Source organism: Peromyscus californicus, unplaced genomic scaffold (assembly GCF_007827085.1).
Source record: "Peromyscus californicus insignis strain IS unplaced genomic scaffold, ASM782708v3 Scaffold_9__1_contigs__length_137607984, whole genome shotgun sequence".
Taxonomy (NCBI): Eukaryota; Metazoa; Chordata; class Mammalia; order Rodentia; family Cricetidae; genus Peromyscus; species Peromyscus californicus.
In genome coordinates, this window is record NW_026294617.1 from 16744912 (window position 1) to 16873302 (window position 128391).

At 40.5% G+C, this 128391-nt stretch overlaps 1 protein-coding gene and 1 pseudogene across 2 annotated transcripts; one reads left to right on the forward strand and one right to left on the reverse strand.

Annotated features, from left to right (window-relative positions):
- Window positions 1-19741: 19741 nt before the first annotated feature.
- On the forward strand, window positions 19742-68511 carry LOC128105408 (zinc finger protein 709-like). 2 transcript variants are annotated; one of them, XM_052730546.1, is made up of 4 exons: window positions 19742-19897; window positions 61460-61586; window positions 61789-61849; window positions 62966-68511. In XM_052730546.1, the coding sequence occupies exons 1-4, from the start codon at window positions 19775-19777 to the stop codon at window positions 66096-66098; spliced, it is 3444 nt and encodes a 1147-aa protein (XP_052586506.1). In that variant the 5' UTR covers window positions 19742-19774; the 3' UTR covers window positions 66099-68511. The 2 variants fall into 2 exon arrangements, with proteins under 2 accessions (XP_052586506.1, XP_052586507.1); XM_052730547.1 differs by having other exon boundaries at window positions 66487-68511.
- Window positions 68512-69526: 1015 nt separating this feature from the next.
- On the reverse strand, window positions 69527-89553 carry LOC128105923 (60S ribosomal protein L7-like 1; annotated as a pseudogene).
- Between the last annotated feature and the right edge of the window lie 38838 nt (window positions 89554-128391).

A 128391-nucleotide genomic window follows, 5' to 3' on the forward strand; every position in this document is an offset into this window, starting at 1 on the left:
AGAGCTCAGTGTGCTGAGATTCTATTTTCCTGAAAATAGTCCTCACCATTCATAATTTCTCTCCTGAGCCCCTGGGATGTATAATGTTAAGGCTGGTCCCTCTAATATTATACAGACATGGCAACTCTTATAAAGGAAAAACATTTCATTGGAGTGACTTACATTTTTAGAGATTTAGTCCATTATCATCATTGAGCAACATAGTGGTGTAAAGGCAGACATAGTGCTGGAGAAGAAGCTGGGCATTGTACAACTTGACACACAGGCAAAAGGAAGTCGTCTGGGACACTAGGTGTGGCTTTAGCATATATGAGACCTCAAAACCCACTCCCACAGTGATACATTTCCTCCAACAAGGCCATACCTACAGCAACAAAAACACATTTCCTAATAGTGCCACCCCCTTTGAGCTTATGAGGGCCCATTACATTCAGACTACCACAGGTACTAAGTATTAATGTTCACAAGGAAGTATGATAGGTTCTCATGTGTGAGGAAACAATGAAAACATACTATTGAGAAAGACTAAAAGAATGTTTGTTTCTACACCATAACTTATAAGACCATGAAATTTTCAGTGGGGTCACCCAAGGCCCCTTGATAAATTATATGAAGTATTCGGCTTACATGAAACCCAATGTAGGAAAAATGATGAGATTGCTCCTTGTCCTCCAACTGGACACGGAGGAAATGAGGCACTTCTTTAGTACTGGTTATGCTGAGATGCCTGTTTTAATACCTCTGCTTCCAATAACTTTTACAGGGTAAACTGTTATTGTTCCCATTTTTTTTCATTGCCCAAAAAAAAGCCATACCATTATTAATTCCAAGGCATCCTGGTGTATTATTTGTTATTCATGGTCAAACATTTGTGAATCAGAAGCCTTATTGTAATGAGCATAGTAAAAACATACTTGTCTTTAGACATGTAAAAATAGCTTAGTCAGGAACCCCACTAAAACCAAGGCCGCACCTGATAACCGGAATTCAATGACATCACTCACTCAAGATAACCGGACAGTCTTACAAACCCATGACGTCCATTGGACAGTTTATAAGCAGATACCAAGAGTAATGCTCTGCTCTCCACATCTAGAGATATGCCACCTTGATCTGCACTGTGTCTGGAGAGTCTCACCCAGGATCCTGACCTCCAATCAGAGACTTCTGTCACTGGACCTAACCTTCAGCTAAGATACATTGCACAAGTGAGCAGCCCTGGGGAAATGACCATAGTTAGGAATTCAGACAGTGAACCTTGTGTGATGGCCATCAGCATAATAAAGTATAACATTTGTTACACTAAATATGTACATCCACCTTCTTGTTCATGACGTTTCTCTTTTCCCCACTTCCTCTCCAGCATTTGTTGTCAGTTGTTTAGTGGGTCTTTACCATTCTGACTGCAATTACCACAATTCTTACCAAGAGACCAAAACCTTTCTAATAGAAACAAGAACAATTTATAATACCAACAACCTCCATAATTCTAATAATAGCCAATATAACTAGTTTTTTAAATACAAAATAGCAAATGCCTCAAAACAACAGTTAAGAGTTTATCTGCCTCATACAATTTCCATTTTACTGAGGAGTTCACCTATGAAGATTAGCCAGGCTGCCCAGGAACACTTAAAACTCTAGCAACTTCTTATACTTTCGGTTGTGAGCCTGGCCTTTAATGGCAGAACCATCTCCCAGGCCTGATTAGCAATTTCTAAGGGCTCAGAAGGCAATAGTGGCCCCATGGAAAGCTTTGTAAAGCAGCTGGGCACCAGGAAGTATTTGGAAGGCATTTGGGCTCAAAGAAGGACATAGAGAGTAGCTTACAGGCTAAGGAATCAGAAGGCAACCTTGTGGTGAGAAGGTCTAAAAAGGAAAGCCTCACTTTCTCCGCATCAGAGGTTCACTCGTATGTTCTGGTGGAAGGTCCATCTCAACTCCTCTCCCCCATCTCTTTCCCCAAACCTGCCCCCTCAAAGCCCACCAAACATGGCTCCTCCCCCAGATATGCTCAAGACCACTGCCATAGGCTATTTAAACTGCATCCCAGAAAACAGACACATGGTTTTACGGCTGGAGGATCACTCAGGAATGCTTTACCCATTAAACTGGGGCTTTTTCTAATTTGGTCTCATTAAGATGGCTGCATCAGTGGAGAGGCTTATCGGGTGCAAAAACCCTTCACTGTATCCCCAGGGTGAGCTGTTCCTGGACTATTCCCAGCATCCCACCACTCCTGACAGCTACAGTGGAAGCAGCACGACCTCCACCTCTCTGGATTTCACCATCAGACTTGGTTGACTCCTTGCTCAGCAAGACTCAGGTCCTGGGGATCTCCAGGAACTAGTTCCAGGGATGCACGGGATTATGCTCCTGGAAGACTTTCTTCATCTCCGCAGATATTCACAGATAGGCAAGACAAGAGCTGGGGTGGTGAGCAGGGCCTGTGAGCTTGTGCAGCCCCACCTTCCCACCTTGCTGAACCAAGCCTGACAATCACATGCTAAACACCCTCTCTCCCTGAGGAAATCCAGAAAAATCATCCCTCAAGGACAGCAATCTTCAGGTGCATCCCCAGGCAAGTCTCTCACAGACACACCCACACAATATGCTCACAGACACACCACCCTCCACCTAGAAAATGCCTTTCCAGACATTCTTTTAGCCTGACTCAGAGGACCTGAGGACCTGAGAATCCTGTGGTGACCTCAGCCCTTCAGAAATAGGCAGAATGAGGAGTGCCTGTCTGCTAAACTGGAGAGCTGCTCTTAGGTCCAAGGTCCAGGGGAGACACCAAGGCAGCCATCAACTGCAACCACAGAGCCCTGGAAGAGAAGGTGTCATACAGGAGCCGGGAATCCAAAGTCACAACTGGCAGGGTAGTCAGACCCTGAGAACTGCAAGATCTATAAGATCTGAGGTGGTGGAGAAAACATGGTCAGTAGATGTACTAACATAAGATGGGGGAAGGAACCTAATGAGAATCTATTTCTAGACAAAGTACTACAGGAAACAATTGACTGTTGGGAGAAGAAGTATTATTCCTTCCCAGGCATGAACCTCCAAGTTGGTTATGCAAAAGAGTGGTCTGCCCTGTAATCATAAATTATGAAATACCAAATGGACTCAGGAGCATATATTTAAATATTTATGTGCATAGACATGTAAATATAAATGAAATAATAATAAAAAAGAGACAACCAATTTGAGATGGAGCAAGTGAAGAACATAAAATGATTAGAAAGAAGAAAGAGGAGGGAGTTCAATGTGTTCACATCTTAAATATTAATCATGGGACATAGAGCTAAATAGTGAATTCTCAGAAAATAAAATACAAATGTCTGACAAACAATTCAAGTGTTTAACATACTTAGCTATTGAGGAAATGCAAATTACAACTTCTCTCTAATGTCATGTCACCCCAGTCAGAATGCCTATGATGAAAAAAGAAAAAAAAAATGACACAAGCTGTCATTGATATGAGGAAAAGAAACTCAATTTCAAATCTTGAGGGAATGCAAACTAGTGCAACCATTTTAAAAATCAGTGTGGGGTTTACTTAAACAGGTAACTCTACTCTCTCTGTGTTCTTTCTCTGCTCTCTGCTCTGCTCCCTCCCCTGCTTCCCTCCCCCACCAAGCCTGGCTCCTCTCTTTCTTCCTCCTGCCTTTTCCTCCTAATAAAGCTCTAAAAACTAAAACAAAAAAAAATGGTCACTGGAGATATGCCATATGACCCAGCAGTACCACTTCCATATATATACAAAAGGGAGTCCACATCCTATTCTAGAGACATCTGCTAGTTCGTGTTCATTGTGATTATATCTACAATAGACAGACAATGGAAGCACCCTAGATTTATATCAACTGATGAATGAATAATGAAAATTGTTAGAGTCATACAGTGTAATGTTATTCAGATACTGAGAAACTATGGAATTCACAACTAAACAGATGGAGCTGGAAACAATTATTTTGAGAAACCCAGACCAAGAAAGACCAATGTCACACATTTTCTGTCTCTGTGGAAGTTGGTGTTAAATCTTCAGATATGTGTTTCAATTGTAAGACTCATAATGTTCATGAAACTAATGAAGTGCCATGGGAACTGCTATGAATAGAGCAGAGATAGAATACACATATAAAAAAGGAAACATGGACCAAGTGGAATTAAGCTGAGATGGGGGAGTGGGGGTGGGCAACCACAGGGAGAAGGGAAAGAGATCAATAAAACCAAAGAACTTTTAAAAAGACATGGAAATTGACTATACTTTAATATCACTAATATACACTCACACACAGACAGACACAAACATATACACAAAAGGAAATGAGAGAGGAGAGAGAAAGACAGAATTAAAATGCAGCTACTCTTAAACAGAGGAACAATGTACCTACTAGACAACATTGGATAACATATAAAATCTCTGTGCCATGTAGAAGTTACTTCTTTTGGAGTTCTTGCCAATTAGGTCCCAAAGACCACTGAAACATTACATTGTATTGCTATTGTTCTTGGCTATTCTCAGGAACTTGATGATAAGACCCTAGTGCTAAAGACTCCATATACTTAAGTCATATAGCACTGTAAAGAAGCAGATTTATCCCTCCTAACTTGCTTTCAGAGTGCTGGAAGGTGCTGTGCAAGCATATTGTGTATATACTCTGACAAAGCTTGCATGAAGATCACAGGGAAGAGCCAGACAGAGTTAGCCATAGAGGTCACCTTTAATCCTAGTACTCAGAAAGCAGAGGCAGATGGATCTCTGAATTCAAGTCCACCCAGGACTACAGGATAGTAATCCAGTCTGAAGAAAGAGAAGCATCCAGGCAGCAGTCACACACGCCATTAATCCCAGCACTAGGAAGGTTGAGACAGGAAGTGACATGGCTGGGTGAAGACAGGAATATAAGGCTGGAAGAGGCAAGAGTTCAACCCCTTTTGGCTGAGGACTCAGGGTCTTCAGTCTGAGGATTCGTGGAGACAGGATCTCCCCCTTTCGGCTGATGAGTTGTCAAGGTGAGAAGGGGCTATAGCTTATTTCTCTCTGATCTTTCTGCATTTACCCCAATATATGGCTCCAGGTTTTTATTATAAGACCAATTAGGATTCGTGCAACACAGAGGAACATACCATCTCACTTGGGGCCAACATCTTTGTGGCCACCACTCCTGTCCAGTGAGCTCCAAATGTGAGAACTGGCCCCTTGTGTATTTATAAACCAACTCACAGACCTTGGCAATGGAGTCTTTATTGCATGCTCCATGAAGGCCTTGAACCTCACAGTTGACATCTATAACATCACCATAGGTACTTTGGACTCTGCTTTTTATTCTGCAGAACCTGGTTGTCTGGCTATATTTAATGCTACTAGAGTTACAGTTCATTTCTCAGGACAGGTAAACATGTCCAAGATCTCTAGCCTAACACTCAAACAGAGGCATAACAGAGGCATGATTTTGACTCATGAACTCTATAGAATAATGAACCCAAAGATGACTTGCTAGGAAAGGTTAGAAAAACCATTAATGAGATTTCCACAGTTCCTTCCTTTAACATGCCACAATTACATTCAATGGATTCTGAGATGGCTAGGGATCTTGAGAACCACAACCAATTCACTATGTAAGCTATTCTAATAAATCTTTTATCTATTTATGTGTCTATCTATCATCTATCTATCTTTCTATCTATCTATACATACATACATATGTGTACATATATATGTACACACACATGCATATATAGAGAGAGAAAGAGAGGGAGAGGGAGATAGAGACAGAGACAGAAAGAGACAGAGAGAGAGAGGGAGAAAGAGTTTCATTCTATACCTTCTGTTCCTCTGAGAACCCTGACCATCTCAGAAAAAAAAGTATTAGCACTGTTTTCAACTTAGCAAGTGACTTAGTTTGGACTATTGTTATGAAAAAACAAGGAGGAAAAGCAGCTTATAGAAGAAAGAATTCACATCATGTTAAACTTCCATCAGTTACTGTGAAATGTCAGGGGACAATTTGAAGGAGGGCAGGAACCTAGAGGCAGGCTCTGAAGCAGAAGCCATGGAAGAGTGCTGCTTACTGGCTTGCACCTCAAATCTTTCTAAGCATGCTTTCTTATAGAACTCAGGACCAATAGCTCAGGGATGACACCATCCTATTGATCTGGTCTTTAAAATTTCAATCATTAGTCAAGACAATAGTCTACAGACTTTCCTATACTACAGGCCAATCTTACAGAGGCATTTTCTCAATTAAGATTCCCTCTTCTTTGATATGGATTTGCTACTCTTGGAACTAAGTTCTTTTGTCTTAGTTACATTTCTACAGCTTTAGTAAAACACCACAACCAAGGAGATTTATAGAAGGAAGTGTTTCTTTGGGGCTTAGAGATACAGAAGTATTAGAGTCCTTCACAATCACAGCAGAGGAGAAGGACTGCCAGCAGGCAGGACAACTAAAACAGGAAGCTGAGACCGAGGTTCTTGTCTTAGACAGCAAACATGAAGCAGAGAGAGTGCACTGGAAATGGTTCATGGGTTTTAAAACCCTAAGTTCCAACCAATGACGTACTTCCTCCAGGAAGGTCAAACCACATAAACCACCCAAACGGTGTCAAGAACAGGGTATCAAATATTGAGACACCTGGAATATGAGTGGTATGCCACTGAAACTTCTACAATGAAACACTTCCTCCTTTTCATCTCCACCAAAGGACAATGAAAACAATAATCAACACACATACTATAATTCAATTCACTCAGAGTTCCTTTTGGCAGCTTCTCAGCTCTTTGTCACTTTTCTTTCTAATATGTCCTTAAAACTTTGCAATATAGATGCAGTTACAATCACATTTAGATAAGATTCAAAGAATCTAGATTATCTATTCCATACAGAGACTTCTGGTAACAGGAGTGGGTTTGCAATCACTAAACAAGGAGAAACTAAAACTGGTACTTAGCTGGTTTCAGCATTAATTATTCTTTAATCAGTAGGATTGTGCCTACAAATTCCACAAGTCTCTCCGCATCATTAAACCTGTGTGGAAATACTCAACACAGACACACCTGGAGGTTGTAGTGTTTCTGTGAGTGTGTGTGTGTGTGTGTGTGTGTGTGTGTGTGTGTGTGTGTGTGTGTGTGTTTTACTGGACATGTCTTACTATCATAATTACTATGTAGATCAAGGTGATTCAAATTTATGGAGGGATCCCTGGCTCTGCTACTTTGCTCAGATATATTTATTTCTAAGAATGATTTAACAGGGACCAGTGGTTGATACCTGAATAGGGTTTAAGAGACATTGTCCAGAAACTCCAGTGCTCTTTATTATTCAGATTGGATCTTCTTTTGCATTGCTTGTGTGTGCATGTGTGCATATGTGAGTGTGTGTGACTAGATAGCATAGGCTTTCCTTGTAGCTGGAGTTTTTTCTAATCCTGCCTGGCACACAGTCAGGACAAATCTCTTTCACCCACCAGTCCCACAGCCACTCAGACCCAACCAGGTAAACACACAGAGACTTATATTACTTATAAACTGTATGACTGTGGCAGGCTTCTTGCTATCTGTTCTTATATCTTAAATCAACCCATTTCTATTAATCTATAAGTCGCCATGTGGCTCATGGCTTACCAGTATCTTAATATCTGCTTCTCATCATGGTGGCTGGCAGCGTTTCTCTGTCTCAGCCTTCCACTTCCCAGAATTCTCCTCTCTCCTTGTCCTGCCTCTACTTGCTGCCTGGCTACTGGCCAATCAGTACTTTATTTATCAATCAATCATCCACAGCACTTCCCCTTTTATTTTTTTTCAAAAAGGAAGATTTTAACTTTCACATACTAAAATTACATATAACAAAACAATTATCAAGCAAGAATTACAGTTACAATGTCTAGTTTATTTATGTTTGGTAAAATTAAAGAAGATATCCTGTCTACCCTACATTTGTGAGTCTAAGATTTTATATCTAACTTATCTTTTATCATAACTCAGGAAATTCTAACTATCTAGTCTTCAACTATATCAAAGACCTCAGAAGGATAAATATTACCTGAGAAATGGGAGACAGATGCAAGCAACTTTCGGGAGTCTTGCGAGAGTAGACAGAGACAGCTGGCAGCCTGGACAGTTATCCAAAGTTCCTTTGTAAAGTTGAGGCATCTGTCTTTAGTCCACAGGCCTAGAGTCTCTCAGTCACTTTTCTCTGTGTCCTGTAGAATGTCTGGCAGTTTTTTCTGTGAAGCAGGAACCTGAAGGACCATTTTACCAAGCAAAGTTCAGTGGTCACTTTCCTATGGGTCCTGCATGTCCAGTTGATCAAGCAGTCCAGGCAAGAAGAGTTTCTTGCCCAAATGGCTAATTCTGCCAAGAAGAAGATAAACTCCATATAGAGTGTCTTCAATGCCCATCCTCCTCTCTGAAGTAAATTGGTGCTGCCAGGAGTAGACATGTCTCATTGTCCAGAAAGTTTAAATTTTTTAAATGCAATATTCTGTAGGTCTTTGCCTGATGTTTCCATTTCTTCTGTCTTATTTTCAGATTCAACATTTTCTTTGCCTGATGTTTCCATTTCTTCTGTCTTATTTTCAGTGTCTGAGATTCTCATTTCTATCTCTTGTCCTCTGTTGGTGAAATTTGCATCTGTAATATCTGTTTGCATTCCTAAACTTTTCATTTCCAGAATTCCCTCAGTTCATATTTTCTTTGTTGTTTCTATTTTCATTTTCAGGTCTTGAACAGTTTTGTCCACTTCCTTGAACAGTTTTGTCCATTCCCTTCAACTGTTTGTTTCCATTTTCTTGGCTTTATTTACAGGTTTTATCTCCCTTGGTCTGGGTTACCATTCTTAAAATAATTGTTTCCAGCTCCATCTGTTTAGTTGTAAATTCCATAGTTTCATTTTTTTCCATATCTGAATAACATTACCCTGTATGACTAACAAGTTTCATTATTCATTTATCAGTTGATGCAAATCTAGGGTGCTTCCATTTCCTGGCTATTGTAAATATAATCACAATGAACATGGACTAGCAGATGTCTCTGGAAGAGGATATGGACTCCCTTTTATATATATATACAGAAGTGGTACTGCTGGTGCTGTGGGATGTTCTATGTTAAATGTGTTGCTCTGATTGATTAATAAATAAAACACTGATTGGCCAGTAGCCAGGTAGAAAGTATAGGAGGGACAAGGAGAGAGAATTCTGTGAAGTGGAAGGTTGTGTCAGAGAGAGGACACCAGACCCCACCATGAAAAGCAAGATGTAAGGTACCGGTAAACCACGAGCCACGTGGCAACTAATAGACTAATATATATGGGTTAATTTAAGATATAAGAACTAGATAACAAGAAGCCTGCTGTGGCCATACAGTTTGTAAGCAATATAAGTCTCTGTGTGTTTACTCGGTTGGGTCTAAGCGGCTGTGGGACTGGCGGTGAGAGATATTTGTCCTGACCATGGGCCAGGCAGGACTGGAAAAAATCCAGCTACAGCTGGGTCATATGGCATATCTAGAGTGACCTTTTTGAATAACCTCCATACTGATTTTTAAAATTGTTGTACCAGTTTGCATTCCCTCAAGACTTGAAATGGAGTTCTTTTTCCTCTTATCAATGACAGCATGTGTCATTTTTTTGTTTTTTGTTTTTTCACCTTAGGCATTCTGCTGGGGTGATATGAAATTAAAAAGAAGGTGTAATTAGCATTTCCTCAATAGCTAAGTATGTTAAACATTCTTAATTTTTTGTTAGCAATTTGTATTTTATTTTTTGAGAATTCACTATTTAGCTCTATGTCCTATGATTAATATTTAAAAGATAAACCCATTACAACTCTCTTTTCCTTCCTCATTCAAATCACTTCATGCTCCCCAGTTACTCCATCTCAAATTGATTGTCTCTTTTTTTTTGTTATTATTGCATTTATATTTATATGTCTATGCACATAAGTATTTAAATATAAGCTGCGGAGTCCATTTGGTATTTCATGTACTTATATGATTTCAGGGCAGACCACTTTGTTTTGGATAACCAAGTAGGAGGCTCATGCCTGGGAAAGAATAATCCTCCTTCTCTCAACAGTCAATAATTTCCTGTAATACTTTGTCTGGGGATAGATTCTCGTTAGATTCCTTCCCCCAATATTATGCTAGTATGCCTACTGAACATGTTTTCTCCTCTACCCGAGATCTTGCATAATGAAAATTTTGAGGTCCAGCCTCTTAATTTCCTTCCCAGGGACCTAGAAGAGACATAACTAATGGCGAGGAAATGAATCTAGATACATGGAGGTCTTTCGTCCAACTCGTTTATTCGCCTGCCACCATAATTCTGCCTGGTTCTTTGGGGTCCGGTCTATATCTCTCCAAAAATGGCAACAACCTTCATGTTTACAATACAACACAAGAATTGCAAGGTCCCCACCAGAAGCTTCCTGGTTAACTTCATTTGCAACCCAAAGGGGGAGAAAAAAAGAGTTAGGTAGAAGCTGGAATAAATCAGAAAAGGAATTTCTGGGCTATAAATATATCCTCATCTGTGGTTAGGTGAATGTGCTCAAACTATGAACGTACAGGTGATAGGGTAAACAAATCACTAAAAATAAAACTGCCTCTATCTTCCTATGTGGCCAGTTTTCTGACAGGGCGGAGGAGGAGTGTTGACAGCCAGTCAATCTGCATCACAGCTTGAAGCACCTGGTGAGAAGAAAACCTTTTGTTCTCGGAAGTTGCTGTGGGGCAGTGAGGGGAGATCTGACTTGATTTGCACCAGAAGTAAAGCTGTGCACCTAGGAGCCAGGCACTTGGCCTAGGAGCCAGGTTGTCTACAAAGGATGTTTCACCTTAGTTCAGGGGCTTCAGGCGCCTAGCAGGTGTTCTGGTCCACTATTCTGTTCCTTGCTTGTCCTTCAATGCTTTGTTTGGGGCTGGTCTTGTCTTTGGATATAGCTAAAGGGGATATTTGCAAAATGCAGATACCCAATTCAAATGCTAAAAAAGGGAGCAGGGAGCTCAGAGGCAGAAGGTGCTTGTGATTTGAATGTTCCGGGTAGCCTCACTAATCTTCATAGGTGAGCTCCTAGATAAAACTGCAGTTTTTAGGCAGAGGAACTCATAACTGTTGTTTTCAGGCATTTGCTGTTTTGTATTTTAAAAACTATTTATATTGGTCATAATCAGAATGATGGAGGTTGTTGATATTATAAATTGTTCCTCTTTTAGAAATAGGAACAGGTTTTGGTCTCTAGGTAAGAATTGTGGTAATTGCAGTCAGAATGGTAAAGACCCACTAATCAACTGACAACAAATGCTGGAGAGGAAGTGGGGAAAAGAGAAACGTCATGAACAAGAAGGTGGATGTGCATAGTTAGTATAACAAATGTTATACTTTATTATGCTGATGGCCATCACACAAGGTTCACTGTCTGAATTCCCAACTAGGGTCCTAAGCCTATCTCCCTAGGGCTGTGTGCAATGTATCTTATCTGGAGAGTCAGGTCCAGTGACAGAATTTTCTGATTGGAGGTCAGGATCCTGGGGGAGACTCTCCAGACACAGTGCAGACCTCCAGATGTGGAGAGCCAAACATTACCCTTTGTTTCTGCTTATGTACTGTCCAGTGGGCATCATGGGGTTCTAGGACTGTTATCTTGAGTGATGTGATTGAATTCTGGTTAGTTGTAGTGGGGTTCCTGACTAAACTATTTTTACCTGTCTAAAAGACATGTATGTTTTTACTATGCTCATTACAATAAGGCTTCTGATTCAAATATGTTTGGTCATGAATAACAAATAATACACCAGGATGCCTTGGAATTAATGCTATGGCTTTTTCTTGGGCAAATGATAAAATGCAAAAAATAATAGTTTACCCTGTACAAGTTATTGGAAGCAGAGGTATTAAAATAGGAATCTCAGAAAACATAACCAGTATTAAAGAAGTGCCTTGTTAACCAGTATTAAAGAAGTATCGTTAGATAGTGCTGAGCAACAAGAATCAAACAAAAGAAAGCTGAATAGAAACTGTGTATAAGATAATGTAATAAATAGTACTTCCTAGGTACAATCTGTTAAACTGAACCTTAGAGAAAACACAAGGCAGTCTTCATATATAATACATGAAATCACTACTAAAACCATGCTTTTGTTTTTTGGTTTTTAATGGGTATATGTAGGCAATACAAAGAAACAGCAAATACATGACCAAACATCATTGAATAGATGTGTACAGCGTCCAGTACAGAACAATTAAGAAATCCCTCTTAAAACTATGATGTTCCAGCTTAGTATGGAGGGATCTTTACACAGAAGGTACTCTCTATCCTGTCCATAGATGCACATCCCATTAGCACATTATAGACATGTGACCACTCTACATAAAAGCTGAACAAACTAGTACATCCTAGCATCTTATTCTGTAACAGGCCTGGTTTACATACTACTTGGCTTTGGGTCTTTTAGAGGCAGAACCCACCCGCCAGCTAAATTCCACTTTGTATGATTTACTATGCCCCAAGAATTGCTAAATCCTTTATATCACCAATTCTACTCTTCTACATCACAGCTCAGTAGAGGAGTGCTACCCAGTACATGAGATGATGACCCGTCCCGCGGGCCAGGTTATTGGGGAGACCCGAGGAGGCACCTCCTGAAAGATCAATGGGGGCGAGAGAGAAGGGAGACCAGGCGCAATAAGGGAAGACAGAGTCAGTCTGAGTCGTGTCAAGGTCTCGTTTATTGACTGGGTATTGAGGTTTATAAGCAGGGCTTCAGGCAGGGAGGGGAAGCAGGGAAAGCAGAGAGAGAAGAATGAAAAATTCCTGAGGAAGGGTGAGGTCGCTTTGGTCCCAGGCCCCTGCAGCTAACTGATTAGCACGTACTACCGGAAGTTGTACAGCCTGAGGTTAGGCCAGGAACCTGTTTTTGCAAGGTTTGATAAAGTAAGGAAGGTCACACAAAATTCAAGACACAGCTGTCCGGAGTCGGCCCCCAACAGTTCCCCCCCTTTTCTCAAAAATGGATCGGGGTGGCTAGGGTCCGAGAGAGTCCCTGTCTTAGGCTACACAGGGGGCTTCCCACGCTCGGCAGCGTGCCATGTTGAGCCGGTCTCGACGACCTCTGTACGCTGTTGTCTCCGGCGTGGGCCCTGTACTATTCCCGTCATTGGGTACCCTCTAGCAGGACCGTGGGGACGCTAGGGCCTTAGGACACTGAATCTGAGTTTTTGATGGGGCTCCTGGCCAGCCTCCTCGGAATCTACTCTATGATAATGAATCGAGATGTGTGGTGGTGAGGCCGAATCAATCTGATTTTTGATAAACCGAGTCAACTGCTGAAAGGCCCAGGGACCAAAGGTAATGAGGAGAAAAACAACTAAGGGGGCTAGAATGGTAGGTAGCAAGGCAGAGAGCCAGGGGGACCCTTGCAGCCAATTTTCAAACCACCCGTGCTGGTTTTTAAACTCCCCTTTTCTTTGAGCTAGCCTTTCTCTTAATATTTCCATCGATTCCCTGACAATACCAGTATGGTCGGCATAAAAGCAGCATTCTTCCTTCAAGGCTGCACTTAATCCCCCCTCCTTTAAAAATAATAAATCCAGACCTCTTATGTTTTGTAACACAACCTCAGAGAGCAAGGTTAAAGATTTCTCCAGAGCAGAAATGGATCTTTCTATGGCCTCTAGGTCAGTAGTCATAGCCATTTGTAACTGCATAAGGTGGTTGCTCTGCACGAGGGCAGTAGTTCCTGTACCAATTTTTGCAGTGATGCCCCCAATACCTAACAATAGGGCAATAGTCATAGACACAGGTTCTCGAGTGTATCTGCCTCTCTGCTCAAAGAATTCCATATCGGAGACTAATTGGACCAGAACATAAGAGTTTTCCCCTTATCAATGGCAAAGCGAGCTTCCCCTTATTCAGTTTTTGCCATCTGCAAGTGTGTCATGGGTTCAGAGGTGGATCTTGGAATTCTAGCATCCTCAGTTTAGTGGTACCCAGACATGCATTATCATTTAGTTAAGACATCAGTGATATAAGAGCCAACAATAATTAGCAGAAGCACAAGGGCCAAAAACCTGTGATGGCTGACAGAGTTCCTTATCCTCAAGGAACTTAGAACTATATCTCAGGTTCCCTATGACAAGAAATTCCCTTTTGATCTAACATTCTGGGGGGGCGGGAAACAAGGGCGATGTTTTCTCTTCTATAATTACTTCCTGCTGACATTGGGACGTTGTTGTCAAGGCCCTGGAAAGCCAGAATGTTAGTCAAAGACAAGAGGGAACGTTCTATTGACCAGCTGAAGAGATGGTATGCATATCGGCTGAATTGGTCCATATCAGCTTTCAGCAAGTTCAGGGTTCACAGTCATTCGCAGTAGGTTGTCACCAGCAAATGATGCTAGGATGTATCTGTCAGCCAAGTGGAAACCTGTTGAGATACATATAAACTAGGAACAGGAGTTAAAACTTATGAACTTATTTGGAACTTTTAGACCCATAGTCTTAGTAATTGTAGTATTATCAATTTGCCCTGAAATCCATAGTGTCCTTTCCATCCAGAGAGCCAAGTATAGACTGGACTGAAATTTCCTTGGCCCAATGAAAAGCATCTGTAAGTCTATATTTAGAACCTGTTTATCTTTTTTAAAAAGACTTATTAGCTTTAATTAGTTAATCCATTGATCAATCAATTACTAAGCTGAGAAAGCTATAGCTAGTCCAGTCATCAATATCATCAAAGATCTGAGAAGGATAAACTTTACCTGAGTGCAGACTTTTAAATCTATTAAAAAAAAAAAAACAACATAGACTATCCATAACCCAGACTGCCATCATCCCAGGCTCCTATAGTCTTCATAGTGTTGGCAGGACAGGTGTCAGGACAGCATCAGTCTTGGCTACTGGGCCCATAATGTGAAATTCTCCCTGTTGAGGAGCAGCTTGGTAAAAACTGACCTTATCTTGACAGTGTCTCATAGGCCAAATCCCTGTCAGCAGGTGTTGAGTCAGAGCGTCTTGCCCAGTGGTCGGTGTTGTCCGCAATTTAGGTGGCATCTTTTTGTCATTGTTCCATATCTTCTTTGGAGACCTTGGGAGTCATTGCTAGGAGCTGGGGAGCTTGGAGTCTCTGTTTGCTATAGTAAGCTTTTTATCAAATAATGTAAATGCCATATTTATCAGATCTTTGACAGGTTTGAGGACCATTATCTATTAAATGTATCTGAGCCAAACAAATCTAGGCCCAATCTTGAAAATATCTCTAAGTTTGGTAACAATAACCAGGCCAATTTGTTCTCTTATAGATATATTAGTCAAATATACCTCTCATTTTTTTTTTAAATAGAACAGTTTATGCTTTAAACTAGTATCTGAATAGCCAGATGACTAGTATTAACTTGTATTCCTTAACATAAAGGACATGCAAACTCAGACATTCAAAACCAAACATACATGTGGCCACATTTTTCATTCATACCTGTACAGTAGACAGACATTTTTACACCTATAACCCTTTGGAGTCTCAATGTAACAGCAGAATAGCAAGACAAAGAAATCTGAAACATGTTTCATTTTTTTTTTTATATATCTCAAGTCATTTTTTTAGATCATTATTTAAGCCTCTTTATCCTCAGACCTTTATACCTTGCTTTTACATATTCTAATAACTTGCATTTTACATATTTTTTTAAAACATTTTTTTTTATCTTAACCAACAATAATTTGAAACCAATTCTCTTAAATGATGGCAAGTATTTGTAACCCATTGAACTCAAATGACCAAAACCCATTGCTATGCCCAGATCGCCCCCAAAGAACCCTCCTGGAGACTTAGGTACAGAATGCAAAAAGCAAGGTTTATTCAGATGAAGTCAAAGTTTACAAGCCGCGGCAGGGGGCTCGTTCCAAATCTCTCACGCACAGCAGGGAGATTGGAAGGAGCGTGCCCTTTCTTTGTGAGGCTAGTTCTTAAAGGCACAGACCACATAATTCATCTCTCATAGCCTGCCTCCATTCTTTCTGGTTCATATCAGTATGTTATCTTTATTTTTTGTTTGTTAAACAACCGTGTCTAGGAGTTTTACGAGCTGTCTCCGGGGTTCGAGAAGTTTGGGATGTTTTATGACCACTTAGCCTCTGTCAGATGGTCATATATTCGGACTCTGTGTTTTTTTTTTTTAAGTTTCTGTAGCTGATAAAGCCACCTGGGAAAAAGGGGTCTAACTTCTTATCTACACTTAGGAATCCTGGTTTAGGCTCCTCTTTGTCTGTAGGGGATAGAGGAAGGGGGGGTTATTGAGGTTTCACACCATGTAAATTTTTATTTTTCCTGTGGAAACAAAAGCATAATTTTCCCAGTATCTTGAACTGATAATTTTAACATTTCTTTTTAAGCAATACCAGGACAGAGAAGGGTTAACAAGAGAAGCTGCTGGCCGGCAGAAGAGACCTTGAAGTTATCACAGTAAAGGAAGGGAAGGGGAGCAGTGGGCATAGAGCATGTCCTTGGCTGCCAGTGTTCCTGAAAAAAAGTTTTTGTTAACTCCTCTGACTAAAGTCAGATTCTCTGTTCAGTGTTCACACAGTTTTTGTCAATTGCAGGCAGTTCCCATTACCCTGTCCAGAGCTCCTGTCTTTGCCCGCCTGTACCGAGAGCAGGCACCCCACCCTCGTGAGAGCGGCCAGCTGGCTGCAGTCCTGATAGCAAGAGAGCTAAGGAGGGACGGAGGTGGCCTTTGTTATGCCTCTCTTTCCTCCTCTTCCTTTAGGAAAATAACGGAGGTTAGTAGACAGAAACAAATAACATTTACACAGACAATCCAAGAACCAACCGGAACATCAGCACTGAGAGGATGGCCTCATTAACAGCCAGCAAGTCCCTCTTACGGTATGCAAGCCACACCTGGCAGGAGCTACCTGTTTATCTCAGTTCAATCGGGGAGTGGGGGTGGGGAACCCAGTTCCCTCTATTGTGGCTCACACATTCTTCCAGTGGGCTAGGCAAAGGTCTAGTGGAGAAGAAGGAAACTGTCCCATAGCGTCCGTCACAGTCAAGTCAACAATGAGAACAGTTAATACATTACACACAAGACCAAGGGCACACGAAAAAACTTTGCCCCAACAAAACAACCAACAAAGTTCCAAGAACAATGACAGCCTGATGTGCTCTGGGTGGGGGGAGGGCAACCCTCCAGGCTCAATCACACCAAAAACAATCCAGACTGGAGGATCTCCGTCCTTAATCAAACAGACATCAGGGGCTTCCACATCCCTGTCAGTCAGACATGCACCTTTTTTTTTTCTTGGAAGAGAAGGAGAGAGTAAAGTAACAATGATCACAACAAAACACACACACACACAAAAAAAAACCCCACAAAATGGCTCTGACAATTTCCCGGGACAAAATACAAAGTGGCACTTCCTCCCACCGTGGGGGAAGATACCCAAAGATGCTCCTAAACCAAATGGTCACCTCTGAGGTGGCCTTAGGGCTCTGGGACGTCTCCCTTGGCCGCCAGGTTCACTGTCCGGACACGTCTGTCCCAGTGAGAGCCTGCAAAATACAAATCAAGCCTGCAAAGTACAAAACAAAAGTAACAAGACAGAGAGACACAGACAAGACAGAGAGCGCTCATACCGGTAGATGTCAATAAACCTCTGGACCCTTGGGTGTCAGGCAGGGGGAGTTTGAGAGAAAATCCTCTGCAAGGGCTAGTAAATGTGAAACATGCCCATCTCCCTCTGCTTCCTTTAGAACATCTCTAATCACACCATAAAAACTAAAAAAGGCATGGGGACATTTTCCCCATCTCTGAGTAATTTGTTAATATCTTTTCCAACCTTGTTCCAAGTCAAAGGGTGAATTCCTGGTCCATTAATCACTAACCAGGGACATTTCTCCTCCACATATTGGAAGAATTTTATCAAATCCTTTTTCTTTTTTGGTTTTTCGAGACAGGGTTTCTCTGTGTAGCTTTGCTGCTTTCCTGGATCTCGCTCTGTAGACCAGGCTGGCCTCGAACTCACAAAGATCCGCCTGGCTCTGCCTCCCGAGTGCTGGGATTAAAGGCATGCGCCACCACTGCCTGGCCTCAAATCCTTTTTCTTAACTCTTATTCCTCTCTCCCTAAGATTACCTTTCATCTCCTTGAGAAAAACAGCCTCTTTAGATAAATTTTTGCCCATGATCGATGGGACGACATACTTACCTCAAGACTCTCCCGCGTTGCACGAGTGATGCGGTCCGGGCGTCTCTATCCTGATCCTCTCCGGGGGCCCTTCTGTTGTCGTCTGGCAGGTCACCGTACCTCAAGCCCCACGTTCGGGCGCCACTTGACCCATCCCGCGGGCCAGGTTATTGGGGAGACCCAAGGCGGCACCTCCTGAAAGATCAATGGGGGTGAGAGAGAAAGGAGACCAGGCGCAATAAGGGAAGACAGAGTCAGTCTGAGTCGCGTCAAGGTCTCGTTTATTGACTGGGTATTGAGGTTTATAAGCAGGGCTTCAGGCAGGGAGGGGGAGCAGGGGAAGCAGAGAGAGAAGAATGAAAAATTCCCGAGGAAGGGTGAGGTCGCTTTGGTCCCAGGCCCCTGCAGCTAACTGATTAGCACGTACTACCGGAAGTTGTACAGCCTGAGGTTAGGCCAGGAACCTGTTTTTGCAAGGTTTGATAAAGTAAGGAAGGTCACACAAAATTCAAGACACAGCTGTCCGGAGTCGGCCCCCAACAAGATGACATTTGTAATCTCCACAATATTAACTCCAAGTGGATCTTACACATAAATGTCAAATTCAAAGTGCAGAACTTCTAGAAGATACTTGACAAATTATGCCTCTCTCAGTTTTCCAACCCGGGTAGTCTTTGGAAGGTTTCTCTAAGGCCATGATGGGAGGAGTGTGGGGCGTTTACCCACCAATCCCACAATTCCCCAGAGTTTTCTTGAGTGTGAGCAGCAGGAAATATTAGATAGAAGGATTTATTGTGGAGATAAACAGATAGAAAATAAAGGATAGCCTCAAAAGGGCCTGGAACCTTTTTCAATGGGCCCTGACTGTCTCTGCCCCAGGGTATTTATAGAGATGCCAAGGGGTGGAGCAAAAGACCTCCTCTCCAAGCCCAGCCAAGTGCAGACCTTCTAGGACACCTGAGCTCAAGCCCGTGGGCCTAATCATCCTCTATGTGGACCTGCTGGGTAAAGCCACAAGGAACCTGAAAACGGGCTCCCACAGAGGGGGAAAAAAGTTCCTTCTCTAAAAGTAGGATTATGCTTGGGAGAGCTGGTAAAGGTCTGGGACCAGGGCCTTTGGGAAGGGGTTACTTCAGATCCTGAGAACCATCTCTTTCCACACCTGGGGCTGTGGTAATCAGTCCCAGCTACTGTGGACTTTTTTTTTTATAATGTTCTAGAGATACCATGTTCCTCTTGTGCAATATTGTCAGATTAGCCTCCTTCTGAAATGGAATGCTTCCTTTTCAAACTGAACTCATTGTTGTTTTTTTGTTTGTTTGTTTGTTTTGTTTCGTTTTGTTTTGTTTTGTTTATTAACTAGAGACTTTCTGTGGAATTTGGCGCAAATTTCCAGCCAACCTGGGATACATTTATGCTTCAGTTGGAAGCTAGGGCAGGGAAACACTGAGCTGAGTCCCTTCAGCTCACCCAGTCCTGTCACTCAGGCCTCGCCAGCCAATTAGGGCCTCTAGTGGACCTGCCAGTCAGATGGGAGGGTTCTTCCTCTAGGCAGGAGGCATCTGGCTCAGCCCCTGTGCTGAGGAAATGGGAAGCTGGTCGGTGTACTGTGCGGTGGGGTCTGCGATCTGCTGTGTCCAGAGCGCTCCGCAGCCCCCACACGGAGATCGAGGGGCTTCTGTTCCCAGACGGGAGGAGTGGCCGGCCATGGTGAGTGACAGACTACTTTCCCCAGACTGGGAGGAGAGGCAGTGGGAGCCAGGTCCTCTCGGGGCTGCGTGGGAGTCAGCAGCCAGATGCAGAGTTCGGCATGGTCCTGCCTCCTCATGTGTGGCCCTGCGAGTCCCACGTGTGCCTTCCTGGTCCTGCGTGTCCTACATGATCCTTGCAACTTCCTGGGCTGGGGCGGCAGTCTCTGAATAACTTAACTCCTTGGGCTGTGTCTGTGCAGAGCATTGGGAACAAGACTTAGAAATATTCTTATTGTTGATGTCACTATGAAATGCTGGCTCCTGTAGTGCTTGTATTGTCACCTTGGAAAGCAGATTTGCCAAAATGGGAGAGCCCTGGTCTCTCTAGTATCTTTCAGAAGTTCTGCACTTTTAACATTTAGGTTACGATTTGTCTGTTGTTAATCTCGTGGAGCTTATAAAGGGCATCTCCTGTGTAGAGTAGCACTCCACTGCTAAACTGTGATGTAGAAGAGTAGAACGAAGGTAATAGAATTGACGGTATAAGGATTTACCCATTTTTAGGAGACATTAAGTCACAAAGTAGAATTAAGCTAAGAGAGGGTTGTCTCCCAGATATCCCTAAGATAAGTAGTACTCTTGCTGATGTACCCAGAGTTCCCAAAGGACCATCAAGAGACCAAATGCGATGCAAAAGCAGAGTCTTTTTATTCTTGCTAGTTAACTAGGGCCTCTCCATTCACCTGATGCAGCAGCAGAGCAGGAGAGACCCTAAGCAGCAATGGGGCAGATTTTTTATTGGGTAAAGCAAGAGGGGGTGGTGAGGTCTATAGACTACTTAGGAACAGACTCAGGATTGATGAACCTCCCATCCAGAGTTGCTGTCCTTGGTTAACTTGCAGCTGCAGGAAAACTACTAGCTCTTTCAGTGGTTGCTGTGGTAACTCCATTTTTTCTTTATCATGAGTCTACTAGCTGTAACTTTTAATTGGCTTCTTCTACTATATGGGGACATCTGAAGGGGTTTTCCTGTAACTAGAGGTAGACCCAAGGTTGGGGGCTCAAGGGCACATTGTGCTGTTCCAGGAGCCTACATCCTGTTGGGTCTTTTCTGAAGCCTGTCATGGCTGCAGAATAGCCAAGGCAGGGGTCTAGGTAGGGGACTGGGTTCCTCACTTACCATGTTTTTAGAGGCTAGTATGATAAGATTTAAATGTTTTCCTCAGGATTAACCAGCCACTTCTGTAATTTCACAATGAAATCTAGAGAGTTCACTGACCCACAGTAAAGCAGGTGTAGTCACAGCACAGAAAGGGATGGCAAGAAGGAGGTGAAAGCTTTCCTGCTGTGACAGGAGTTGACAGTAGCAATGAGTAGTGAGGTCATCGATTTTAGACATTCCATAAATGTTCTGACTGGCCATTTCTCTGTTCCACAGACCAGACAATCAAGAATCTGGGTAAAGAACTGAATTTTTGTAAAACAAAATTACAGTAGTTATACCAGTTTAACTTAAATAGAAGAAGTGGATAAAATGGTGTGGCCCTGCCTAATGTGACTCTTTTCCAGGTTTAAGGTGTACAGCCTGGGAGAAATGGCTTGAGTAGTACTTAGTGTGCTCTAGTACACATCCCTAGTCTCTGGAGCACATGGCCATAAAGCCTGTTTCAACTTTCCAACATAATTTTTTGGATTATAATTACCCCATTTCCACTATCACTTTTCTGGCTCCAAGTTCTCCCATCATTGTGTTCTCATCCATGACCTGTTTCAGCTTTAACAACAGCTACTGTTTGAATATGACCTGTGTTTGGCTGCAGGACCTCCCAGCTCTGAAGCAAAGGGTTGGCTTCACTGGGCATTGAGTGTGTAATGGAATGTGCATGCAAAGGACTCTATGTCTTTGAAGTGGAACAGGAAGTGTTCTGGAGAATGGAAGATTCTATTTATTAAACTACAAGTTTCTCAGACTATATACCTGTCCAACCCTAGTGTGGAAGGGCAGAGCTGGGAAGGTTTGTGCTGTTTGAGTCATTGGATCTCTGCTTACCCAATAGGGTAACTGCTAATGTCCTGAGGTCCAACTGGTTGGTCCTAATGAATGAGGAGCTTTGGGAAGGCTTAGCATCAGGAGCACCAGTGGGAGGGAGCTTACAGGTTATTTCCAGGATATCTTCTGCTTCTGCTGTAGGGGGCTGTAAGGAAGACCACAGCCATGGTATGGTGAGTGTGGGGGTCACTGTCCTCAAACTATGAAGAGCGGGTTGGCTGAGCTGTCAGAGGCTGAGCTGCTGAGACTGGGATGGACCATAAGCCAGACTGCTTTTGTTTGTCCCTGTAGTGACCTGGGCAGTGTCCCTTGGCCTCTGATCCTTACTGAGTGTGGATTCCCTGGGGATGAGAAGGCTCTGCCACCCTGGCATGGGAGGCTATGATGCTTGTAATATCACCGTCCAGTGTGCACACACAGGCTTTGCTACTGTGATAGTGGGAATCTGGGAAGACAGATTGGAAAACTGAAGGTCTGGTTTCTACAAGTTCTGGATGTTACTTTTCCTTTTCAGCTTTGTCTTATAAATGTTACAGACAGTTTAGAAAATGGTAGAAAGGGAGTGATGGGGATCATCCTTCAGCAATACATGATTAGAATGCTTTTAACTTTCTGCTACTGCCAGCCACCATGGTGTGATTCAGTGAAGGTCAGTTCCAGGGGACAAAAGGAAGCTCTGATCTGCAGAGGTATCTCAGGTTTGCATGGTTTTGGGCAGGTGGATAGGGCAGATGCCACATCTTGTGACATAATCTGTGGGTGGAATCAGATATTAAATTATTCTTCTACAGTGTTTTCTGTGTAGGCATCATTGGAGCTGGGTTTGCCTGAAAACACAAGGGAGCATGAAGGGCCGCAGAGTTGTAGCAGGATCTGGAGAAGTTCACTGCTCTTTGCAAAGATCATGGTACCTCTCTGGAGGAAGTATCAGTAGCCAGAGGGCAAAAACATGGCAGTTTAAGGGTTACCATGAGCTAATTTTGTAAAAGTTGTGAAGCCTGGGTTTATTTAATTTCTATACACATGGAATCATAGGTAGGTGGGTACCATTGGTCAAGATCAGACTTTTCCTGGCTGAGTTTCCTTTGGTCTTTTGATTAAAATTTTACTGTATTTTCCTACTTTTGTTCTTTGCTTTTTCTCTCCATCCTCTTTAGTCTTTCTCACAAATGTACACATTCTTGATTGTTGCAGCTTTTGGGGTAAATATGGAAGTCACATTGTGTCAATGTGTGCACTATCTTTTCATAATCCCATTAAACATTCTGAGTGTTTCGACTTTGCATGTAGCTTTGAAATCAGTTTTCCTATTTTAAATTGTTGGGTATTGTCTTTGGATTGTATTCAATATATGGTGCAAATTTACCATTCACAGCATCTTAATATTGATGCATCATGTTCCCAAGGATCACTTATTTACCTCTTTATTTAGTTAGTCTTGTTCTTGTTGTTGTTAATCTGTGAAATACTTTTGTATTATTGGATAAACAGTATTATCTCTGAGTTCCTGTCCCAACACCCATGTTGGGCATTTCATAACCACCTACTACTCCAGATTCAGGGTAACTGACACCCTCTTTTCTTGTGTGTCACCTGTACACACATGGAAGTCATTCTCTTGAACATACACTGTACACATAAAAAATGGGAATACGTTTTCTTTAAAAGTTCTTATGACTTATAAATCAATTAGAGCAAGACAAATTGCTTTAGCTGTATAGTACAAATCATACTGTTTCTTTCAAAGTCTGTTACCATGCATTTTATTTGAGAAAGTTTCCATTTCCTCACTCTGATGCAGACTTACATCCAATCCTCAATCATAGGAAACAAAATGGTTTCTAAGTGATCCTAACTTTGATGAGCAAGAAGGTAGATATGCATAATTAGTATAACAAAAGTTATATTTGTTTATGGTCATCACACAAGGTTCACCCTCTAAATTCCTAAATGTGGTCCTTAGTCTATTTCCTTAAGGGTACTCACCTATGTGACATATCCTAGTTGAAGTTCAGTTCCAGTCTCTAACAGAAGTCTCTGATTCAATGGTCAGAATTCTGGGGGAGATGCTCCAGCTGCAAGACTGATCAAGGTGATGTCTCTTCAGATGTGCAGAGCAGAGCATTGTTCTTGGTATGTGCTTATATGCTGTCCAGTGTCCTGGGGTCTTAGGACTGTCTGGTTATCTTAAATGAGTGGTATTATGGGGTTCTGGTTATCAGGTACAGCCTTGGGTGTATTGGGGTTCCTGACTAAGCTATTTTTACATGTCTAAAAGACATGTATGTTCTTTTAATATTATGCTCATTACATTCCATCTCCTGGTCCTTGTGGCGTACAATAAATATTCCAATTACTAATAGACAAATAAATGCAGGAATATAAATCTCAGGCACTAAAACACACAATCATTAAGCAAAATGGTCAAATCAATATAGATTACAGGATGTTGTTATGATCTCTCTGTTACATAGAGATTTCCCCAAATTCATATTTTCTCCAAGTTTGGTATGCATCAAGTTGAGAACACATTCAGAAAGAAATGGAAATGCAATCACTTTCAGTCTAAAGTGTTTTAAAGGGGGGCCTAGCAGGGTTGGAGCTGCAGGACTCGGAGCTCAACCAGTCATAGTAGAGCATCGTCCTTACTTGTTCAGTGTCAAGTAGGAGCATGTGGCTCATAGCCACGGGAGAGGGAGTTCTTCTTTTATTAATGGAAAGAGCAACCAAGAATCCAGTGAGCTTCATAATTAGCTTCCAATGTTGTTTCTCAGGTTTTTTGTATGTTAATATGAAAAAGCAAATGATGAAGCATCAGGAAGTCTGTTGAGTCTCCAGAGGCATCCATCTCTGGTCTATGACCAATGTATCTATACCTTCTCTTTTGGCAAAAATGACAGTGACGTTGTGGGGCGGAACCGAAAATCTGGAATACAATATTCCTGACCTACAGAGTCATCACGGAGATGAGCCAAGAAGTTTCTTTAATCACGGTTTGCGCAGATGTGTTTGCAGGAATCATACATAGCTGCTTTGTTCCTTCTGATGTGATACTAGTCTCTGGAGCTCATTGTTATAGTTCCTCCTAAGACAAAGTTTCTTAAATAAGCCCAAAATAGCCATAAGGAATTTATATGCCCAAAGGGCCAGTATGATGCATGCAAAAAGCCAAGAGCTCTCCTTTTTCCAGTGGAGTAATACCTATGTGGGGAAGCAAGTATAGTCAAATCTGAATGTCCTACCAGTGACATCAAATAAAGAGCATTTTTAAAATCCTTCCCCCCCTCTTCAACAGGATTCCCAGAGCTCGGCCAAGTGCTTGGCTGTGGATCTCTTCTTCTGTTTCCTTAAGTTACTGGATGAAGGCTCTTTGATGACAATTAGGGCTGTCACCAATATGATTACAGATGTCCACTTCAGGCATCCGTTCCACTATTGATAGCAGAATAAAGAACATTTTTTAAGCTTGCTAACTATGGGTATAGGAAATAGTGTTTGCTTTGAATACAGGTAATAAATATTGGACTCTGTCAATCTGTCCTCCCAGGTTCTCAAGATCCCTAGCAATCTCATAGACTGTAATTGTGGCATGTTAAAGGAAAGAACAGTGGAACTCTCATTAATGGCTTTTCTAGCCTTTCCTAGCAAGTCATCTTTGGGTTCATTATTCTATAGAGTTCATGAGTCAAAATCATGCCTCTGTTATGCCTCTGTTTGAGTGTTAGGCTAGAGATCTTTTACATGTTTACCTGTCCTGAGAAATGAACTGTAACTCTAGTAGCATTAAATATAGCCAGACAACCAGGTTCTGCAGAATAAAAAGCAGAGTCCAAAGTATCCATGGTGATGTTATAGATGTCAACTGTGAGGTTCAAGGCCTTCATGGAGCATGCAATAAAGACTCCATTGCCAAGGTCTGTGAGTTGGTTTATAAATACACAAGGGGCCAGTTCTCACATTTGGAGCTCACTGGACAGGAGTGGTGGCCACAAAGATGTTGGCCCCAAGTGAGATGGTATGTTCCTCTGTGTTGCACGAATCCTAATTGGTCTTATAATAAAAACCTGGAGCCATATATTGGGGTAAATGCAGAAAGATTAGAGAGAAACAAGCCATAGCCCCTTCTCACCTCGACAACTCATCAGCCGAAAGGGGAAGATCCTGTCTCCACGAATCCTCAGACTGAAGATCCTGAGTCCTCAGCCAAAAGGGGTTGAACTCTTGCCTCCTTCAACCTTATATTCCTGTCTTCACCCAGCCATATCACTTCCTGTCTCAAGCTTCCTAGTGCTGGGATTAATGGTGTGTGCGACTACTGCCTGGGTGCTTCTCTTTCTTCAGACTGGATTACTTTCCTGAAGTCCTGGGTGGACTTGAATTCAGAGACCCATCTGCCTCTGCCTCCTGAGTACTAGGATTAAAGGGGATCTCTATGGCTAACTCTGTCTGGCTCTTCCCTCTGATCTTCAGGCAAGTGTTATTTGTTAGAGTATACACAAAACATCACCACACCTCTGGCTAGTAAGTAGATACACTCTGTATTAGTCCAACTAGTCCATAGGAAGGTATAAGTAGGTATAACAAGCTCATTTCCAAGTTTCCAAGGCCATGGGTGTGTGTGCCAAGCTGGTACTGCATTGTTCCTATAGACCAAGTGTAAATGTATTTTGCAGAATTCATGCTCACACCAAGAGGTTTGCCTTGGGTCCAGTAGAGACTTACAGATAGATGGCAGTTTTTGTTCCAAATCCTGTGGGAAAGGGCTGAGATAGGTCTGTGTACTCATTGTAAAGTGAGTCTTGCTTGGATACATTCTTCTTTTTGTTCCCCTGAATAAGTTGTAGCAGATAATTTTGAGAGATCTGGTTGTCTACAGATAGTCTCTTCAAATTTCAGATATTTGTTAGTACCTGCCAATGATTGCTTTAATGCATATATTTCTAGATGAAGGCCTATAATCAGTTCATAAGTAGTAACTAGTCTACCAGATTTCAGATGTCTGCCGTGTCTGTGTTGATTTCTGAAAGAACAGAAGAGTAAGTAAGCCAACCAACATAGCTCCAGTAATCATCAATTATAAGGGCTTTCTTTCGGCAAACCTATTTCCTGAGGAGTAGGAGAAGACTGGTATTCTCCTCAGTTCAGGCTCAGAGCAGAGTTCTTCAGGTGGTAGCCACGATTTGAGGTTGAAGGTAAGGAAGATCTTCTGGATCCTAGGTGTAATGATGTTTTACAAGTAGACTAAGATCAGGCATCACCATAGATTTCCCAGTAACCATTGCTGGGGAAGAAAGGGTGTTGACAAATGCCACCTTTTAGTGGGCTGTGAAGATTTTTTTGTTCTCATCCCATCCTCCTCCATCAATAACACATGGTGTTAGGCTGCCTTCTTTGATTTTACAGGATTTCCATGTTATAGGGAAGACATATCCGTCATCAAATTGGATTCCTTTGTGCAGAGTTCCTCCATGTGATATATCGAGTATGGACTCATGGGCCCCAAAGTCTCCAATTTACCATTTCTTGAGCTGTGGTAGTGGAAGTATCATATAGAAATAATAGGGAAATCTGGGGTGTGTATGTTTCCAGGTTTCCACTCTGGAAAGATCCATACCTGCAGTTTTCCACCAATGTAAGTTTCTGTGGTCTGCCATTTTTTTCTTAAGATTCATTTATTCATTATGTATATAGTATTCTGTCTGCATGTATACCAGCAGGCCAGAAGAGGGTTCCAGATCTCATTACAGATGATTGTGAGTCACCACATGGTTGCTGGGATTGAACTGAGGACCTCTGGAAGAACAGTCAGTGCTCTTAACCACTGAGCCATCTCTCCAGCTCCATAGTCTGCCATTTTTATGTGATACTTGCCACAAAGGAATCATAGGATCTAGGGCATCCTCTTTTTGCAACTTGTATGATGTCCACTCTTGGGTTGATGTAATCCATTTGGAGCTGAAAGAAGTCCAGGCTGGAATTCCAGTAGTCTGGGAACTAATGTTCCATATTTGGGGAGGAAAGAAGTATGCGATGTTCCTGGTGTGGATATCCAGAGGTATTGGAAAGTCTATTGTTTCATTGTTGTGGAGTGTGTGCATGGAATCACAGCTACAAAAATTTTCTCATTTGGCAAGCAGATTTTAGTTTTTAGGTTACAATTGTCGATTTCGGTGTATCATTGGTAATTAGTGGAGTCCATTGTTCCTTTTGTTTTATAATTTACATTAAAAATGTGTCAGTAAATGTAGTTGTCAAGTTGTAATTCTTCTGAGAGTGGTATATGAAAAAGACTGGTGGGTCAGTTAGGTTTTCCATTGTCTCTTCCACCACTTAGATTGGTTATTTTGTTGCTGGTATATTAAACCTTATTATGATAGTGATCCAGTTGAAGTTGGAGCCCTTGATGGACTACAAGGAAATTTGTACAGACTTGCCCTCACAAGTCCAGGGTGAATTGGATGATTACATTGAGTGGTCCAACCATATGCAAGAAGTCACATTAGTCAGTACACCAGTCTAGTTTGCATCAGTTGGTACCCATCCCAGAGATTCTATTATGAGCGTTGAGGCCTTTGCATTAAAAATCATGGCCATATATAGGCCATGTCAGTACAAAACAGGGCTGGCTGTGCTAAGGTGTAATCTGAGTTCTGTAGAACACCATGCAGGCACAAAGTGTCTGAGTGTCTGCATGGATTCTGCTCAGGTGATGGGGCTTCAATATCACAAAGATGTGTGAAGGGTTGTGGCAGCAGGTCAAAATCAATGGAAATCTGTAACATTGTGTCCCCAATGCTGCAGTTTCTAGCCAGTCATTAATATGTGGAAATGAATCATTTTTCTGCCTTTTCTATCCATATGTCCATCTTACCGTAGTAGGGTAGGTTAGGGAATTTGACCACAAACACTACAGTCACATTTGGCCTATTCAGTTTTGGGTATAGTCCAAAAAGTGAATTTGGACATTTGGATTCATATGGTAGCGGTATTGTATTCCAAGAGAGAAAATGCTCCCATCACTTTGTCCTATCACTGTCTGGATTAAAGGTACAATTCTGACAAATCCTGGGTTCACATGGCTTTGTTGTGGCTGATATTGCTGTCAATTTATTCAGTCAATTTATCTCTCTCCTCATTCTGTTTCCAATCGGGATCATTGTATACATTTTTATTTACATCCCTGTAAATATAACCCATGTAGTTTTATTGTACTGGTTGCCAAGCCTAGGGTTGGTCTGCAGTATGTGTGAGGCCAAAAATGCTGAGAGGAATTTTGCATTTTCTGCTGTTTTCATGTCTGACATCTCAAATCTCTTTCTCCCCTTGTTCTTCACTGTGAGGTGGAAGAATGCTTTAGTAGATATTTCTCTCCAGTTAAAGTTGTAGATGGCTGATGCTGCTGTGATATTTCTCCAAATCTATGTTAAGTGGCATTTCCGTGGGTTTCTTTTGTTAAAATTGGTGTTTTTAATGTCCTCTTGGTCATGGGTGACTATGGCTCTCAAATTTGGCTCAATATGTGTAGATGTAACCAACCGTCTTATTAAATAAGAAACACAGAGCCAATTCAGAGAAGAAAGCCAAGAGGTCAGAGCTAAGAGCCTTACCCTTCCTGCTTCAGTGATCCTCTTCAGCCAAGAGAGCTCTCCTAAAGGGACCTACTTCCTGTGTGTTTGTCTTTATATAGTCTTTCTGTTCTGCCTTCTCATTGGTTGTAAACCCAAACACATGACTGCCTCGTCCATGCCTGACTGTAGAGACTTCCAGGTCTTCTATGGTTGGGATTGAGATTAAAGGCATGTGTCTCCAATGCTGGCTGTATTCTTTTACACACAGAGATCTACCTAGCTCTGTCTACCAAGTGCTGGGATTAAAGGCGTGTATCACCACTGCCCAGCTTTTGCTATGGCTCTAATAGCTCTGACCTCCAGGCAACTTTATTTATTAACATACAATTAAAATCACATTTCAGTACAAATAAAATGCCACCATATTTCCCCTTTTCTATTTTAATAAAAAGAAAAAAGGAAAAAGTTATAACTAACAAAAGAAACACTATATACAAAAGTACAGTAACTATATACAATATATACAAGTAATAATTACCTAAACAATGTCTAGTCCATTTGTATTTGACAAATTCAGAGAAAATAATTTCATTATCTATCCTATTTTGGTAAGTCCAAATGTATCTAATTCACTTTCTATCCTAATTAATCTTCAACTATAACTAATTAACCTTCAACTATAACTAACTAATCTTTAGCTATAACTAACTAATCTTCAACTCCCTCAGAGACCCAAGAAGGAAATAATATTAGCTAACAAAAAAATAAATACAGGAAGTGCATGCAAGCAACTTCCAAAAAATTTGTGAGTTGACAGAAACAGCCAGCTGCCTGGACAGTCACCTGAGGTTTCTCCGCAGTGTTGGGGCATCATCTTCAGCCTATAGGCTTAGCGTATTTGACAGACTCATTTGTGAAGTAAGATGTACCCAAGGTCAACAGTTCAACCTCACATTGGGTGAGAGCAGTCCATGTACCAGAAACACCTGAATTCCACTAGTGTCATGTCATGATTCAGGATTTTAAATTCTGGAAATTGTTGATGGTTTTTGAATTCAGCTGTCCATTCTTCTTGGCTATGTATATATGGCTTCATCTCAGCATCCCGCTCTTCTCCACATCCTTCTATCAAATGCCAGTCTGCTATTGAGAGGTGTGAGCTTAGTTACTCTTCAAGAATAACAGTTTCAGCTGCTGTTCCATAGCACATCAGAAGCCATCGGCCCACTGCCTGTTCAGCTGCCTTCGAAGAAAAGGGCACTGTACCTTTTCCGGATTGCGAAGGCCCCTTCAGGGATGGTGCCATATTGTCCTGGCCTCAGAAGATGCCTTTTGATAAAGCCATAACCATGCTTGCTTTGGCAAGAATCCATAGTCCTTTGTTTCATGTCCTGTCTGTCCATTTTGTCAGCAGTTGATTCGAGGATACTTTGTTGTCCAGTGGTTAACTTTTGCCACAATGAAAGTTAACTCCATATGCAGTTTCTTCAACGCCCACATTTTGTCTGAAGTAAATTGGTACTGCCAGGAGCCGAAATGTCTCATAGTCATAACAAAAAAGAAAAATTTTCTAAGTTATTAAAACATTTTAAATGCCATATTCTGTAGATCTCTGAAGGGTTTGAAGATGACCTTTCTAAAATATATCTGCTCAATTTTTAAAACATATCTAATATGACTACAAGTTCTATTGTAATGTCTAACTAACTTTCATTTCTTTATATCCTAATAGTTGGTAATAATAACATTCAAGGATCAGAAAATTGCATTGTTAAATGAACAGTATAAGTACAATTAGAAATATACATATAGCATTTTCTAACAATATCAATTTCAATATATATAATTTGTATACAATATAAAACAATCCAATCCAATGTAAAGTATTTAAAACTAGTAATTGTCTTTTTCTTCTTTTCTTTTCCTTTCTTTCTTTCTCTCTCTTTTTTTATAAACAAGAACCTTAAATCTAATCTCCTTTGCCTAGCCTTTTTCCTAACCCTTGACAACAACTTGTAACCAACCCCCCCTAAACAATGAAAATTATCCCAGACCCAAAAATCATTAAAAAGACCAAAAAACCACCTGTCCCACACCACCTCGTTGGGAATGTGGGCGTCATATTCTTAAAATTGCTTCCTGCTGGGTATGGGCGAAGTTACCTTTAACCTGAAAGAAAAATTTTAGGTTAATTGTCAAATTCTAGGAAAGGTAACTATATCCTTCATTATGTAGTCTGGGTATAATGCCAAAGTTCAGGGTTTATCTCAAGTCCTTTTTCAAGTAGTCTTTGAGACTGGATCATCTCAGCTAGCTCTCTCAAAATTGCTCTGAGCACCTTGTAGTTCAAAGCTGATCTATAGATGATGTTTGTCAGCTTAGTGATATTATTATTGTCCACGTGGAATTGTTGTTGTTGTGGGGCCCCATCTTCTTCCTGGAGACTTCAGTTGATGTTAGGCCTGGCGGTGATTTCCTGCAGAAAACTGATAAGAGACTCAAAAACAAAGACATATATATGCAGCTAATTGAAGCCTTTTTTCTAGAATTAATTAGTACTCTTTATGACCACTCATATCTTAACAAAGTTTAAAATGTATATATATTTATATATATTAATCTTGTAAATATTGATATAAAATTTATAATTTAAGAAAAGTTTAAAGAACCAGAATAGAATCAAAGAGTTGAGATTAGTAGTAGAATAGTCCCTTAATTAATTTGGCTTTTCTCCTGTCCCAAAGCAGAAGATGGCTCTTTTATTCTGGCATGATACAGGAAGTTTGCATTTTCCTTTTAACACATGCTTGAGTTTAAAGAAGGAGAGAGCCATTCTCCAATTCCAAAGTCAACTTTAAATTTTAATTGAAATGAGACTATTAGAAGACCAATAGTGTTAAATCTTTAGAGAAAAGCAGAAACAAACATTTAGGAAGACATAACATTTTTTAGATAATATATACCCATCCTGGGATAGATGATTTGTCCCTTTTGTTCATTTGTCTCATTTGTCCAGTGTTCTTCAGATTCCTTAACCTTCATTCTCCTAAAAGACAAAAACAAAAACCTTTCCCCGAGGCTAATTTTGGGGATGTTCCTTTTTGGGAAGTTATTATCTGATTAAATGAAAAGACATGTGTTACTGGAATAAGTTAGTTTAAATTGGATGTTCATGCTGGTTGATGAACTATCACCTCCTCTAATTAAGAGGTTTCTTTTGTTCAAATCGAACCTTTATCAATTTTGATGGTACCCACAACTTATCTTCTCCTGTAGAAACAAAAGCAAAACCTCGTCCCCAACGTAACACATACCCTGGTTTCCATTCTGAGGTCAGCACATCCTTAAAGTATATAGGCTGATTTAATTCTGTAGTTTTTTCTATTATCCAATGTCTCTCTGCAGCTGTTGTTCCTTTCTCATTGGCACTGAGAAAATTCAAAGTTAATAGAGCATTATGTAGTCTATTTCTGGGGGTTTTTGTTACTCCTTTCTGTTTATTTAGCATATCCTTTAGAGTTCTGTTTGATCTTTCTATAACTGCTTGACCTGTAGGATTATGTGGTATACTTGTAATATGGTTTATATTGTAATACACAAAAAACTGTTTCATTTTAACAGAGACATATGATGGAGCATTGTCAGTTTTAATTTGTGTAGGTATGCCCATGATGGCCATAACGTCTAGCAAATGAGTGATTACAGAATCAGCTTTTTCAGAGCTCAAAGCAGTTGCCCATTAAAATCCTGAATAAGTATCAATGGTATGGTGTACATATTTCAATTTTCCAAATACTGCAAAGTGAAACATGTCCATCTGCCAGATTTCATTCCTTTGAATATCTTTTGGGTTACATCCTGCTGGTAATGGTGTTTGATTGTAGAAGGAACAAGTAGGACATTTCTTTACTATTTCTTTGGCTTGTTGCCAGGTTATGGAAAAATCTTTTTTTAAACTTTTACTATTGACATGATGTTTTTAATGAAATTCTGAGGCCTCCAGCACATTTCCTATCAATAATTTATCAATCTCATCCTTGCCTTGTGCTAGAGGGCCTGGCAGACCAGTATGGGATCGGATGTGAGTTATATATAAAGAATGACTCCTTTTCCTGATTGTATCTTGTAATTGAATAAATAGTGAAGTTAATTCTGAAGCATCAGGGATAAATTCTGCAGTCTCAATATGTAATACTACTCTTTCAGCATACTGAGAGTCAGTTACTATGTTGAGAGGTTCTGAAAAATCCATTAATACCAACAGAATAGCATACAATTCTGATTTTTGAATTGAAGTATAAGGACTTTGAACCACTTTACTTAAATTTTCTGATTTGTAACCTGCCTTTCCTTGTTTGTTGGCATCTGTATAAAATGTGCAAACTCCAGATATGGGTTTTTCCCATAATTCGTGGCAAGATCCAATCAGCTCTCTTTATAAGATCAATTCTATCGCTTTTGGGATATTTGCTGTTAATTTCTCCCAAATAGTTACTGCAAGCTCTTTGCCAAGTTCACTTTCTGTCCATAATTTTTCAATGTCCTCCTTAGTTAAAGGTACGACAATTTCTGCTGGGTCTATTCCTGCTAAGTGATGAAGTCTCAATTTTCCTTTCCAAATCAAGTCAGAGATTTTTTCCACATAAGTTTATAATTTTTTTAGGTTTATTTGGTAAAAATATCCATTCCAATATAATATCTTCCCTTTGCATTAATATTCCAACTTTGGATCAATACGGTCCACATGCCCTTCATGTACTTTCTTTTCTTCCAAGGCCAATTCTTTCTCAGCTTCAGGTGATAATTCTCTTGAACTATTTAAGTCCTTGTCACCTTCTAAGGTTTTGAAGAAATTATGCAGTTCATCATTTTTTACCCCAACAATAGTTTGTAGATGTGAAATGTCTCCAAACAATCTTTGGTGGTTATTTCATTCATTGTTCCTGTTGCTATCGATATGGTTATTGAAGGCTATGATGTCTCCAACTTTGACCATCTCAGTAGTGTTGGTGATGGTGAAGCAAACAATGGTATTGCTGAAGAGCCTGAGCTTGACTCTCTGGTTAATCTTAAACTTATGGAATTCAACAGGAGGAGTTTCAGGAACAGTGTCCTGGGTGCCTTTGCCCAGCAGATTGATACCTCTTTTATTTTCTTGTTAGACTTTCTATGAGGCATAGGGTGTAATTTGTTATGGCTCTCTCTGCCTTGCCATGTTCTCTTTTCCATTCTGTCTGGGCAGAAGGTATAATGCCCAGTAAGCATCAGTGCTGAGTAAAGTAATTCTAAGTCGATTACTATCCTTATGAAAGTGCAAATGCATTATATTGGGTTAACTATATTATGTGCATAGATCATCTAATTTTTTAAGGTTCAGATTTGCCTTCTTGTCTGTGGTCCAGGTTACATTGCCTGTTCCAGGTGCCACAACTTGTGTCTCCTTTAAGTCTTGAGTATTTCCATCCCTGTAAACACATTTATGAGGAATTATTCTTCATGGCCAGGAAATATCTGGTTGTTGCTCTCTTTCTAAGTCTGACTTAATAGCTTCTTCTAAGGGAGAAGTTCTGTTCAATCTTTGTCTAGTATTTTACTCATAGCATGCAATTTCAATAGCCTTTCTCAGGGGTATCTTGAGTTGTAATAACTTGGTTTTAAGCAGTCCATTCCATCTTATTATATTGTCAGGTAGAGTTGGAGTCTATGCTAGATGGAAGACCCCACTGTATGTCCATAGCCTGCAGATACGTCTGGACTTTAGAACCTGTAAAAGTGGGTCCCTTGATGTAAATCAATAGTTATTGGGCAGCCATATGTGGCTTATCAACACCAGAGTGTTTATTTTGTTGCCAACTGGTCTTATCTCTGACATTCTCTAGTTAATTCAAGCCCTGTGCTTACATCTACTAGAGTGTAGGCATATAGGCCCCTGGAAGTATTCAAGGGTCCAATGAAATTTATTTGTAGCATTTAATTAAATTTTTTAGGACACCATGTTATAGCTGGTACTTGAAGTCTGGATCTAGTTTTAAGGTGGCAATCTCTATGGATGGCTTACAGTCCTGCCAGGTTCCTTTTATCAAACCATTATTTGAATGAAGAATGTATGCCTATATATCCAAAAGTTTTATGGAATCTTAGGATTTCTTCTTTACTAATCATGGTAACATTGTTGGGGGTGGCATGTGTGGAGGTCCCAAGTTCTCTCTCTTGCCTATCATGTGGTGCCTGGGGATAGAACTCAGGTCAGGCTTGGCTCAAGCCCCTCTACTGTCTCAGCTTTCTTGCCAGCTGCTCAGGAATGCTTTTATGTTTTGATCTTTTTTAAACAGTGCCCATGCTGCCCATGAATTCCTGGTCCTCCAGCCTACACATTTGAAGTGCTGGAGCACATCTGCAATCTGCATTCTTAATGTTTCAACTCTAGTACTTTTCCTTAATTTGAGAGAACACCAAGGCACACACATAAGGTCGAAACACATGTGCTTGTAAATTTTGATAATTGAACAAGTCTGTGTCTTACAGCTTTTGGTGATGCCATTATTTTTATATTGGTGAAATTATTAAGGCCACTCCATGTAGTTAAAAGGAAGATTTATTTAGTAGGTAACTTACAAATGAAAGGATAGGTAGGTCGTGAGGTCTGGGGAAGGTGTATCTCAGTCCAGCGGTGTTCTCTGGAGCTCTGCTCTGTCAGCCTCCACCATCAAGGGTCCAGGAACCCAGAGAGCACTGGCCCATCCAGATCTCTGGTCTCCAGGCACCTCCCTTGGCCCCGCTTTGTAGGCGTGACAGTTGCCAAAGCCTAAATGGGGGTTGGAACTTCCAGGTCAAAGCTGGAATGGCAACCCACTACATTTTTACACTTTTGAGAGAATTGCTATTATTTTATTGAATTTCTATTTTCTTACACAAACATTTGGATAGTCAACTTTGAGTGTTTATGACAGTCTTAAACTAATTTCTACTTAGCTAGATTTCTCAACAATGGTATAACATACTTAGGGCTTCTGCCCTGTAGTTACAGGATGGTTGTATTTGCTGAAATCAACTCTTGCTGTGTGTGTAAGCAGTGTGATTTCAGGGTAGATATCAGTTGACTGATGCTAGAGGGAGCATGGCACTTAGCTGATACCTTGGAGAGACTGTATTAAGTTGTGTGACACTGATTCTCAATCATTCCAGTGCCTGGTATTTCAGGTTTCTATCCAGTCTGAAGGTTTCTATCCAGTTTTAAGGGCTTCTGTGACACCTGATATTTGCAAAGCCCCTTTGCACTCTCATCTGATCACATAGCCACCCTTGAAATCACTCTGTAGCTTCTTCTGGTCTACTGGTTTTATGTATAGGGAAGATTCCAGCCTGATACTTCCTGTTGTTGAAAGGATCAAGCTGGAATCTTCCCTGACATAAGACTTTATCTCTGCCCTGAGAGTGCACTTCAGGTGGACCTTCCCAGTACTTAGGATAGGATGGTTCTCCTGCTCTCTGCCACCTCCTATAGTGATTCCTTAGGAGTCCCTGAGTGGTGGGTTTTCCTTTCTGCTGCAAGTTATTTCCCAGAGTGATCTAGTTAAAGTATTGCTCAGCTCATACCACTCTGAGGTTTGAAGAGTTTCTCAGTGACTTCAAATATTTAGGCCTGCTCTATCTTGAGTGGAATTTTGTTGTTTTTGTTTTATGTCCTAGTCCAGGGTGGCCACTGATTCATGGTAGTTTTCCTCCCAGCATGTGAGTACTGTGGTTATATCCATGTACTCTTCTGAGTAGTAAAGTTAGTGTCAGATCCCAAGTGTTAGCATTCTGGCCTGCCCCTTGGGCACCCACCCTCTGTCCTGACGTAAGGCCTCCTTTGGGGAAAGCCTCTCCATGTACTCTTCTGAGTAGTAAAGTTAGTGTCAGATCCCAAGTGTTAGCATTCTGGCCTGCCCCTTGGGCACCCACCCTCTGTCCTGACGTAAGGCCTCCTTTGGGGAAAGCCTCTCCATGTACTCTTCTGAATAGTAAAGTTAGTGTCAGATCCCAAGTGTTAGCATTCTGGCCTGCCCCTTGGGCACCCACCCTCTGTCCTGACGTAAGGCCTCCTTTGGGGAAAGCCTCTCCCTTCTTCTTCCTCTTTCCCTTTTTCCCTTTCCCACCATGAGGTGTTCAGACGTCCACTTTCCCTTTAACCCTACTTTTCTCTTTCTTCCCCTCTCCCTCTTTTCCTTTCTTTCCCCCTCTCTCTATTAGAATAATCTTCTACATGGATGCCTTGCCTGGGGTGAGTAACTTTCCACCATGCCACATTGACCTCCACTGAGTCTGCACTGCGTGTCTCTCTCACCCACTGGGGCACGTTGGCCCAACCTCCCAAGGCCTCCTGCATGCCTTATCATAATACCAGGAGCTAGTTTACTGCTCCTTTAAGAGGTGGAGAGGAAAGTGGTCAGCCAACGAGACTGACATAACACAGGCTGCAGAGACTGAGGGAATTTTTTCACATCCATTGCGCCATTCACACATTTGGGGGAATTGATATGGGGGTTTAAAAACAAAATCTCAACAAGTGTGGACTAATGGTAAACAAATTTGACTGCTTGTCAGGATTGCAAGAAGAGCTTACTATAGCTTTCTTGACAAAATCTGAGTTACTCTGAATCATAGCAGCTAAGAGATAGAGCCTAGAAAATGGAAATTTAAAGGAAACTGGTTTAATGTAGGTATTTGTAACCTGTCGCTCTAGAGAGTTTCATCGAAGGAGGAACTCTCAACTTGGCATCATGTGGAATTGTCACACTAGAGGGATTATTTGCTAGTGCACATATTCTGTATTTTTTAAAGTTTAAAAACTTCCTTGTCACCTGCCTATACTAATGGATAGTTTTATAATTTGTATGCATCTTAAATTGCCAACTTTGTCCTGTGGCAAAGGCACTAGAGAAGTTTCACACTGGTGTTAGCAACTGCAAAGACCAATGGATTTAGTGAATTTGGGTAATTGTAGCCACTGTTGCTTTTATTTTAAGCGCTAAAATCATCCCACTCATGAAGTTGACCTAAGATGGTTCTGTAGTAAACTTGAGTTAGTTCTTGTATGCTTGAAAAGTAATCACTCAAGACTGTATATTTATACAGGCTTTAGGTGACAGCAATTGTTTTATTAAGTTTATTTACATGTGTTTATGAGATCTTAAGATGACTCATCAGGGCAAAGCACATTGCTGTATAAGCGCAATAAGCTTGTTCCTGGGAACCCATGGTAGAGAGATCCACGTCCTGAAAATTGTCCATTGGCCCTTACACATGAGATATAGCATGTACCTACACTCACACATCAAGCAGATGCAGACATCACACACACCTCTCTCACACACATATACATAAGTACACATGAAGCACACACAAATGCACACATATCACACACATAAACACATACCACACACACAAATACACATACACACAAATACAAATAAACACATACAAATACACACAGAAACTTAAAGAAACTTATGAACATACACACAAACTAAATTGAAACGTGTCAAATAAACACACATAGATCACACACACCCAAACACAGAAATACACAGTGATATATACATAAACATAAATACATACACATCACACACACACACACACACACACACACACACACACACACACACCTTTAAAAGCAATATTAGTATTTAAAGAACCCTTAGGATATGCATGGTGAATAAGTTTACACAGGACTGGATTCTTTGTTCAATTTTTTAATTGTAATTTGTATGACATAACTGCATGTTCTGAACAGTTCTGACCTCAAAGAACTAGTAGTCTGTTCTAGTAGCTATAAAGCTAATATTTGGAAAGTATGAAACTTGGGGTACTCTGACTACTATGAGTACAGTGTGAATAATTTGTTGTTTCATTTAATATTACTACCTTTGGAATCATTTTGAATGTCAGCAATAGCATAAAAAGTCATTGTTTTGTTTTGTTTTTGTTTTTGGACACATTCTCCCTATGTAGCCCTGACTAGCCTTGAACTCCCAGATAGATCCTCCTGTCTCTGCCTCCCATGTACTGGGAATGAAGGCTTACACCAGCAAGTCTGGCCTTTGGCCTTTGTTTCAGGTTCATTGAAACAGTGTCAATATGTATCCTCTGTGGGCCTGGAGTTGCTGAGTACAGCAGACAGACTTCAAGCTCAGAGATCTGCTTGCCTCTCACTCCAGAGCCCTGGGATTAACTTATGTGCCACCACACCTGGATGCAATTTTTTTAAATTTGTTTTTTTATCTAAGATATATTTATTCTGTATACAGTGTTCTGCCTGTGTGTATGTCTTTATCCCAGAAGAGGGCACCAGATCTCACTACAGATGGTTGTAAGCCACCATGTAGTTGTTGGAATTGAACTCAGGACCTCTGGTAGAGCAACCAATGCTCTTAACTCCTGAGCCATCTCTCCACTAAATGTTGTTGTGCTTTGAAAAAGTAGAATAACAGATGTGGACTAAGAATTTTGGGCCAAACTTGCTTATTTTGAGACCTGGTCTTAATAGCTAGGGTGGCCTTGAATTCCATATTCACCTGAGGAAGGCCTTGTCTTAATGCTCTTACCTTCACACAGGCCACTGTCCAGTTTATGATTTAAACATTTAAAATGTAACAATGTTGTTTCTTTGTTTATTGCATAGGTTTTGATTCAGAGTTGAAAAATAATAATCTTGTTTTCCTTTCAGATCTGTATCATTTATGTTTGCTAAAATTACTTTTAAATCATCATTATTACTCAGCATTCGTTTTAAAAAGCTTATTTGCTTTTACAATTATGATAATTTTATGTATCTTAGATTCCCCATGATTTTAGATAATTTTCATGTTGGGAGTGAAACCTAGTCAGAGTTCACGCTAGGCAGTTTTTCTACCACTGAGCTGCTCCCTTCCTTAGAAATACTTGTTTGATATTTGAATGTTTTTTCTTCTTGGGTATGATTTTAGTAAATAGATCGAGCCCTTTTCTTAATAAATATTTTGTATTAATTTTTGCTTCTTCTGTGGGTTTTCTCACAGTGGGATAATTGTGCAGTTAGATGACTTAGTTCTTAAGGCATATTTTTGTTTCATGTATCCCATATTTGAATCAAGACTCAAGCTTTCCTTGTGGATGGTATTGAGACTGCCTGTAAAAAAGTGTCTTTCTTTTTGTCACAAAGCCTAGAAATATTTTAGCTCAATTACAGTTGCCCTGATTTTAATTTTTTTAATTAATGAATTAATTAATATTTTTGAGCTAGTTTTGCTAGATAGCTTCCCTGGAATTGATCTATGTAGACCAGGCTGGTCTAACACTTGGGGTAATCCTGCTGCCTCTAAGAGCTGGGATTACATGTGTGAGCCCTGTAAAATATCTTTTGTCTTCATGTTATTTTCTCCCCTAAGAAATGTCTAAATTAATGATTCTGTATTGCAGCAAATGTGAAATCTGCTGTCAAATGTAGACAGTCATTGGGTTTTTCCTATTCTTTGGTTGATAGTTAGGATTCTTGGGTTCAGGTTACTTAAGTGCAGGATTTATTTACAGTTCTATGTAAGTTTTGCGACATTATGTATGTTTATGTTAAGTTATTATTACTTTTCTACAACAGTAACAATGTACTAGGAAGGTCTAGAAAAACACAAATTAAGGAATAAAGTTTTACTGCAGTCCTGGATTATGTTCTTTTAGGACACCAAGTCCATGTTGTGCTCCTGCAGTGATATACCATGTAATTCAATATATTGTGTACCCTAATAAACTTATCTGGGGATCAGTGGACAGGGCCAGGCACTAGATTAGACAGAGATATCAGAAAGTGGTAGCACACACCTTTAATCCCAGGATTTGAGATTTCATGTCTTCACTTGGGAAGGATTCATGCCTTTAATCCCAGGAAGTAATATGGCAGGACACATAATACTTGAGGAAAGGAACTCACTTGTTTGAGACTGAGGATTTTATAGAGGTAAGAACTTCTGGCTGGCTTGCTTTCTGCCTCTCTGATTTTTCAACTTTTACCCCAATATCTGGCTCTGGGTTTTTATTAATAAGACCATTTAGCAATTCATGTTACATGCTCCTTGTAGGGAAAAATGAATGCATCACTTTGTCACAGCACTAGATCTGCTTAGCCAGCTTGGTTTTTAAGATCTGCTTGGTGTTTGCTGTGAATGTAGAGGCCCTAGATTATGAATGAGGTGAGCAAGAGACTGAGCATAGCCAGAATCCAAGAGTGTCCTTGTCTCTAACTCTGGTGAGTAAAACTATGTAAGCAGTCCTGGTGTTTATTTTTATACTGTTGCCTCTTTATGTTTCTAGCCCGAACCATCATGTAGCCACTCCTGCCCCACTTTTTTCTTGGAAAATTTCTTACTGGAAGATAGCAGTTTTTATTTGAATTTTCCTATGTTTGTTCTTTGCCTACATGTATGTCTGTGTGCCACTTTCATTTCTGGTATCTACGGAGGCCAGAAGTGGATGTCAGATTCCCTGCCACTGGAATGAAAGATGACTGTGAGCTGCTATGTGGGTTCTGGGAATCAAACCCAGGCCCCCTAGAAAAGTAACCAGTGCTTTTAATTGCTGAGCCTTTGCTCCAGTCCCTCAGTTTTTGCCGCCATCATAGGTAAACTATTTGATCCTGTCTCTGGACATTATAGCTGTTTTTTGTTCATTTGTTTGTTTAGTTTTTTTGAGACAGGCCTTCAGTTTTCCCAGACTGACCTTGACGTCATTGTAAATCCTTGAACTTCCGATCCTTCCTCTGTCTCCAGAAGTGTTGGGATTACAAGTGTGAATGCAGAGCAAACACGCCACCAACTAGGTGAGCTACATCCCTTGCCCCTATTACAGCGCTGTAATAGCCATTTGTGATTTACATATGTGGTTGATACACTACACTATAGGCTTCTGGTAATTGGAGATTGTTACTGTACTTTGACCATTCCCCCAAATGCTGACACATTGTGTTCTATACTTTTCATTCTTGAGAATCACTATTTTAATTTAATTTAATCAGTGGTAGATTTTGTTGGTTTCATTTCTGAAGTGACTAATGTTAATGAGAGTGACTTTGAATTAGAAAAAAATGAGAATGCTAATACTGCATGACCAAACTTCAGCTCTTGCACATTTTTACAATAAATTGACTTTTGAAAGTAAACCCCTTTGAAAGGATAGAACCTCTCCTCATTCTGCAACAGATTTATGTTGCAAACCCTTGGCAGATAAGTCAATCAATGTCTCTTTAGTCACATCTGATTTTCATATGAAACACAGTAAACTAAGTGGCTGTCTATTTCACAATATTCTATTGAGTTATACACTGAATATACCACCTGTCCAGGAATAGTACTGCTCCACAGTGGGATGGGCCCTCTCTCAAAAATCATTAATCAAGAAAATGCCCTATAATTTAAGTTCTTCTTCCCAAATAATCCTAGCTTATGTCATGTTGAGGAAAGGCCAAAAAAGACAAGGACTGTGAGATAAGAGCCAGCCTGTGCAATGTAATGAGACAGTATCTGAAAATAAAATCAAGTAAGGAACAAAAAGTAAATAAATAAACCGTCATAATTAGTTAGTTTATCTTTTAGCAGTATTCTTTTCAAATAATTTGATCCTCTTCCCTAGTACTTTGGAAGGTTTGGTTATGAAAGCAGCTAGTATTTTTGTATTTTCTTAAGTTTGGCTTTTAAACAAGCTTGATGATTTTGTTCAGAGGTATAAAACAGGGAAGTTTTGGATGTGCACAGGACCTGCTTCAGGTATCATTGGCTCAGCAAGGCAGGAAGGTGGGGCTGCACAAACTCACAGGCCCTGCTCACCACCCCAGCTCTTGTCTTGCCTATCTCTGAATATTTGTAGAGCTGAAGGAGATATTGCAGGAACATAACACTGCCTGATCCCTTTCATCCCTGGAACTAGTCCCTGGAGATCCACAGGACCTGAGTCCTGCTGAGCAAGGAGTCAACCAAGTCTATGATGAAACCCAGAGAGATGGAAGTCATACTGCTTCCACTGTAGCAGTCAGGAGTGGTAGGATGCTGGGAACAGCCCAGGAACAGCTCACCTTGGCCATACAGATGAACCTCTGATACAGGGCAAGTGAGGCAGTATGTACCTACCCTTCCTTTTTAAGGACCTTCTCACCACCAGGTTGCCTTTTTATTCCTTAGCCTGTAAGCTACTCTCTAGAACCTTTTTTGAGCCCAAGTGCCTTCCAGATACCTTGTGGGAGCCCGTTCTTGGGTTCCTCCTGGCTTTACCCAGCAGGTCCGCATAGAGGATGATTAGGACCACGGGCCTGAGTGCAGGTGTCTGAGATGGTCTGCACTTGGCTGTGCTGGGGGAGGAGGTCTTTTGCTCCACCCCTTGGCATCTGTATAAATACCCTGGGGCAGAGACAGTTGGGTCCGGTTGGAAAAGGTTCCAGGCCCTCTCGAGGCTATCCTTTATTTTCTATCTGTTTATCTCCACAATATTCTCCCAATAAATCCTTCTATCTAATATTTCCTGCTGATCACACTCAAGAAAACTCTGGGGAGCTGTGCGGTTGGTGGGTAAACACCCCACAATACCTCCTAGTGCCCATCTGCTTTACACTTTCCATTGGTCCTCTTCTGCTTTGTGAGCCTTTAGAAATTGCTAGAGTCAGGCCTGACAGATGGCTCACAACCAAAAATATAAGAAGTTCCTAGAGATTTGAGTGTTCCTGGGGCAACCTGGCTAATCCTCATAGGTGAGCTCCTTGTAAAACTGGAAATTTTATGAGGCAGATGATTTTATAACTGTTGTATTGAGGCGTTTGCTATTTTGTATTTAAAAAACTAGTTATTGTAGATGTAATCCTGAACGGTCTAAATAAGAAACACAGAGCCAAATGCAGAGTTATCTTTTTTTTTTTTTTTTTGGTTTTTCGAGACAGGGTTTCTCTGTGTAGCTTTGCGCCTTTCCTGGAACTCACTTGGTAGCCCAGGCTGGCCTCGAACTCACAGAGATCCGCCTGGCTCTGCCTCCCGAGTGCTGGGATTAAAGGCGTGCGCCACCACCGCCCGGCCCAAATGCAGAGTTAAAGGCCCAGAGATCAGAGAGCAGTAGCCAAGAGCTAAGACCACCTTCTTACCCCTCGCTGCTGCTGCTATCCTTCCCCATTTTTATTGACTTTCTGTTCTGCCTTCTCATTGGGTCTAAATCCAACCACATGACTTTCTGGTCACTGCCTGTCTATGGAGACCTCCAAGTCTCTATGGTTGGTACTTGGATTAAAGGTGTGTGTCTTCATGCTGGCTGTGTCCTTGAATACACAGACTCTTCCTGCCATGTGATCGGATTAAGGGCGTGTGCTACCACTGCCAGACTTCTTGTTATTGGCTATGACCTCTGATCCCCAGGCAACTTTATTCATTAACATACAAATAAAATCACATTTCAGCACAAATAAAACATCACCATAAGTTGTATTGGCTATGATCAGAATTATGGAGGTTTTTTTATTTTATAGATTGTTCCTGTTTCCATAGAAACAGCATCAGGTTTTGGTCAATTGATAAGAATTGTGGCAAAGACCCACTAAACAACTGACAACAAATGCTGGAGAGGAAGTGGGGAAAAGAGAAACATCATGAACAAGAAGGTGGATGTGCATAGTTAGTATAACAAATGTTATACTTAATTATGCTGATGGCCATCACACAAGGTTCACAGTCTGAATTCCTAACTATGGTCCTAAGCCTATTTCTCCAGGGCTGTCCAGTATATCTTAGCTGGAAAGTCAGGTTCAGTCTCTAACAGAAATCTCTGATTGGAGGGTCAGATCCTGGGGTAGACTCTCCCGCCACAATGTGGATTAAAGTAGCATATCTCTAGATGTAGAGAGCAGAGTATTACTCTTCATCTCTGCTTATATAGTGTTTTTACCATGCTCATTACAATAACGCTTCTGACTCAAATGTTTGGTCATGAATAACAAATAGTACACCAGGATGACTCGTAATTAATAATGGTATGCCTTTTTCTTGGGCAAATGAAAAAATGGGAAAAATAGCAGTTTACCCTGTACAAGTTATTGGAAGCAGAGTTATTAAAACCGGCATCTCAAAAATCATAACCAGTATTAAAGAAGTGCCTCACTTCTTCCATGTCCAATTGGAGGGCAAGGGGCAACCTTGTCATTATTCCCACATTGGGTTAAATATAAGCTGAATACTTCATATAATCTATCTTGGGGCCTTAGGTGACCCCACTGAAAATTTCATGGTCTTATAAATTATGGTATAGAAGCAATCATGCTTTTAGTGTTTCTCAATAGTATGGGTGCATTGTTTCCTCACACAAGAGAACATATCATACTTCCTTGTGAACATTAATACTTAGTACCTGTGGTAGTCTGAATATAATTGGATCCCATAAGGTCAAAGGGGGTGGCACTATTAGGAGGTGTGGCCTTGTTGCAGTAGGTATGGCCATGTTGGAGGTGTCACTGTGGGAGAGGGTTTTGAGGTCTCATATGTGCTCAAGCCACACCTAGTGTCCCAGACCACTTCTTTTTGCCTGTGGGTCAGTTGTACAGTGCACTGCATCTGCCTGCACACCATGCTTCACCATGATGGAAATGGTGGAAGCAGGCTGGCTGGTCTGTGGCCAAGTGCACATCTCTAGCTGGGAGCCATGTTACCATAGTGACATTCTGAGAAAAAACACAAGCATACCCTCTCCCATGGGTTAGCAGCGGGGCTGTTATCTGCCATTGGAAGGAGATAGACTCTCTCCATCTCACCAGGGACAGGGGCATGTTTTTTGGCAGAGATGCCCAGAGCTTGTAGGCCAGGCCAAGCCCCTTGTAAGGCCTTGAGGGCCATATCTGAGACATTCAAACCAATCTGTGCCTGGTGTACAGGAAGGAACTATTCCTTGTCCCCTGTGAGCATATCATAGTTCACTGGGAAGTTAAGATGTTTGTGCAGACCTGGGTTCCACGTGATCATCATAGGCTGATCTCCAACTGAGAGAGACTGCAGGCTCCAGCACAGCTTTAAGCAAATGGCACCAATGAAAATAAGTTTGTAACTGCATGGACCATTGAGCAAGGACCTGCTGAAAGTAAGGGAATCTGGGCCTGACTCATTGGCTGTCTTCCAGAATAGGGAGAGATCAGGTATGGGGGTGGGAATTCAGGGCTGGGCATTGGCTTTTGGCCCATATTTGCTGGGCAGGCTTCTCTGGGCCTGTGGACTGACAGTGGCACAGGCTGTGAGGGTTGTAAGACACCTGGCACTGCCACCTCCTGAGGCAGGCGGGTACTGGAGTAGAACACCCCAAGAATATTCCAGTGGAGGTGTCGTCAGCTGCAGTGGTGGTGAGGCAGCTGGGGACGCAGCACATGCCTTAATGACAGCTGCATTCTCCTTTACAGATATCTCGGGCCCAAACTGACAGCTTCCTTCTTAACAGATTTCTAGGGGCCCAAACAGAGAGCTACCTTCTCCTTGACAGATTTCTAGGGGCCCAAACTGACAGTTACATTCTCCCAGGAAGTGAACCTTTCATCCCAGGAAGTGATGGCAGAAAGCAGAAAAGTATATAAGGCGTGAAAACCAGGAACTAGAGCTGGTTAAGCTTTTAGGCTTTAGAGTAGCAGTTCAGCTGAGATCCAGAGGCATCTATTCTGAGGAAACAGGATCAGCTGAGGAATTGGCAAGATGAGGTGGCTGTGGCTTGTTCTGCTTCTCTGGTTTTCCAACATTCACCCCAATATCTGGCTCTGGGTTTGTTTTTATTAATAAGACCATTTAAGATTCATGCTACAATTGATTTTATAGAATGATTGATGGAGGAAAACAACCTAGAAATGTAAACTGTAAAATTTCTCCCAGTTCTGGTTCTCTTGAAATATAAGTAAATACACAGAAAATTTCTTGGAAGCTTCATCTTATATATAGAAAATTGCCATACTTTGAATAATGGGCCAATCGTATAGAAAGAAATGTTTACTGGAATTTGTTCTAAAACATTCAATATATATTTTTTATTAAGCTGTTTGTAGATAATGAGTTCCAGCTGGAATTTTCTAATGAGATCCTGTCTCAAACAACAAAGTGAAATTATGTTCAACTATATTTGTGTGTGTGTGTGTGTGTGTGTGTGTGTGTGTGTGTGTGTGTGTGTGTGTGTAACACACGCTTTCCTGAAACTTCCTGCCTCTGCTTCTAGTGTGCTTCTATTACAGGCTTACAATCTTATTTATGCCTCAAGTGAGCTCTCCTGAAACTATTCAGTGAGACTTGTGAATGATCAGATAAAAACAGCAGTTCTGTGGAAAGATAGTCAGAGACAGTCTCACACTGTATGATTGCAAATGAGGTGTTCATAGGAACCTCTGCTTTGGTTAAATTGGAACTATTTGGTGCATTTTGGAAAAAGAATTCAGGATGAGACAATAGAAATTGGAGTTGAAATTTTGAGACAGGTTCTCTCTCTCTATGTATTTGTGGCTGTCTTTGAACTCAGAATGGAGATGAGGTTGGCCCCAAACTCCAAGAATTCTGCCTGCCTCTGCCCCCCAGGTATTGGAATAAAAGTTGTGTCCACATTATCCAACTTGTAATTTTATTATTTATTTACTTAGGACTGTATGTGTGCGCTCATTTATGTGTGGAAAGGTGTGCATATGTGTCATGGCATGGTTGTAAAATTCAGACAATAACTTAGATGTTGGTCTTTATCCAGCATGTTTGAGACAAGGTCTCTAGTTTGCTATCACAAGTTCTTAGACAATATAATGTAAGCTCTCTGTGTAATTTCCATCTTTATGTGGCTTATTATATTTCTTATATATTTTTTTACTTTTTAAGACTTTCTTTTGTTTTTATAACTATACAGCCTTTCTCTTCTCTCTCTCAGTCCTATGTATCTTTCACATAAATTGTAACCCATTTAGAGTTTTATTCATCTGCATCTGTCTTACTATGAATCTCTAATCCTTTCTTGGCCAGGAGAGATTTTAAAGTGGTAAGCGGCTTGACTAGGATGAAAGTGGCATCCCTGGTTGCTGACTTCACCCCCCTCAGCTTCCCAACATGGTTGGAGGTACATTTATCACCACCTCTGGGAGCCATGCTCACCACCGTCTCTGCGAAGCAGCATGTCTATGCCTCCATCAAGCACCATGTAGCCCAGAAACTTTTTTTTTTGGTCTGAACTTGCAAAGGTTAAATTCACCATGCAGTGCACTGCACAGCTTGAAGACACCTCTGTGTACCACAGCAGGAACCCACCATGCTGTGCTCAAGCTTGAATGTACAGAGGTATCTATGTACTGTGGCCCCCATGAGACATATGAACTAGGAAGCTGCTCTTAGCTCCATTTTCATAAGTTCTCTCAAGTTTTAGGTGGAAACTCTTGCATCATGTTTGGTTTGAGACCAAGCAATTTCCCTCTATAGCTTCCAAATGGCTCTCAGGGGCTATATTTTCAATGGGTGGGGTAAGCATCCTTGGTTACTAGGCAACCTGCTTAAGCAGTAGAGGAAGACCAAAAGTAGATTTTGGTCTACTGTAGCACTTTCACTATAATCAGTTGCTTAAAAGGAACTTCTTTAGATCTAAGGACTACACGTATTGCTTAAAGCTACAGAACAAAGATGGAATTAATCTTAGACTTTCTCACTACATCTCAGGGTAAAACCCAAACAATAAATCTCAAAGCTAAAATCTTGTGTTAATAAACCAAGGAGAAAGAAGTACAAGGAGTTAGGAATTTAAGGTTAGTGAGGTTAGCTCGGGATAGTTTTTCTTATCTGCAGGATAAGTAAAGCCGGGGCACATTTCTATCTATCTAAGGATTGCAAATCAACAATGTGGTAATACTTTGTCCTTAAATGCCTGAAAATGTCTCAAATTAAATCCTTTTGCCTGGAAACTGACAGTGGTCAAATACCTCCCAACAAAGAAAACTGCAGTAAGTCAGACTCTGAAAGGTTATGTTGTAAAGGGAGCAAAGATCTGATTGTGGGAAAGAGGTTTTCACCTGTGTGTCTGTCTCCACACATAGCTAGGGGACAATATGAATATACCCCAAATGCATCGGGGAAATTGTGGCCAGTAAATGATCAATCACACTGCCAAAAGCTTTTGTGAAATGAATCCCAAGGTAGTAACAGATAGGAAAGCTACAATTTCACCTAAGAAATTCACTTCAGCAAACAGCCAATACATTGAAAAGGCAATAACCCCAAACTGCATTGTGTCTGGGCTCTTCCAGAACCCCTGGTTCTAATGGGTCCACCTTGTCATTGATGGCTCAGTCCCTACTTCATATTTCTGTGGTTTGTAGCAATTTGGGTATACCTGTGAGGGATTATTCTTAATTAAAGATTTTGAAATGGGAAGACCCTTCATATAATCTGGATCTTTCTTTGAGGTAATACCATCCACTGTTAATCTTGGCCAGCCCACCTGGTGACGGCCCATTTATATAAAGAATATTGAAGAAGGAAGCTCTTTCTTTCTGCCTGATTGCCATGGCTTTGCCTAGGAAGGTCATTCAATTACTCTCTTTAGAGGCAAACAAAGAATAATATCCTCTTTTAATGTCGATCCCACCTTCAGGTGGCAGCCTACATATATAAAGGATATTGAAGAAGGAAACTCTCTCTCTTTACCCTCTTGCCTTAACTCTGGCTACCAAGTTCTTTTCTTTATAACATTAAAGCCTACTTCTTCAGAATTCTAGTGTATGCTGAAGACCATTTGAGACATCCAACCTCATGGGTTGAAGAAGTACTGAATTCTTCAACTTTCCATTTGTAGAAAGCCAATGTTGGACTAGCTGGACCACAGACTGTGAGACATTCTAATAAATTCACTTTCTGCCTACATAGGGAGATTGATTCTATCAGTTCTGTTCAAGCAGAGAACCTCACTAATACTGTTTTTTTTTTTTCTTTGTTTGTTTTCACTTGCCTGGTGAAAGATGTTGTACCTAACAGTAGTGCTCATAAAGGAACTTGTTCCATTTCTCTCTATGTATTCAATTTACTGTGAAGACTATACTTCATATTGTTGTTAAATTACCAAGAGATTGAAAGGAATTTCAGGAATAAAACTCTAAAGCAATGAAACCATCATCCAGCCTTCTGACGGAAGAAAGATCTATCTTGTCTGTGATCTGGTTCTGGCTTTTCTCTCTTGGTTGTCTAAAGTCCCTGTGACAACTAGGTAAAAAGTACCTGAGTTCATCAGACCTCAGTGTGAAGCCATAAAACAAACATCTCATTTTGTGTCCTAAAATCTCTCTTTAATTGTTAATATTCTGGGCATCCTTCAACCTGGTGGAGAGGGGAATCATTCTACTCCACATTGTGTAATGGGCTGTGCAAGCTGGCCACATGGTGTCCAGGAGGAAGAAGGGGAAGTGCCTGTGGAGTGCAGGAATATAGCAGGGTCAGCTATTTGAGCCAAGGGCAAGTGCTGTTGTAATGGAAATCTCTGCAGATCTAGAAAAGATCTGTGTCTTGAGTGGAAGGCAGGGCCAGGAACCACTGTGCAGTCTTTAAGTTACTCTAAGGAAGGTGCTCTTGTCACTCAGGCCTCAGTAGCCAATCAGGCCCTCCAGTGTGACCTGCCAGTCAGAAGAGTGTGGTAATGTTGGGGCTTTCCAGGACCAGGCTGCAGGCTTGTCTTTGTAGTCAAGGTCAACCTGCTTTTCATGCAGCCATGGAAGGCAGGCTGCTAAATTTGTAGAGGTCTAGTTTCTCTAGTGACTTCTGGAAGTTCTGCACTTTGGATTTAATATTTAAGTGAAAGATCAATTTACAAATGATTTTGTGGGGATGATAAGTGGCATGTCTTGTGTTGAGTAGCACTCCACTATTAAGCTGTGATGTAGAAGAGTAGAATTGGTGATGTAAAGGATTTACCAATGCTTAGGAGATAGTAAGTCACAGAGAGTAGAATTTAGTTAAGGGAGGCTGCCTCTCAAGTACCACAAAGATAAGTACATGTAACCAGGCCCATTAGAGATTAAGATGCTAGGATAAACATTTCTTCACCAGAATTTTCCAGACATTTGCCTCCAAACTATGACAAAGGAGACACCCCTGATTTTCAACCAGTCACTAGGTCCATCCTTATATCAAAGAATGGGCCTCTAACAAGCTGCTCTAGGGGGCACTACAGGGTCACAACTAACCTTAAGGCCTGGTGTGCCATAAAGGTCTTACTTTTCTTCTTGAGAAAAGCACTCTCTGACAGATAGACAAGGTGATACCTATTTGAAAAGGAAAGCACTGTTGTGTTGAGGGCTGGCCTGATCAGCAAGACTTTTCCTGTAGGCCCTCACCCAGGAAGAAGGAACGTTCTTCAGGGAGCCAGAAAAGGCCTAGAGTCTAGGACTTGGGAGCTTTCTCTAAGGACCTGATATATTGAGGATAAAACAGAGCTGCTCATTTAAAACCAGGAACATGCTAGGGAGACCTTGTAATGATCTTGGGCCAGGACCTTTGTGGAGGGGTTGCTTCAAATCCTGGGAATACACCTCTTATTACCACATGGCTCTATGGTTATCAATCCCAAGGCCACTGTGTGTTTAGCCAGTAATGTTTTTGAGGTACTCTGTTTTCTCCTTATGCAGCATTGTGTGAATTGCCTCCTCCTGAGTTTGTCCCATTGTATGGTAGTTTCTGTTGACTTCATAGAAGTCTCTCATTTTCTTCCATTTCCCCACTGGAAGATGCTATTCTTCTTAAGAACTTTACTTGGCATGAGGCATAACCCGTGCAAGACCTCCCCACCCCAGCCTTTATTATTATTTTATTTTTTGCCTTTTACTTTTCCTATCCTTCTCATCCCTTGGATGAGGAGGTGCCTTCTCATCTCCTGGCACTTCCACCTCAGGGCCCTGTCACTGATGCCTGACCTACTGTTTCAGGTTAGTGGGATACTTAAGAAACAAATCTGGAATTATCTTTGCTTTGTGAGTTTCCCATCTGCCTAAGTGGCTAGATTTACAATCTCCTGATACTATTTAAATGTTCAAAGTGTAACTGGAGCCTGAACCTAAAAGAAAGTTAAGGATGACAGAACATGTGGAATGCAAAAGTTGTTCTAGGCTGGCTCCTCTTTGAGTATTAGCCAGAGATGGATGCATGCTATCATTAGAGACATTTTTCTTTTTCAATCTCAAGTTTATGGAGTAATTTCTCCTTTGGAAGACATATTAATTCTTGAACAGCTACACCTCCAACTATTTAGAAAAATTTTTCTGAGACAAACTCTCCTATGTTGATTCTAGTGGCCTTGATCTCAGTATGTTGGTCCCCACAGTGATGACCTTGGTGTCCATGTTCAAACATTATAAATTCTAAAATGACTCTAACACCTCAGGATTTTAAAATTACTCATTTGTGTCATGTAGTTGACAATCCATTGCAGTCACAGGAAAAGGATTTGCATGTGGAGTATGGCTTCTGCCTTCAGAGGAGAATAGGAGGAATAGTTTATTGTGTGCACTTCAGGGGGAAACAGAATTGGCAATCAGCTGCTAGAGTCACCATTATGAAAGAGGACCTTATTGTTTCAGGGTGAGTGACTTTGTATTTTCCAGAATATTTTAATTCATGTTGTGAACACACACCACATTGGTGGGTGTACAATTTGAGAAAGTTTGTTTGAGCCAATGAATATTGAATTTCTAATTAGACAACTCATTTTGCAGATATATTCAGTCCTGCTTGACTGAGTTAAGTCAGCTCAGAGGATTGAGAAATAGATCATTGCCTGTAACTCTGTGTGTCAGGTTACAGATCTCAGCAGTCAACATGTGCACATGGGCAAGATCAGTTAGTCTCTTATTAATTGCATTCCCTCCACTAGGGAAGAGTCTATTCTTTTCTTTTTAAAGTCAATATAGTTAATATAGCTAAGTGTTTTACCTTAAAAATAAGCTACTTTTATCATGCTAAAAGGCAACTATTGTTATTATTTTTTAAATTACATTTTTTAAAATGCCTTTCTTCTGTCACATGTGGCGTTGCTAAAGTTCTTTTCCCATTCTGTAGTCTGTTGCTTTGTCTTATTGACTGTGTCCTTTGCCCTAGAAAAGCTTCCTAGTTTCAAGAGGTCCCACTTATTAATTGTAGAGGGCTGATCTCCAAAATCTTTAAAGATTTCAAAAAACTAGACATCAAAATAACAAACAATTCAATTAAAAATGGGCTACATAGCTAAGCAGAGAATTCTCAATGGAAGAATGAAATGGCTGAAAGACTTTTAAGGAATTGCTCAACATCCTTAGTCATCAGGGAAATGCAGATCAAAATGACTCTGAGATATAATCTTATACCTGACAGAATGGCTGTGATCAAAAATATTGAAGACAGCTTATGTTGGAGAGGATGTGGAGCAAGGGGAACACTCCTCCACTGTTGGTGGGAATGCAAACTTGTACAGCCACTTTGGGAATCAGTATGGTGGTTTCTCAGAAAATTGGGAATCAATCTACCTCAAGCCCCAGCTATACACTCTTCGGCATATACCCAAGAAATGTTCAATCATACCACAAGGACACATGCTCAGCTTTGTTCGTAACAACATTATTCGTAATAACCAGAACCTGGAAACAACATGCCACTCAACCAAAAATGAATAAAGAAAATGCGGTACCTATACACAATGGAGTACTTCTCCACAATGGAGTACTTCTCCACAATATTAAAAAAAAAAGATATGAAGTTTGCAGGCAAATGGATGGAAATAGAAAATATCATCCTGAGTGAGGTAACCAAGACTGAGAAGAATAAACAAGGTATGTACTCACTCATAAGTGGATGCTAGATGTATGAAGCAAAGGATAACCAGACTACAATCCACAGCTCCAGAGAAGCTAACTAACAAGGACGACCCTAAGAGGGACACATAGGTAGCCCAGAGATGGAGAAATAGATGAGATCTACCTGAGCAAACTGGGGGTTAAGGGGGGGGGGCAATGGAGGGCAAGGAATGGGAATGAGAATATAAGGAAATGGGAGGGTTTGAACTGGAACAGGGACAGAGTGGGAGAACAAGAAAAGAGATACCATGATAAATGAAGACATCATGGGAATAGCGAGAAACAGAGTTCTAGGAAAGTTCCCTGGAATCCACAAGGATGACCTCACCTTGGACTACTAGCAATAGTTGAGAGGGTGCCTGAACTGGTCTATTCCAATAACTAGATTAGTGAATACCCTAACTGTCATCATAGGGCCTTCATCCAGTTACTGATGGAATCAGATGCACAGATCCATGGCCAGGTCCCAGGCCGAGCTCCAGGAGTCTAATTGATGAGAGAGAGGAGGGATTCTATAAGCAAGGGACATTGAGATCATGATGGGAAAACATACAGAGCTGCCCGCCAAACTAGTGGATATACCTGAACTGTGAACCACTAGCTGAGGAGCCCCCATGGGACTAGACTGGGTCCTCTGGATATGGAAGACAGTTATTTAGCTTGAACTGTTTGGTGGGCCCCCAGGCAGGGTGATTGGTATTCATCCCTGGTGCATGAGCAGGCTTTTTGGAGCAGAGTACCTAAGATGTGACACCTTGGGCAGCCTTTTGCAGAAGGGAGGGCTTTGGACCTGCCTCAACTGAATGTACCAGTCTCTGCTGACTCCCCATTGAAAACCTTAACTTGGAGGAGGTAGGAATTGGGGATTGGTGGGAGGATGGCTGAGGGTTGGCAGGAGGGAGGAGGGAGTATCTATGGTTGGTATGAAAAATGAATAGAAAATTTCTTAATAAAAATTTGAAAAAATAAATGCATTTCTTCTCTAATCCTCCTTTGTTTCTGTTTCCCAATGTTTCTTGGTCATTAGTAGTTTCAGTCTTTTTCTCTCAAGTGCTGTTGATTTTTTAATTCTGTTTAGAGCAATGTTTCCTGTTGGCTTGCCTCATGCTATGTAAGTGAAAATTGTTTGGAAAACCTAATCCTTCCTCTGTTACCCAGTGCTGGGAAGAAGAGTCCTTCAGTTCCTTCTAGTTGGGTCTTGATTGGTCAGTGAGAAGGAAACATAGACCAGTGAATGAGTGTCTTCCAATCTCTCTGGCTTTTTTGGGGGGATCTAGAAATGAAGAGGGACCTGGGCAAGAATGGTGTTCCCGAACAATTTTGAAGCTGGTGTAGTGACAGTGTATGAAGGGAGGTGCAGGAAGGAGGGTAAAACATGTTCTGCTTTGGCAATAGTTGAGATTAGCATTGTGGTAGGTAATCAATTTCAGATGCTCCATAAATGTCCTGACTGGTCATTTCTTGGGATCCACAGACTAGGGAAATCAAGAATCTGGATAAAGGACTGACCTTACCATGAAACCAAATTACTGTAGTTACAGAAGTTCAACCAAAATAGAAGATCTGGGTACAATGATGTGGCCCTGCCTAAGAGGACTATTATTTTCCTGGTTTATGATGTTCAGCCTGAGGGAAAAGGTGTGAGTAATCATTGGTGTGCTCTCCTACAAATCCACAGCACGTGGCCCTAAAGCCTTTTTCAACTTTTCAAAATAGTTCTTTGAGAGTATAACTACATCATGTCCACAGTCTCTTTCCTGCCTGCAAGCCCTACCACTCTAATTCATGGCCTGTTTTTGCTTTAAAAACAATTAAACAGTAACAATAGTCGCTCTTTGAAGGTGGCCTATTTTTGGAAGTAGAAGTTTTCAGTTAAGAAGCAAAGGGTTGGCTGCATTGTACATTGAGTGTATAATGGATTGTTCACACAAAACACTCCCTGCCAGGAAGTTGTCTGGGAGACTGGAAGAATTTCTACTAAAATACTAGGGACCTGTCTCCTGGGGTAGAACTGCAGAGCAAGGAAGGCCTGTGCTGTCTGAGTCACTTGACCTCTGATCACCCAGTAGAGCAAGTTGTTTGAGCGCTCCCTTCTTGGTATGAGGGGTGGTGATAAGGAGGTCTTGGCTCAAAGTGAACTTTAACGAACAGGCCAGGGACTGCAATGATCCTTAGGCATGGGATCACCCTGCTGCCACCAGGTCGAGTCTCTTTGACACATAGGCCACAGGCCTATTCCAAGGTCCTAGCCTTTGAGTCAGGACACTTCAGCTAGGTTTTTTCTTTCATCTACATAGAGATGGAAAGGTTTGGTTATATCAGGCAATCCAAGTGCAGGTGCCAAAAGGAGGGCATTTTTTATCTTATTGAAAGCCTGTTCATCGGCCTCAGTCTATTGAAAGGGATGGCTTTTTTTGTTGCTTCATACAGTGGTTTAGCCATTTCAGCAAAACTGGGGATCCAGAGACAGCAGAAGCTGGCTGACCTGAGGAATTCTCTAACCTCCCTTCTGGAAGTAGGGGCAGGTAGGGGAGGTGTTTTGAGCACAGTCTCCTTGTGGGCTTCAAAGAGCCAATGCTGACCCCCTTCAAGGACATATCCCGGATACGTCACTTTTGCTGGGCAGATCTGGGACTTTTAGCTGATGCTTGATCCCCAGACTTCCCAAGGCAGTAAGCAAATTGTCAGTGATTACCTTACAATCTTCTTCATTGTCAGCTGCTATCAGAGGATCATCCACATACTGCAGGAGAGTGACCTGTGGATGCCCCCTCCAGTATTCCCTGAGGTTCTCATCAAAGATGGTTGGGAGTTCCTGAACCCTTGGGGCAGCCTGGTCCAAGTCAGTTGTCCATTGTATCCCTTCCCAGGGTCGTGCAACAAGGACTGGCTCTTTGCACTAAGGGCAGGCTGAAGAAAGCATCTTTAAGGTCAAGTACTGTTTACCAGGCCCGTGTGGGAGGAAGTGAGTTCAAGGGTGTATGGATTCAGAACAGTGTGGTGGACATCCATAACCCTGAGTTTGACCTCCCCAAGATCCTGAACAGGCTGATAATCACTTGAGTTTGTCTTTTTAATGGGGTGCAGGGGAGTATTCCAGGCTGACTGGCAAGGAACCAGAATTCCTAGTTCCATGAAGTGCCCGATGTGAGGGGTGATTTCCCCCTCTCCTTCGGCTCCTTGGACATGGGGTGTTGCCGCACCTTGGTGGTGGTGGCATGGGTCTTCAGCTCAGTTAGCATTGGGGCTCAATATTTTGCCAAGCCCATCCCCGCTCCCCAGTCTCTGTGAATGCCTCTGGATAATTGACTAGCCATGTGGTCATGTCCTGAGGGGCAGGTGGCAGATCCTGATGTAATCTATATTTGTCCTCAAGCTGAAGGGTGAGGATTTCAGTTGTCTGTCCCTTCTGATTTCTAACTGAGACTCCATTCTTATTGAAAGTGATCTGAGCTTCAACTTTAGTAAGTCTCTTCTTAAAAAGAGACAAGGGCAGTTAGCTATGACCAGAAATGAGTGGAGTACCCAGCCCATTCTGAGATCCACTGTTATTGAGGTAGTCCATGAATATTGTCTCATACCTGTGGCTCCCTGGACTGCAGACTTTTCCTGAGAAAGATTTCCTTGGGGTTTGATTGAGACCGAATGTTGAGCTCCAGGAGCTACTATGGAATCTGTAAGTTTCCCATCCACTCTGAGTGTTACCCTGGGCCCGGGAAGGGGATCCAAACCACGACTCCCCTTATCACTGAAGTTGCCTGATTCTGCAACCAGTACACACCCCGGATCATAATCCTTGCACTTGGAGTTTTCAGGGCATTCTTTAGCCCAGTGTCTCACTTCCTTGAAAAGCACACTGGTGTTTTGGCACCCTTTGATACTCACTTCAGTGGGGGTCTTTATCTTGGCTTCTGGTGAGATTTCTCAATTGGCACCTTCCTTTCATGTGGATCTCCTGCATGCAGTGGCTGTTAGGAGGAGTCTCACCATATTTTGAGTCTGCTTTGACTTCTCTGCCGCCATAACCATCATCTGTCTCTCTTCCAGGCTTTCTCGGTTGTTGTACACTTTCCAAGCTACAGGTCACAGCTCCTGGATACTCTTTTCTGCCAGCCAATCTATCTTTTGTAATTTGTGTCTAATGTCATGTGTGGCCTGATTAACAAAGGCTATGACCATGGCTGATCTATTTTCCTGGGCCTCAGTATCCATAGGGGAGTCTGCCTAAAGGCCTCCATAATCCAATCTAAGAAGGCTGATAGAGACTCTGTCTTTTTCCATTGTATACTACTGATTTTGCCCAAATTGGTAGGCCAATGCTCGGCTACACAGAGCCCCCTCCTTAGAACCTGGTGGTAGACCTCAAACCTCTCCTTAACTTTACTTACCGTGTGTCAAGTTGAAATTCCAATTAGGACGGGCTTGAGGGAAGCCTTGGGTCTATTAAGGCAGGGTTGACAATCAGTTTTCCATCAGGTCCCAGAACCAATTTCTGGGCTTCTGTCAGAATTCTTTTTTTCTTATATGGTAAACAGAATCTGTAAAAGCTGTTGACAGTAATTCCAAGTGGGCTGGTGAGTGACTATAACTGAATCTTGGAGATTAATAAGGGCCCATGGATTGTCTGAAAAACTGGAGTTTTGTTTTTTTCAGTTATAAACATCACTCATGGTGAAAACACAAAAGTAAACACATACCAGAGACACACAGAAAACATATCAGGCAGCTTCAGGCTCTAAGGACAGTGCTCCCTATCAGCTTGGGAGATCCCAGATGAGCCCCCAAATGTTCTGGCCAGTTCATGGGGACCCCCAAAAGTCCACCACAGAGACCAAATCCCTTATGTAAAAGCAAAGAGACTTTATTTTCAAGTTACAAGCTTGGTTTTTCTGTTTGTCTGATGCAGTGGTGAGAGCAGAGAGTCCCTGAGCCCAGGCATGGTAGAATTTTTTATCATAACTGAGGTTGGAGTGAGGGAATTTCCAGGTTACAGGATCCATGGGCTGACATTTGTCTAATGCTATGGGTGTGTGCTAGGCTCAAGGACTTCTGGCTATCATATCTGAAGGTTGGGATGTTTGGGATGTAAGGTACTTTCCCATCCCCCTGGCGTATCTCTGGGTGGATCCCTGTGTGGTGTCATCTCATGGCTTTCCTGGATCTGATTCTTGCCTGCCAGTAAGCCACTTACAAAAGCTCTGTGGGGGCCTCTAGGCCTATCATAAAAGCTGTGTGGTCAAGTTGCTTTGCACTCAGATTTAACTTGTTTTCTGATTTTACAAGATGTCACAGTCAAGCAATCACCTTGAGTGTCCAAAGAGACCTTGAACATTTGAAATGGTAGATGCTTTTGAAGACTATGAGGATCATTGAAGTTTTGATCATGGCATGACCATAAGCATATAGTGACCTGGGCCAGAATGTATTTCAGTCGACAGAATGAAAATCCTCTGAGATAGGATGATGTATTTGAATACTTGTCTCTCCTTGGTGGCTTTGTTTTGGGTGCTTGTGGAACATTTAGTAGGAGTCGTCTCTGGATGAAGTTCCACATTGGCGAAGGGATTTGAGTGTCTTTAGCCCATTTCCTATGCAGCTGTACCCTCAACTCCAGAAACAACCCCCTTGATGATCAAGCCACCAGACACACACCGCAGTATAATCACACAAACACCTTCCCAGCCAGCACAGATGGGCTTAAGCATAGGTACTAGTACAGCCCAATCACCTGAGCATTCCACTGCCCTTGTCTGAAGCTCATGTTCTTTGTGTCTGCCTGTCATGACTTCACCAAGATTATAGGTAGTATCACTAAATCCCATATGATACAATTGAAGCAATTGCTATTCAGTGCTAAGCCATTTTGTAACCTGAGGTTTTTTTTTTTTTAATCTTGGTGTTTATATTTGTTTTTGAAGATAAGATTTATCTGTGTGGCTCTGGCTATCCTGAAAGTAGCTCTGTAGACCAGGCTGGCCTAAACTCAGAGATCCAAATTATTCTGGCTGCTATGTCTTGTGATTAAATGTGGCCCATCATGCCTGGGTTTCTTTATACTATTGTCTGATGGGCCTGTAATGTATGTTTTTGTACAAGTCAAGCATATGCTGTTTTGCTGAACTTCAGCCAATCTTCAATTTTGAAATCTGGCAGAGTGTACTATTCCCTTCCCCAGGATGGCAGTAATCCTGACATTAAAACTACCTGAGCCTTCTGAGGCATTCTATTGCAGGTATGTGACATTCTTACTACCTATTGTATTTGTTTGGAATTCTTTTGAATGAATATACATCTTTTGCCTTGTGTGCCTGGTCCTCAGACTGATCAGAAAATAGTTTCACAACCCCTGAAGTTGTAATGACTAGTTGTAAGTCCTCATGTAAGTATTGGCAATGGAGCCCAACTGTCTGCAACAGTAGCAAGGGCTCTTAAATGATGAGCCATCTCTACTGTCCTATGTTGTGTATTTTGATCAATATTTACATTGCTAACATTTTCATCTGCTCATTTGTAACTTTAAACATGCATTCTCTTTTAGAAAAATCTTATTTTCTAAACCAGTTTAAACTGGTTTCTGGAAGATGAAAACAGAACTAGAATGTATGCATAATTCTTTGTAGGAACTTTGATAAACACCTGTGAGTTCTTTCTACTTTTTTTGATCAATTTATTTTTATAGATGAGACAGGGTCTTGCTAATATTTAACTCTATCCTGAAACTCACTGCATTGGCCAGGATGTCATGCAACTCAGTTAAATTCACCTGCCTTTGCCTCGTGACTGCTGCGATTAAAGGCATAAACCTATACACACAGCTTGCCCATTTTTGTAGTTAATAATTGTTCATTCAATTTCTCTGTGTACTTTGATCTCTTTGCTTGCCTCTCTCTTTATGTCTCTTAATAGGCATTTGTCTTGGAAGGCTATATCCTAGACAAAGGGTACAGAAATGACAGAGGTGAACCTCATTGTTCAGTTTTTGTTTTCTAAAATGAGTTGATGATTATAACTTCCATGTCATGGAATAACTGTGTGGAGCCCCCAAATTATATGAATATATGTCTAAGAAGTGTACATTAGTATGCTCTAAGTATCACACTCTCTGTTGTATACATGTATGGTATATTTTAGACTGCAGTGACCTATGATGATGTGCATATCGACTTCACTTGGGAGGAGTGGACTTTGCTGGATCACTCCCAGAAGAATCTCTACAAAGATGTGATGCGAGAGACATACAGGAACCTCACTGCTATAGGTAAGACTGAATTTTCCATCACATTTTCAAATAATGGGAGAACGGTTCCTTAGTCATTGATATACTTTCATAATTTCAGTTGAGAAAGAAGAAGAGTGAGGTGAATAAATCTGGCATGGTTCTAACTTTCACTGAAGATAGTAACCTAAATATTCCACAATTTCCCATAATATATCATACATTTACTGGTATTGTATTTTAGGCTACAGTTGGGAAGACCATAATATTGAAGAACATTGTCAAAGTTCTGGAGGACATGGAAGGTAATTTTCATGTGCAAGCTGATATGAATGTACCTATGGAGAAATTTTAATGTGTCCCAGAAGTTTTAAACAAAAGCAAGAGTGTAAATAAGTACATTTTAAAGTGTACTGATGATTCTTAAATTCTCACAAAACCAAATACCTCAATGTCAGGTAGCTGACATGTGCTTGCAAGGCATTGCTCTAAGAAAGAACACAGGGAAACAATGCTTTAATTGATGTCCCCCTTTGAATTATACCTCCATGATAGCTATGCTGCAGAATAGCCAGTCTGTTTAATTTCATGCCATTTAGATATTGAAAAAGGTATACATGATGAATATGTGGTAAGTATATAACAAAAACCTTCCAATAAGCATGTAGTTCAGAGTGAGCTAGTATTATTCTTATACTTCTAAGTTTAGGGACATAGACTTCTAAGTTCTATGACAGCCAAGAAAGTTGTGGAAAAACTTTAATTGCTATACCATATGTCTATGAAGAACAGAAAGTCAAGCTGTGCAAATGCAGTGGAGACATTTTTCTTGTTAGTTACCTTTATCACTGTATCATATGTCACTCTGGATACAAACCATGTGAACATAGAGATATGGAAAGAAACAACATAACTCTCTCACATAGGAAAATTAGAAGACATGTAGTATTCCCCAATTTGAGTAGAATTTTTGAATGCGATACAAGTTTTAAATTAATTGGTTTTCCATCTTCATTGGGAATACATCAACAAACTCATGCTGCAGAAAAGCCCTATGAGTATTGTTACGTATAAATATGGTTGTCCTAGTTCACTTAGCAAATGGAGTCACACAATTGGAAAATATATGATTGTAATAAGTATGTCAAAGCTCTGCGTTCTTCCAGTTCTCTTCAAATATGTGAAGAATCTCATAGAAAATAAAAGTTACAAATGTGGTCCCTGTAATATAGGCTCTTACAATTACAAATACATTCAAAGACAAAACATCCCTAAATGAAGGGGAACACTATGTGTGTAAACTTATATATCTTATTTGTCTTAAAAATTAGACGAAATTATAAAATGAATTTATAAAAATACAATATTCATCAGTGTAATAAATCTAAGAAAGCTTTTACATGTGCCAATTATCATTACAGGTACAAAAAATGTCACAGAGGAGAGAAACTCTCCAAATATACTCATTGTGCAAAACCATCTTCATATCACAGTCATCTTCAGAAGAATGAAAGTATTCATAATGGAAAGAAACCCTATATTTGTATTCAGTATGGTGAAGGCTTTGCACACAACACTAGTCTCAGAATACATAAAGGAAAACATATTGGAAAGAAAACCAATGAATGTAATCAGTGCAATAATACCTTCACCAGTTATGGTCATCTTCGAATACATAAAAGAACACATACTGGAGATAAACCATATAAATGTAATCAATGTGGTGAAGTAAGTACATGTCTCATTAGTCTTCACAGACATAAAGGAACACATAATGGAGAGAAACCCTATGAATGTAATAGATGTTGTAAAGTCTTTGAATATGCGAGTAATCTGCAAGTACAAGAGAGAACACATAACAGAGAGAAGCCGTACAAGTGTGATCAATGTGATAAAGACTTTTCAATACAGATTACACTTCAAATACATAAAAGAATACATGCTGGGGAGAAACCCTACAAATGTAATCAATGTGATAAAGCCTTTTTACTATGCACTCTTCTCCAAAGACATAAAAGAACACATAGTGGAGAGAAACCCTACAAATGTAATCAATGTGATAAAGCATTTTCACGCACCAGCCATCTCCAAAGACATAAAAGAACACATACTGGAGAGAAACCCTACAAATGTAATCAATGTGGTAAAGTTTTTTCACAAAACTTTAATCTCCAAGTACATAAGAGAACACATTCTGGGGAAAAACCCTACAAATGTAATCAATGTGATAAAGCGTTTTCACGAGTCAGTCATCTCCAAAGACATAAAAGAACACATACTGGAGAGAAACCCTACAAATGTAATCAGTGTGACAAAGTCTTTTCACAAAACTTTAATCTCCAAGTACATAAAACAACACATTCTGGGGAAAAATCCTACAAATGTAATCAATGTGATAAAGCCTTTTCACTACACAGACATCTCCTACAGCATAAAAGAATACATAATGGTGAGAAACCCTACAAATGTAATCAATGTGATAAAGCCTTTGTATGTGTGAGTACTCTCCAAATACATAAAAGAACACATACTGGAGAGAAACCCTACAAATGTAATCAATGTGAGAAAGCTTTTTCACAACACAATAGTCTCCAAATACATAGAAGAACACATACTGGAGAGAAACCCTACAAATGCAATCAATGTGAGAAAGCCTTTTCACAACACAATAGTCTCCAAATACATGAAAGAACACATTCTGGAGAGAAGCCCTACAAATGCAATCAATGTGATAAAGCCTTTTCAGGACACAGTAATCTTCAAATGCATAAAAGATGTCATTCTAGGGAGAAACCCTACAAATGCAATCAATGTGAGAAAGCCTTTTCACAACACAATAATCTCCAAATACATAGAAGAACACATTCTGGAGAGAAACCCTACAAATGTAATCAATGTGAGAAAGCCTTTTCACAACACAAAAGTCTCCAAATACATAGAAGAACACATACTGGAGAGAAACCCTACAAATGCAGTCAATGTGATAAAGCCTTTTCAGGACTCAGTAATCTTCACACGCATAAAAGGACACATTCTGGAGAGAAACCCTATGAATGCAAACAATGTGGTAAAGCCTTTTCACGACACAGTCTCCTCCAAATACATGAAAGAATACATAATGGAGAGAAACCCTACAAATATAATCAATGTAATAAAGCCTTTGCATATGCCAGTAATCTCAGAGTACATGAAAGAACACATACAGGAGAGAAACCCTACAAATGTAATCAATGTGATAAAGCCTTTTCACTACACAGTCTTCTTCGAAGGCATGAAAGAACACATACTGGAGAGAAACCCTACAAATGTAATGAATGTGATAAAGCCTTTACATACGCCTTTAATCTCAGAGCACATAAAAGAACACATACTGGTGAGAAGCCATACAAATGTAGTCAGTGTGGTAAAGCCTTTTCACGACACAGCCATCTCCAAATACATAGAAGAACACATACTGGAGAGAAACCCTACAAATGCAATCAATGTGATAAAGCCTTTTCACAACACAGTCTTCTCCAAAGACATAAAAGAACACATACTGCAGAGAAACCCTTCAAATGTCATCAACGTGATAAAGTCTTTTCAGGACCCACTAATCTCCAAATGCATAAAGGAACACATGCTGGAGAGAAGCCCTACAAATGTAATCAATGTGATAAAGCCTTTTCACGAGTCAGTCGTCTCAAAATACATAAAAGAACACATACTGGAGAGAAACCATATGAATGTAATCAATGTGGTAAAGCCTTTGTATGTGTAAGTACTCTCCAAATACATAAAAGAACACATACTGGAGAGAAACCCTACAAATGTACTCAGTGTGACAAAGCCTTCTCCCGACAATGTTATCTCCAAGTGCATGAAAGAACACATTCTGGAGAGAAACCCTACAAATGCAATCAATGTGATAAAGTCTTTTCCCGACAAAGTTATCTCCAAGTACATAAAAGAACACATACTGGAGAGAAACCCTACAAATGTAATCAATGTGATAAAGTCTTTTCACGACACAGTAATCTCCAAGTACATAAAAGAACACATAATGGAGAAAAACCCTACAAATGTAATCAATGTGGTAAGGACTTTTCACAAAAAGGTCATCTCCAAATACATGAAAGAACACATACTGGAGAGAAACCCTACAAATGTAATCAATGTAATAAAGACTTTTCACGACACGGTCATCTCAAAATTCATGAAAGAACACATACTGGAGAGAAACCCTATGAATGTAATCAATGTGGTAAAGCCTTTTCATGTTCCAGTAGTCTGCGAATACATGAAAGAACACACACTGGAGAGAAACCCTACAAATGTAATCTATGTGATAAAGCCTTTTTACTACACAGTCATCTCCAAAGGCATGAAAGAACTCATACAGGAGAGAAACCCTATGAATGTAATCAATGTGGGAAAGCCTTTGCCTGTGCCAGTAGTCTCCAAATACATAAAAGAACACATTCTGGGGAGAGACCCCTTAATTGTAATCAATGTGGTAAAGCCTTTGCATGTCCTAGTAGTCTCCGAATACATAGAAGAACACATTCTAAATAGAATCCCTGTGAATACAATTATTGTGGTAAAATGCTTTTAAGACACAAGACATCTCTGAACACATAGAAGAACACATACTGGAGAGAAACCCTATGAATGTCATCAATGTGGTAAAGCCTTTGCATGAATCAGCAGTTTGAAATCATGAGAAAATAATGCAGAGAAACCCTATAAATGTAAAGTTTTGCACTTCATGGTAGTCTTTATACAAGAGTAAGACTTTTAGTGTATAATTGGTCTCTTAAAGTCTTTGCATTTTACAGTAGTCTTTGAGGGGCCTGACAAAATTAATACTGAAGGAAAGGCCATAAAGGGTTTGGTAAAATCTTTCATTTGGACAAAAGACCTGTAAATTTAAATGATGAGGTTTCCATTTTCTATTCCACAGTTCTCTTCAATTACATGCAATAAGGCATCCAGGTGTAACACTTACTGGATGTGTAGTAGTATTTCCTTGTCTATTGCTGTGACAAAACATGATATCTAAGTCTACTCATGAAAGAGTTGTCCCTTGGGTCCAGAAGGGTACAGAATCACAATGGAAGTGGCATGGCAACAAGTTTCAAACACGGCAGCTGCAGCAGAATGCTAAGAACTGTCATCTTTCACCTACAACATGAAGGTGAAACTAAAACTGGAAATGGTGTGTGGATGTGAATTCTCATGCTCACCCCCAGGGACTTAATTCTTCCAGCAGGGCATGCATTACCCAAATCTTTCCAAATGATACCACCAACTGAGCAAGAATGATTTCTCTGACTGCATGCCTACATGCTGGCTCTGTTTGCTTTCTGTTACATAAATCAGTTCATGATGAAGAAAACTCTGTAAGTAAGCCTTTTGATACTTCAACACCTGGGTTACAGGAATAAATCCTTAAGAGAGAAAAACATTCTTGAGTGAAAATCTCACTGTTAAAAATTTGTTTTAATTGTGTGATCTCAGTGTGTCTTTACTGTGTGCATGGTGATTCACCAAAAGTGTATACCCTTGGCTCTCCCTTTAGCTGGAATTACGGAAACGTGTTAAAAACCTGACCTTTTTCCTGGGAATGAACTTCTCATAACTACTTGGCCATGTCTCTCAGCCTGTAGATATTTAAAAGCCTTTATATTTCATCTTGATGTCAGGAAATAGGAAATAATTCCTACAAGAGAAAAACCCTACTCAGGTAAATGATTTGTTAGAGACTTGACATCACAGTTTTCTTCAATTTCAAGAAAACAATCTTGTTTCATTTCTTTTTCATCGTATCCTTCAAGAAAGCATATAATATTTAACATGTTCACTCAAGACAGATTGTGGAGAGCACTGCATTGTTGTTTCTATTTTTGCAACATTTGAGTTATGTACTAAAGTGTGCTATAAGTGTGGCAAATCCATTTAGTGAAGTTTATATTTTTGTCCTGTTATTCTTTCTTTGACTTCTGTTTACCTTTTGTTGTGCTTTCACTTAGTAATAGGTATTTTTCTACTGCAATGTATAGAATGGGATGCCCATCTTCTAAGTGGTCCATTGTTTATTTAAATATCTGGAAGTTTGTGATCATCCTTTTCAAGTAAGAGTCCTTGTGAAAGGGTGGTAAATTGTTCTGTTTTTCATATTTTCATAAATTCCCTTGAAGTTGTTTATTATCAGCCTGGCTTCAATGTCAGTAAATAGTCAGGGATACATTTGTACTCGTGATACTTGTGTCACTCTGCTGAGTACAAGTCCAACAATAGATGATATACCCCAATGTATGCTGTTTTGTTACCATGTTTTAGCATTAATGTTATAATGTTTAAATAAAAGTATAAGAAACATTAAATACTTCATATGTATCCAAAGCTGTATATTCATATATCTGGTAGAAATGTAATAATGTAGCATAATCAGCAATCAACTGTGCATTTCACACCATAGCTTCATGTGCTATGGATATGTATATATTATTTGACATTCCAAGTGTCTTCATGCCCCCATTAGTTATCCATTTGAGACTTCATCTATAACTACTGTGTTCTAAGGGAATTATCCAGAGATGCCAAATAATGTACTGAAAAAAATTCTGGTGTGTGTGTGTGTGTGTGTGTGTGTGTGTGTGTGTGTGTGAGAGAGAGAGAGAGAGAGAGAGAGAGAGAGAGAGAGAGATGATTATGGTTTTTTGAGCCATGACACATATGTCTAGTCTGAAGAAAAATTTGCAGAGTCTCCTTTTTTTCCTTATTTATATGGTGATAAGATGAGTTTGCCAATCTCATACACCACAGACCATTCCCACTGAGACATCACTGATTCTCAAATAAGATTAGTTAAAGTGTGATACAGCTAAAATGTTGTCTTCTTTTCATGTTGTAAACATACTTTCATCCAAAGATAATGGAAAACAGCACCATCTGAATAATAAATCTAATTTGCAAATGAAAATGATATACAGCTGTCACTACTTTTGCAATGTATTGGTTTATTCTGAGGACTAAACACTTTCATAACACTTTCTCAGAACCACAAATGAATGCCAATTATCTCACTTGGTAAAGCTGGTTTTTGTTTAAACAAATAATACTACTTAAACACATAATATCCCAAGATATTTTTCTCTTATTCCTTCATTTGTCCTGTGGCATATGCACACACCCACACCAGCACATACATGAATAATTTTAAACCCTAGTAAGTGCCATTGAGGTCACTTGCAGCAAACAATACCATGGATTTCATCTCTAAAATTCACATAAGATAAGTAGATAATAGACACCTTTGAGTACAATGTCCTCTCATTGCCATATACACAACATGCTGCAGGTAAAAACACAAACACAGTTGAGCATTTTTAAGTGTATAAAATTAAATATTTAAAAAAAACCCAATTATTGAGAACATATCTGAGTCAATTTAAAAACATCTCAGTTGGGCTTAGAGGTGTATGCTATAATCCCAGCACTTTTAAGAAAATGGCAGAAAAATCTCTCTGAGGTCAAGTTTGTTCTCATAATGAGTTGCAGGACAGGCTTAACAGATTCCATATCTAAAATTATGAATGTTTTTCTAATATATTGTAACTGGAAACCTTTGACAACCATCTAGTGGAGAGTTTTATCACATTCAAGTGATAGGAGTAATGGTGTACTCCAGAGCTCAGTAGTATTCTTAGCACCTATATCAGATAGCACAGAAGTACCTATAATTCCAATTTCAGGACATCTGATGCCTCATCTGCCTCCTGGGCACCAGATATGCAAATGGTGAAAAGGCAGATATATTTGGGATCCCAGATCATTAAAAAGGTTTTCTTCATGTATATATTATTGAAAAAACAATTTAAAGTAATTTAGGTGTATAAACATTTTCTCTCTGTGTGTGTGTGTGTGTGTGTGTGTGTGTGTGTGTGTATATATATATATATATATATATATATATATATATATATCATATTTGATATATATATACACCAAATGCATGTCAGGTAGAAGGGAGACCAGAAGATGGTGGCAAATCCTCCATGTTTGAAGTTACAGAGAGTTGTGAGCTGTCCTTTGGCTGCTGGGAATCACAGGCAGGCCCTTTGGATGAGCAACCATTGCTCTTAGTTGTTGATCCACCTACTCAGCCCCATGAATATGACATTAACAGCATTAAGGTGAGAATGGCTGACCCTAAGCTCATCTTTACCTCAGCCTGATAATCCAGAAGAAATCAAAGATTGATAGCATCAGAAACTAGCTTAGACTTTTGTGCTTAAAATGTTTTCAAACCGAAATCTTTAGTAGAATATTACTATTTTAAGGTGTGTTACTTTTGTTTATGTTCTATGTGATTAATTCTGAAGCTGTGTTACTGTGCTTATCTAAAATAACTGATGGTCTAATAAAGACCTGAATGGCCAATTAGCAAGGCAGCAGAAAATATAGGTGTGTCTAGCAGGCAGAGAATATATCCAGGGAGAAATCTGGGAGGAGAGTTTAAGGAGCCAGAGAAGGAGGAGGACTCCAGGGAACAGCCACCCAGCTACATAGAAAGCCATGGAGTACGACTTACAGAAGTAAGAAAATGGGAAAAGCCTAGAGGCAAAAGGAGGGATGAATAATCTAAAGTGAAGCAAAGCTGGCTAGAAAGTAAGCCAAGCTAATGCCAGACATTCATAGTTAAGAATAAGCCTCTGTGTGTGATTTACTTGGCAGCTGGGTGGTGGGCCTCCCCCAAAAGAGTTAAAAAAGAAATGTTAAAACACAAATCTACACAAAATGCAGGAAGAGTACAAAAAATTATCAGGATAGACACTGTCAAGATAAGTTATTAAAAAGTGACTGACTGCTTGACCAAAGCAACAATACTGAGTTCATCTGAAATGTGGTAAATAGGCAGCCATGGGAGCCCACAAGGACACAGGTCAGCTGTACCCAGCTGGAGTTTATGCCTCCTGTAAGGAGAAAAATGGGGGCATGGAGATCAACTTGTCTCAATGGCATCATATTCTGCTTCCTTAATGCCTTCAAAAGCTTCAGTTAGTGCCCGTGAGTGATGGTGATTCCAGATGATCAGGAGATCCTGAGGCTTAAGCAGAAGTCACTCTAAGGTTGGGGCAATCAGGCACTTACAAAGAGATGTGGGGTATGGATGAACTGTTAGGGATGGAGTTCTGGATGTGAGAGCCAGAGGATCAAATGACCAGAGGGCAATAATCAGGGTGTACCCGAGGACAAGCTGGCTCCTCCTGTGCTCTCTGTATCTACCCAGCTGTGGTGGGTTAGCCACCTTCAGCTTTCACCTCTTTCATTAGTCTTGGCAGCTACATCTTAGCTGCCAGTGACAGTACTGTGCATGCTTCCACACAATGGTCCCCACCCCATCATCATCCCTCTCACCTGACTGACCGACAGGAGTACAGACATTCTAAAGAGACATGTATGTCTCTCTCTTTGGCTAACAATTAGGCAAACAGTAGACTGAATGAAATTCAAATTTCCCTTGCAATCACATTCTGGGAATAAATAGTCCTGCCAAGGAAAATGTTTCTGCTGAAGAATTATATGCATCCTACCTTAACAAATACTTTGCAGGAGACAGAGGAGCAGAGAATGGGGGAGGGTTTAGGTGATGGGTAGAAATTCATTATATGACTTGGGTAGCTTAGTTACTTGGATGGCAAGAAGAGTTAACTTCTATTTTCATCCTTGTTCCAATTTAATCACATTGAACACATATCATGTTTTTGATTTTTATAATGAATTTTTTTTCTTTCCTATCATTCTCTTTTAAATTTTTTTATTTTAAGAATAGTCTCACTATGACTCTCTTGCTGGCCTGAAACTCAATAAATAGACTAGGCTTTTCCAAAACAGAGAGATTTATCCACCTTGTCTGCAGAGCACCTGTATTATAGCACATCACAGTGAACTAATTTGGCTCTTTTAATTCACTTATTGAGGAGAGTAACTGAGCCTGGCTGATTAAGTGTAGGCGGAACACAGGCTCTGGTCCTAACTCCTGTAAAAGAAGAAGGGTCCCATCAGCCCTCCTGTCTTACAGTCCGCTGTCTTCCAATTGTGAGCAGTACTGTCTTTCTTTATCATTGAGTCTGGTATAATGTATCAAAAGACCTGAACAGAGTTCTGTCCTTATTCTATATATATTGAAACTCAGGCTCACAGAAATAAGTGGTTTTGAATATAGTTAAGTCTAACTGCTCATTGTCCTCAAACCCCTATTTTAATGACTCACTAAATGAAGTTGAAAAGCAGCCACCTGAGCCAGGCATTGTGGCACAAGACGATAATCATACCACTCTGAAAGTTGAGGCAGGAGTTTCAGGTTTCAAAGTCATCCAAGTTGAGAGTGGCCATTTGTGGGGAGACCCACAAAGTTAAGGGAGACTGGGATTGGCCCAGGTCAATGTCCTTAGTCTTCCCAGAAGCTACAGGACTTCAGGGAATATGGCATGAGCATGTGTTAGCTCTGGGCCTCAGGCTGTCTTCTGTCCCCTCATCAGGGGCATTATCCTGTCTGCAGCCTACAAAACCAGTTTAGGAGCCCTGGAGTGTGGCAGTCCCACTCCTCTTGAATTCCAAGCTAACACTCCTCTTGTATTCCACATCAACAGCATTTGTACCGAGTAGGGGCATGTTATCTCAGTGTATGTGCATGGGGCTTGGGAAGGACATAAATACCCCGAGCAGCCCATTATCTAGGATGGTTGTTCATCTGCCTCTTCCCCACTCACGTCTTAGAGGCCTAGTCACAGTGCCAGGGGAGAGTGTTGCAGGTCCAATTAAAGTGATGTGTCCTAGCTCACATGATGGCAAGCAGTCCCTGTTTACCTGGAACAGACACTGAGGCTTGGGGCCAGGTTTGTGTAGCTGAGGGGCTGGTAGTGGGAAAGCATCATTGGCTCAAGACTCCATGGGCTGGACATCTGCTCCCTGCTCTCTGGGTCACACAGGTCTTTCAACTCTCCCTTCCCATGTCCTTCAGCTGTCTTTATTTCCTCTTTGTTTCTCCCTGTCCAGTGCAATCGATGTCTCCTCAAATTCAGTAAGCTGTCAGGATAAAACAGAACCAGCAGGTAGTGCATGTCGGATGAAGGAGTAGAGGCTACCTGGTTTGCACTCTGTGGCTAGAATCCAGACCTATGTGAAAGTTGCTGGGATTCTCCCATTTCAGCCTCTGGACTACCAGTTGTTTTTTTTATACACATGGGCCACCATGCCTGGCCAAAGGAATATTGTCGTCAACAAAATTAAGGCTTCCTTTGGCTTATAAGTGAACAAATAACTGAGAGATTATGATATTTGCCAATTATAACTCAGAACTCAGAGCAGCTCATTTCACATAGCCAAATATGTATGATAAAATAAGTATTCATAAAATTCTACCCTAGGTGTGCAATTAAGGGAAAACATGATGAATTTTTGGTTTATATTTCATTATAATCTGAAATCTGTTTCACAATTTATTTCTTTGGTTTCATCTAATATGTATTTTTCATTGACTCTGGTATTGGATAGGAGAGTCACCTTACAATGAGGCAAGATTCTTTGTTTGCAGGACACTGTCTAGAATTCACACCTGCTTCACAGATGATGTACTAGACCCAGCTTCCTAAGTGGCTGCAGTTACAGGCATGAACCACTGTTCCCAATTGCAAATTAACATTTGCATTGGCAACATCTCATAGTTCCCATTTAGAATGGTACAGAGTGGCTTATTTTCTATCATAGGCTAAATGTTAATTTTACATTCTGATAGAGGTTCACATTAGTGGTGACAAATATACAAATATAAAATTAGTGTTTCACCATTTTCTTTGAAACTTTAGTTTGGCATGTATAGAAGAGAAAATAATGCCTATGGCCTAGACACACCCTGGGTATATGCCATGTAGCCTCTTAGAATGCTTGGAACAGAATTGAAGAAATCAGAAGGAGATCTGAGTTATTTACTAAAGTTATACAGGGCCCAAAAGAGACTTTCACTGATTTTTTACAAAGATTGACTTCAGAATATACCAATTTCCGAAGCTAGACCAATACAAATTGAATCTTTGGCATTTGAAAATGCTAATTCACAATGCAAAAGTGAAATTTGGTTGTTAAAGGCAAGATCAGTACCTTTAGAGGAATGGTACTGTGATACAGTCAGTATTGAGTCACATAACCATGATGATGTTTGGATAGGAGAGGTGATTTCCAGAGGCTTGAAGAAAAAAAAATGTCAGGTACTTTAATTGTTGCAAACAACATCACCTAAGAAAGGAGTGTAGACAGGCATTCCTAGAAACAATGTTTTTATAAGAATAATTCAATTAGAAGGCCCCTGCCTTCTGGAGTATACAGAATGTGTAGCAAAGGCCAACATTGGACCATTGGATCCAAATTAACAAGGGATAGACAGGATAACCTTTGCCAGCAGGAAATGCCTTCAGTGGCCTCTCATAGTCCTCCATATCCAATTTGGGTCAGTCGTTCCCTGTCAACATGGAGGAAGCTCCTACCCAGAGCAATTAAAGGACCTATGCCTATTGTAAAAAATCTATACTGCTCTGGATGATAGAACAGCTTTAGAAGAAAAAACAAAAATTTCATAAGTAACCATCAAGTGAATATTTTTACAGACTTCTATAAATGATCATATACCAAAGCCAAAGTTATGAATAAATGACATTGTAACTGAAGGTCTTGTAGACACAGGGCAGATGTAACAATAATTGAACCTAAATCTTGGCATCCAAATTACGCTTTTCAAGAGGTAAATGTTCATCTTTTAGGGATTAGAACATTATCTCAGGTAAAATAGAGCATGAGATGGTTCTAATGTAAAGGGTCAGAAAGAGAGCAAAATTAAAGCCATATGTAGCTAATATAGCAATGCATTTATTGGGACAGATTTGTTAAAGCAATGGAATACCAAGATTAACATTCCTCTGATCTCAGAGACAAACCATAATCTAACATGTTTCTGGGAAAAATATTAACAGAAATTATAAAGAACAGTCACTGACCATTCAGTGTGTACAAAAACAAGGCACAACAGCTGCTGCTTTTTAAAAGCTACTGACATCTTTACCTTTAAAATGGCTGACTGACAAACCTGTCTGGGTGGACAGTGGCCTTTGACATCAGAAAAACTACAGGCCTTACAACAGCTGGTACAGGAGCAGCTAAATGTTCAACATGTTGAGGAATTTAACACTCCTTATTATTTTCCTGTATTTGTTATTAAAAAGAAAATGGAGAATGGTAACCCATCTAAGAGATGTAAGATTTCTCTTAATTTGTCAAATGTTAATGGATTAGACATGGTGAATGTAATTATTGCCTTATATATTAATATATAATTATTGTATATATTGTATATATTGTTTCTGTGTTCATTAAAACCTTCACTTTGCATTTAGGCAAAAGGGAGAAATGTTGTGTGATATTTTGTTTGTGTTTAGACAAATAAGCTTGCCTGGACATCAGAAGGTAGAGTTTAGCCTAGTTAACCACAGAATCTTGGTGTGGATAGCTCATGCCTTTAATACCAGGCTTGGGAGGCTCTTACCTTTAATCTCACCACTGGAGAGGCTCAGGCCTTTAATGCCAGCACTCTGGAATCTCATGACTTTAATCTTACCAGGAAGGTGGAGAAAGGAAGTGATAAGGTAGGGTGGAGACAGGATTACAGCCCTTTTGGTCAGAGGATCTGGAAAGGTAAGAAGTCACTGGTGGCTGCTCCTTTGCTTCTCTGATCTTTCAGGTTTTAACCCAATACCTGGCTCTTGGTTTTTATTGCTAAGACTAATTAGGGTCATGATTCAATTATTTTAATTAGGATCTTATAGTTCTTGTTTAAAGGAACTTGTTATATTTGTTTTTTTTTTCATCTAAAAATAGTGTTTTACTTATAATTAATTTAAAACTTGTTTTAAATTCTGAGCAAGGCAGACATTTGGGAAGATGCTAGCTCCATTTTTCAGGCCACAAACTGAAGCCATGCCCCCTTATCTTAGATCAAGGACCTCACACATATTAGGGAAGCACTCTAACACTTCTTTGGGTTCCCTCATTTAAGCATGGTACCCACGAGCATTTGTCCATAACTACGAGGCATTTTTGGTTACCTCATCTCCCAGTGCTCTACAACAGCAGTTACTGACCTCAGGTGGATTCTGGAATCCACTGACCTTGTAACCAGTATGTTCTGAGGCACAGTTAAGTTTTTCTTTCCTTTTTTTTCCCTTGAGACAGGGTCTCACTATATATCCCTAGCTATCCTGGAACTTGCTCTGTACACCAGGCTGGGAATGAACTCAGAGATCTGCCTGTCTCTGCCTCCCAAGTGCTGGAATTAATGGCATGTGCTACCAGCACACGGCTTTGGCTCTTGCCATTATTTCTAATTCAATTTCACAGTGAGCCAAGGTTACAGAATATCTCGAGGGAAAACAATGGCTAAGAAAGTAGACCCCTGATGTGAGTTTTTTTTAATTTGTTTTGTTTTTTGTTTTTTTTGAGACAGGGTTGTTCTGTGTAGTTTTGGTGCCTGTTGTCCTGGAACTCCCTCTGTAGACCAGGCTAGCCTTGAACTCACAGAGACCCACCTGCCCCCAAATGCTGGGATTAAAGGTGTGCACCACCACCACCCAGCCCCTGGTGTGGGTTTTAAGGAAAGGCTGATAGGGGAATTTCCAAGGCCATCCTGAAACCCAGGGTGAAATTTAATGGGCAATTCCCGGATACATTTTTGTTTGAGCAGTTTCTGTGTGCGTGGCCCTGGGTGTCCTGGTACTCTGTAGAGCAGGGAATTCAGGAGCTCTGCTGCCTCTGTCTCCCAAGCAATGGGATTACGGGGGTGTAACACAAGGCCCAGTTTATCACTAGTTCTAACAGGAAACAACCAAGACTAAATTTTAGGCTCTTCGAGCACAGAATGCTAGACTAATGCACATAAAAGCAGGCTGCCCTCACGTAAGAGGCACGGGTGCCAAGAGGGTGTGTCTCAGCACCATGGAGTTCCAAGCACAGTTGGGAGTGTGTGTGTATGGTTATGTGTCTTCCTATCGTAGACCCATCTTAAACAGCGGGTCAGGGTTCAAACGGCACCACACCGACTCAGGACAGGTAAGCCTGACCAAAGCTGACACTGACGTCACACCATGGCCTCACAGCACAAGACCACACACCGCTTTTGTCACTTCCTAACCATATTTCATGTGTGAGGAATAAGTTCCCAGGCTGGGGGTGCACACACCTGTAATCTCAGCATCTAGGAGGATGAGGTAGGATTGCTATGGAGTTTAAAGCCAGCCAGGATTGTATACAGTGAGACCCTGTCCTAAACAACAACAAAAAAAGCCACCTGCACTGACAAAAATAAAATAAAAAGTAAAAACAACTCTTTTCTTCCAAACTCAAGTATGCCCCTGGTCTGGTCCATTGCGTTAGTCTTGGAAGCAGTGTGTGTATGTGTGTGTGTGTGTGTGTGTGGGATGTTTGGACTATTTGCCCACCCAACATTAAACACCAAGATATCAGACAGGGTGAAGCAGGGCAGCCAGTTTTCCATGGAACTGGGCTGTGCTGAGCTTCACAATGCTCGGACTCCTGTCTTTCTCCCGGCCTCTTCCTTCCGGTGTTGGAAGGCAGAAAACAATCTTCTCTGAAGATACTTGGTTATCTTATACACAAAAGCACTCTTCCAGTGCACTGTGGTTCTGGAAATCCTGGTCCCAGTCTAGTTCAGCTGGTGGATGAGCTGATTGATACGTTCACCCGATAGCCAGGAGAACCCATCTCCTTGAGCAACCCCACCCTGTTCTTGGTAGCATGCCGGGCCATGGAGAGGCAGAAAGGGCACAAGAATGAGGAGATCTCCTGGAAATGCTTCCCCGGAAGGTGATTTCATGGATGAGGTCTTCCACACCAAATCTCCCCAGGTGCTCCTCAATCACTGTGTTGTCTGTCACAGCGACAGTCTTATTGTTAATCCTTACTTGTCCACGTTCCCGGACAGACTTCAGATTTGGAAGGTCTGAAGGTCACATATCCCCAGGTCACATAAGGCTCCACTGTGCGTAGCGTTTTCACACTCTGAGGGGTGACATGGCCAAAGACACCACTGAACAATTTCTTCAGGTGAAGTTTTGCTATGGTCTTCTGTACCAATAAACTCACTCCTTCTGTCCTTTCCATGCAAATAACGAAGGCCAAGGAATGTTTATCAGGCACTTCCAATGCACGAGGTTTCACTTCTAGTTGCCGGACACGCATGTATGAATGATTCCAGTCGCTTAAACCTGAATTCTTTTTATTTCCCCTCCCTCTTTGCCAAAAGGGCCTGCTTTGCCTGGGTTGCTTTGAGAGCCTGAGAAGCCTTCCTCTTTTTCAGGAGATTTTCTGGAACCAAAGAGATCATTTTTCTCTCCCTTCCTCCACCATCTTTCCGGTGATACAGCTACTGCTCAGGCGCGGATAGAGAGGCCCGCTCTATGGCTCCTTGATCATAGAGACGCCGCTCTCGCCCACTCTGGACGACCCAGGCCAGCTGGGATCCCTTAGCAGCTGTGAGCTTCCGCGAAATCGTCTTACTAGCACTGAATCCAGCCAAAAATTTTCCAGTTTCCTTCGCATCCCTGCCAAGCTGTCTAGAATCTATGACATTCATCAAGATCCAGCCCTTTTCAGTTAGGCTGTGGTGTCTGGACGCGGGCACTTGGCTGTGAACAGAAGATGCACAGGAACTTGTTATATTTGTGTGTTTCTGTTTGTGCCTTTCATCAGTGGTGCTGTCCATATTGCATTCCTCTTATTAATTATAGGTTTAAGAATGTATTATTTTTTCAGAAAATGATGGACTTACATGTAATTTTGTATTTTGAAAATTGGCTAACATATTATATTACTTTCTAGAAATTTGTTGTTTGAGGGGAACTTTCTTTCTTTTTGTTTTTTTGAGACAAGGTTTCTCTGTGTAGTCTTGGTGCCTGTCCTAGATCTCATTCTGTAGACCAGGCTGGCCTCGAACTCATAGAGATCCACCTGACTCTGCCTCCCAAGTGCTGCGATTAAAGGTGTGCACAACCACTACCCAGCCCTGGGCTTCCCTGTTCTAATTTCTTGGCATATCTGTGTTTTCCAATTGTTGCTGTTTGCTTGTGTTTTTTTAATAATTGATATGGTTTATACATTGATTTTGAATTGTTAAGTATTCTTACACATTATTTTCTGTGTGTTTTAGTTGGATTCAACTGTCATTGTTACATATCCTAGCATGATCTGAGGACTATCAGTTGAGGGCTGGCATAGATCAGAATCACCTGTTGCTATGCCTGAGAGATTATACATTTATTGTTTGAGTAGGAAGGTCCAATCACTGAGTGTAGCAGTGTCTCTAAGCAAGTGGCCCAGACTTGATAAGAGAGCTAGCTGAGCATAAGACCATAACCAGGCAAGAGAACACATCAATAAGCAATGTTTTCCAATGTTTACACCTTCCGTTACTAGCCAGGCCTTTTTCTTGAGTTCACTCAATGATTGGATGTGCCCTGGCAGTGTCAGCAAAGTAAGCCTGTCTATCACCTCAATTGCTTTTGGTAAAAGGATTTAATCACAGCAACAGAGAAAATTTTTAGAACAAAAATGGCTACCCTTAAAAAGAGGCTGTTGCTGTAAGAATCTGAGAATAATGTATTTTGGAGATATGCAGTAGATATACAGGACTTTGGATATCAAAAGCCATTGTAAACTCTACACAGATCTTAATGGGCCATTCCAAGAAGATCTGGAAAATGAGTGTTGAGAGTAATTTATATAGTGGAGGTCAAGGTCATGAGAATACAGTGGGAAATAATCTCCACAAAAAAACCATGCTGGAGCTCATGTCCTTTGAATGATAATGGCCCCCATACGTTTAGGCATTAGATAGAATGCTTGCTCCTCATTTAGTGGGTTGATTGAGAACATTAGGGGATATGGAATAGATGGAGGAGGTGTGTCATTGGGAATGGACTCTTGTTTGCTGCCTGCTGCCTTCAGATCAGGGTGTAAACACTTAGGTCCATGCTTTCCTATTGCCATCTTTCCTGCAATGACGATAATGGACTTGAAAGAATAAAAAGAGAAAGGTGAAGTTGGTACTTTTGATGGGCCCTGCCACAGTGTGCCTGCCACTAAGCAAACACACCACAAGCAGCAAAGTTGGTGCAAGGGGGTTATTGGGGAGGGTGAGAGTGAATGTGTGAAGGGCCATGTCAGAGTGGGACATGAGAGAGGCAGACAGGCAGACAAGAGGAAGAAAGAAGAGGAAGAAGAGAAGCATGAAAGGCCAGAAGAGGCAAGAGAGGAATAAGAAGCAAGAGAGACAAGAGACAAGACAGATGAGAGGCGTCAGAGAGGAAAGAGAACGAGCTGTGCCTGGTGAGCACTTTTTAGGGGTACACATATCACATCCTGATGGTGGAAAGGCCCTGGCAGCAGGTGATGACGTAGCAGAAGCAGGCTGCTGCTGCGGTGGAAACTAACAGGACTAATCCTCTGAGAAGTGTAAGCAATCTCCCAATTAAAAGCCTCCTGTTTTAAGAGTTGATTTGACAATGTTCCCCTCACAGCAGTAAACCAGTAACTTAGCCAGGCCATTTGTATATTATCCTGGCAAAGAAATCTGTCTGTATTCTGCCCAAGTACTGAGAAACTGAGGCAGAATTAAAAAGTAATGACTTCTTTGACAAAACATTGAGTCAGTGATACAGTTAGTACTTATGATTCATGCAGGTCTATAGTGAAAAAGAGCAACAAGTAAGGCAAAAAGAAATGAAACATGCAATTTGGAGAGAAAAACAAGTCATTTCAGAAGGAAACAGAAAAGGAGGATGAGCCCTTTTGTTTCTGGGCCCATTCAGTAGGATATGGCATTGCAGGAGAAATGCCTACTAACATTTATTCACAGAGACACACAAACAGATCAACAGTATTGAGTATACATCAGAGAAACAGTATCAGCAATTACTAACTTTATCAAAGGGCAGACAAGCTGGGTATGGAGGCTCATGCCTTTAATTGAGAACTCAGCTTTAGTTGTCAGTCACATACTAAACAGAGGCAGTAATTTTCAAGGTTAGTGACATTAAAGAGAAGACACATGTCCTTCATTGTAAGCATAGGAAAGGTGTCCTAATAATAAGACTCACTCAGCCAAGTCTTCAATTTATGGAAGCAAAAGGGAAGCCAATTTGTAGGTACAAAAATCACCCTCCTACAACACATGTTGTTGCTCTGTCCCAAGTTGGACCATTCCATTCATAGCCAGATCCCCATATGGTTGTATCATCTGAATGACACTTTTTTTTTTTTTTTTTTGTTTTTCGAGACAGGGTTTCTCTGTGTAGCTTTGTGCCTTTCCTGGATCTCGTTCTGTAGACCAGGCTGGCCTCGAACTCACAGAGATCCTCCTGCCTCTGCCTCCCGAGTGCTGGGATTAAAGGCGTGTGCCACCACCGCCCGGCTTGAATGATACTTTTTATATTAAAAAGAAAGAAGCAAATTTAAATGTCATGGATTCCTCCCATATGGTCTCAGTTCTGCACTGATGCAGACATCTATGTTTGAGAGTGAGAACCCCATTGAGGAGATCCTGAGAATGCATTGCATGAAGCTGTGAGAATGAAGCCTGGGTTGCATTTTGAGACACAAGATGTTAAGATACCAAATTATGAGGTATTTTTCATGGAGAGCTGTATATCACAAGCAGAACAAGCCAAAGGGAGAGAGAGATGTGTGAGAAGTTGCAGGCATGGAGCTTTTTAAGCCTTTTGAAACTGAAGCTCTAGGTGTCTGAAACAGAGCTGCAGGAATTGGTATTAGCCCTGCTGGGTTAGAGTTTTTCTTTGGTTGAAATGTTCCTCACTGTGTCTGCTGCCCTTTCCACTGGAAGGGAATGTACATTGTATGCTGTTGTGTGTTGGGAAGACAGAGTTGGTTTGTTGATCATGTGAGACACTGCAGTCATGAGGGCCCTGCACTACCCTAACTAATGATAGTATTCATAATAACCTAACTAAAGTGCCATTTCAAAGAACAGGGGGAAAAATGAACATTTAATGTCCAGATGTCTTAATTCTACAGGGACAGTACCTGGTGATGGATGGGCTCATCTTAACAGGGAGCTGGGTTAACATTGAACAGAAGGTCACCATGTGGTCTGCTGACAATTTGACTTGTGACTTCATCAGGAAGGATGCAGTCATGGGACTTGGCCACCATTTTGCTAATGGTTTCACAAAACAGATAAATGAAATGTGAGTTCTTGGTTACTGAAACCACTTGCCATAAACCAAAATGATGACAACCATAAACTTCCTGGTACACTGAACCTTCAGAATATTACCTCATTTATACTAGGAAGGTGATGCCGGATTTTCATGATGTGTGTTTGCTTTATTTTTGACACATTGCTTTACATAATATATTTTTTGGCTTCCACAGAGACTGAAGAATTTTCCTAGCCAAGTGTCTCCAAAACTAGGTAACTATCAAAGGAAGGGGGTGTTTTAAAGTGTTTAAACTTGAAAGACTCATGGGAACTTGCATCATCTAGGGCTGTTCTTGGGAAAGCATGTATCCCAAAGGAATGAGAGGAATAGATTCCTGGGCGTCAGACAAGCACCTACCCCTGGCAGCTATGACAGCTGGAGGCTACATATGCAGGTATTCTGGGGCAGACACAAAAGTGGACAGCAAATGGACCAAAGAAGTCCTGGGTACCCTAAAGAGATAGAATAATAAAAACAGGATGGTGTTATTGGCAAAAAAAACCAGACAGGTAGATCAATGGATTCAAATCTAAGACCCTGATGTAAATCCATACACCTGTGAACACCTTGTTTTTGACAAAGAAGCCAAAATTATACAATGGAGAAAATCATCTTCAACAAATGGTGCTGGCATAACTGGATGTTGGCATGTAGAAGAAAGCAAATAGATCCATGTCTATTGCCCTGCACAAAACTCAAGCCCAATTGGATTAAATGCCTCAGCATAATTTCAGTTATATTTAACTGATACAAGAGAAAATGGGAAAGAGCCTTGAATACAATGGCACAGGAGACAACTTCCTGAATAAAATAGCAGTAGCATAGACACTGAGATTGACAGTTAATAAATGGGGCCTCATGGAACTGAAAAGCTTCTGTAATGCAAAGGACACTGTCAAGACAAAATGGCAGCCTACAGAATGGGAAAAGATCTTCAACATCACAACTTAGAGGGCTGATCTCTAAAATATAAGAACTCAAGAAACTAGACATCAAAAATATAATCTATTTAAAAATGGTACAGATCTAAACAGAATTCTTAACAGAAAAATCTCAAATGGCTGAGATACATTTGAAAAAATTGTTCAACATCCTTAGCCATCAGGGAAATGGAAATCAAAATGAGTCTAAGATTCCCTTGAATGTCAAAGATCATAAACTCTAATGATAACTTATGCTGGAGAGGATGTGGAGCAAGGAGAACTCCCCTCGATTGCTGATGAAAGTGCAAACTTATACATATACTTTGGAAATCAGTATGGATAGGAAGCATGTACGTTTCAAAGTCAGAGAATCAATACATCTAAGTTGTTGGTATTATTTGGAAAATTTAGAAAATGCCACACTGTAGAGGAAAGTTGCCACTGGTTGTGGGCTTTGGGGTTTTAAATCCTCACACCACTTCCAGTTCCCACTCTGTGCTCCAAACTTCAGGTTGAGGTTGTGAGCTCTGAGCTTCCTGCTTTAGCTGTTATGTCTGACACTTGTTTCCATGCCTCTCTCATGATGATCCTGTTTCACTCTGGAACCATAAGCCAAATTAAGCTCTTTTATAGATTGCCTGAGACACTGTGTTTTATCACAGGAAGAGAAGACACTAGTATACATTCATAAAGTTTACTCTGGATAATTGATGGGAAATGTGATATCTAAAAGGTTTGCCTTACTAACTAAATTCTCAGGGCTTTTGTCCATGGGTTTGTAGGTGCAGACAAAATAAAGAGGGACATCATAATCCTTGAGTAGGTTGTTGACACTTGTCAGATATTTTTCTCAATAATAACCTTGTGTAACTAAATGTACATATGTTAGTTAAAGATCTTACCAAACCCTTTATACTCATAGATTACCCTCCAATAGGAGTTCTCTCATTTCATCAAAGACTATAGTGATTTATGAAAGCTTTAACAAATTCATTCCACACTTCAGGCTTTACTCATAGATGAACTTGTTCATGGATTCAAAGGCTATGATGAAATGCAAAGTCTTTATGACATCGATTACATGCAAAGGGTTACTATCTAATGTGAATTACTTCATGCCTTTGAAGGTAATTGTGACATGCAAAGGCTTTTACCACATTGCTTTCACTCATAGGGTTTCTCTCCCAGATGAGTTCTTTTATGAATTTGGAGATGGCTTTCTTGTGAAAAGACTTTCCCACATTGATTACATTCATTGGGTTCTTTTGTGTATTTGGAGGCTACTGTGTTGTGGGAAGGCTTTCCCACATTGACTACATTGTAGGATTTCACTCCAGTATGAGTTGATCTATGAATTCAGAGATGACTGTTGTGAAAAGGCTTTACCACACTGATTACATTCATAGGGCTTCTCTCCAGTGTGTTCTTTTCTGTATTTTGAGACTAGTATGTTGTTAAAAGGCTTTACTTCATTGATTACATTCACAGGGTTTTCTCCAGGAGGACTTCTTTCATGCCTGTGAGAATAATTGGCACATGTAAGTGCTTTAACAAATTTATTATGGTGATGATTGCTTTCATCTCTATAACTTAACTTGACAGTTTTATCTAATAGCAAAGATGAATCAGATATTAAGGTTTACCATATTGTTTATATCCACAGCATTCCTCTTTATTATGGGCTCTATTGTGTGTTTGAAGATACCAGTGATTGTTAGAGCCTTTAGTACATGGATCACTTTTATAGCATCCTTATTCATATGAGTTTTTTTCATATAATTGAAGAAAACTGGAAGAACTCAGAGCTTTACCACACTGATTCCATTTATAACATTTTCCTTTGTGGTGAGTTACACTACATTTGCAAAATGAACCAGAACAAATAGAAGAATTTACACTCTTTTTGTATTTAAAGGTCTTTTCTGTGGTGTGAGTTTGTTGATGTGTTTCCAATGAGATTTGAAAAGCAATTATTTGTAAACTTATATCACATTCAGAAAGGTTATTCAAAGTAGGGACTACTACATGTCTTCTAATTGTTCTTGGTAAGAGAGAGATACATTGCTTCTTTCCATATCATTTATGCAACATTAGCATGTTTCCACAGTGATTTATAGTATACCATTACAGAAAGAATAACAAAAGTTTCCATATTGCATTCCTAAACTGTATTTTTGTTCCTCATAGAGATTTTGTATAGATATTCTGCTTTTTCCTCAACAACCTTCTTAATTCTCATAAACTGACTCTATCACAAAATTTTGATTACTCACCACAAGTTACACTAGCTTTACAAGGTAGTATTTGGTCATTAGAGGATTTTGAACATATATTTATCTCCCAATGCACAAGTATGCCTTTTCCTATACCTTTGTAGTGTGGAACTAAACGTATTAGCAGTTCTATAGTCTAGTTCTCATGAGGCTATGATTAAAATGGTGATATCTGTTAAGGCACTTTTTGATTGTCTTCTTTCTGAGAGGAATGCCTTGCAAACAGTGATCATCTACTTAACATTGAGATACACAGTGATGTGAGAATTCAGGTAATCATTAATGCACTGAAAGCTGTGCTCATTTACACTGTTGCTTTTCCATAAAATTTCCAGGGCCAATTAAAAATTTTTATATGGAATTCAAGGCCAGCCTGGTCTACAAATCAAGTTCCAGGACAACCAGGATTTTACACAGAGAAACCCTGTCTTGAAAAACCAAATAAAAAAAATTTCTTCTTTGGGATATTTGTATTATTTTTCATCATAAAAGTTACCTTCCATGTCTTCTAGATCAATGTCCTTTAATATTGTGGTCTTCCCATTTGTACCCTAAAATATACCAGAAAATGTATGATTTATTATTGGAAACTATGCAAAATTTAAATTTCTTTATCCAGTTTTGTGGTGATATTTTATTTTTGCTCTAACAAATAAAGCTTGCCTGAAGATCAGAGGAAAAAGCCAGCCATTATATTAAACATAGAGGCCAGGCAGTAGTAGCGCACACCTTTAATCCTAGCATTAGGGAGGCAGATCTTCATCCAGATCTCTGTGAGTTCAAGGCTATACTGAAACAGAGCCAGGTATGGTGGCACACATCTTTAATCCCAGCCCTAGTTAACCTAGAAGTCTAGAGGTCTATACAGACAGACAGAATGTGATAGAGCTGGGCAGAAAGAGGAAGTGATGTGGCTGGGTGGAGAGAGGAAGTGAGATGGCAGGGCACAGAAATGCATACAGGTGTGAGTATATAGGAAGTAGCTCGCTCTTGGGCTGAGGATTTCCTATCAGTAAGAACATGGCTGGCTTCTAGGCCGGGCGGTGGTGGCGCACGCCTTTAATCCCAGCACTCGGGAGGCAGAGCCAGGCGGATCTCTGTGAGTTCGAGGCCAGCCTGGTCTACAAAGCGAGTTCCAGGAAAGGCGCAAAGCTACACAGAGAAACCCTGTCTCGAAAAAACCAAAAAAAAAAAAAAAAAAAAAAAAAAAAAGAACATGGCTGGCTTCTTTCTGCTTCTCTGATCTTTCAGCTTTCACTCCAATATCTGGCTCTAGGTGTTTTTTGTTTTGTTTTTCGTTGTTGTTGTTTTTGTTTTTTACTAATAAGATTATTCAGCAATTCGTGTTACACAGTTTACATAAAAATCATGCCTGACTCATTCACCACATTCTTCCCCTTTACTGACTGAAATTACAGAAGAGCATGAAAAACCAAGAAACCGTTGGCCCCTTATATTAAATGTTGAAGGAAAATCCACAGTCTTACCTGTAGGAGTGAGGTTCGGGTAGGTCTCCAGCATAACATCTCTGTGGAGACTCTACTAAGAAGGATCCAGTAAAGCCCACTCCTCCCAAGTGAAGTTGATAAGCACATCATCATAGGTGATAATATAATCACCAAGTCAGTTTAGAAGGAAATTGGAAAGGACGTTCTCATGTGTCATTTCTTGGCCACATGAATAGAACTTCCCTTTCCAAGAGAAATGACTATTAACACACATAGAGAGAGAGAGACAAGCAAACAAGTCAACATACTAAGTACATGTCAGAGAAACTGTATGAACAATACTAACTACAAAGAAAGATGGGCAAGCATTGTGTATTGTCTAATACCTTTAATCCTAGCACTCAGGAAGCAAAGGCAGGTGTTGGAGTCCAGCCTGGTCCATGAAATGAGTCAGGATAGCCAGACTTACATATTTGGACCCTGTGGCCCCTCAAAAAGATAACCAGCCAAAGAAACAAAAAACAGGGTCTCACTGAAGTTCTGACAAAGAGATATACATTCATTCCATTTCTGTATTCAGCTCCCAGAAGCTTGAAGTGTCACAGTTTAAACTACAATTAATAAGATCTCACTAAAAGGAATGCATGTTTAACCCATTAAACATGCACAAATGAAAATACAATAATTGTTAGTGGATTAAAGAACCGGGCATGAGATTTGACTCAGTAGTTAAGAACACCTGCTGATATTGTAGAGGAAACAGGTTCACTTGCCAGAATTACATAGCTCACAACTGTCCATAACCTCAAGTTCAGGGGTTCTGAGACCCTCTTCTGACTACTAGGAGCACCAGGCTCACATGTGGTACATATCCGTGCATGCAGGCAAAATACTCATATTTATTTAAAAAAATTCAAAGTGTATGCAACAAGTAGAAAGAATATCACCCACAATCTAATGACTCAGGATCCTCAGGTATTGTTAATGTCATGAATATATGCCATCCAAAGAGAAAAAAAAAATATCCTCTGCCAAACTTTAAAAGTCAAGATGTTGTTGAAGCTTGGCACAACAGCACATGCTTGGCATGTACAAAAACCTACATTCCAGGTCCACCAGCCAGTAACATAAAAATAAAAAACCTGCGTGTGTTGACACAAACATTTTTTTAAGTAAGAGATTTTCTATTCGTCTTACATATCAACCACAGATTCCTGAGTCCCCCCTCCTCCCACCCCCTACCTTCTCCCCCAAACCACCCCCCATTCCCACCTCCTCCAAGGCAAGGTCTCCCCAGGGAGTCCAGAGAGCCTGGTACATTCAGTAGAGGCAGGTTCAATTTCCTGAGGCACCTTTTTTGACACTGGCTTCCTTTTGCTGGCTGTGTGTGTTGCATGTCAGGTATCCCCATCTCAAGGTTGTTGTCGCCTGTGTTTTACCTGGTGGTGGGATGGGTGAGGGCCCTGGTGGCTTTTTGTGGAAAGGCTCTGTATTTGGGCACAAACATTTAATATGAGCACCTGAAAAGGAGAGTTAGACAGATCTCTGAGTTTGAGACCAGCCTAGTCTCAAGAACTATTTTCAGAACAGCCAGTGCTATACTAAGAACCTTTGTCTTCAAAAGCAAAAGCAAAATAACAAAGTCATAAATAAAAAAAAAGCAACCAAAATGGCATAGCAACTAAAAGCAATTGCTTCTACTGTATCTTATGCTATTTAGGGATAAAATCTATAATGGTGGTGAATCCATGACAGCGAGAGAAAGAAACTGGCTTATCAATTTCAACCCCAAGAAAGTAGACACAATGAATAGGAAATGGGGTGAGGCAATAGACATTCAAATCGCATCCCCAGTGAGGAACTTCCTCCAGAAAGGCTGCTCCTTCTATAGATTCCATAAGCACTGCAAAAGAAGCCACCAAATGAGAGCCAAGTGTTCATCTATATCATCCTATATGGAGGTTTATATTCACTCAATCACATGCTGTCCCAGGTCACTATAGACCTATGGTCATCCCATGATGAAAATGTATTTAGTCTGTGCATCTCCCCTAGAGCTCTCCTTGTCATTTAGCCTCTCTGGGTCTGTAGACTGTAGTGATTATCCTTTACTTAACAGCTAATATTCAGTTATTAGTGAGTACATATCATGTTTGCCTTTCTGGACCAGGTTGGCTCTCTCAGGATGATTTTATAGTTCCATCCATTGCCTGCAAATTTTATTATGTCATTTTTTAATAGCTGAGTAATACTCCATTGTGTAAATGTACCACATTTTCTTTATTATCAAGGTGAGAGACATCTAGGTTGTTTCCAGTTTCTGGCTATTATGAATAAAACTTCTATGAATACAGTTGAGCAAGTGTCCTTGTGGTAGGATGGAGCAACTTTTAGGTATATTCCCAAGCATGGTATAGCTCCGTCTTGAGGTATGTCAATTTCTACTTTTCTGAGAAACCTTCATATTGATTTCCAGAGTGGCTGTACAAGTTTGCACTCCTACCAGCAATGAAGGAGTGTTGTTCTTTCTCATCATCCTTGGCAGCATGAGCTGTAATTTGTGTTATTGATCTTAGCCATTCTGATAGATGAAAGATGGAATCTTATAGTACTTTTGGTTTGCATTTAACCAATACCTAAGGATTTTCACCATGTCCTTAAGTGTTTCAGAGCCATTAGAGATTCCTCTATTCAGAATACTCTGGACCTGTACCCAATGTTTTAATTGGATTCTTTGGGTTGTTGATATCTGTCTCACCAAGGACACAAAGTGTCCTGACTCTGCCATGGTGAGCTCAGAATCCATGCAGGGCTGCGTAGTCTCCAGGCCCTGGCCTTCCATCTATCAGGCTGTGGGGTGGGGGCTGCGTAGGCTCCAGACATGCCAGGAGTCCTCTGAGGCTCTGGGTCCCTTCTCAGGGAGCTAGAGCCCTGCTGCAGTTTGCTCCCCACAGCTTCACCTGACCAGGGCTATCCTGGGAATCAGGCTGTGGCAGGAGTCCTAAGAGTGCAGGACCAGGTTCTTGATCTAAGGGCTCCATGGCGTTGTGGCCTTGCAGCGTTTTTTTTCCTGTAGCCAGCTAATATGAGAGGACTTTTTCAGCTGGACTGTCCCAGCTCTCTGGTCCCAGACACTAGCTGCCCCAGGATTTTCCTAGACCACTGTTGTTGCGAGGCCCCACCCCACCAGTCTCTAGCCTGTGTGCCATTTTTTTTGGTACCCTATTTCACTCTCTAGGGATCTCTCTCTAGGATGAGCTCTCTAATCATCCTGATTTTAGGTGTGTATCTTTTGCTGTCTCACCACCTCTTCCCCTCAAGGCATTTATTTTCCTGAGTGCCATTCTCTAGGCTATTGGATGGAATCTGAATTCCCACTTAATCACTGTGTACTACCCTCCCCTCCCTGAGCCTTTTCTGTGTGTTTGTTGCTGGAGATGGAGCCTAGAGAATGGATACTAAGGAAGTGCTCTGTCATGAGCCCACCCTCTGTGTAACAGGAGCATCCATGCTGATTCCAGCTGCCTAGGTGGCCAAGTTCTTCCCAGAGGCAAAGAATTGAATGCCCAGGGAGCAAGAAAGGAAGGATTCACATCTCTTGAAGCAAATGCATTCTATCAGAATGGTGGAGTCTTCTGAGCAGGACATTTGGGGGTGGTCTTTGAGACTGTCCTTTTATTGGGCCCTGGGTCTTTCTTCCCATTGATCCTCTCTGCCTGTACTCCATCCCTAGCCCAGGCAGCCATCGCCTGTATAAAGGGAACCGAGGCAAGTAGTCCTGGTTGAATGAAGACCCTTTTGAAGTATTCTCCTCCTTAAGTGGGAAGTTACTTTCTGTTTTCCCTCTTCACCCTCTTCCCTGCCTGCCTGCCCCTCTCATCTCCTGACTCCCAGTCTTGTTTCTTTCTCTTTTCTCTTTTGAGGCATGGCTTCACCCTGCAGTCCCGGCTGACTACAGCTTATGGCCATCCTTCTACCTCAACCTCCTAGCACTTCGATTTATAAACATGAATCACCCCCCTCCTTCCCTGCAACTTTGCTTATTGGTTATTTCAGTCAGTCTGTGTCCTTTGGAGCATGCAGGCCATTGATATTTAAAATTACTGAAATATATTTCAGTAGTGGTAATGGTGTTGTTGATTTTTGGTAGTTTTCTTCCTCTCTGTGGTTATTTTGTGTTTTAAAAATTAAGACTTGGTATTTATTCCCACAGTCTCACTCTCTGCTGTGCTCAATCCTCTCTTTGGGGAGAAATAAAGCTTCTTATATTTTCTCTAGGTTTTAGTTTGTTGCATGTAACTTGGTTACACTGTTTATGTCATGGAATGTTTTTCATTCATCCTTGAATCATCACAGTTTTGCTGGGCATATTATTTTAAGTCTGCTGTTGTAGTCTTTAAGACTCAGAATGCCTTGCTCCAGGCTCTTCTGAATTTCAGTTTCCACTGAGAAATCAGCTATTCTTCTGATATATTTACCTTATATGTGACTTGTATTTTTCTCTCACTCCTTGCAATATACTTTCTTTGTTATGTATACTTAGAGTTTTAGCATGCCCTTAGGATTTTCTTTTCTGGTCCTGTCTATTTGGTGTTGTGCGTGCTTTTTTGTTTTTGCATGGATGTGTCTTTCTTTATTGTGGGGAGTTTTCTTCTATGATCATGTTGAAGATCTTATCTATGCCATTAACTTGGTATGAATCTCCATCTTTGCCAATAATCAAAGGCTTGTTTTTAGATGGTGTTACATATGTCTTATGGTTTTTTTTTTTTTTTTTTTTTTTTTTTTTTTTTTTTTTTTTGTGTGTGTGTGTGTGTGTGTGTGTGCGTGTGTGTGATAAGTGTTCATGTGCCTTTGAGTTCCTGCCTTAACTTCTCTTCTTGGTGGACTGCAACTCAAAAGTAAAATAAAGCTTTTATTCTCCCAGTTGTTTTTGGTGGTGGTGATATATCAAAACAGTAGCAATTTAGTAAGACAAACATGAAGTTGCAGAGATTGTTCCATGAGTTGAATTTGTCCATGATGTTTAATACTCTAATGCATTAGTATTATACAAGAAATTAGAATTTCTAAGTGTCATCAGAATGCTATAGAGACTTGAAACTTATTCATTTACAGATTATGTATGAAAGATTATAGATACTTTAAAATTCTGATTAGTATCTTATAACTTTATATGACAGTGAGATCTATAGATGAAATTTTCATAAAATAATTCTTAGGAAACCCTGAATCCTTTCCTCCGGGATTTGATGTTACACGAACATCTGAAGTAACAAATTCTATCCAATCACCACCATTGTTTTATGTGGAAGGCCAAAATGAATTGAGCCAATAATGTGGAAAAAAATGAGTTTCTTTAAAAATAATTTAAAAGTGTTAAATTATTTTTCTTGAATGCTGCAATATGCATTTTTATCAGCCTTTATAAATTTGGAATTTGCATTGGATTCTATTGTTATTTCTTAAGAATAATAATACCTTATTCATCATTTGTGAATATGGCATTTAAGGGATTTACTACTTCAGATTGTGTAAGGGTAAATATAATGTTTAGATGCACTACTAGAATAATTTGCTTTACTCTTTTGCATTTAATATATGTATTTGTAACAAGTATTTCTTGATTTGAGCTTTTGTAGGTTTAGTTATGCCTATGTTTAGAAGATCCTCTGTTTCTGTTTTTGTAAAGCACCCAAGGCCCAAAATACTTCAGAATTTTCAGGATTTTATTTCTATAATACAAGAGTGTACAGTACACCAACTTTGAAAAAGCTTTGGAATTGTGGGACTTTTTGATCCATTTAAAATAATTCAATCATTCTTCAAAGTCTGTTTCTTCTTCAATTCTTTAGGGCTAAGTTTTCAATGCAATTAAAGAGTACCTAAATTTGAATAATATTATGTGTTTGTTAGTGAGCTATGTTCACTTTTGGTTAACAGTATCACCCATAACCACTAAGAGCCTTCCATAAAAATAAAGGCCTTTTCAGTTTATTTTTATTTCATTTTATTTTCATTTTTTGGGGGTTTTTGAGAGAGTGTTTCTCTGTGTAGCCTTGGCTGTCCTGGAACTCAGACTGTAGACCAGGCTGCCCTCAAACTCAGAGATCTACCTGCCTCTGCCTCTCAAGTGCTGGGATTAAAGGCATGCACCACCACTTCTCAGCCCATAAAGTTTTTTTTTATTTTATCTTTTGTAGTTGATCATATATTAAATCTCATAGGTACCTCTTAAATTTAGATTGGACCTTGGCATAGTAATCTTTGACAAATGGGACATTAGTAAACATTGATTGTTCTAGCTTCTGAAAACTCTGCTACCATGTGAAGAAGGATGAACTAACCTGCAGTAGGCTAAGAAAAAGATTACTAGCAAGTTCAAATGACAGATGCTGTGGGATGTTCTGTATGTCAAATGTGTTGCTCTGATTGGTTAATAAATAAAACACTGATTGGCCAGTAACCAGGCAGGAAGAATAGGGGGGACAAGCAGAGAAGAGAATTCTGGGAAGTGGAAGGCCAAGGCAGAGAGATGCTGCTAGCTGCCGCCATGACAAGGGAGATTCATGGTAAGGTATTGGTAAGCCACAAGCCACGTGGCAAAGTATAGATTAATAGAAATGGGTTAATTTAAGATAGAAGAAGTAGATAACAAGAAGCCTGCCATGGCCATACAGTTTGTAAGCAATATAAGTCTCTGTGTGTTTACTCAGTTGGGTCTGAGCAGCTTTGGGACTGGCGGGTGAGAGAGATTTGTCCTGACCACGGGCCAGGCAGTACCAAAAAAACTCCAGCTACAGGCAGACATATTAGTGAACCCCAATTGAGGTGCTAGATGACTTCACATTCATGAGTTACACAACTAAGACCAGATAAAATGCCCAGCTGAGTAGCCAACAAAGAACTATGTAAGTCAAGAACAAAACATGACTGTCTGGACATCAAATAGTGAAATATTTATTATTACAGTAAAGAATATGCTTAATACAACAAAATAAATATATGTAATTCTTGTAATATACTGAATAGAATTCAAATAATATAAAACAGAAAAACAGAGAAGTTTTTTTTTTTTTTTTTTTTTTTTGAGACAGGGTTTCTCTGTGTAGCTTTGCACCTTTCTTGGATCTCGCTCTGTAGACCAGGCTGGTCTTGAACTCACAAAGATCCACCTGCCTCTGCATCCTGAGTGCTGAGATTAAAGGCATGTGCCTTGAAGTAGTTTTTCTCAATTGTGAATAGATTGAAAGGAGGCATGAACTCAGGTGCTTCTCTTAGTTTATGCTTGGTGTTTTGAGGCCCTTTTTAGTTTGTTTGTTTGCTTTGCATTTTTTTGAAACAGGGCTTCTCTGTGCAGTGCTGGCTGTCCTGGAACTCAGTCAGTAGTCCAGGTTGGCCTTGAACTCAGAGATCCACCTGCCTCTAGGCTTCCTGACTGCTAGGATTAAAGATGTGCCACCATTGCCCAGCTTGGTGTTTTGACTCTTTTGCTGAAGAATTCACTTATTTCTATACATTCAGGATTTAAACCAAGTTCTAACAAATCCTTTCAGTATTTTTATTATTAAGAATTTTTTTATTCATTTTATACACCAGTCAAAGATCCCCCTCTTCCTGCCTCCCAGTCTCCCCCCAACCCAAACCTCACCCCCCCCCCAAGAAGGCAAGGCCTCCCATGGGTAGGCACATCCAACTGAGGTAAATCCAAGACCTTCATCCTACCTCAAGGCTGCATCAAAGGTAGTTGGCTCTAGAAAGCCTCCTCATGCATCAGGGATGGATTCTGATTCTACCACCAGGGAACCTCACAAGCAAATCAAGCTATACAATTGTCTTGCCATGCAGAGGGCCTAGTCCAGTCCTATGTAGGCTCCACAGCCATTGATCCAACTTTCATGAGTTCCCACTAGTTTGGTTTGGTTGTCTCTGCAGGTTTTCCCATCATGATCCTGATACACTTGCTCATAGAATCCCTCCTCTCTCTCTCTCTCCGACTGGACTCCTGGAGTTCTGCCTGGTGATTTGCCATGGATCTCTGCATCTGCCTTCATCAATCATTGGATAAAAGCTCTGTGATGATAGAGTATTCACCGATCTGATCACTGGGGCAAGTCAGTTCAGTTCAGGCACCCTCTCTACTATTTTTAATAGTCCAAGCTGGGATCATCCTTGGGGATTTCTGGCAATGACTCTAGCATTAGGTTTCTCTCTATCCCCACTATATCTCCCTCCACCATGGTATTTCTCTCAGTGCTTTCCCACTCCATCTGTGTTCCAGCTTGACCATTCCCTTATGTTCTCATCCTCCATCATCTACCCTCCATTGCCCACCCCTTAACCCCACTTTGCTCATGGAGAGCTCATCTATTTCCCCTTCTGAGGGCAATCCATGAGTCCCTCTTTGGTTCTTCCTTGTTAGCTAGCTTCTCTGGAGTTGTGGGTTGTTGTCTAATTATCCTTTGCTTTATATCTAGTATCCACTTATGAGTGAGTACATACCATGTTTGTTCTTCTGAATCTGGCTTACCTCACTCAGGATGATATTTTCTAGTTCCATTCATTTGCCTGCAAATATCTTGATGTCATTTTTTTCTTTGCTAAATGGTATTCTATTGTGTATATGTGCCACATTTTCTTTATCCATTCTTTGGTTGAGGGGCATCTAGATTCTGGAATCAAATTAAAGACCCTGACATTAAACCACATACTTATGAACACCTGATTTTTGACAAAGAAGGCAAAACTGTACCATGGAAAAAAGATCTCAATATAAAAGCAGTTATACTGAATCTGATAGAAGAGAAAGTAGGACATAGTCTTGAATTCATTGGCACAGGAGACCAGTTCCTAAATATAACACTAGTAGCATAGACACTGAGAGCAACAATTAATAAATGGGACCTCCTGAAAATGAGAAGCTTCTGTAAGGTAAAGGACACAGTAAATAAGACAAACAACAAACTACAGGATGGGAAAAGATTTTCACCAACTCCACATCTGACAGAGGGCTGATCTCCAAAATATATAAAGAACTCAAGAAACTAGACGTCAAAATAATGAAGAATCCAATTAAAAATGGGCTATAGAGCTAAACAAAGAATTCTCAAAGGAAGAATTTCAAATGGCCAAAAGACATTTATGGAATTGCTCAACATCCTTAGTCATCAGGGAGATGCAAATCAAAACAACTCTGAGATACCATCTTACACCTGTCAGAAAGGCTAAAATCAAAAGCACTGCAGACAGTTTATGTTGGCAAGGGGAACACTCCTCCACTGTTGGAGGGAGTGCAAACTTGTACAGCCACTTTGGAAATCAGTGTGGTCCTTTCTCAGAAAATTGGGAATAAGTCTTCCTCAAGACCCAGTTATACCATTCTTGGGCATATACCCAAGGAATGCTCAATCTTACCACAAGGACACATGCTCAACTATGTTCATATCAGCATCATTCATAATAGCCAGAACCTGGAAACAACCTAGATGGTCCTCAACTGAAGAATGGATAAAGAAAACATGGCACATATACACAATGGAGTACTACTTAGCAGTAAAAAACAATGATATCATGAAGTTTGTAAGCAAATGGATGGTACTATAAAATATGATCTTGAGTGAGGTAACCCAGACTCAGAAGGACAAACATAGTAATTACTCACTCATAAGTGGATAGTAGATGTGAGGGAAGGGATGACCAGACTGCAACCCACAACTCCAGAGAGGCTAGCTAACAGGGAAAGACCCTAGGAGGGACACATGGATGACCCTGTGAAGGAGAAGTGAATGAGATCTACATGAGCAGACTGGGTGTGGGAGAGGTGACAGAGGGCGAGGAGTGGGGGATGAGAACATAGGGAAATGGGATGGTCAACTTGGAATAAGGACAGAGTGGGAGCGCAGCAAGGAAGATACCATGATAGATGAGGACATCATGGGAATAGGAAGAGGCAGGGTGCTGGGGAGGCTCTCAGGAATCCACAAGGATAACCCCACCTTGGTCTGCTGGCAGTGATCCAGAGGGTGCCTGGACTGGTCTACTCTGGTGACCGGTTTAGCAAATAACCTAGCTGTCATCATAGAGCTTTTGTCCAGTGACTGATGGAGGTAGATGCAGAGATCCACGGCCAGGCACCAGGCTGAGCTCCGGGAATCCAATTGATGAGAGAGAGGAGGGATTCTGCAGGCGAGGAACATTGAGATCACAATGAGAGGATGTGCAGAGATGACCGGCCACACTAGTGGAAGCCCATTAACTGTGGACTGGTGGCTGTGGAGCCCCCATGGGACTGGACTAGGCCCTCTGGAAGATGGTTGTTTGGCTCAAACTATTTGGGGGGCACCCAGGCAGGGGATCAGGATCTGTCCCTGGTCTATGGGCAGGCTTCTGAGAATCCGGTACCTGTGGTGTGACACCTTGCACAGCCTTGGTGCAGTGGGAAGGGACTTGGACCTGCCTAGGCTCAGTGTGCTGTGCTCTGCTGACTCCCCATGGGAGACCTTGATTTGGGGGATGTGGGGATGCAGGGTGGCTTGAGAAAGAGGGCTGGCAGGGGGAGGAGTGAGGAGGGGAGATCTGTGGATAGTAAATGGAGTGAGTAGAAAATTTTTTAATAAAGAAAAATGAAAAAAAGAAAATGTGGTATATATACACAATGGAGTGCTATTCAGCAGAGAAAAAAATGACACCATGAAATTTCCTTCCACCATTTTGAAAAAGAGCTGTCAGAAGACTACTGTAACAAGAGATCACAGCTGCCCCCTGAGACACAGACTCCCCCAGCTCTGAGTGGACCAAGAGGTAAGTCTTTCTTCTCCTAGCCAATAACCCCAGCCTCTAGGCTTTAGGCCCAAGGGCACAACCCATACACTTACCGCTACCCATTGCAGTCTCAGTCGCAGGCCAGCAGGCAGGACTCCTGCAGACAGGCTGACTACCAGACCCTGCAACCTACAGGCCCCACCATATCCCCCAAACACACTCATCCTCTGAGATCACAGCTGCTCCTTGAGACACAGACTCCCCAGCTCTGAGTGGACCAAGAAGTGAATCTTTCTTATCCTACCCAATTACCCCAGCCTATAGGCTTTAGGCCCAGAAGCACAACCCATGCTCCCATGTCCCCATACCCCCACCCTTTGCAGTCCCAGCTGCAGGCCAGCAGGCAGGACTCCTGCAGGCAGGCCAGACTACCACCATCTCCCACCAGACCCTATAAATTATAAGCCCCACACCATCCCCCAACTCCACCTATCCTTCAAGATCATAGCTGCTCCCTGAGACACAGACTTCACCAGCTCTGAGTGGACCAAGAACTCTGAATGGACCAAGAGATTATAGCTCCTCCCTGAGACATGGACTCCATCAGCTCCAAGTGGACCAAGAGCTTCCATTGGAACAAGAGCTCTCATTGGAACAAGAGTGCCAATTGGACATAAAGAGGCTCCCTCAGACACAGATACCATTTGCACTGATTGGTGGAAGAGATGGGTAGATGCCAGTGCAAAAATATATTCAACAACATAAAGAGCAGTATGGCACCACCAGAACCTAGTGGTTCTACATCGGCAAGACCTGAAAATCCCAATGCAGAATAAGTCGACCTTAAAAATGACATTAAGAAGGCCTTTATAGAAGAAATGAAAAATTCCCTTAAAGAAATTGAGGAAAAGACAGCTGGGCGGTGGTGGTGCATGCCTTTAATCCCAGCACTCGGGAGGCCGAGCCAGGCAGATCTCTGTGAGTTCAAGGCCAGCCTGGTCTACAGAGTGAGATCCAGGAAACGCACAAAGCTACACAGAGAAACCCTGTCTCGGAAAAACCAAAACCAAAACCAAAAAAAAAAAAAAACCAAACAAACAAAAAAACAAAGAAGCAAGCTGGTTTCACTATCCTAATATCTAACAAAATAGACTTCAAGCCAAAAACAATCAAGAGATCAAGGAGGACATTACATATTCATCACAAGAAGAAATTCATCAAGATGAAGTCTCAATTCTGAACATTTATGCCCCAAATACAAGGGTGCCCACATTTGTAAAAGAAACATTACTTAAGCTTAAACTGCACATCAAACCCCACACACTAGTAGTAGGAGTCTTTAACACCCTACTCTCACCAAATGACAGGTCTGCCAGACAGAAACTTAACAGAGAAATAAGGGAACTAAAAGTTATTATGACTCAAATGGACTTAATAGATATCTACAGAACATTCCACCCTAACACAAAAGAATATATCTTCTTCTCAGCACCCCATGGAACTTGATCTAAAATTGACCACATGCACAGTCAAAAATAAAATCTCAACAGATACAAAAAAATTGGAAAAACATCCTGTACTTTATTAGATGATCATGGCTTAAAGTTAGATTTCAACAACGAAAATCTTACAGAAAGCCTACAATCTCATGGAAACTCAATAATGCTCAATGGAAGCACCAATGCAACAAGGAAGAAATAAAGAAATTAAAGACTTGATAGAATTCAATGAAAATGAATGTACAACATACCCAAACTTATGCAACAGTATGAAAGCAGTGCTAAGAGGAAAATTCATGGCATTAAATCTTACACTAGCATCTGAAGAGCACACATGAAAGTTCTAGAACAAAAAGAAGCAAACTCACACAGGAGGCACAGACACCAGGAAATAATCAAATTGAGGGCTGAAATAAATAAAATAGAAACAACGAGAACAATACAAAGAATCAACGAAACAAAGAGTTGGTTCTGTGAAAAAATCAACAAGACAAGCCATTACCAAACTAACCAAAAGGCAGCAAGAAAGCATCCAAATTAACAAAATCAGAAATGACCAGGGAGACATAACAACAGACAATGAGAAATCCAGAGAATCATCAGGTCATACTTCAAAAACCTATACTGCACAAAATTGAAAAATCTAAAGAAATGAAAAGTTGTCTGGATAAATACCACACACCAAAGTTAAATCAAGACCAGATAAACAATTTAAGTAGTCCAATAACCCATAAGAATATAGAATCAGTCATTAAAAGTCTCCCAACCAAAAAAAGCCCTGGACCAGATGGTTTCAATGCAGAATTCTACCAGATGTTCAAAGAACAGCTAATACCAATACGCTTCAAATTGTTCCACAAAATAAAAACAGAAGGAACATTACCAAACATCTTTTATGAGGCTATAATTACCCTGATACTCAAACCACACAAAGATGCAACAAAGAAAGAGTATTACAGACCAATCTCCCTCATAAACACTGATGCAAAAATATTCAATAAAATATTGGCAAACCAAATACAAGAACACATCAAAAAAATTATCCACCATGACCAAGTAGGCTTCATTCCAGAGATGCAAGGATGGTTCAACATATGAAAATCTGTCGATGTAATGCACCATATAAACAAACTGAAAGAAAAAAAACATTATAATCTCATTAGATGCTGAAAAAGCCTTTGACAAAATCTAACACCCCTTTATGATAAAGGTATTGGAGACATCATGAATACAAGGAACATACGTAAACATAATAAAGACAATTTACAGCAAGTCAACAGCCAACATCAAATTAAATGGAGAGAAACTCAAAGCGATTCCATTATGATCAGGAACAAGACAAGGATATCCATTCTTCCCATAGTTATTCAATACAGAACTTGAAATTCTACGTAGAGCAATAAGACAATATAAGGAGATCAAGGGGATACAAATTGGAAAGGAAGAAATCAAACTTTCACTATTTGAAGTTGATATGCTAGTATACATAAGTGACCCCAAAAATTCTACCAGATAACTCCCACAGCTGATAAACATCTTCAGTAATGTGGCAGAATAAAGATTAACTCAAAAAAAATCAGTACCTCTCCTATAAAAAAATGATAAACCGGGTGAGAAAGAAATCAGAGAAACACCACCCTTTACAACAGCCACAAATAATATAAAATATGATGGGGTAACTCTAACTAAGCAAGTGAAAGACATGTATGACAAGAACTTTAAGTCTCTGAAAAAAGAAATTGAAGAAGATATCAGAAAATGGAAGGATCTCCTATGCTTTGTGATAGGTAGGATTAACATAGTAAAAATGGCAATCTTATCAAAAGCAATCTACAGATTCAATGGAGTCCCCATCAAAATCCCAACACAATTCTTCACAAACCTGGAAAAAACAATACTCAACTATATATGGAAAAGCAAAAAACCCAATATATCTAAAAGAATCCTGTACAATAAAGCCACCTCTGGAGGCATCACCATCCCTGACCTCAAGCTCTACTATAGAGCTATAGTAATTAAAAAAAAACAGCTGGGTATTGGCATAAAAATCAACCTGTGGGCCAATGAAATTGAATGGAAGACCCTGACATTAATCTGCACACATATAAATACCTGATTTTTGACAAAGAAGCCAAACTGTGCAATGAAAAAAAGAAAGCATCTTTAACAAATGGTGCTGGCATAACTAGATGTCAACATGTAGAAGACTGCAAATAGATCCATATCGATCACATGCACAAAACTCAAGTCCAAGTGAATCAAAGACTGCAACATAAACCCAGTTACACTTAACTTGATAGAAGAGAAGCAAGAAGTAGTCTTGAATGCATTGGCACAGGAGACCATTTCTTAAATATAACACCAGCAGCATAGACACTGAGAACAATAATTAATAAATGGTACCTCATGAAACTGAGAAGCTTTTTTATGGCAAAGGACATGGTCAATAAGACAAAATGACAGCCTACAGAGTGAGAAAAGATCTTCACAAGCTCCACAGAGGTCTGATCTCCAAAATATATAAAGAATTCAAGAAACTAGACATCAGAATAATGAACAATTCAATTAAAAATTGGGTTACAGAGCTAAACAGAGAATTCTCAACACAAGAATCTGAAATGGCCAAAAGACATTTAAAAAATTGCTCAAACCTTAGTCATCAGGAAAATGTAAATCAAAATGACTCTGAGATGCTGTGGGACATTCTGCATGTTAAATGTGTTGCTCTGATTGGTTAATAAAGAAAACACTGATTGGCCAGTAGCCAGGCAGGATGTATAAGCATGACAAGAAGAGAGGAGAGTTCTGTGAAGTGGAAGGCCAAGGCAGAGAGATGCTGCCAGCTGCCGCCATGACAAGCGAGATGTAAGGTACCAGTAAGTCACGAGCCACGTGGCAACTTATAGACTAATAGATATGGGTTAATTTAAGGTAAAAGAACTAGATAGCAAAAAGCCTGCCATGGCCATACAGTTTGTAAGCAATATAAGTCTCTGTGTGTTTACTCAAGTGGGTCTGAGTGGCTGCAGGACAGGCAGGTGAGAGAGATTTGTCCTGACTGTGGGCCAGACAGGAACAGAAAACCCTAGCTACACTGAGATACCATATAACACTTGTTAGAATGGCTAAAATCAAAAACACTGATGACAGCTTACGTTGCAGAGGATGCAGAGCAAGGGGAACACTCCTCCACTGTAGGTGGGAGTGCAAACTTGTACAGCCACTCAGAAAATTGGGAATCAATCTACCTCAAGACCCAGCTACCACAAGGACACATGCTCAACTATGTTCATAGCAGCATTATTCATAATAGCCAGAACCTGGAAATAACCTAGATGCCCCTCAACTGAAAATGGATAAAGTTTGGCACATATGCACAGCAGTAAAAAACAATGACATCATGAAATTTTTAGGCAAATGAATGGAACTAGAAAATATCATCCTGAGTGAAGTAACCCAGATTCAGAAGGACAAACATGGTATGCACTCACTCATAAGTGGATGCTAGATGTAAAGCAAAGGATAACCAGACTACAACCCACAGCTCCAAAGAAGCCAGCTAACAAGGAGAACCCTAAGAAGGATGCATGGATCACCCTGGGAAGGGGAAATAGATGAGCTCTCCATGAGCAAAGTAGGGGTGAGGGGTGGCAATGGAGGGTAGGTGATGGAGGGTGAGAACATAAGGGAATGGTATGGTCAAGCTGGAACAGGGACAGAATGGGAGAGCAAGGAAAGCTATTCCATGATAGATGAAGACATCATGGGAATAGGGTGAAACAGTGCTAGGGAAGTTTGCAGGAATCCACAAGGATGACACCACCTTAGACTACTAGCAATAGTGAAGAGAGTGCCTGGGGGCTGGAGAGATGGCTCAGAGGTTAAGAGCACTGCCTGCTCTTCCAGAGGTCCTGAGTTCAATTCCCAGCAACCACATGGTAGCTCACAACCATCTGTAATGAGATCTGGTGCCCTCTTCTGACCTGCAGTCATACATGCTGTATACATAATAAATAAATTTTTTAAAAAAAGAGAGTGCCTGAACTGGCCTATGCTGCTAAATAAATTGGTGAATACAGTAACTGTCATCATACATACAGCCTCCATCCAGTAACTGATGGAAGAAGATACAGAGGTCCATAGCCAAGTACCTGGCCGAGATCCAGGAGTCCAGTCAAAGACAGAAGAGAGATTCTATGAGCAAGGGTCATCAAGATCATGATGTATGAATGTACAGAAAAACCAAACCAAACTAGTAGGAACTCTTGAACTGCAGACCAATAGCTGTGGAGCCTCCTTGGGACTGGACTAGGCACTCTGCATAGCTGAGAGAATTGTTTAGCTTGACCTGCTTAAGGGGCCCCTGGAGTGGGATCAGGATTCAGCCCTGCTGTATAGCATCCCTGCCTATGTTGGGATACCTTACACAGCCTTGGTTCAGGAGGAGGAGCTAGGACCTGCCTCAACTGAATGTACCAGGCTGTGCTGACTCCCCATGGGAGTCCTTACCTTAGAGGACATGGGAATGGGGGGTGGGTTGGAAGGGAAGGCTGGAGGGTGGGAGGAGGGAGGATAGGGGGTATGTAAAATGAACAGACAATTTTTTAGCAATAAAAAGAAAAAAAGAATACTGTAACAATAAATGAAGAAGGAAGTAAAATATGGGTATAGGGATTCTAGTCTCTAAATTAATGAAAAAAAAGTATCATGGACATCTATCTAAATGTGCTGATTCACATGAGGCTTCAGACACCATGCCACAGCTTATGCAGGATACTGTGACATTTAATGGCCTTGGGTCAAAAGGTTGTTCCATTGTCACTGCTGAATGAAAAATATCTTAGTATAAATATCCACTCAGACACTAGATTACCTCAGGCTTTATTGAAATAGATTCCAAAGACTTTTGAATAGAATTAAACAAGTAATATCAAGCAAAGAAATATCAGGAATTTGAAGATGAAAGGACTAAAGATGTATGACTTCAAGTTCTGAATCTCATCTCTATTCTAGACAGTGCATTATGAACTGATAGTTAGCTGTATATCCCTGGGGTTATACGATGCTAACTGCTGACTTCAAAGAAAACTTTCCTACACTCAGTTTATTATTCAAGAAATTCATTGTGTAGGCTATCTTATTTAAACTATTTAGAACGGCTAATTATTTGATATTTTACCAGTATTTGAGATGAAGAAAATAGGGTGACAGAATATTCTGACAGTAACCACACAGTAAATAGTGCACAGAACTTTGTTCTTTAGAATGTTTTGATCAAGTAATTATTTTTCTCAAAGATCCTATTTCTTTTAATTCAAAGAACTCTGCCATCTTATGTCGTCCTATGGACCACTAGGAGGTAAAAAGATAGGACATGAACTTGAGTATATGAGCACCTTACACAGGATTTAACTGACCATATTGATCACGCACATGCATAGGTTCCATTTATAGTTTTGACTGAAAATGTTCCCAAATCTAGTCAGAAATGGTATGTCCTGATCCTTTCATCATTTGATCAGCAACTGTCTGTACTTACTGATGACATGTCTGTAGCTGGAGTTTTCTCTCTGGCAGTTCCTTAGCCCACTTATAAAATAAACATACAGACACTTATATTATTTAAACTGCTTGGCCATTAGCTCAGGCCTATAATTGTCTAGCTCTTACTCTTATATTTAGCCCATTTCTATTAATCTATACTTTGCCATGTGGCTCATGGCTTATTGGTACCTTACATCTTCCTTGTCCTGGTGGCAGCTCCAGCAGTCTCTCCCTCTGCCTTCCTGTTCCCTCAATTCTCCTCTCTGTTAGTCCCGCCTATACTTCCTGTCTGGCTACTGGCCAATCAGTGTTTATTTATAGAGAGCGATATCCACAGCACTTCCCCTTTTCTTCTTTTTCAAATAGGAAGGTTTTAACTTTAACATAGTAAAATTACATATAACATGGGCAGTGGTGGCACACGCCTTTAATCCCAGCACTCAGGAGGCAGAGCCAGGCTGATCTCTGTGAGTTTGAGGCCAGCCTGGGCTACCAAGTGAGTTCCAGGAAAGGCACAAAGGTACACAGAGAAACCCTGTCTTGAAAAAACCAAAAAAAAAAAAATTACACATAAGAAAACAATTATCAAGCAAGAATTACAGTTACAATATTAAAGAAGATATCCTATCTATCTTATATTTGTGAGTTTAAGGTTTTATATCTAACTTATCTTTTATCATAACTAAGGAAAATTGTAAGTATCTAGTCTTCAACCACATCAAAGACCTCAGAAGGATATAATACTACCTGAGAAATGGGAGAAGGATGCAAGCAACTTTCGGGAGTCTTGCAGGGTAGATAGAGACAGCTGGCAGCCTGGACAGCCATCCAAAGTTCTCTTGTAAAGGTGGGGCATCTGTCTTCAGCCCACAGGCCTAGAGTCTCCAGTCACTTTTCTGTGTGTCCTGTAGAATGTCCTCTGCAAAGCAAGAACCTGAAGGACCATTTTGTCAAGCAAGTTCAGTGGTCACCTTCCTGTGGGTCCTGAATGTCCAGTTGATCAAGCAGTCCAGGCAAGAACAGTTTCTTGCCCAAATGGCTATTTTTGCCAAGGTGAAGATAAACTCCATATGGAGTGTTTTCAATGCCCATCCTCCTCTCTGAAGTAAATTGGTGCTGCCAGGAGCAGACATGTCTCACTGTCAAGAAAGTCTAAATTTTTAAAACATTTTAAATGCCATATTCTGTAGGTCTTCAAAGTGTTTGAAGATTACCTATCTATCTGAAATATATCTATGTATATCTAGAAGACTTAACTAAAATGGCTAGAAATATGATTATCATGGATGACTAATTATTAATCTATTTCTCAATCATCTATTACAATTTTAAATGAGTTACATAAATATAATACCTCAAACAAGAATATATATATATAGTATAACAAAATTAAGTTTAAACTTGCACCAATAAACTAAAATCTATAGCAATATAAAACATTTTAAATAAGTTGTTACTTTTTAAAAGTAGGTTCATTAATCTAGCCTTTTATCCTATCATATCTATATTATATACCCTTTTGTTCTTTAGAAAGACTTTGCATTATAATCAACCTGTTTTAAACAAAAATATTTTTTTTTCTCTCCCACCCCAGAGGGTTCTTCTGATTTGGGACATAAGAATCTCTCTCTCTCTCTTTTTTTTTTTAGCAATATACCTGGGTTTAGAGAGAGCCAGCTTGGTATATTTGGGAATTTGGGCATAGATTCTCTTACTACTTCCTGCTGGAAGGGGGCATTGTATCTTATGGGGACACAAAGAAAATTTTAGGATTATGGAGTAGTCCGTGAGGGTGTATCATCTGAGCCAGTTGCCTTGAAATGGTTCTGGATGTTGGATCATCTGGGCCATGGTGTCATCAGAGACCTTTCAGGGGGTCTTGGCTGGTCAAACCTGATGTATCTTAATCTGGAACAAATCCATAGCCTCTGGCTTTCTGTGGAAGCAAAAGCAGAGCCTCCTTTCCAAAGCAACATATCCTTAGATCCAAATTTTGAAGTCAAGGTAACTTTAAAGTATACATTTTGGCATAACTCAACAGCTTTTACAATCAAATGTTTTCCTTCAGTTATGAATATCAAAGACAAGATAATCCAGATTCTCTGTGTGATAGCCATCTTCATGTGACTTATTACCTTTACTGTTTCTTTAAAGACTTTATTTTTAAAAACTATCTATTTGTTTATATAACTGCATATATTCCTTTTTCTCTCTCTTTCAAGCCTACGTACATTTTTACATACATTGTAAACTATTCCATCTGAATCTGTCTTATTGTAAACCTATTGCTTTAAACTGCAGCATTCTAAGCCTGAAATGGCACTGTGGCTGCTGGCTCTGCCCTCTTCAGCTTCCCAACATGGTGGTAGTACATTTCCACCAGCTCTGGGAGCCATCAACTCTCAGAAATAGTGGGTCAATGCTTCTATCAAAGCAGCGTGTAGCCCAGAAATCTCTTTTTGTTTTGTACTAGCAAAGGCTAAATTCACCACACAGCTTAATGTGTCACTTGCAGAGGCCTCATTTCCGCCATACTGCAGGTCAAGCGTGCACACTAGGAACCCGCCATAGTACATAGTAGCTCAAACATGCTGGCTGCTGCTAACTTGAAAGAGACAACTAGAACTGCTTTTAGCTCTGTTTTAGAATCTTTTTACTCAGGTTTTAAGTGGAAACTCTTGCCCCACATTGGGCGCCATTTGTAGCTGGAGTTTTCTCTCCAGGTCACGCCAAGCCCTGGCAGTCCCTTAGCCCACTTATAAAATAAACATACAGACGCTTATATTATTTAAACTGCTTGGCCATTAGCTCAGGCCTATAATTGTCTAGCTCTTACTCTTATATTTAGCCCATTTCTATTAATCTATACTTTGCCATGTGGCTCATGACTTATTGATACCTTACATCTTCCTTGGTGGCAGCTCCAGCAGTCTCTCCCTCTGCCTTCCTGTTCCCTCAATTCTCCTCTCTGTTAGTCCTGCCTATACTTCCTGTCTGGCTACTAGCTAATCAGTGTTTATTTATACAGAGCGATATTCACAGCACATGTCTTTTGAATCAGTCTTTCATCTTCTTCTACTCTGTCTTAGTCTACCTTGTCACTTATCTTTTCTTGGAATTACTTCTTTAATAAACCCAGCTCACTAGTCAAGGAACTAGGTAGGATCTTAACTCTGGGAACCAATTCTAAGTCAGTTACTCAAAGCTCTAGATAAATGTGTTTCCCTTGGAATAGACTTAGAAATCAGAAAATGAGTAAGCAAGATGGTGAAAATTTCAGATCATAGGAAATAGAAAACAAGGATATAAAGGGGGAAAGAGGAATCATGGAAAAAGGTTACATGATGTCAGAGTGAGAGGCAACATAGAGGAGTGACTACTAGGAGGATACTAACATTAATTTTTCAAAAGCCAGCTGAAAGCCAACTCTTGTAGAAGCTGCGTAAATATATACATGTACATATTTAAAAGGAGTATAAGTGGAGTTATCCACTAACAAGTGATGATACTCACACTAGACTCCATAGTCTAACAAATACAAGTACAGTGCTAGAAATGGGATAATCTTTGAGCTGTTGGGCAGTGGATCCCATAGATTCCTAACAGGCTATTGACATTGATCTTGGTTACCCTCCAGAACTTGACACTCAGCTCCCATTTGTGGAGATAACACATGCTTGACTTACAAAAATGGAGAAGTCAACCTGGTAAAGACCTGAAAGTTTCCTTCCAACTGTGCTATGTACACTATTGGAGAATAAAAGTAATCATCAGCCTTACCTCACTGTAACTCTGTGAGCTACAGAAATAAATGTCCTGCCAAGATTTGCCCAGTGATGCAACAGCAGCACAAAGTCCATGTGGTTACCAACTACATTCTTGTATTAAGGTCCAATTCCCAAGATGGAACACATATTGGTACCATTATCAGGGCCAATAGTCTCTAGCTAGATAGGTTGAGGCCTTAAGCAAAAAACTATCACTATTTTTTAGTAGTATATGTGTGTAGTAGTAAACCAACTCCTAATGACTTATGTAATAGATTAGTGCAATCTCAGTCCTCATTAGAGTTGCTTCCTTGGTAGTAGATAGTGATTTAGCACACAGATCTATAGCTAGTCATCATGAAGAAAATAAAAGGCTGTTGAGTGTAGAGTCCTAAATGTTATGTCAATAATTCATAGTCCTTCCTCCTATGGCTCATTTGAAGAAAAGAGAGCAGAAAGACTACGAGAAAAAGGAAGTAGCTGAATAAAATGAAAAATGTTTTCTACACACCAAACAGCAGTTGCCAATATGAACTCTCAACAGTTGCGACATGCACAATACATGTGCAAGCTCAAAATTCTAGAAATATTCCCCACATGGGGAAATGAGTTGAACAGAAAGTCTCACCTACATGTGAGGTGCTCTGGACAAATCCTATCTGTCCAATAGTGAAATTCAGTTTGTTTAAGGATGTGGTCTCTAGGTGGTGGACCATGCTCCACTGGATATGTATATATACCCAAGAGTATAGGGATAATATACAATTGGATGTTTAAAATTGTTTTAAGGAAAATTGAAAGGACACAAAGTAGATGAGTTTGGGAAAAGGCATGAATGTGGGAGAAGTTGGCATTAAATATGATAAATATACAATATATGAAAGTATAAAAAAATAAAATTTCTCTGATCTTACTTTTAATCAGTTTTATAATGAATGAGATTACCTACCCATGAATGACATTAAGCACTGAATAGCTCCAGGCCTGGTCAAAGACATGTTTATAAAATGCTAACCTTTACTAAGGGGATTTTGGCATTCTAACCAAAACTGCCTCCTTAGCTATACTCCATTTGGATAAACAACCACTAATAGGTATGAAGTCCTGAAGCCATGCAGTCCCATTACTGCAATTAAAATTGAGAGAAAGGAGAAAGCACACACATCCTTCCATGTGGAAGAATGTTTCTACAAGTCAATAGGTACAAATATTTGATAGTTAAACATGGAGGTAGACATTTCAAGTTTTCTATGCAGCCTGGTATCTCTATTCTCAAACTCATTTTATTATTTTGAATATCATCCAAATATATCCTACTCCTTAACTTTAATGGGAATACTGTAAAAGGAAGGCTCTTTCCCAGCTACGTTTGTATCACCCTTACCTAAGCAAGTGTCATTTGGGTAGAGGGACCTTCTAATGTGAAAATGCCACTCCCAGATTGGCCTGTGGGAAAGACTGTGGTCTCTTTTCTTGTGATCTTTTTATGATAAATGTCCAACATCTCAGCTCACTGTGGGTGGTGGCGTCCTTGGAATGGTTGTAATGGGTGCAGTAAGAAGTAGGCTAAGCAGATCATGTAAGAACAAGCCAGTAAGCAGCATTCGGCCATGGCTGCTGCCACCACCACCTTCTTTATCTGTTTGAGTGCTTCCCTGCTGCAGGCTGCAGGAATATATCATAAGAACTCAGCTGGTTATTGCAAAGTCACTACCTGGAGGGATCAGGGAATTCCTCCAGAGGAAGCCAAATTCCAAGGAGTTTTTGGTGTTATTTGGCTTGTTATATATCAGCTATATTCTGTTATGAAAATCATGTGTGCCTTCATAGTTTTCCCAATTGACTTTTCCCTAAGAAGGGCTAACCGTGTGGACTAATCACTCTCTGGACATACACATTCCAGGTATTTGGAGAACAGCCTCAGGAAAGGCTTTCTCTGGAATCAGATCTCTCCCTTAGCCACTTTCAAGGACTAACAGGAGACACCGCCTAGGTTGATGCCCAACTTTCAAGGACTAACAGTGATAACAACCCACATGCAAGTCTCCTGACTTAAGGTAAATTCCACAAGGAGACATCGCCTAAGTGAGGTGGATGTTAAGTAATAGCTTTACACAATTTAGCTTAGACCCTCCCTTCATATACTGGGACTTCCAGGGCACAGGAGGAGAAGAGAAAAGAGAATGGAAGAACTAGATAGGTAAGATCTTGAGAAGAACAAACTGAGATGGAGAAGAACTAGGTTGAAGGGCTAGAAGAGAGTACTAGAGGAACAAGATGGGAGATGAGGAAGAGCCAGATGGGGAAGAACAAGAAGAGAAAGAACAAGATGAGAGAGAAGATGGGAGAGTAGCTGATATGAAAAGAACTAGATGGATGAGAATCTAGAAGGGGCAGAACTAGATGAAGGAATTAAGATAGAACCTGGAGGGGACAAAAGATAAATGTAAAGAGTAATGGAGGGGACAACAGATAAATGTAAAGAGTAATTGGGCAAGAAAGGAGCTAAATATGACAGCAGAATATAAGCTTGTAACTGTCACAGAATAATAAAGTATATGGACTAAGGGATTTCATGTACATAGATTCATTTCTTTTCATCAAAGGTTAATTATCAGCTGGTTGTAGATTCTTCCCAGACCCTGGGAGGGGACTATCAAGGGGCTGGACCCCCATAGTCTCCAATACTTGTCTGTTTTAGTCTGGAGGTTTCTGGAAAAAAGATCCTAGTGCTCCACTTCCCAGCCAGATGCCAGTGCTTACAGTCCTCAAAGGGACAAAGAGAGTCCCAGAAGCTCACACTCACAAAAGCTCATTTTAAATGATTGTTTCTTACTTTTTACTCTTTGGGGGGTGTAAGGATTCTGTCCTTAATTATGTCATCAGCTTGTGACGGCGTCCTAGCCTAAAAAATTGGGTGGGCCCTCTGTGCGACCTTCTCCTTCCTTTCTGCTCTCTCCTTCTGTCTCCCCTCTCTCCTTCTCCCTCCCTCCCTCCCTCCCTCCCTCCCTCCTCTCTCTCTCTCTCTCTCTCTCTCTCTCTCTCTCTCTCTCTCTCTCTCTTTCTCTCCATCCCCCTTCTGTCTCAATAAAGCTCTAAAAAGGTAACCACGGCTGTGATTCTTCCTATCAGCACTCCGCCAGCATGGCCGCCGTGGGCAGCGGCCAGCCAGGAGCAGTGTGCCGCTTAACCAACATTGGTGCGGTGACTCGGATACACCACCAAGCATAGAGGACCTGCGGTGACCACGGCTGCCTGCTGCCTCCTCCCCCATCCAGTGAGACCGTGAGACTGTGAGCACATGCTCGACCTTTGCCTCCTCTGGACTCCTATACAGCTACCACATAACACAATGATTCTTCACCACAGTGAGTCTGCCATTCTCACGGCTGCAGTCTGAGCTATATTTTTTTTGACAGACACCCCGGGGGTTGTCCTCGGGCTATACTGGCAATGGCAGGCACATTTTCACTCCTGATGAGGGGGTAAATGGTGTCTAGGGTTCAACAGTGGACCAACTACAGTGCAGCTGAGCCCTCACCTTCCCTTGACAAAAAGGAATGGTGACTTGAGCTGATTCATGGATCTCTCTCCACTCTTTGGGGATGCCCAAGATTGTAGTCTGATCCCAGTTTGTTATTTTAATTTTGTATTTTTCTCTCGGCTACAGCCATGAGACAAAGGGGTGGATACAATACATTTACCACCTACATTGGCGGATGGGGCGGGCACAGCATAAACCTGGCCACATAACAGCATAAACCTGGCCACTGGGAACTTCTGCCAGAGAATGGGCAAATAAGAGTTACTTTATCTCCCAAGCTTTCTGCTAAAGCTCTAAACCCTTCTCCTCCACTTCTGTGTCTGCCATGTGCAACCTTTTCTGTCTGACTTCCGCCGGCAGTGGACAGGCTCAAAAGGGCTGACTTGGGCGGTTTCTATGACTCACCCTAACTCACCTTAACTCCACCCACTCATCCTCAAACTGCCTTGAGAAGCACAGATGGGTCTGGAAGCGGCTAAGATCCAAATAAGTTTACAGTAGTCAGGATGGCTCTTAAGCCAAAAATCAGCTTATAGCCTCAGACAAGTCTTCCAAAAGGATTGGTTTATAGTCTGCCTACTGGCAGATCTTCCAAAAGCTGTCCTTAAGCCATCAGTCATCAAGAAAAAAAAATCAGGACATGGAATAAAATCTGTCTCTTGTTCCCCAGGTCTTCCCGACTAAAACTTAAGCATCTGGAGAGCAAGGCTCCTGACCCCACAGGCAAAATAGTCATCTGTGGCATTTAAGGTATGCCAGGGAAGAGATAAAAGCCTGAAAACAAAATTGCCAAGTGCTGGCACTCGTTGACTCTCAAAAGCTTTTGGGTCCCTGTTTTAAGTGAGGAAAAAGGCCACAGGCTAGCGAATGCCCTGCCAGGCCATCAACAGCCTTGTTAAAAGTGGCACCTAGAAAGACAAAGTCAGCTGACTGCCTCCAGGCACCAAGATGCATTGGTACATCAAGCTAAGACCTCCAACAGACCTAGGCTTGGCTACAGACATGGCAGGGAACCCAGAACGCAGCAGGGAAGCGATCTGTTTCTTTCCTTCTGGACACTAGAGCCACTGACTCAGTCCTGGGAGTTTTGGGATATCACCTCTTCTTTATCGTCAGGTACAGAGGACAGCCTTACCACCTCACCAGATTTAATTGCACTTGCAGAGTTACTTAATGAAAAAAGATTTCCACCTAACATAAGAGCTCATTGCTTCACTCCAGAACCACTGCCTGTGTTTCTCACATGCATACAGACAGGGCCCTGATTTTTTTCTTTGTCCCTAATTCCAAAAAAATAAATTCTCTTGCACCACAAGCTTTTCTCTTCCCAGTTCTCTGTTCTAACTCACTGTCCAGCCAATGATACAGGACCACCACAGAACCGGAGTCCAGAGATCATCAAGTAAGAAACTGTAACAACTAAAAGGTATTTACACACCCAGACCCAAAAGCATCTGGGCACTACAAAAAGACTTTAATGTAAACATCTATTACTGTAAGATGCTTTTAACTGTGATGCTGATCAAATAAAAAATAATAGCTGGATATTCACACAGTAACAATCACAAACAAAACATGCTTACCACAATTTCTTTTCTTTTGTAAACTCTTCCCCAATTGATATGTTTTCATTAGATGAAGAAATATCAGTGAGGTTACACTAGAATTATTAGTGCAAATGGGGACAGAAGGATTTAAAACCTGTAAATTTAAAACCTTGAAGGAAGTTAAGAGATTCACAGCTGTGGTCTTTGGGTGAATCCAAAGACCTTTGGCTTCAGGATTAATAGTCCTAACACATGTGGGGAGGGGAGCTGCTGTGGGATATCTTTGTGTATGCTGTGGATATGTGTTGTACCCATTGGCTAATAAATAAAGGTGACTTGGCCTATGGCAAGAAAACTTACAGCCAGGCAGGAAATCCAAGCAGAGATACAGAGAAAGGAAGGGTGGAGTTGAGATGCCAGCCTACCCCCAAAGGAGCAATAAGATACCAGCAGACCGGTAATGTCACAGCCACATGGCAACAAATTGATTAATAGGAATGGCTTAATTTAAGATGAAAGAGCTAGCTGGCCAGAAGCCTGAAATATAGGCCATACACTTTGCAATTAACATAAGCCTCTGAGTGATTATTTTATAAGTGACTGCGGGACAATAGGTGGGAGAAATTCTTCCCAATCCTGGGCTGGGCAGGACCAGAGAAACAAACTTCTGTCTACAATTGGTGCACAACACGGTAGCAAGAATTTCCACCCAAAACCTGAGACAGCTTTAAAAAAAGATTCTAAAATGTTGCTAAAAACAGCTTCTTAGTTGTGTCTCTCAGGCGAGCCATGATACAGAAACTCTGTAGCATGCAGGCTTGAACTGCAGTATGGCAGATTCCTGCTGTGGTACACAGAGTTATCCCCAAGCCATGCACTGTACTGCAAGGTGGACTTAGCTTTTGCTAGTACAGAAAACAAAAGGTTTCTGGGCTACACACTGCTGGATGGAGGCATAGCCCCACTGCTCCCAGAGTTGTTGGTGACCATGAATCCCAGAGCTGCACCATCTTGGGAAGCCAAGGTGGGTGGAGCCAGCAGCTGGAGCTGCTGCTTTGGTCCAAGCCATGCTTCAGGTTATCTCAATGGTCAAAAAAATGATTACAGATACACAATAGGACAGATTCAGATGGAAAAAACTTCTGAACAGTTTACAACATATGTAAAAAGATACGTAGACTTGAGAGAGAGAAAAGAATGGATATCAATAGTCATAAAAATAAAATAAAGTCTTTAAAAATATACAAAATATTTAATAAGCCATGTAAAGATTGAAATTGCACAGAGTGGGCAGCCAACTGTCTCCGTCATTTCTAGAACTTTGGAAGTTGCTTACAATGCACTTCCTCTTTACTTAGATACTATTATATCCTTCTGGCATCTTTGATGTAGTTGAAGACTAAATAGTTACAATTTTCCTTGATTATGATAAAAGATAAATTAGATATAAGTCTTCAGACTCACAAATATAGGATAGATGACAAAATAGTTTCTTTAATTTTGCCAAATACAAATAGACTAGATATTGTAACTGTAATTCTTGCATGATAACTGTTCTATTATATGTAATTTTACTATGTTAAAGGTAAAACCTTCCTTTTTGATTAGACAAAAAAGGATGTACTGTGGGATGTCTTTCTGTATGCTGTGAATATGTGTTGTTCCCATTGGCTAATAAATAAAGCTGTTTTGGCCTATGACAAGAAAGCTCACAGCCAGGAAGGAGATCCATGCAAAGATACAGAAAGAGGAAGGTCAGAGTGGAGAGAGATGCCAGCCTGCTGCCAAAGGAGCAACAAGATGCCAGCAAACTGGTAATGCCACCGCCACATGGCAACATATAGATTAATAGGAATGGATTAATTTAAGATGAAAGAGCTAGCTAGCCAGAAGCCTGAACCACACTGAAGCCATACAGTTTGCAACTAATATAAGCCTCTGAGTGATTATTTTATAAGTAGCTGAGGGACCACAGGTGGGAGATATTCATCCTAACCGCAGGGCCAGGGAAGACCAGATATACTTCCATCTACAGGAAGCTCCGGGATGGCCTTGTTGATATTAAGATAATTTATGTAGTCACTTGGCCTCACTGACAGGAAGGTAGAATTTTGAAGGTCACTCATTCTGATGGCATATCGGTTCTAATGTCCTAAGTAGAAAAAATACTAAATATAGATTAATGATAAGAGTGATGAGTGATCAAATAGACCTTTCAGTGAGCATAAGAAGACATTAAAATGAGTTGCATGTTTCATCTGACTCCTGGAGTCCTCAGGGAAGAATTTTTAGTAAAGCAGGTGTCTAAGTACAGGCTTTAAAAGTTCAGAGGATAAAATTTGAACATGTTGCCTAGTTACAAATCATGTAAACTAGAGATCTGCAAGAGCCTTATAGCTCTAGACTAATGATTTCAGTCATGTGCCTTCCATATGTCAAAGAGTTATGAAAGAAGAAAATATATTAATTTCTTGTTATCTATTGTCATTTCAATAATTTAACAACACATGTTAAAATGGCTCTGATCAGTATTTTCTCCAGCATGATTCCTGACAGGTTTATAGAGATAGCTCATTTCCCATTGTAAGTTCTGAAGCCAGGCTTCTCAAGTGGAGTGGAGTGTTTTTCCTTATGCTTTTTTCCCACTGTTTTCCATAAGACAACTATCAGGGAAAAGTCACAGGATACTAGAAACACAGAAGCCCCTGCAAAGCAGCATTAACAAGACAGAAGACCATGCACTCTCTTGTCTCCATTTACATGCATAATACTTGGTTTATTGTTTCATGCTTTCAGTCACTTCCTCTACAACAAATTTTCAAAGATCCTGTACTGTCAAAATGGCTTTCCTTTTTTACAGGAAGTCTCCTTTCCTCATTTCTCATTAATCACTGATGAAACTGGGAAGCTCTTGCTTTTCTCTTCCTTGTGGAACAGATGCTATGCATTTGGGACAAAAACTACAGCACTGATGTAGGTTTTTTCCTACAGAAATGATTGGGGTCCAGGAAGCTCAGAAACATCTACAGATGGTACAGAAACATCTACAAGGGCACCAGGATAACATTTAATGAAAACATAAGAACTCAGTGTATTTGCATTGAGAAAGGAGCCTGTGCTCTTTGGTGTTATGTCAACCTAATAGAATCCAGAATCATTTGGGAAGAAAAATTCTCAATTGATAAAATGCCTTAATATTGTCTGACCTGAAGGTAAATCTGTGGTTCAATTTCTAAATAGTGATTATCTGCGACCTGCATGGCTTGGGTCCTGGGAATCTCTCTAGGAGTTGTGAGGGAATGAAGGAAATACTGACCCAGAGATATACATACAGTATAGCTAGGGAATTTTCTAACCCTCCACAACTCAGACCCTCAGGATATTTATTAGGTACACCACAAGTTAGCTCATCTCCCAGGAGGTCTCTGAAGATGACCACTTTCAAGATGTAAACACCCAGGAGGAGGAAGCTGCAGCTGATAGTCTTGCATACCCTGGTCAATAAACACTCAGACAAAGACTCCCAATGAAAGCTGTGTTATTTCTCTGGAGCCTGGTCCATGTAAGGAGACAGATTTGCTGATTATTTCATGTGTCCAAGTCTTTGAAATCTCCAACATGGTCATGGCTTTGTCATAAAACACATTCATTCAGGAATCCTCTAATCCACTAATTCAGGGAATTCTCTGCTCCCTACAGTAATTAACGTGGGAGGCCCCATCCAATATCTCGATGGTACCTCTTCTACACTGATGATCCTTGACACTATAAGAAAGAAGATGGAGCAAAGTAATATAGACCAAGACAAGTAAACAAGAATTCTGCATGGCTTCTGCATCAGCTCCTGCCTCCAGGTCCCCAGCTTGTTTGAGTTCTTGCTCTGACTTTCTCAGCAGTGCACTCTTCTCCATTTTTCTCCAAGTACATTTGGTCATGGTGTTTATATCACTGCCATATAGAATGTAACCGAAACAGAGCCGCCATGATTGACAGATTATAAGGAAGCCTCAAGCCAGACATGGTGCACAAAGCTGTTCTGAGTCTTGATGTCAAGATAACATTTTATAAAATTAATATACACATTAAAATAAAATGAATGTAGTTCCAGTTTCTGTCTGCTCTTTCCATGTGTATGTCTTGAGTACTATTTCTATTTTTAGACTGACCAGATATTGTTGCATGCAGAGATCTTAAGGTATGCAGTTACCCACAGCCAGATGGAGAATAAGTGTTTGCAGGGTCCATAACTACAATTGGTATATCTACAAGGCAGTTTCTATATCTAAAGTTAGTCACCTTCCTGGAAGAGTAAGAAGAAACCTTGTAAAAGCCAGAGGACCAGGACCTTTTCTAGGAGGTCCTGTCTTCAGTATATGAGAGGAAGGCTGCACCTGAAATTTCAACAATATAATTGCCCCAATGAGACTTAAAAAATGGCAGCACCAATTGAACTGCCACTATGCATGGGTAAATCTCACAAAACTTCATCCTTAGATCAAGAGTTAAAGACAGTCAATGGCTACTCAGAGGGAGAATCAGTCTCCCCCAGGGATGAGCCAACTAATAATTTATCCTGTCCCAATTGTTCATCTTTAAATACACATTTATATGAGCAACATTAAATGTGCTTTTTCTCCCTGCCCTTCAAACACACACACACACACACACACACACACACACACACACACACACAAAAAAAAAAAAAAAAAAAAAACCCAACCAAACACAAAAACAAGATTAATTTTTAGAGGTCATGAAATTAAAGAGGAGTGAAGAGGATGTGGGAAGGGATGAAGGGGCCAAATGAAAGGATGGAAATTATGTAAATACAATATTGATGTATGAAATTCTCAAATAGATGTAAATTCAAGAAGATTTTATCATATACTTGGATGAGGGTTAAGACTAACTAGTATAAGTATTTTTTAAATGTGTGAAAGAACATTTCATATGATTTTTACATTTGAGGGTATTTAAGCTTAAGGGAAACAATGAAAACTTTAGCAATTTTGGGTTACATTTTTTTTAACTCAATCAATGCCTCCTTAGGTTTCTCAGATGCTTACTCAGGAGTGGGCATGACACTTCTTCCTGGCTAGAAGAAAACCACAGTTGATAATCTTCCTCAGCATTCTGGAAAACAGAACCAAAAGTCATAATGTACCTTCCCCAATACACACTTTAAGTACACATTTTCTTTCCTCTTCCGCATCTCTAAAACTGGAAAGTCTGAAGCAGGCAATAATAATTCTGTTCTGTGTAAGAGGAGGCTGCCATTAAAATTAACAGTGGTGAGTTCAGTGGTCCCTGCTCTCCCTGAGAATCTTCAGATTCCTGACTTTTCATTTCTGGTAGAACAGATTTATCAATGCAAACTGTATTCTTTTTACTACATTTTTGTGACACTGGGTGTAGCTAGAGTTTTCCTGCCTGGCCCACGATCAGGACACATCTCTCTCACCTGCCAGTCCCACAGCCACTCAGACCCGACCAAGTAAACACAGAGACAGAGTTTTCCTGCCTGGCCCACAGTCAGGACAAATCTCTCTCACCCGCCAGTCCCACAGCAGCTCAGACCCAACCGAGTAAACACACAGAGATTTATATTGCTTACAAACTGTATGGCCATGGCAGGCTTCTTGCTAACTGTTCTTACAGCTTAAATTAATCCATTTCCATTAATCTATACCTTGCCACATGGCTCGTGGCTTACCAGCATCTTCACATGCTGTTTGTCATCGTGGCTGCTGGCAGTGTCTCTCTGATTCAGTCTTCCACTTCCCAGCTTTATTCTTCTCCTTGTCCCACCTATACTTCCTGCGTAGCCAATGGCCAATCAGTGATTTATTTATTGACCAATCAGCAACACACTTGACATACAAACCATCCCACAGCAACTGGGAATAAGAAATCACTCCATGCCCTGTTTCCAAGCAAGAAATTGTCCCTGTCACCCATGTCCCTACAGGCCTTGGAGAAAATTGAGGTTTGCTATAATGTGTTCCTGTCCAGACAACTTATTACCCCAGTGCCATGTGTCCACCGTGCCTATGATGACTGAACAAAGCTAAATTTAGAAGACTTGGAATGTCAGCAACCTGAGTACAGGAGACAAAAGCAAGGGAGTCCTTGTGGGGGAACTAGAACATGAAATCAACATTTCACCTTCATTCTGAGAATCCCTGTCCTCCAAGGAGAAAGGAAGGTATCTAACTTTTTTTTTTTTTTTTTTTTTTTTGGTTTTTTCGAGACAGGGTTTCTCTGTGTAGCTTTGCGCCTTTCCTGGAACTCGCTTTGGAGACCAAGCTGACCTCGAACTCACAGAGATCCGCCTGGCTCTGCCTCCCGAGTGCTGGGATTAAAGGCGTGCGCCACCACCGCCCGGCCAGGTATCTAACTTTTGTAATGACCTAGAAGAAAAAAAAAAACAATACAAAACACATTAACACTGGGATCCATTTGAAACAACCAAATATGTTATGTAGTAGCTATTGAATTGTGTCAGAGCCCCACATGAGGTACCAAAGAAAATGCATTAAGTAGAGTTATGGCTTATTAATAACTTGTTTACTTTTGATTCCTGATAGAAAATAATTACCTTTACATGCAGAGTGAAGTCCCATTTATGATATTATGATAGTAAATGAGTGCACTCCTACACATACATGTATACACACACACTAAAATTAAAATGAATGGCCTATATTTAAGGTCATTTTCAAAATATGTTTCCCTCTTTACCAGTTATTTTAGGCATCATCTATTAGATCCTTAATACAGGTATTCAGAGGACACAGCTCTAGTGATATAGTCTAGATGAAATTATATATCAAACCTATCATTCTGTAATTATTAATTTGAAACCTTGTTCTTAACAAATAAATCAGTATCAAAAATGTCTACATGACAAAGAAGACATAGAAAAAGTGGCACCAAAGATATCTAATGTAAAATTGTATTGACAACTTTACATCATGTTCATTGTGTGTATACATATATTTACATACAATTCGTGTATACATGCATTTTCATATCTCTCTCTCTCTCTCTCTCTCTCTCTCTCACACACACACACACACACACACACACACACACAGGGTTTATTGTGCTCTAGCAGTACAAATGCACTTCACATGCTGCTCATTGATTCAACATAAAGGTTGGAGAAGCCATCCTAAAAAGAGAAGAAACTCAATACATTGGTGCTAAAATCAGGAACAAGACAAGTCCATTAATATCACTTCTCAATGTAATTCTTACAATTTCAGCTAGAGCAGTAAAACAAGGGAAGGGGATGAAACAGAAACAAATGATAAAGGAAGAGGTCAACATATATTTATTTCCATATGAAAAGATTCTATATATAAAAACATAGCATGCAAAAACAAAACACCTCCTAGAGCAGATATTCAGAAAAGTAGCAGGATATAAAATTAAAACACAACTATCAGCATCCTTCTTCTATGCAAATGACAAAAAATAAATCAAGACGACAATTCTATTCTCAGTAGTCTAATAAAATAAAACAACAACAACAAAACCCTTGAAATTGATTTGATCAAAGAAATAACTGGTTTGCGCAATGAAAACATTAACACATTGAAAAAAGTAATCAAAGATACCAGCATATGGAAAGACCTCCCATGCTCATAGATTGTCAAGATTAATGTGAAAATGGCCAACAAAAATTTTAAAAGTAATTAATTATTTTTGAGTTTCATATGGAAATACAAATGACTGAAGATATCCAGAACAAAACTAAATATTAATCATCATTAAAACAACTACATGCTGGGGGTATTATTATAAAAGATCTCAAGTTATGCTACAGTGCAATAATAAATACAAAAACTGTTCTGGGAGAAAAACAGTCACCCATGGAGTAGAATTGATGTCTTCATACAAATCCATATTGCTACAGCCACCTGATTTTTGACAAAGAAGGCAACCATTCACATTGGAGAAGATACAGCATCTTCAATAAATAGTGCAGTACAAACTTAATCACTACCTGTAGAAGAATAAAATTTGATTATTGTCTCTTGAACTACACAAAACTCTCTGGTATCCTGGATCTTATATAGAAGGAAATTAGGAAATTCATGCAAATTCATTGGCACAGGAAAATACTTTCTGAACAGAAAACCAATAGTGCAGATATAAAAACCAACAAGTAATAACTGGATTCTCAGGAAGCTAAGAAGTTTCTGTACAGCAAAAAGATACCATCATTTGACCAAAGATACATCCTACAGAATGGGAAAGTATCTTTTCCAGTTCTTATACAGTGAGTGTCTAAAATACATAAAGAACTTTTTAAAAAAGATCAAAAAAGTAAATGACCTATATAAAAAAAATCCTCAAAACATGTTATACAAAAAACCTACTTTTTAAAATTTTAACATCATTAGCCACCTGAACAATAAAAATTAATTGTATTTTAAGTTTTCATCCTGCCCTAATCAAGATAGATAAAATAAAAACTCAAATGATGACAAATGCTGATGAAAATGTTGGAAAGGGGGAACACTTATTCACTCCTCGTGGGAATGCAAATCTGTACAACCACTATGGAAATTGGTGTGCCAGTTGCTCAAAAAGAAAGAAATAAACCCACCACATGGTTCAACTGTACTATTCTTTGATAAACACATGGACTCTCAACCTACTTTACAGATACCCCTGATCATTAATGGTCATCTGTGCTCTCCTCTTCATAGATAGAAAAAACATCTATATGTTCATCAAATGATGAATTGATGAGGGAAAGCGTGTATATATTCTCAGCAGAATATTACACAACCATGGAGAAGAATGAAAATTTGATCTTCACAGATAAATGCAATGAGTAGGAAACAAGTACTTTAAGGTAACCCAGACTCAGACAGACAAAACCCGCACATTTTCTCTTCTCTGTGAATGTTAAGACTCTTTACACCAGGTAGCGGTGGCACATACCTTTAATTTCAGCACTTGGGAGGCAGGGGCAGGCATATCTATGTGAGTTTGAGGTTAGCCAGGTCTACAGAGCTAGTCCCAGGACAGTCAGGGCTACACAAAGACACTCTTTCTCAAAAACCAAAATAACAAACAAACAAAGACTCTTCAGATATGGTGTGTTTAATTTGAATGACCATTAGAGGTAAAAAAATTACTAATGGGTAATATGGAGGTATGGTCTAGGGAAGAGATATAGAATATGCTAGTACATTGGGTTATGGGTGAACAATGTATGCAGCAGGAAAGGTTAAGTGGGTAGGAAGCTGAAGGTAAGGCAGACAAGGAAGTATGGGAAAGGACAAATAACACTAAAGTCTATCAAAAAAAGTCATGAAAAGCCACTTGTGCAGAACATTCATACATATTAGGTCTTGAATGATTGTTTAAAAGGACATAATTGAGTCCTATAGTAGTTGGATTGCAGAAACCCCTCTCCCAGCTAACCTCCATCCCTTTCATTTCAGTCTGGATAGACTATACTTAGTCCTGCTGGAGCCTGCATTCAGGAGCTGTTCCCTCCATATAACCTCCATTCCCTGAGGATTTCACCTTTGGTCCTGGTATAAAAGTAGACATGTTGACTGATGGACTTAAAGTTAATATCCAGGCATAAGTTAACACACCTACATTCTCCTGATTTTTCACAAAGAAGCCAAAAACACACAATGAAAAAAAAATAATCTTCAGCAAAAGGTACTAGGCCAACCAAACAGAATCATATACATCATCCTGCCAAAAACTAAACTCCAAAATGAGAGCAGATTCCCTGGGTCTGATAGAAGAAATGTGAATATTACACTGAATATTAGGACAAAAGTAATTCCCAGTAGCATTCAGCTATGAACTCTGCAATCTAGAATTGTGACTTTCCTGGAAGTTATACTGGTGAAATAGGGCATATATGATGGAGTTTTTGATTGATTTTAATGCTTACTCCAGGAGATGGTACCCATAAATGATACTGATAAAGTAACCAGGATCTGAGAGTAGATGAATCATAGGCCTTTAAGAAAACTGACTACTAGTATTCTGTTACAAGAACATAAAATGACTCCTAATGAGATATTGCTATACCTTACATAAACACATCAGTCAACCTTCATCAGAAAAGCTTCTTCCAGATACCCAACTGGAAAGTTAAACAGAATTTCTGTTTGACTTAACAGCTCTAGTCTTGGGTGTAGACCCATGAAAATGATATTCCACAACCACACAAAATTCTGTGAATAAAATTAACTCACAACATGGTTCACAACTTCCAAAAAGAGGAAAGAAACTAAGTATTCAGCCATTGAATGTCTAAAAGAAATCTGGAGTAGACTGTAGGAGAAAAAGTATGAGAGTTGTGATCTGGTTTAGGGATCATTTACGATAAGGAAAATGTTCTTGGCATAATCATGTAAGTGGCCACTCTTGTGAATGAACAAATATTGTCACTCTTGATCAATTAATTGTATGCTATATGTAATTTAACTCACTTTTAAGAAAGATAGGGACAAGTTTATCCTCAAAACACTTTTACTATTGGTACTAAACTTCATAATGAAGCTGTCTATAGGTGGTCAGGAATAGAGCATGTATTCTTGTATCTGAAAATATACTCAACCAAACCCTTTTTTCAATGAAATACGTTCTTAAAAAACTGCCGTAAGTAAATTGTGTAAAAACCAAGGTTTTATATTTTGTACTTAAGTACTTAATGGGCACTTGCCACTTATGAAGAACCTTTGAAAATATTTAGTCTTCAAATAACATTACCTGATCTCTGTTTACCCCACTTTATAGATCAGGCAGTGTCATAATGGCTAATATCCCAAAATAGCAAAGAGAGGGTTGGCACTGGGCAGTCTAATAGCCAAGCACAGATCAGAACTGTGGGGCCTCTCTGGCTCATCATCTGTGTCCTAAAGCTTCTGTTTGGGAGCACCACTCAGGAAAGTAACTCTTATTTATGTAGCCTTGTCTCCCTTTTCTTCCTGGGACAATCAGCATTTCAAATGAGATTGCATGCTTACATTAGGAGTGAGGTGATAAATTATATAAATGTGTTACCAATAAATCTACAGCTACCTTGGAAATACATAAAATGTACAATAATATGGCTTTATACTCAAACATTTTCTCATAGGATGCCTAATGTGTTTCTTTCTCTTAATAACCAGATCTATCTTGCTATGACAATAACTATCTAAAGTGGTGGGATTAATGACATGAGCCACATATTAGATGACTTGGTAAATTCTTGATTGGTTTTCTACAGGGGCAAAACACAGAATAAGACCTCAACAAATTGTTGAATGAATAAAGAATAAAAATATATGTTAGTACAGAAGGGTAAAAATCCATTTGATTTGTTTTACCTTAAGAATTAGAGATAATACAATCTTTGATAATCAGTATGATATGAAGTAAATACATTCTGACTATTAGTTACAACCAAGAAGTCTCTGTACAAATGGGGATGGTACTTCTTACTGCTACAGCCTCTCCTGATTCCACTGGTCCATGGGACACCACCTATTGAATATTTATCTCCCAGTGATGACTTTCTCATTGACACTTTCGACTGCAGTAGAGAGGCTTTTCTTAGTACAGGCCAAACACTAAGAGAGTAGATAGTCAATAGTCAACCAAATACAAAAGTTGAGGAGTTACATGAAATTAATCATTTCTTGTAGCAGGGCTCCACTGAGTAACAGTTTTAAAAGATACATTATGGGTAAGGACATTTAGGAAGTTGTACTAAGAACTGACTCAAGAATCAGAATTTGAAGAATAATATATATTGGAGGAAAAAGAATCAGCAAACACATTGAGAAAAGAGAAATGTCCATATTACAAGTAGTGTACAATAGCTGTGTCAAAAACTACAGCAAAACCAAGATATGTAACTCTTCAGAAATGGCCAATGGAGTAGCAACATATAAGTCATTGAGAATACTAAGCCAAAGAGAAACAATATCTGAAGAATGATAGGAATACTATTGTAAAAGACCATAAAACGCAGTATTTTCCTCAAAGATTCCAAATCCCTGATTCCTCCAAATGATAAATATGTCAGGTAGGACAGATACCATGCAGATGTCACTGACATCATGATCCTGAAGCCCATCAGCTCCATTTTCATCCCCTGAGATACTATAAGTTACAATGACCTACACAGATAGAAGCCAGTCAACTGCCACTCTAGGGAGAGTCAGATTTGAAAAATAATAGGGATTCAACCAGCAGTTGTTGTCTAAAGTGGAATGGAATGCATTGGAAGAAATAGCAGCTTTCTCTGAGGAAACCATAGTTCCCAGGTGACCATCCTCCGCAATAATCAAATTCAAACTCTGAATGAGCCAAGAACCAGACCATTCTGCGTCTCCAAGAAAGAATGCAGGCCTATCACATTCTTTTTTTTTAAGAGCTGAGGACCGAACCCATGGCCTTGCACTTTTTAGGCAAGTGTTCTACCACTGAGCTAAATCCCCAACCAATTTTTTTTTAATTTTATAATTAATTTAATTTTACACATCAGCCACAGATTCCCCTGTCCTCCCTCCTCCCGCGCCCCCCCCCCGCCCTCCCCCCAATCCACCCCCTATTCCCACCTCCTCCAGGGCAAGGACTCCCCTGGGGGTTCAGCTCAGTCTGATAGATTCAGTCCAGGCAGGTCCAGTCCCCTCCTCCCTTCACCCAGGCTGAGCAAAGTGTCCCTGCATAGGGCCCAGGCTCAAAACAGCCAGCTCATGCACTAAGGACAGGTCCCGGTCCCACTGCCTGGGGGCCTCCCAAACAGTTCAAGCTAATCGACTGTCTCACTTATCCAGAGGGCCTGATCCAGTTGGGAGCTCCTCAGCTATTGGTTCATAGTTCATGTGTTTCCACTAGTTTGGCTATTTGTCCCTGTGCTTTTTCCAATCATGGTCTCAACATCTCTCGCTCACACAATCCCCCCCCCTCTCTCTCGTCAATTGGACTCCCAGAGCTCCACCTGGGGCCTGGCTGTGGACCTCTGCATCTGCTTCCATCAGTCATTGGATGAGAGTTCTATCATGACAGTTAGGGTGTTCGGCCATCCAATTACAAGAGTAGGTCAGTTCAGGCTTTCTCTTGACCATTGCCAGTTGTCTATTGTGGAGGTATCTTTGTGGATTTCTGGGGACCTCTCTAGCACTTTGCTTATTCCTATTCCCATGGGGTCTTCATTTATCATGGTATCTCTTTCCTTGTTTTCCCTCTCGGTTCTTGATCTAGCTGGGATCTCCCGCTCCCCTAGGCTCTCTTTCCCTCGACCCTTGCCCTTCATTACCCCTGCTCACGACCAGTTTGCTCATGTAGATCTCATCCATTTCTCTGTCATTGGATGATCTCTGTGTCTTTCTTAGGGTCCTCTTTACTAGGTAGCCTCCCTGGGGTTGTGAGTAGCAGTCTAGTCATCCTTTGCTTTACATCTAGTATCCACCTATGAGTGAGTACATATCATGTTTGTCTTTCTGAGTCTGGGTTACCTCATTCAGGATGATTTTTTCTAGGTCCATCCATTTGCCTGCAAACCTCATGATGTCATTGTTTTTCTTTTTTCTTTTTTGGTGATGCATGCCTTTATTTATTTACTTATTTATTTTTTGAATGCTGAATGCCATTTATTGAAGGAGGGAGGAAGTCTTAAATATAGGCTTACAGCACAATGGGAGAACCCCAGAGGGCTGAAGTTCACTACCGATGTTTTACAATCTTGCATCTAAGCTGTTAACACCCAATATGCAGGATACACAGACAAGGAACTTCCCTTAAGCATTCAGAAGGGTGGAACCCAGCAGGGAATTAGCATGGGGAGGACATCAAGGTCAAGGTCAGCAAGCAAGGCAACAGTTACCCAAAACAGGGGCCAGGGTCCTACAGGTCCCCCCTTTTACTAAAAAAATGAGCTTCTGACTTAGGTTGTGTGGGATGTCAGCAGGTCACCTTACCCATCATGGAGACACCTGACCAGGCCACAAAGGCGCTCTGTCTTAGGTTGGTGAGCACCCCCCAGGCATTACCCATTTCGGAATACTCATCATACAGGCTCATTCATGGGTGAGCTGCAGAGTTAACTGCTGCCAAAGATCTCAAAGTGGTGCTGGACTTGCAATCTGTGTGTTTGACACAGAAAAGACCAACAGAAGTCCTAACCCACCCATAGCCAGGAGGCTAAAGGCAACTGAGCTATTCCCTTCCTTAACCAGCCTTACTGAAAATTGGAGTCCTTGTAAGATGGTATCCCAAAAGCAAATGGAACTTCAGTTTATAAATTTATAGCTTTCAAAGCCAATTGAAATGTATATAACAATTGAATTAAATTTATCATGCCCAATAGAATGAAAGATTAACTAACTGTGGTAGCTACTTTTGCTGCCAGGGTCTCCACTGTGCTAGCTGTAGTAACCAATTATGAAATGGCAATCCCAGAAACAGTAGCAGCGGTGGCTGCCACTGCTATAACAGCAACAATGGCAGCAGCGATGTCAAATTCTCTTCTGGAGCGTGTGGGCATCCTCTGGCATGGACACAACTCCAGGAACATGAACAACCAAGGCCCAATTTTCTTGATCCCAGCACGACTTAAGCTGGCAGCTCTGAAAAAGAACAACTAAGAACTATAAAGAAAAAACAGGCAGCTCACAAGGAGCAGAACTAATGGTCTCATACTGGCTACATTCAGGCTCACAAATTTTAAGGTATCTTCAAAGAGGGCTAAATGAATTTCAGGAGGCCAATAAATGTTGCACAGAGCCACCCCTGAAAAGTAGGTACTACACCAGCTTGAAGAGGATTGTGAAAATGAAAAGGCTTAGCTGGCATGCTGCTGTTAACAAATGGAGGTCAGTGACCTTCAGGGTTATCCTTAATCTCCAAGGTGTCTGAGTGACACGTTCTCAAACATACTTGAAAAAGCAGTTACCATACATTTCCTTCTGGAGAATCCAACCACATGGCTATAGTTCCTAGACTTGTGTTAATGTTTGCCAAGGCTGGCCATGTTGGGCTCTCAATCCCCATTGGCATCAGAAGGGGAGAGTTTTTCACAAAGGCCCAATAGGTCTCTGCCATGTTGGGCTTCAGCAGCAGCCACAGGGCGCACACAGTGCTCAGGAACCCAAAGAGGAACCTCATTGTCTTGAGGAAAGACATAAACAGAACCCCAGGCCCACACCAACACCATACTGGGTCCCCTCCAAGTGCCAGT

Coding starts and splice junctions, on each gene's coding strand:
- LOC128105408 (XM_052730546.1), top strand. CDS start 19,775: ATGGGAAGCTGGTCGGTGTACTGTGCGGTGGGGTCTGCGATCTGCTGT. Junction 19,898..61,459: donor GGGAGGAGTGGCCGGCCATG/GTGAGTGACAGA, acceptor GGTATATTTTAG/ACTGCAGTGACCTATGATGA. Junction 61,850..62,965: donor AGTTCTGGAGGACATGGAAG/GTAATTTTCATG, acceptor TTATCATTACAG/GTACAAAAAATGTCACAGAG.